This window comes from Papaver somniferum, chromosome 9 (assembly GCF_003573695.1).
Source record: "Papaver somniferum cultivar HN1 chromosome 9, ASM357369v1, whole genome shotgun sequence".
NCBI lineage: Eukaryota > Viridiplantae > Streptophyta > Magnoliopsida > Ranunculales > Papaveraceae > Papaver > Papaver somniferum.
This window is the reverse complement of record NC_039366.1, coordinates 61,437,611-61,581,789: the sequence shown is the minus strand read 5'-3', so window position 1 is coordinate 61,581,789 and position 144,179 is coordinate 61,437,611. Positions and strand designations below refer to the sequence as shown.

The 144,179-nt window shown below is 36.4% G+C and overlaps 2 protein-coding genes, 2 long non-coding RNA genes and 2 pseudogenes across 13 annotated transcripts; all 6 read right to left on the bottom strand.

Annotated features, from left to right (window-relative positions):
- Positions 1-52,533: 52,533 nt before the first annotated feature.
- On the bottom strand, positions 52,534-54,650 carry LOC113313287. The gene is made up of 3 exons (XR_003341781.1): positions 54,390-54,650; positions 53,393-53,448; positions 52,534-52,818 (listed from the first exon to the last, which is right to left on the bottom strand). It is a non-coding gene; the product is annotated as an uncharacterized LOC113313287 (long non-coding RNA).
- Positions 54,651-57,015: 2,365 nt separating this feature from the next.
- LOC113313680 (SEC12-like protein 2) lies at positions 57,016-62,066 on the bottom strand. Of its 9 annotated transcripts, XR_003341986.1 has the most exons (13): positions 61,801-62,066; positions 61,520-61,651; positions 61,374-61,406; positions 60,668-60,833; positions 60,509-60,548; positions 60,247-60,338; positions 60,051-60,155; positions 59,900-59,951; positions 59,004-59,815; positions 58,780-58,850; positions 58,158-58,237; positions 57,470-57,581; positions 57,031-57,345 (listed from the first exon to the last, which is right to left on the bottom strand). XR_003341986.1 is itself a non-coding variant. In XM_026562475.1 (12 exons), the coding sequence occupies exons 6-11, from the start codon at positions 60,303-60,305 to the stop codon at positions 58,799-58,801; spliced, it is 498 nt and encodes a 165-aa protein (XP_026418260.1). In that variant the 5' UTR covers positions 60,306-60,338; positions 60,509-60,548; positions 60,668-60,833; positions 61,374-61,406; positions 61,520-61,651; positions 61,801-62,066; the 3' UTR covers positions 57,722-58,237; positions 58,780-58,798. The 9 variants fall into 9 exon arrangements, 2 of the variants coding, with proteins under 2 accessions (XP_026418260.1, XP_026418259.1); XR_003341982.1 differs by lacking the exon at positions 57,470-57,581 and having other exon boundaries at positions 57,016-57,345; positions 58,158-58,850; positions 59,004-59,120; positions 59,695-59,815; positions 60,059-60,155; XR_003341983.1 differs by lacking the exon at positions 57,470-57,581.
- A 13,788-nt stretch (positions 62,067-75,854) lies between these two features.
- Positions 75,855-76,992, bottom strand: LOC113313187 (annotated as a pseudogene).
- A 2,644-nt stretch (positions 76,993-79,636) lies between these two features.
- Positions 79,637-82,436, bottom strand: LOC113308329. 2 transcript variants are annotated; one of them, XR_003339678.1, is made up of 4 exons: positions 82,357-82,436; positions 81,727-81,801; positions 81,438-81,559; positions 79,637-80,098 (listed from the first exon to the last, which is right to left on the bottom strand). It is a non-coding gene; the product is annotated as an uncharacterized LOC113308329 (long non-coding RNA). The 2 variants fall into 2 exon arrangements; XR_003339679.1 differs by lacking the exon at positions 79,637-80,098 and adding an exon at positions 80,375-80,459.
- Positions 82,437-84,535: 2,099 nt separating this feature from the next.
- Positions 84,536-85,368, bottom strand: LOC113312007 (annotated as a pseudogene).
- Positions 85,369-99,202: 13,834 nt separating this feature from the next.
- Positions 99,203-102,893, bottom strand: LOC113313411 (acyl-CoA-binding domain-containing protein 4-like). The gene is made up of 14 exons (XM_026562179.1): positions 102,748-102,893; positions 102,434-102,552; positions 102,254-102,331; positions 102,038-102,157; positions 101,850-101,916; positions 101,695-101,756; positions 101,458-101,597; positions 101,248-101,374; positions 100,898-101,012; positions 100,729-100,817; positions 100,561-100,644; positions 100,025-100,351; positions 99,883-99,942; positions 99,203-99,767 (listed from the first exon to the last, which is right to left on the bottom strand). Exons 2-14 carry the CDS (start codon positions 102,545-102,547, stop codon positions 99,582-99,584), a joined length of 1,569 nt encoding a protein of 522 aa, XP_026417964.1. The 5' UTR covers positions 102,548-102,552; positions 102,748-102,893; the 3' UTR covers positions 99,203-99,581.
- Between the last annotated feature and the right edge of the window lie 41,286 nt (positions 102,894-144,179).

Here is a 144,179-nt window from a genome sequence, read left to right as displayed (position 1 = left end):
GATATTGACTTAGATGCGACAGTTCTCTCAGGTGAATCCAAGCTTTTAGAATCATCTGGTAATTTCTGAACTGGTACGTTATTAGAGATAGACTCGTCCATAATCAGATCGCTACAAACACAGACTTATAAGGTTTTTAACGTGTTTGCCTGCTCTGATACCAATTGAAAAAGCGGGGGTCTAACAACACTACCCAATATTTCGCTTAGCAATCTGTATGGACTAACTCCAATATACTTTGCTAGAGAATCAACTAGACAGTCAGACTCAATCTAGAATAAAGTATATCAAGGAGTTAATATCTCTCTCTTGTTTTGATATTTACTCAAGCTAAAACAATAGCGAGTCTTTATCAAACACAAGGAGTAACTTGGACGGTACCAAAGACCAATGTCCAAGTGTTAATCAATGAAATCAACAACAACCACAAGGTCGGATCTCTAATTGATTAAACTTCAACGCACAACCTGTATTATTTCAAATTATAAAGATAAAACATATAATGCGGAAATCGAAATAACACAGACAACAGAAGTTTTGTTAACGAGGAAACCACAAAGGCAGAAAAACCCCGGGACCTAGTCCAGATTGAATACACATTATATTAAGCCGCTAAAGACACTAGCCTACTCCAAGCTAACTTCGGACTGGACTGTAGTTGAACCCCAATCAGTCTCCCACTGATCCAAGGTACAGTTGCGCTCCCTACGCCTCTGATCCCAGAAGGATACTGCGCACTTGATTCCCTTAGCTGATCTCACCCACAACTAAGAGTTGCTATGACCCAAAATCGTAGGCTTTAACAATAAACAAATCTGTCTCACACAGGCAAGTCTATCAAAGGATCAATCTGTCTCCCACAGAAAAACCCTGAAGTTTTTGTTCCGTCTTTTGATATATAATCAAGGCGAACATGAACCAATTGATAATCCGGTCTTATATTCCCGAAGAACAACCTAGATTAAACAATCACCTCACAACAATCTTAATTGTATGGTAGCGAAACAAGATGTTGAGGAATCACAAACAATGAGACAAAGATGTTTGTGATTACTTTTTATATCTTGCCTATCAGAGATATAAATCTCAAGACAATCAATCTGATTGTACTCTTACGATAGAATATGCAAGATCATATCACACAACTGCGATAAAAGTAGTATCGGTCTGGCTTGACAATCCCAATGAAGTCTTTAAGTCGTTAAACTGGTTTTAGAAGAAGAAAACCAAAGGTTAAAGAAGAAACGACTCTAGCACGCAAACTAATATAACACGTAAAGTGTGGGGATTAGTTTTTCACAATACTAGATGTCTCCTTTATATAGTCTTTCAAATCAGGGTTTTGCCTTGGTTACAAAGCAATCAATATTCACCGTTAGATGAAAACCTGATTTAGATTCAAGCTAATATTTCTCAACTGTTAGATTAAAATCTTAGCTTGTTATACACAATTGAATATGCACGTTTCTAGGTTTGTTAACCGTACCCAAATGTATGCACTTGTTGGTTTAATAATAGTTAACCATAGGTTAGCCATATGAGCATTTCATATCAACCATGTTCTTCTTCACCATAACTAGTTCAAATGACTCAAATGAACCAGTTAGAGAGTTTTTCAATTGCAAGGAAATCTTATGTAACTACACAAGACACAACTGAAGCAAAGATGATTTGATTCACTTGAATCGGTTCATGAACTTTATAGCCACGGTTTGCATATTGCATTCCTTAGTCTTTATAAGTTTAAGTTCAGAAATCATCTTCAGATATATAACCTTCTTAAGTTCGCACACTAGGTTCGCGAATTTAAGCAACCGGGCAGAGTTCACAAACTCCAGCAGAAAATATCGGTAAAGACTTTTCGCCGGTCGCAGACTGGGTTCGCGGACGCAGCTAGCTTGTCAACTCCAGCAGAATTTCTCGGGATGAGAATTTCGGCAGTTCGCGGACTTGGCTCACGCCATTCTATCGGTTTCTCTTGATCAACAAAGTTCGTAAACTTTGGTTCAAGGAATAGGACTTATGCACATATGTGTTTCCACACCAATACTTATGTCCATCATTGATTATGTAATCTAAACTCTCATTCCAATCATTGAAACATTCTTAGAGGACGTTATATAGTTATTACACCATTTCTCGTCAAAGCAATTTTCAAGATGATTGAAACATACTAGGTAAAGATAAACTTGGTCGAAGCGAAAAGCTTACCAACACATATTTCGAGATATAGATAGGCGAGATAAACTCGGCTCGAAATACCAAATGTGTATAATCTAAGTCTATATATAGCATACGAATTTTTGTCTCAAGAAGTAGGAGATAGAATAGATAGACTTTTGAGTGACAGATAAGTTCAAGTCTTCACATACCTTTTTGTCGAGAAGTTCCACTGGTTCCTTGAGTAGTTCTTCTACTTGTATGATGAATCACCATGAAGTCCTTGAGATCAACAACACTTTCTATCCTAGTCTGAGACTTAGATATAGTAGACTAGAAATCAAGACTTATAGTTTTGATCACTAACGTTGACAAACATGCTTGAGATAGCAACGCATGCGAGGTCGACCGAGCAGTGCTCTAACAGAATGAACTTTTGACTAACAAAAGTTATGCTTTTTATGTCATTATGTATATATTGATTGAAGAAAGGATGAACTTTTTCTTACAAGAATTATCTATTCGATGTCATTGTGCAAATAGCGATGAAAAATAGAATGAATTCTTGTTTATTCCGCAGTATTGATCTTCCCGGATCAAAATCTTCGTGTTTTTACTGTGTTGATCCGTAAGTTCTCTTATATCGAGCATGTGCAATTGAATTGATCATCTTGTATGGTTAATTTTATTCATTTTTTGGATACAAATTCATGTTTTCATGTGATTTGGTTATGTCTAAAGAAATCCTTCTTTTCTTGAAAAAGCAAGGTCGCCTTTGTTGTTCTTTCGAGAATGACACTTTATTGGGAAGAGTTCTTTTTGAACTTGTGCTTAATCGCTATATCTTTGTAGGGAATGCGGTTATGGAAATTTTATAGGCGTTATCTTGTATGTTTATAAACTCCTTGATGAATGCATTTAGCTTCGGCTTTATGATTGCATTGTTGGTATTTTTTCTATTTTGGTCATGAAGAATCTGTATGGAAATTTCATGAGGATCCCAATAGTTTTTGTACCTTTGCCAATTTTATTGACAAAAAGGGGGAGAATTAATGTGTAGTTTCATACTTCAAATACATATGGTTTACGGATCATTATGTAAGGGGGAATATTTTTAATATTGAGATAATGTATTGACTAAGGGGGAGTGATACATATCACCATAGTGTTGTTGTCAAAGTTGTGATACAATTGAGATTTGATGCTGTGTAATAATACTATGAAACTGTATAGCAATGATCGAGAGCATTTGTTTTCTCATTGTTATAGCAACGGATCCTCAACAACGATGATGCTAAACTTACAACCTTTGGAATCATTGGAGTACTTGGAAGTGACGAAGATTTCGAGTCTGTTGAAGATGCCAAGGAGATCAAGCATGTGGATGAGAAGCTACAATTTTTTTATTTATTTTGTAATCCATATGTATTAATATTCACTAAAATTAACAAAGGGGGAGATTGTTAGAGCCTTGCTCGGTCGAACTCGCATGCGTTGCTATCTCAAGTATGTTTGTCAATGTTAGTGATCAAAAATATGAGTCTTGATTTCTAGCCTATTTAGATGTGTCGGACTAGGACATACATTGTGTAGTTGAGCTTTATAATTCACGACGTTCATCTCTTGAAGACGAAGAACTACTAAGGGGAGCTTGTGGAACTTCATCACAAAAGGTATGTGGAGACTGAAACTTATCTATCACTTGGAAAGTCTATTTCTACTCTATATCCTATATTGAGACATAAGTTGTGTTAAGATATAGTGTTCTATTATACACAATTGAGATTTCGAGCTGAGTTTATCTCTCTTATATATTTCTCGGAATATATGTTGGAAAGCTTTTGCTTCGGCCAAATTCATCTTACATTCGTGACGAAAGTCCGAATAAGATCATATGAAAATTTCCGAGTTACATCTTACATGGTTTGTGTGATACAATCATTTGGTGTTGTCTTGGAATGTTTCATTATGATAATTTCAATAACTCGAAAATTGCTTTGACGAATAATAGTTTGTGAACAACAACTATATAACGTCTTCTAAGAAAGTTTCAATGATTGAAATGAAGAGTCGATAAATATGTAACCATCTTTGGATATAAGCATATATAGTGTGTTCGCACATTAGTGTAAAAATCCATAAACCGGGAACCAAGTGTATGCATATGTGTGTATACGGAATTGGTGAAGGAAACAGGTTAAGTATGCGTACTCGTACGCATACTGGCGGAAGTTTTCCAACCAAGAATTTCTGCTGAGTTTGGTTTTGACAAACTCTTAACTAGTCACCTTAAGTATGCGTACCCGTACCCATACTAACAGAAGTTTTCGAAACCGAAAAATTCCGCTAAGTTTGGAAACTAAAACAAACTCAAATCCGATTGCTTAAGTACGCATACCCCGTACGCATACTTAAGCTTGTTACTTTATCAAATCGGTTGTGTACATGAATATAAACATTTAAATCATAAGGAATGCAATCTTTGCAAACCGTGGCCATAATGTTCATGAATTGATTCGAATGAATCAAACCGATTTTGTTTCGATTGTGTTTTTGTATACTTCTATGAGAATGGAGCAATTGAACAACTCTTTAACTAGTTTCATTTGAGTCATTTAAACTAGTTATGGATAAGATGAATTTGGTTGATATGAGAGTTCTCACATGGCTAACCTCGGTTAACTATTATTGAGCCAACATAGGTGTAAACGTTTAGGTATGGTACATAAACGTAAACGAGGGTACATTTCATTTGTGTGTAACAAGCTAAGTTCGATCTAACGGTTGAAATATATTAGCTTGGTTGAATAAGTTTTTTCATCTAACGGTGAATATTGAATGCTTTGTTACCAAGGTAACTTAGATTGCAAACCCTGATTTGAAAACTATATAAAGGAGAACTATAGCAACTGGGAAACCTAATTGTAGATGGTGGATTTTCGACAAAGGGTATAATTGTAAAACTATACTCCAGATTCGGCAACCGGATGAGTATTGAGGCTCATGTCTCTCATTAAAGCATGAAATCTCATGCCATAAATCTCTGACTGAGAAGGCTGTCTCTCAGAGTACATGTAGATGTGTAGTCTCTCAGCTGAGACCACGGCATATCTCATGAATACTGAGCAATTTCAGTAATTACTCCAGATCCGACAATCGGATGAGTATCGAGACTCATGTATCTATGCATGAAAACTCATGCCACCTCTGATGGAGAAAGTTTCTCAGGGAAGATTTAGATGTGTAGTCTCTCAGCTGAGACCAAGACACATCTCGTACTGTGTAGAATCGAAAGATTGGGCGGATCCTAGACAACATGCCTGCTAGTATAGAGCGACAACGTCTTTGGGATGTAATCAGATTTTCCCCGACTATGCAAGAGGAATATGATACTCCAGCAAGTTCATATTGCTCAACCCTCAGATAATTAATGCTCCTAGACAGGAAGCCCTTCTAGTATAGAGCTGGCAATTAATTATCTTAAATCGTCTGAATATCGAGCAATATTCTACGAGCCATCACCTGAATATCCAGCAATATTCTATGAATCGTCAATTAATCGCCTGAATATCCAACAATATTCTACGATTCTTCGTTATATTTCGTCACTTCAATTCGTGGTTCTTCCCAGGAGAAATCCACAAGTTAGTGATAAATACTCAACGAGACAGGCGTCTAAGCATCGAATAAGCCTTGACAAAAATGGTGCAAGTGTACTTAACAAACGATGCACAAACCAGCATTTTGAATGCACAAACGAACATTTCAAAAGATACGAATGAATGAGGAACCTATGCAAAATAGGAAGGAAAAATAATAAAATATTAGCAGGGGCGCCAGGGGACTGGGCTCACCAACCGGCCGGTCATGCCGTGACCAGTCCCGCGTCCAATTTCATATTTTATCATAATTTTCCCTAATTTCATGTATTTCCTCTAAAATCACATGATTTTATCAAAAATAATAAAATTAGGGAAAGGTGTTGCGGGACCGAGCACCAGCCGTCCGTGCCTTGGCCGTGGCCGGTCCCACACCTCACGTCCCCATTATTTTATTATTTTCCTCTTAAATTACGAAAATTCCCTTGATTTCATGAATTTTCCATAAAATTACCTAATTTCATGTATTTCCTCTAAAATCACATGATTTTATCAAAAATAATAAAACTAGGAAAAGGTGTTGCGGGACCGAGCACCAGCCGACCATGCCTTGGTCGTGGCCGGTCCCACACCTCACGTCCCCATTATTTTATTATTTTCCTCTTAAATTATGAAAATTCCCTTGATTTCATGAATTTTCCATAAAATTACCTAATTTCATGTATTTTCTCTAAAATCACATGATTTTATCAAAATATCAAAAATTAGAGAAAATTTGTGGGACCGGGCTCTAGCCGGCCGGCCATGCCCTAGCCGGTCCCACATGCCATTATTATATTATTATTATTTGGTGTTTTGTTTCCTGATTTCATGAAAACTCTCTGATTTCAACAAAATATCTTGGTTTTCAACAAATCCTTTTGATTTTATGAAAGTTAGCTAAAATCATCAAAACTACATAAAATTGGGAAGAGTGGCTTGGGACCCGCGCCCATTGGCCGGCCGGCCATGCCTTAGCCATGCCGGTCCCACACTCCCATTCCCTATTTTATTATTATTTTATCTCTCACGAGAGTTCCCTAATTTCACCAAACTCTCCAGTTTCATGAAATTTCCCTCAAATCAGAGAAAACACATAAAATCACATAAAACTGGGATAAGCATGTGGGACCGCGTCTGTCAGCCGGCTGGCCATGCCCTAGTCGTGCTGGTCCCATACCTTGAAATCCCATGTTTTATTTATTATTTACATCATCTCATGTACTTTTCCCAGTTTCAGCAAAACTATGGATTTTGCATATTTTCTCCAAATGTTGCTCAAACGTGCACTAGAAAATATCAAAATTCTCAGGACTGAAGCGCGAACATCATGGTGACACGGGCACATCCCCTTGACCGACCAAGGGTGACCCTGAGGCTTGCAAACAGCTGGTCCCACATGCTTTAATGATTTTAACCTAATTTACTCAGTTTCTCATATTAGGTTCAAACTCTTTCCAAACAATTGGAAGTTTGCTCAAACAACCATCTATTGGTCCCACGGCCACCAGGAGCCGGTCCCATGACCTCTTGGCGGGTCCCTCATATTTTCTACACCAGGTTTTATTATTTTTCGCTCACACGAGCATTATTTTAATAAATGGTTAAACCAACATTTAATCATGATTTCACCAACTGGCCCTCAAGAGACTTTGGTATTTTTGCTCATTTGAGCATCTGGGCGTTATATGGTGAACCCATCATCCCATGTATCCGGTCCTGTGTTTATTTGCAATAAATCATCATACGTTGGTACCAAAGCATGCAAACACGTTAAAGACCTCATCAGTCTGTGTTTGTAGCGATCTGACTCTATGGACAAGAGTTGTATCTTTGATAAACATGTCACCAGTAATAAAGATTCTCTCTCGTCGAAATCTATTAAAGAGAAAAGTTATTCTATCTCGAATATAGAAAAACCTGGTGGGTTGACGAGACAGACAAACCTTGACATGGATGCTCCTGTTTTCTCCTCGAAATAGACCAGTTCCTCAAATGAATGGGATACATCTGAAGAGAGTAGATTGATTTTAAACCTGATTAGAATTCAAGCTGTTAAATTGAAACAGTTAAAGCTACATGTCAATGATCTTCTTGATATTGTAAAATATTGCAAAGTTCATGGAAATGCTGAAGATAAATCTCTTGAGAGCAGTCTCGAGAAAGATGCCTTGGATATTGAACGTCGTTTGAATAAACTCTCTGTTCAAGGTTGTTCAAAGCAAGCTAATATATCAGGAACTTCTGATGTTTTGCGTTCGGAAGTAAAAACAGATGTCCCAATTTTTCCACCAAACTTGGGTCAGTCTGTAAAAGTGACAAACCTTCTGATCAAAAGGTGTGTCTTGTTTGTGAGACCAAGAGTTCTGTTAGACAAAAGAGAAAATCTAAGTTGACTAAAGATTCCTTGGTTCAACTACAACACACTCTAGATTTAATTCTCAAAGGTGTGACTGACATCCGTATAATTGAGCCAATTGGCTTTCGTACCTATCATGTTTATGCAACCAGGAAAGTCAGTACTGTGAGTTCCTCCAATGTCCAAAGGCATAATAGACGTCTTAATAAACATCGTCCGAAGGAAGTTCAATTCCGTATCTCTAAAAGCAACGATGTTCCTGTTGAGAAAGTCATCCCAGAAGAAAGGAAAATTGATGAGATAAGGAACTATATTAAAGAGGTAATTGTAAGGTACAAAGAGCTTGTCAACAGTTTATCTTCTTCCTCATGTCAAGACACTTCTGGTAAGAACTCTAATTATGTCTCTTATTTTGATGACAGTAAATTTTATGATAATTTCTCATGTCAAACAGGATCCCTCTCTAAGACTAAGAGGAAAAACAAACTTAACCAAAGACATAAACCTCATAATGAGCTTGTGGCTCGTACTTGTGCTAATTAATCACAAGGTTCGAGAGCTTACTCATATAAAATCCTGTTGAGTAAGTTGTGTTCATAACAGGTATACTTGTTGCTTGCATCTGTTAAGTTAAGACGTTTTCTTATCGTCCATGGCTAAACTTGTGTTGACAGATCCGCTAAGATCAAGTTTTGGTTAAGTCAAAAGAAGATGTTGCATACTGTCTTAAAACTTGTTTTTAGGTCCTGTTTTCAAATTGTTTGAAGGACTTTATTTCTTGGGTTTTCGTTGTACTCGAACGGATTTTGTTCTGGCCCGAGTCAACAGTATATTTGAAAACCTAAATTGTTGTCCCCAAGGATATATACCCAACCTCTTAGGGTTACAAGTCACGTTCGTGTACTTCGGGTAGCTTTGGAGTTTTGAGAATGTCTTCCTCTTCTTCTTGCTATGGCGGTTTTGGAAAAGGATTCCTTGACAAAGGGTTTGAGGTTGATTCCAAGAAGAAGAGAACTCTTGTAGATGAAGATCATCCCAATGCCTCATGCTTCTTTGCATATACTCATGAAGATGCTAAAAAGGATGATATGATCTCTGCTGAAGTTGTTCATGACTTTCTTAAGTACTTTGGGGAAGCAAAACTGCAGCTTGTTGATACTCTTAAAGGTCTTGATAAGGTGAAAACTGAGTTGGAAAAAGTTGTGTCTGACCTTGGTCTCATAAAATCTCAAATCAATGATCTTCGTAAAGAGAATCATCTCTCTGATGATGCAGAGAAGGCTATCGTTCACAAGCCGGAAGACTCCTTGTCCTGTGAGGATATTGTGTTGGCCATATCCCTATTCGCAGTCAGGGAAACGACGGAGTCTGGTTCTCTCTAGCTTGTCTCTTTAGATGCCTAGTATGTCTTCTTTTTGAATTTGTTGGAAGAATAACTAGTGTTTTGAATAGCGAAGATTGTGACTACACATAGTTATTTTTATTTCATCTTCTTATGTTATTTTTTAGGTTTATTGTTTTAAATTCTAAAAATATTTGGAGGATGATTGTTCTTGCAGTATTTTATTGGTTTGATATATTGCAATATTTGTATGGGATATGTATTGTTTGCGTCCGTGAACTTGAAAGTCCCATATTGCGGTCAAAAGTAAAGTCGTCTATGAATTGGTATTCGTATTGATGAAAGGACGAATGTACTTTTGACATATACAAAAGTTATGCCTATGCAATCATGTAATTGATGGAAAATAGGATTAAATATTTTGTGTGACAAGGATAAAGTCTATTATGTTGTTATGCATATAATGATGCACAGATAGATCAGATCCTTGTATGTTATCCACGGTATTGATCTTCATTGATCCATCTTGCTATGTTTTACCTTGAAGGCTCCATTGTGTGTCTTACATTGAGCACCTTACAACTAAGTCGATTAACCTTGGATTTGTTGGTTGTTCCGTAAGATGTTATATGTTGAACATTATGAACTGAATTAATCATCCTTGGTTATTTAGTTTGTACTCCATAAGCTTTCCTTCTTATGTTGAGTACATGTACGGTTAAGGTTGTCATGTCTTATGATAATCTTAGTCAGGGTTCCATAATCTCTTATGTTGAGCCCAAAATAATTAAATTGATTACCTCTGATTAGTTTGGTTATTTATTTGTATTCCGATTAGATTAATTATAGGTTCTCTTGTAATTAATCTAATTGAGTTTTCATATATTCCACAATCTCTTGTGTTGAGTATATGAACGACTAAACTATCATGTTCTATTGGTTAATGTAGTCACGTATTCCGTAAGGTTTTCCTTATGTTGAGTACTTGAACGGTTAAGTTAGTCACCTCCATATGATTAACTTAGTCGTAGCATGTTGCTCTGTGAGTTTACTTATGTTGAGCACTTTCTATTAAATTGATCACTTTTGTGGTTTTGATTTAATTGCGTATTCCGATTAGAATACTCATGGGTTTACTTGTGACTATTTTGGTTGAGTTTTGGATATAAAAAATCATTCACATGGTTTTTGGTGTCCAAATAAAATCCTTCTTTTCTTTCGAAATTAAGGTCGCTCTTGTTGTTCCTTTGAGAATGACATCAAATGGGGGAGAGTTCTTTTGAACTTGTGCTTAATGGTAATATCTTGCGGGGAGTGCGGATGTGGAATTTTATAGAGGTTATCTTGCGTCTTAAAACTCCTTGATGAATGTTGTTAGCTCCGGCTATAAGATTGCATCTAAATTAAGATGATATGTTGTCTTTATTTTGGTCATGAAATGTCTCTTGTGGAAATTTCATTATGAACCCGTTCTTGTACCTTTGCCAATTTTATTGACAAAAAGGGGGAAAAATATTGTAGGTCACACTACAAATACATATGGTTTTCGGATCATTGTGTAAGGGGGAGTGGTTTCCATGATCGAGATGGCGTATTGACTAAGGGGGAGTGATACACATCACCATAGTATTATTGTTAAAGTCGTGATGCAATTGGACTTTGATGTTCATAATAAAATTATGACATTGAATAATAATGATCGAGAATCTCGATTTCTCTCATTGTTATAGCTACGGATCTTCAACAACGGTGATACTAAACTTACAAACTTTGGGATCATTGGAGTACTTGGAAGGACGAAGATTTCAATGAACGTTGAATATTGGACTATGGAATAGGAGCCACTAAATTCACTCATGCTTCTTTGATTATTCATGAAGATGCTGAAAAGGATGATATGATCTCTGCTGAAGTTGTTCATGACTTTCTTAAGTACTTTGGGGAAGCAAAACAACAGCTTGTTGATACTCTTAAAGGTCTTGATAAGGTGAAAACTGAGTTGGAAAAGGTTGTGTCTGACCTTGGTCTCATAAAATCTCAAATCAAGGATCTTCGAAAAGAAAATCATCTCTCTGTTGATGCTGAGAAGTCTGTCGATCACAAGCTCAAAGACTTCTTGTCTCGTGTGGATCCTGAACCTCCCGTGTTCATGTTCGTTGTTGAGGATACACTGGAATCCGTTTCCCATTAGCTTGTCATCTGTTTTGGATACCTAGTATGTCTTCTTTTTGGTTTAGTTGGAAGAATAACTAGTGTTTTGAATAGCAAAGATTGTGACTACACATAGCTATTTTTTTTTTCATCTTCTTGTGTTATTTTTTAGGTTTATTGGTTTTTAAATTCTAAAAATATTTGGAGGATGATGTTATTGCAGTATTAATCTGTTTGATTTTAAAGTATTGCAATATTTTTATGGGATATGTATTGTTGGCGTCCGTGAACTTGAAGGTCCCATATGTTGTCAAAAGTAAAGTCGTTCATAAATTGGTATTCGTATTGATGAAAGGACGAATGGAATTTTGACAAATAAAAAATTTATGCCTATGCAGTCATTTATTTGACGGAAAATAGGGTAAAATCTTTTGTGTGACAAGGATAAAGTCTATTACGTCGTTATCCAAATAGTGATGGAAAAATAGAATAGATCCTTCTATGTTTTCCACAGTAATGATCATCACTGATCCACATCTTATGCATTACTGTGAGGCTCCGTAATGTGTCTTATGTCGAGCACGATACAACTTAGTTGATTATTTTGTGATTAACTTTGTTGGTTGTTCTGTAAGGTACTTTGTGTCGAGCATCTTTGAACTAAATTAATCATCTTGGGGGAGAGTTCTTTTGAACTTGTGCTTAATGGTAATATCTTGCGGGGTATGCGGCTGTGGAATTTTATAGGGGTTATCTTGTATCTTAAAACTCCTTGATGAATGCATTTAGCTTCGGCTTTATGATTGCATCTAAGTTAAGTTGGTATGTATTTTTTTTCTTTTAGTCTATGAAAGGTCTCTTCTCGGAAATTTCATTAGGATCCCGTTCTTGTACTTTTGCCAATTTTATTGACAAAAAGGGGGAGAATTAATGTGTAGTTCTACTACATATGCATATGGTTTTCGGATCATTGTGTAAGGGGGAGTGGTTTCCATGTGAGATGGAGTATTGACTAAGGGGGAGTGATACATATCACCATAGTATTATTGTTAAAGTCGTGATGCAATTGGACTTTGATGTTACATAATAATACTATGTCACTGTATAATGATGATCGAGAATCTCGATTTTTCTCATTGTTATAGCTACGGATCTTCAACAACGGTGATGCTAAACTTACAAACTTTGGGATCATTGGAGTACTTGGAAGGACGAAGATTTCAAGGAACGTTGAAGATTAAACTATGGAATAGGAGCCACTAAAGTTTATTTTTTTTGTATTCCATATGTATTAATAGTTTTATCACTAAAATTAACAAAGGGGGAGATTGTTAGAGCATTGCTCGGTCGACCTCGCATGCGTTGCTATATCAAGCATGTTTGTCAATGTTAGTGTTCAAAACTATGAGTCTTGATTTCTAGTCTACATAGCTAAGTCTCGGATTAGGATAGAAAATTGTAGTTGAGCTCAAGGACTTCATGGCGATTCATCATACAACGACGAAGATCTACTCAAGGAACCGTGGAACTTCGTCAACAAAAAGGTATGTGGAGACTTGAACTTATCTATCACTCAAAAGTCTATATATTCTATCTCCTACTTCTTATGAGACAAAAGTCGTATGCTATATAGACTGGATCATACACATTTGATATTTCGAGCTGAGTATACTCTACTTATCTATATCTTGAAATCATGTGTTGGTAAAGCGTTTCGCTTTGATCAAGTTTATCTTCACCTAGTGACGAAAGTCATAATGTTTCAATCACTTTGAAAATCGCTTTGACGAGAAATAGTGTAACAACTATATAACGTCCTCTAAGAATGTTTCAATGGTTGGAATGAGAGTTTAGGTCTATATAACCAATGATGGATATAATCATTGTGTGGTAACACATATGTGCATAAGTCATATTCCTTAATCCGAAGTTTGCGAACTTTGTTGATTGAGAGAAACCGGAGGAATTGTCTTTTCCAAGTCCGCGAACTGTCGGAAGTTCTTGTACCGAGAATTTCTGTTGGGATTCCAAATTCGTTCATGATGTACAAGTCCGCGAACTCAGTCCGTGAACTTGTGGAAGTCTCTCTGCCGAGATTTTCTGGTGAGTTTGGAAAACTCTGCCGGTTGCCTTAAGTCCGCGAACTTGTTTGCGAACTTGAGTGGGTTATGATCTAAAGATGTGCTCTGAACATGAAACTTACATTACTAAAGAATGCAGTATGCAAATCGTGGCTATAAATTTCATGAGCCGATTCAAATCGAATCGAATCATTTGTGTTTCAATTGTGTCTTGTGTAGTTACATAAGATCTCATAGCAATTGAACAACTCTCTAACTAGTTCATTTGAGTCAATTGAACTAGTTATGGTGAAGAAGAACAAGGCTAATATGAAATTCTCATATGGTTAACCTTTTGGGTTACTATGTTGAACCAACATACACGTACACATTTGGGCACGGTTTTCACAAACCCAGTAAACATACATCTCAAGTGTGTGTGACAAGCTAAGTTTTCGATCTAACGGTTGAGAAATATTAGCTTGAATATAAATCAGGTTTTCATCTAACGGTGAATATTGATTGCTTTGTACCTAAGAAAAAATCCTGATTTGAAGACTATATAAAGGAGACATCTAGCATTGCGCAAAACTAATCCCCACACGTCTGTGTGATACTAGTGCGCTCGCCAGAGTCGATTCTCCTCTAACATTTGGTTTTCTTCTCTAAAACCAGGTTAACGACTTAAAGACTTCATTGGGATTGTGAAGCCAGACCGATACTACTTTTATCGTAGTTGTGTGATCTGATCTTGCATCTTCTATCGTACGAGTACAATCTTATTGATTGGCTTGATATCATGAGAGTTCTCCGATAGGCAAGATAAAGAAGTCACAAACATCTTCGTCTCACTTTTTGTGATTCCTCGACGTCCTATTGTTTATACAAGTAAGACTGTAGAGAGGTGATTGATTAGTGGGAGTACAACTGTACCTTGGATCAGTGGGAGACATATTGGGGTTTAACTATAGTCCAGTCCGAAGTTAGATTGGAGTAGGCTAGTGTCTCTAGCGGCTTAATACAGTGTGTATTCAATCAGGACCGGGGTTTTTCTGCATTTTCGATTTCCTCGTTAACAAAACTTCTGGTGTCTGTGTTATTTCTTTTCCGCATTATATTTTTTATATAACTGAAATAATACATGTTGTGCGCTAAAGATCATCAATTGGAAATCCGACCTTTGGTTGTTGATTGATATTGATTGATCCTTGGACATTGGTCTTTGGTACCGTCCAAGTTATCTCTCTTTGATAAAGACTCGCAGATTTCCATTTGCTTGAGTAAAGATCAAATCGAGCAGCCATGGAAGATTATTATAACATCTCCAATATTAGGGTTCAAGGTCATCTTATGTGGAGGTATTATTAACATTCTTCCAAAAAAGTAACATTAACATTCTTTTTCTTATAGGTCATTGCTACATGGCAAAAGACAAATAAAAATAGGAAATCTCAGTTGAATTTTATCTCAAATTCTCAAAGTCTTATCGAACAAAGCTCAATTAAATATAGAGACAACTATTATGATGTGGACTTATACCCACGTTCATTGAGAAGGTCTAATCTAGACCTTATCGTTAAACTCCACTTACCTATGCCATCTTTCTCAATTACCTTGATCTTACATTGTTTGCATAAGGAAGTATGATAAAAAAAAAGTGTCTTGTAAAATTCGCTAGAAATAACCCATGTCGTAACAGCACGACATTCATTTATTTTGTGTACAATGTAACTAAACTATGTTGAACTGTTTGAGTTTTTTTGCTTCCATCTACATGTTTAGATATTACAGACTAAAAAAAGGAAGCCATAAATACTCCAAAATTGTGTGTTTACTGTAAGGCAGTGACTAAATATAACCCACAATTGTGTTAGATACAACCTACGGTTAAAAACAAATATTTGTGAACCTAATTACGTGGGTAAGCAACACTAACGTTTATTATCATCTGTTCTTCCTTTTCTTTTATTTACGCGATAATGTTGGTTGATTTGATTTGATTGATCCAAATCCATCTATTTAATCATTATTTCGTTATGGAGGTATCATCTACCTAACTTTCTTAGCTTGTTTTGATTGGTCATGCATCTTTGTATATCTGAAATACCCTGTCAAATCCCATTAGTTTAACTCCTAAAACCAACTGCTACTACAATATTCACAAGATTTATTTGTATTTTATTCGGCGGCGGAGATTTTTTTGTTTTCACGTAGAAGTTACGGGCATGGGCATTCTTCTATCTTACTTTACAAACACTTTTATGGTGGATTATCACTTAAACTTGATTTCAAATCCATCATTTCAGATCTCAACAACAGGTTGTACTCTTCGAAAATGGAAACCCAATCCTGATATTGGTAGTAGATCTAGTGGTACTAATGAAAACCCCTAATTCTTATAAATTAGGTTTTATTTACAATTAATGTAATTGAATTAAGTTAGAAAGAAAAGGAAGACGAACATGGATGATTGTAAAACTGGGTTTTTGTTACCCACATGAACTGGGTTTACAGGTATTTAGACTTTTAACTATGTGTTGTATTTAGTCATTGCCTACTGTAATATGCATAACTAAATGTGAATACACACGAATTCATTTTATGGTGTTTGAAATCTACAAACATTTAGATAACTACCAACAATTAGTTTTCAGCCTTATGGCTAAAACTAATGGAACCATTTTTGTTTTATCTGTGGTAGGGCTAACGATGTTTGATTATACAATCCAGGTTTGAATTTTAAAAAATGAATGATCGACAACAAAAATGAAAGATATACTTCTCAATTATGTTATCTTCCATTGTTGTTCACCCAAAAATTATCACCCGGTAGTCTGAAAGACATTACCTAGCTACCCGATATTGAGTCAGGGATCTTGTGTGGATGTTTTGTGAATAAATAACCTGCAATAAAAAATAAAATAGATCGGTGTTTGGCATGACTCCTTTTTTTAATCATAGAAGGTTGATGAATGCTAGAGTTTTCCTTTTTTTTTTGTTCTTTTGGAGAAAGAAAATGAGAGAGAAGAAAAGTTGAATTAAAGCTCTATCAAATCTGAGCAAGATTACTTTTCCTTTTTAAGTTTTAATCGAATAAAACATGTTTTTTAATGTTGTTGTGTCTTTTGGCATATTTCTTCGCCATTTGGGGTGATTTTTCTTCGACATTATGGGCAATTGTTTCTTCGCTTTGCGGACAATTTCTTCAAATCTTCATTGCTGGATCGTGGCTTGCTATTCTTGATTCAAAAACGTCAATCATTCAACATGATATTGCTTTGAATATTTCTTTAATCTAAGAGATTTAGGGCATCCGGGTTCGTTTGATTATACTCCCTCCGTCTTAGTTTACTTGCCTAAATTGAGCATTTTTTTATCCTAGTTTAGTTGCTAAGTTTCATATTTTTCCCCATTTTATCCTAATTTACCCCTATGTTGGAATGAGGTCATGGTATTGAGAATTGTGCGATTCTATTTCCCGTGCACATCTTAAATACTTCTCTCTATATATATCCTTTATTCATTTCTTCTCCAACTAAAACAATTTTTTTTGTTTTGAATTCTTAAATGCTAGACCAAAAAACTAGATATGCATCTTCAATACTAGTTTGAGGGTAATTTTGGAAAAAAAATTCCTCTCTCTACTTTTCTTAATCTGTGTGCAAAAACCATTTTAAGCAAGTAAACTAGGACGGAGGGAGTACAAGATTACGTGCAAAGTACTCCTTTCTTTCAGGAGCATCTCTTATCAAAGAAGAAAAAAATCAGACTAAATGATCGGAATTGATTCCGGATAATACCATCATTCTTCCCTACTACATAAACAAAAATTGGGTATCTTTACGGTTTAGGGCTCTTTCTCTTTGCGATATACGTGTAATTGGTATCTTTAATTGTATTAAGGGTATAATTATCTTGTATTTTGATGTTTTTGTTATTCTTGTAAGCGATCATGTAATCATTATTTTAATTTGAATGAATTGAAATATGTTGATTGACCAAAAGGGGAGGGGGGGGGGGAATTTACTTATTATTAGATTTTAATGTTTTTATGGTTGTTAATTACGACATTTTGGTAAGAAAATAAAAAGTTAACCTAGTATAACTTAAAAGATATGAATTTAGGATCATTAATTCTATCAAATCTATTTATGATCATGTTAATAGTATTAATTTGGTTAAATGGCCAAATAACTAGTTTTAAGGCTCTTGAATTATAAGGTGATAGCAAACTATACAAATTCCCATGACATTAATTTATTAAAAAATCCAACAAAAATTGATCATGTAAATTCATAATTGAGGGAGGTTACGAATCGTACGACCGTCGATGTCTTGGTCTGGGATGAGACTAGAATGGTTGGATCATCCGTTTGTCTCTAAAAATGTTATCCGACTATCCATGACTCAGAAACCCTTTCTGTTTTGTATTATATATATATATATTTGCATCTGGCTTACCCTCTAAAGTTAAACTTTCACTTGTCGTAATTCCTAAAGAAAGGGTCGTCAATTAATAGACTTAACATTGTTTATGTAATCAAGAAAATGAGTTTGACTACTTATTGTTGCAGCATTGTAAGTATTGAGGTCTGAACTATGTTCTCGGAGATTTTTATTCGAGATGGGCACAAGAAAACACATTAATCAATGCACTAGCTGGATGCTTGGAGCATAAATATTGACAAAAATCGAAGAACAAAACGGTGGCCATTATTGGTTTTCGCTATCTATTGGACTATTTGAGTGGAACAGAAGAACTATGGCTAAGAAAATAAAAGAGGTGGGGGACAATACAATCAATAAGGTGAAGAGAACATGTTCCTACAACTGCTCCTCAAGATGGTCGCTTTTATAAATATGAAAACATGTTCAAAAAAAATTTACCACCAAGTAAAGTAAAAAGATATCATAAACATCTAATACAGTACAAGTACCGCATGTTCTCATGTCGCATTGTGCGAGTAAAAGGTTCACTAGCTGCACATAATTTTTGGAAATTTACTTATTATTAGATTTTGGCTGGGATGAGACTAGGATGGTCAGATCATCCGTTAGTCTCTGAAAATGTTATCCGACTATCCATGACTCAGAAACCCCTTATGTTTGGTATTATATATATTTTCATCTGGCTTACCCTCTAAAGATAAACTTTCACTTGTCGGCAATCCTAAAGAAAGGGTCGTCAAGTAATAGACTTAACATTATTTATGTAATCAAAAAAATGAGTTGACTACTTATTGTTGTGGCATTGTATGTATTGAGGTCTGAACTATGTTCTCTGAGATTTTTATTCGAGATGGGCACAAGAAAACACATTAATCAATGCACTAGCTAGATGCTTGCATCATAAAGATTGGCAAAAACCAAAGAACAAAACGGTGTCCGTTATTGCTTTTTGCTATTTATAGGACTATTTGAGTGGAACAGAAGAACTCTGGCTAAGAAAATAAAAGAGGTGGGGGACAATTGAGTACAATCAATAAGGTGAAGAGCACATGTTCCTACAACTGCTCCTCAAGATGGTCGCTTTTATAAATATGGAAAACATGTCACATAAAAATTTACCACCAAGTAAAGTAAAAATATATCATAAACATGTAATATAGTACAAGTACCGTATGTTCTCATGTCGCATTATGCGAGTAAAAGGTTCACTGGATGCATATAAATTTTGGCAACATATTGTCCAAAAAGAAATGATTTCAGCACTTTTCACTAAACCCATATAAATAAAACAAACTACTCTTAATGGTACACATGAAAAACCATTGTTTATCATTTGTCATATAATAATTTTTACTTAAACTAAACGAATGAGATTTACCATATTCTTCTTAAACGATATCTTTTAGCATCTATTATCGAAGAAGGCTCATAATTTCATTTTACATACGCAAACTCATGCTAAATAATGGATGACATGTTGTATTTGAGTATCAAATTTCTTACCACTCCGTATTCGGCAGTCCTTTATCAACATTTATTATAATGACAACTTGTTATAGATTATCGATCGATCAATATGAGAAGCCTTATCTGCATTCACAAATCCATCCAATAAGGTTGACACTAGCCCAAAATTCAACACGCCTTTTATATAACAAAGATTCCCTATTTCGCTCCAGAGGCATGCATTGTCAGTGTTCTAATTTGTGATATATAGTTCACAGACACGTTTAGCGAATTCATGTCTTTAATAACCACCTCTCTATTATAAATCGAACTTAAAACCTTTGCAAAATTATGGTGATCAACACATATTTTGTCTGAATGACTTAAAGGAGTTAATAATATTATGGTACAAAAAACGATCAAAATCTTGAAAATAAACTCGGGTTTGAAAAATATAAGATAAATTAGGTTTAATTGGTGTCTAAAGTACTACCTTTTTTTAAGTTATTATTATTACATAATTGAAACTCAAAAAAGTGTTGAATGAGTAAGAGTCTATATTGAAACTACATGTACTAAAGACCTCGTGCTCAAATTGATCATCCTTCTATTTTCATTCTTCCTCACTGTCTGGTTTTAAAACCTTTCTAAAATTTTGTCCCCAACAATTCGTGATTTTGCTATTTTAGCATGTTGTTAAAACATGCTAGCTTGTTAAAACATGGTTTCCTTGTTAAAACATGTTGTGGCAAGTTTTACATATTGTTCCACGGACATACTAGTTTTATACCTTCTATTTAAATATATTTTCAAACCAATGTAATGATCACCATTTTGGAAAATTTTCAAAATCAGAATCAATGTGATGGGTCACAAGATCAGTATCCAAGTTGAAGTCCATGGAGAATAACAACGAAATGGCATGTCCGTGATTATAATTTTATAATCCTTTAATGGTACCAATTATTAAATCTTTAGGGAATCTGAGGGTCCACAAGTACTCTCATTGGTTTCACATTTCTTTCCTAAACTCTTGACAAAGTTTGGTAGTTCTCAGTTTGGAATTTCCCACCCTTTGTTTCATTGGCAACTTATCAGAAAAAACCTTCATCCTACACTTTGCTTTGAGATGGTATGGTCTTGGAAGGATTTTTTTAGATATTTATTTCTCTGAATCATTAGATTCATCAACTAAATACAAAATTGAAATATATTCATCAAATAAACACATAATTATAATATATAAAAAGGTTGTCTATTAGACTCAAAACGAAAAAGTTGGTGGTGTATTTGGTACTCCCTTATTTTCAACTCCAAATTCATTCAAATAGAAACAACCATTGATTATTATAAATAAGGGTAACATCTTATTGTAGGAACCAAAATCAAAGACTTAGTTCAGTATATTTACGAAGCACTACCAAGCTATCGAGTTTTCCACCACTTATTCACCAAGTATATACCTCTATGTATTCCATTAATATCTTATGTTCATCGCTTTACTGATAATTTTTTAATATAAAAAATGCAGGTTACGAGAATCGCCTTGTTTCATCTTCATTTTTTAATAAGGAAGTGTTGTTGCATTTATCTTTCTCTGATAGTCTTTTCCAGTTAACAGTGACTTTATCTGAAGACTTTTATTACCATTTTATACGCCTCTCTCATTGCACGGGATTTCCAGATACTTCATCACAATATTGTTCGACTATGTAAAAAATTTATTAGCAGGATTATCTTCAGTCTTAAGGTTCTAAGAACTCATCTTAAGACTCAACTCTTGAGCAATTATATGACTCACAACCTCCATAGAAGAATGCTTAGAAACAAAATCCTACTTAGTCATAATTATAAGCTAAGGAATATACCATAAGGCGCATCATAATTAATACCAGTCTAATATCTCATTCGAAATATAGATTGTTTCCATTTCATTCGTATATCTTATTTGAGCTTTCGAATAATTAACCAAAATTCACGATGAAGTAAACGTCCATGTCCATGAAACTTATACATGTATTTTCCGGCTATTGTTTGATCAGTAAGCAGTGGAGGCTTAGTTCCCCGTAAGATGTTTACTCTTGATCCTCTTGCACTCTATAAGAATTGATATGGGTCATAATTTCAATAAAATTCATGGATAGTTAAAGTGTGCAAAAAGTTGATGGTATTGAACATGTTGAAGTTGATATTTGTTTGCAGATGAGTTTTGTCTATAACTGTTTGGAAATCGATTCTGTTGATGATTATGAAGTGAAAGATAAAAGTAGTAAAGACATTGTTTGATGGAAAAGAATGAAATTATTTATTTATTCTTATCCTCCGATTTTAGTATTACCAACATCTATATATATCCTAATTCTTTCTCAGACTACCTTTCCACATTTGGTACTTAATTATTATAGTATAATTTTGTAAACAACTTCAAACAAACATTATATTTCGAATGAATTCTTTTATAATAATTTTTGATAGAGTCAAGCCTAACATATACTTTATGTTTTTATTTGAATGAGCATCTTAGTTTTTTAAAACTTAATAAGATTAATAACCTAGTTATAAATGTTTAGTATATGCAAACTAACTTCTTTCAAAAATGCTTAACCTTTCAACATTCGAAAGAGTTTAAGAGGTTTTGAAATGAGAACAATGAACCATCATATAAATTTGGAATAACATTATATATCTTAAATACAATAGAAAATAAATTTTATTTCCGCGTGTAACAATATTGTTTCGGAAGATTTTTTTTTTTAAGTTTGGAATAACATTAAATGTCTTGTCAAAAATCAAATGCTTGGCAGAGGATATGTAAGGCAGCATTTTATAGAGCTATTGTGTCTATTAATGTATTAATAATATGACGATGACTTGTCAAGAGGTAAGTAAACGTCTTCACCACAAATCGAAATAATTGTGGAGACGTCATGTGGCTTCTGGGGTGCCTTATTATATAAAAGATTATAAAATATATTTATAATCAAATCATCATCATATAAAGTAAACCGGGAAATGGTCGCCATAACAATCACATTGGCTTGTTTTAAAATAATTTCAACGATGATGGATTTGTCCTTTTAATATAACTACATCAATTTATACTGAGTTTAAAACACTCTTACATAAATAATAGTCCATAAAACACTCATATTCTCTCTAATTTACCGTTACTTTACAACAATTATGAACAACGGTCTTGCTATGAGCCAAACTTATTATTTGCTAGTCCTCGAGTAAAAATAAAATAAAATCCTAACTCACTGTCGCAGGCATCGTCGATTGCATTTAGCGTACGCAATAAGCCTTTAAATCCCTAAGTGGCCCTAGTGGCCGAGTTATAGTCTCGGGAGGGCTTACAAGAGATATACCCACAAAATATTTACTCCAGACCTTAGCTATCTAGGTAGAACCTTGGAAGGCACTAAATAATCTCCTTGGTTGGCATACTTATTGACTACAGGAGGAAGTACCCTGATGCGAAATTCCAATTGTTGTACACGAGTTTGCACTCAAGCATACTAAAATTCATATATAAGTGACATAGCTCTACTCAGATAGTCGCACTGTGGACATCAATATCCGGAGTCAACAAATCACATGGATAGATTAAGAAGATGGATATAGAGAAAAACATAGATGGTTTTGATGTTAACTAAGGTGAACGGTGTTTCTCATATCTGTCTGAAGGTCACTGCCAAAATGAACCTATCCTAATGGACTAAGATACTGGTTTGACTAATATCAATACTACTGGCATATACAAGGGAACCAGTGATCGATATTCCTAACTCTAGGTCAAATCAGCTGGTATATACAAGGGAACCAGTGATCGATTTTATTGAACAATTTATTCCGGTTGGTCTGGTGGTCTGGTCTCAATTTCTTTTTCTTTTTCTTTTTTCTTTTTTTTTTTACTTTTTTTCATAATAATTCTTTTTCTTTCTTTTTCCTTTTCACTTTCTTTTTCACTTTTTTTTTTGATATCTCAGTCACTCTACTTCACCCTAGCAGTGGTAACAACTTGATTCGTGAGCCCCACCTAATCACTTAGAAAAACATATTTTAAAAAGAAAACAAAATAAAAACAGAAGTGAAAAGGACTCAACGAGATATGGCGAAACTACCATGTTATTTCTAACACCTGAGCTCTGTGCTTTTATGAATAGACTCTTTAGATGTTTCCATCTAATCAGATTGGTTCCTCAACTCCTACAACCAAGATGCTTCCATCCACTTAGATTGGTTAGTGCCATCCTTAATAAGCATAAATTTCTAGGCTCTGGAGTTTAATAATGCAACTAAAAAGTTTCTCCCATACCCCCAAACTTAAATCTAACATTGTCCTCAATGTTCTAAAGATGAAATTTAAAAGCATGAACAAGGAGAAACTGTTACCATTTAAAGCAAAAGAGTTGAGGAAAGATATTATCGTGTTGCATGAGCATGGGTTACCTCCCAAGAAGTGTCAAGTTTAAAGTCTTCAGCCAGACGTCATATACCACAAAATGGCTAATTACCTTTCGAATCATATATCAATAGTCGAAACAACTGTGGATCAACAATACCAAATAAATCTGCCACAATTATGAGACAACTGCACCAAATCAGAAAAATGAATAGACAAAGCACATCCTCATCCAAGGTTTCCTGCAAGACAACTGGGTTTTTCTGTGGTGCCCACTTGGTCTTCATATGAGTGTCTTGACAAACAGATTCTTCTGAACTATGGGTTTCTAATTCCTGGATTTCCTCCCAGACAATATCAGGAGGATCAGGTTGTGGAGTCGGAAGAGACTCAAGTCATACTTCAGGCATACTAGGATCGATTCCCAAGTTAGGGACTTCTACTAGGGAAATTTGACGATCACTACCCCCAAACTTAGAATTTTGGGTACCTATAGATAGACTAGTCACAATATTCCTAATTTCTAGACCATCATGTTCCTGAAAAAGGTCAATTGCGTTCTCTAAGTTGTAATCAGGTGGTTCATCCTCTAAATGCATTTGAGGCATAGAAATTGTTGGACTTATATGTTTCATATCCTCTATGGTCAACCTTAAAGTTTCCCTACTGTCTTGAAGAACGATCTCTGGACCACTGTCCTGATCGGAAGCTATAATCACAGGCAAAGTCTCAGATGAGCCTAAAAGTGCATAATTAGGGTCCAACCTAGGAGGCTCCTCTAAACAAGTGAGGGTAGACTCAAAAGCTAGTAATGGTTCGAACCTAACTTTCCATTTATCAGTATCTAACACAGGAATAGAATCCAACAGAGCATTTACTTGTTCAATGTTGCTATCATCATCGAAGTCCAGGCCAAAATGGGACAAACAACTCTCTAATGGATCTTCAAAACGATGCTTGGTAATGACTCCTGAACTAAGGTTCATATCATGTTCACCTCTTCAATGCATGTGTAATCTAGCTCAGAATTTAGCTTACATATTACCAAAAGATAGATTCATGATACCATTTCGACAGTTTATGATCACATTATACGTAGCTAAAAATGGGCGACCTAAAATCACAGGTATCTGGTTCTCTAGGTCAGGGACAGGTTGGGTATCTAAGACCACGAAACCCACAAGATGAATAAACTTGTCGACCTCAATAAGAACATCTTCTATCACACCACGAGGAATTTTAACAGACCTATCAGCTAACTGTAGTGTTATTTTGGTAGCTTTCAATTCACCGAGTCCTAGCTTTAAGTACACATGGTACGGTAGTAAGTTCACACTGGATTCTAAGTCAAGTAAAGCTTTCTATACCCCGTGTTTTCCTATCGTGCAAGCAATGGTAGGCGCACCTGGGTCTTTATACTTGGGAGTTGTGGGGTTCTGAATGATCGAACTTACATGACTGGCTAAAAAGGATTTCTTAGGGACACTAAGCTTGCGCTTTCGCGTACACATATCCTTAAGAACTTGGCATAAGCCGGCATCTGCCTAATTACTTCTAATAACGGAAGGTTTACGGTAACTTTATTAAAAACCTCCATCATGTCATTAAAGTTGGATTCACTCTTTATTGGTACTAATAGTTGTGGAAATGGGGCTCTTGGCATAAAATAGGGCCTCTCAAGAATCGAATTGGAATCATTAGAGATTTTATCAGTCCCTTCAGTTATGGATGGTCCCGAGGGGTGAACTACAATATGCTCACTATCATGCATGGTTACCTTATTGTCTACAACTCTACCACTCCTAAGGGTGCTAATAGCATTCAATTGATGTGATGGTTTTGCACCTACTTCATGAACTCCTCTAGGGTTGGGTTGTGTTTGACTAGGGAACCTACACTTTTCTCTCAATGACTCATTTATCAGACTAACCTGGGTTCTTAACTCGAAAATAACTTGACTATTTTCTTGCTCTATCCTGTTACTAGCTTCTATGCTTTGTGAAAGCGATTGGTGCAACTTTTCAGTGTTTCGAATAAACGAAGCGAGAGTTTCTTCTAGGCTTGAAATTTTCTTATCGGAATGATTATCAAACTGAGCTTGTCCTGAAGGATTCTTAGTATAGCCAAAACCTGGGGGAGCGTTCGAATTACTAAATTGACCTTGACTCTGGCCCTTAGACCATGAAAGGTTCGGATGGTTTCTCCAACCAGGGTTATAAGTTTCTGAATATGGGTCGAATTTGTGAGAGTTATCGAATCTAGTGTCATTATAAAGAGCATTGGCTTGCTCTTCCAGAGTATGGCCTTCCCAAAAAGGATCCATTCTACCACTAGTGTGACTCACTTCTAAAGCTTCTAACATTTTAGCTATTGCTGCAATTTTGGCATCTGATTCATAGCCTCCTTCTAACCTATTAACATTTCCTATTCCTAGAAGAATTGTTTTCTTGGGTTCCCTACTATTTTCCCATTGCTAGGTCTTCGGCAATTTCATTCAAATATTTCATTGCATCATCAACTGTTTGGTTTTCAAACCCACCTATACACATGGATTCTACGTTGGTTGTAGTGGAACAATCTAAACCCTCATAAAGGATCTGAACTAGCCTAACCTTTTCTAAACCATGATGAGGACACTGCGTTAATAAATCATTGAACCTTTCCAAATACCTATACAAATATTCTCCCTCTTGTTGAGAAAATGTGCAGATTTACGTCCTAATAGACGATGTTTTGTGCCTAGGGAAAAACTTGTTCAAAAAGGCAGTTGTAAGTTGTTCATATGTTTCAATGGACCCGAAAACCAAACTATATAGCCACGATTTAGCTTTATCTTTCAGGGAAAAGGGGAATAACCTAAGTTTCAAAGCATCATCAGCAAGGTTTCTAATCTTTAGGGTACTACAAATTTCCTCAAAGTCCCTAACATGGAAATAGGGGTTCTCATTTTCTTTCCCTAAAAAGATTGGGAGCATCTGTAACATCTCAGGTTTAAGTTCATAATTTGCTTCCGTTTTAGCTAACCTGATACACGAGGGACGAGTAGTCCTAGTAGGATTTAACAAGGCTTTCAAAGTTGTCATTTCTGGCTCTACCTGAGTAATAGGGATTCTCTTCTCAGTAAAAGATGGATGTTCAAAACTAGACTTTCCAAAATCAGAGGTCTCTAGATTAAGGTAATCAAGATTCTTGTTTCCTAAAATATCACTTCTAGGTTTTTCACGCATAAACCGTCCTAGAGCGTCTCTTTTTCGTTCAGGCATACACAAGAATTCAACAAAAATCTGTGCACATGCAAATGCTGGGCTCACTAATTTAGGTAAGCTTGGGTTACCACAACAAAATATACCCAAAGGTACGAGGCTGAGGTTTGTGGCTTTTCGGATGATAACGCCCAGAGGGTTCACCGTACTAAACCACTTGTTTTCCTAAACTCGGTGCCGAACGAAAATGCAATTGGTGTGTGCAGTGTTTTTTTTTTACAATAATAAATAAAATACTAACAAAAATAAACAAACAACAAAAGAAAATTACAAGTCCAAAAAGGAAATAAAGAAATTAATAAAAGTCCAAAAATAATATCTCCGGTTTCTCCTTTTTTGGCAAGTTCAACTTTCCACTTTTAGCTTCGAGTCAATCCTGCACAACAAAAACAAAAATACCAAAGACGTGAAATAGAACAAAAAAAAATCTAAAAAGATAATAAAAATAAAAATACAAAACCTAAAACCTAAACCTAAATACAAGTCCGCGTCGGCGGCGCCAAAAATTGATGATATTTTTTTATAGTTGTAGAAAAAGGGGTTCGTTAAAGACTTGTAGAGATTTTGGTTTCAGACTAATTTCTAATGCTAAAAACGAAGAAAACTAAATTGAAAGTGATATCAGGTTTTAGAGATAACCAAGACTTCGTATTCCACTATCACTCATGATTGATTGATAAGGATTTCAAAACTCTAATTAACTTTTAAGTCCTCTTTTTGTCTTAACTCACTAAAATCAGACAGATTCTCAAATATTACTTGTAAACCCTAAGCATAGATTATCAATAGATTTAACAAAGCATAACCTATCAAATTGAATGACAAATAATTAGGAAAATCATGGAAAAAATTTGAAACTCTGCAGAAACAGTGACTAAGTGAATCATATAATAAAACTAGAAAAAATAAAATAATTACCCATCAATCATGCGTAAGTAGCTTCATCCATTGCCTTGGTCACGAGGGAATTAGCTCATCATGGTAAACAAGATCTCAAAATATTGATTCATGCTCAAAAAGGTGTTTTATTGAAGAAAAGGTATAAAACAGTGTGTTATGTAACAGATATAGTTGTTACAACACCCACTGTTACATAGAAACCTTAACAGGACTATTACGAACTTGAATTAATTGTTGCGAAACTGTTACAAAAGATATTGAGTTTAAAAGAAAAGGCAACAGTTTCTGCGACTATTTTTAGGTGCTGTTTTCTGGTTTTCTTCTTCGTCTTTCTTCTCCCTGAAACTTGCAGAACTCGCCTGTACTTTTTGTTCTTCGACTCTGAGATCGACCCTCCTTCCCAAAACTACCCGACGTCCCTTTTGTGAGTCGACACAACCTTTTTATAGCCCACAGGTCCTCGAATATCTTAGGTTTATTTCATCCCTTTCTTCTCTGCCAAGGTACGATAATAACTCTGGCACCTCCGTTAACGCGTCTTTTGATGGTTATGAACTTCCCAAATCTGTAAGATATGAATCCATGAAGATTATACCTTCTCCCATTGCACGTAACTACCAAAGATAAATCAAAACAATGCCGAGAATATCTTTCCTGACTTGTCGACAACTCCTATTTTCTATCAATTCTAGCACGCGTAGCAATCCTGTTGTGTTGTTATAACTATTACCAAATCCAATAATTGAGAAAATACCACAAAACATCGACCAAATCTTTCCCTATTTCCGTAAATAGTTTTTTCCCCTGTTTTGCTTCCGATCATACCTAGCCCAATTTAGTCGAAGTAAAGGGCTATACCAGACCTGTTTAACATTAACAGGACTAAATAAATCATAATCCATGGTTGAACCTCTCCGCAAAAGCTTCAAAACTCGAATCCAAACTTCCAGTAGCCTGTCATACTTTCCCGCCAAAACTTACGTTTCAAATGTTGAAGATGAGTTACCCCCTAACCAGAGTAGGGGTGCTGATAGTAGAGGATGCCCCTTAGCAGTAGAGTGCCCCTTAGCCAAAATTTGGGTCCTTTTTAGCACTTATCCTTGGGTGTAAATAATATTATTCTGGGTTGTCTCCAGCATACTTCTGGATGCCTTAGTAATTCCTCCCAGGGGGTGCAAATACCACTTTTCGAGCCAATTTCGCAGCACAAGTTCATTTCTCCAAAGACACCTATAAAAAGATAAAATAATCAAATAAGCACAAAATTGAGCACTAACAATACACATAATTGACATCAAAATAGACACATAAATGCGTCTATCAGAGCCTATAAACAAGTGACTATAATAACTATGTTCACCCTGATACTGATGATTATGGATAAATTCTGTCACTCTCATATATTTATGTTAAAAAAAAATGTCCACAAAACTTACAATACCATATAAAGAAAAAAAAAAAAACTTTTGAATCCAAATGGTGAAGTTAATAACTGACGCGCATCACTTCTTATTAACATCAACACCATTGAAAACATGCATAACCCGTAATACATCATGCATGATAAGAAAATAAAAAAGAAATAAACAAAATATGTCCATAAAACTTTTGAATACCATATCAAAAAAACAACTTTTGAATCCAAATTTTGAAGTTAATAACAGAGCTGCATCACTTTATATGAACATCAATGCCATTGAAAACACACATAAAACCTATAACATCATGATGAGAAAAAAGAAAGAAAAAAAAATACATAAAGAGACAGAAACACAGACGCATTTTGTTCAAAAGAAAAGAAAAAAAGGAAGACTATATTATAAACCCTAACTTATTAATACTAATGACACTAAACTAATACAAAGACAAAAAAACATATTCAAAAGTTCTTACCATGATATTTTTGGGGCGAGTTTCTTCTCTAAGCATCATAAATGTCGCCTGAGAGATTTTTGGAAATAATACAAAGTTAGTTAAACATGATAAAAAAAACTTCCTCGGTAACATATAGTATAATGATATACTAATGTCCATCACAGAGAAGATTAAAAAAACGGGCTTGAAAAACTAAATTGGATGTTGCTCTTCTCCCTTAACTTTTTCTATTCATCACTATGCGTATCTTGCACAAGTTCTACTCCAACATTTTTGTTATTCACTTATAAGCGATTTCTTATGACAGCTTGGGTTTATGTTGCTTGCGCTTATATGGGGTTTTGACTTCCCACCTTTCATGGTGTTAACCTTACCATCTTGAATGAGGGTTTATATTGGAACGCTCAATTGGGGATAAAAAAAGTAATTGGGGGATATTGATTACTTCCCCCAACCCATGGTGTGTGTTAAGGGGTGATTTTTGGGTATGAAAATACTAAAATACCATTTGATTAATTAAAAACATTATGAAAAGACCATTATATCCTTTCTACTAAAACTTAAAATCAAAAACCAAACAATTTATCCCCCATTCTCAAATCAGTTCTGGCACTGAGGGTTAGGTTTTTGAATGTTTTTTGTTCTTCATCGTTCTTCATCCGTTCTTCGTCGATTAATCGTCGATTCAAAAAAAATTTCGTCGATTAACCTACCCAAATCATAAACAATGCCTCCACGAAAGAAAACAAATGCCCAATCGTCAAAATCGATAGGTCAACAAAAACAGGAACAAAGAATTGCTAAGATTGCTCAAGAGAAAGAAGAAGAAGAAGCAGCGGATTCGGAAAATCAACCTCTCGCAACCATGGCTTCTGTGAGAAGGTAAGTGATTTTAAACGACTTTATGAGTGTTTAAATCGATTTATAGCAATAGGTTTAGGTTAGAATCGCGAACCCTAACTGAAAAAGTTGAGTTTCAGTGAGTACCGGCACTGAAATATGTATGAATACAGTGCCGGTTTTGTGTTCCGGCATTCAATCTTGGATGAATGCAATGCCGTTTCCAACCCCAAATTCACCTGAAACTGAATTTTCCCTACCGACATAGAATTTGGGTCGAAGTCTATGCCGGTTTTTAGTACCGGCAGTCTTTAATAATCTTTCGTGTATGCCGGTAGTGGATTTAAAACATACATGAGAGTTTACGAATTTGTCACCAGTACCGGCATAGATTTTGGGTTGCATTACATGCCGGTTTTGGGTACCGGCATTTTTTTGTAATAATTCGAGCATGCCGGTAGTGGACTTAAAACATACAGGAAAACTTAAGAATTTGTCACCTATACCGGCATAGCTTTTAGGTTGATTACTAGCAATCCATTAGTAAAGTTCAAGATACTAGGTGAAAAGTATTCTTTGGTCACATACCGAAGGTATTTTATAGTATTCCGACGTATCCGATGAAGCGGCTTTGTATTTGTTGGATCAATATATGTCACCACCTAAAGATCGAACGAAAATTAGTTCCAAACGAAATTAAAACACTATGTCGGAAACCCGTACCGGCATGCTCGACCAATGTTCCGGCATAGTCGAACTTAACCAAAACTGAAGACCAAATTTGAAACATATTCCAGCATAAAAGATTCATTAGACAGCAACGTTGAAGCAAAGCTGCCGGCATTCTCGTAATTTATTTTCCCAGGCGGGTACACGCTTCCGGCATTAAAAATAATTGATATGTAATGACGGTATTTAGCTTTGGAAAACATTTATTCCTGTATGTTTTTTGGTAGGTACCGGCATTGTAAATTTGAAACTTAACAACGCCGGTTGCACTGCTGGCATTCTCGATATTGATGGTACCACGCCGGTATGGAGTTCCGGCGTTTATGTTTATTAATTTCCCATGCTGGTATTTGGTTTTAGATGGAAATGTTTCTTGTATGTTTTTCATGCAGTTCCGGTATGGTAACCTATCAATGAAACCATGCCGGTTGAATATTCCGTAGTATATTCCTTGGTAGGTAAAAAAGTTAAATGCGTACCGACATAGTTTTTTGGTAGAATACTATGCCGGATCAATATTCAAAATGGGGGATATCGCTATACCGGCATGGTCGTAGTATGAATACCATGCTGGTAATGAGTCTACCGGCATGGTATTCATACCATTTCCATGCCGGCACCGAAGTTTTACAGTTGAAAAAATGGCGGGTTTAAAGAAAAAATCGATTTTTCAACCTCCTAGCAGCTTTACCTGTGTATTGGGGATGCTTGCATGTTGTGCAAGTTTACTTTCTTGTGTAGCTTCTTCGAAAAACTCTCCATACTCGTCAAAATCATCATTCAAGGGTATTGGCTCAACAAAGAGTTGCAATCGAGAGTTGTTGTCGTTAGCTGAAGACTCAAGATATGCTCCTTGTTGTAGTTGATCTAAAGATTCAGCAGCAGCAATTCTCTCTTCACAATCATCCTCCATTTCCTCCAAAAAAATTTCTCTCTCAAAATATTTTTCCCTCCTTCTACTCTCACCTCATTCACCCAAATTCAAATAAAACACACACTAATCATTTATCAAAAATCTTATGATTTTACTAATTATTATTAATCACTAATCCTGATTAGTGAGGGGTAGATTAGGTAATACGTAAAACACTTAGATAAGGGGTGACCCCGAATTGATATCTGGATCCAATTTTTGTCATTTTCTTATATCCCCAAATTGTTTTTTTTTATCCCCAATTTCACGTTCTTATATTGCTGCACTTTATTTCTCTTCAAATCTAGATCTAATTTAATGGGTTCTCTTTATATATTAATTTATGCATACCCAAAAACCCAATTAGTGTCTATAAGCATAACTTCGGTGTATTTGGACTAAAAATGTCCATTTTGACTAAACTATAATAACTTTTTATGATTTATCTCTTCGTGGGTTTATTTAATTTGGTTATTCTTCATGAGAGAATCAAATATTTGGGGCATTTTTAGTATGTGATGATAGATGAAAATTTGGTTTCAAGACTTGGTTTGTTTTAGGGCAAGTTCGAGGATTCCTGCGATTTTTATTAATTGAAAAAAACTAAGATTGTTGTTGTTGTTGTTTTTAGAAAAGAACAATATAAGTTAGCAATATATCATTGCACCCAACGGAAAATGACATTAAGGAATTTTTCTCTTTACATCGTCATATTGAATATGTTGACATGAAAAGGTTTGTTTATTGTGTTTTCTTTTTCAGTGCATACATTTTTCGTTCAACTTTCGTTATCACTGATGTTACTATAGGACTCGTTCCACAATGGGGCACCGACGAAGAAACACACCTGATCAAAGTTCCAACAAGTGAAATTCAAATGTGCAATAAATTTACTAGTATAAAAAAGTTTCTGTGAAAAAATTATTTTAAATATTCTTTTACACATTTAGAAAAAATTAAAAAGTTTTTTTAATTCTATAAAAAGTTTTGTAACTCAGATTTTTATTACTTAGAAAAAATAGAAAGAGTTATTTTATTTAAGAGGAAGGATCCCCTCACACCCTTATTTTCACACTATCTTACATGTTTGAAGACATTTTTCTTAACCAAAATTGAATGGTAATGTATTTGAAGCTAATATTTTGGGATATGCTCGTCTTACAAAGATCTATATACTCACAAAAAATGAGCTGATTCCGAAACCTATAGCCCCATCATCTACTACTTTGAAAATTGACCGTCGAAAGTCGACTAATTCTCAACCGTTAAGTAAAAATTGGTGGATGGTAAAGTTTGGTATTTCGGAATGAGCTCATTTTTTGTGGGTATGTAGAGATTTGTAAGACGAGCATATTTACAAAATATTAGCTTCAAATACGTTACCGTTTGATTTTGGTTAAGAAAATGTCTCTCAACATGTGCGATAGTGTAAAAATAAGGGTGTAAGGGGATCTCCCTGTTTATTTAATATAAATATATATTTTTTATTTCAAAACAATTCTAAAAAAATTATACTAATTTAAAATTACATAAATAGATTATGAATAAGTGGGTTGAAAATAACTGATTTTCAGGATTGAGTAAAAGACAGGGTGAAAATGTCCATGTGAATGAAATAATTGGGTTGAATAACCATAATGGGTTGGATGTATGGATATGAATCGAGTTAGGGCATTACCAGAAGCACAACTTCATCTTCTTGACCTGAAATATGAAGAATAACTTTGTTGTTATTGATTTGTAAATATATTTATGTTTTTTCTTAGATTTGAATTCCTGAAATTAGATTATGTAATAGGCATGATTCGTATTGAATTCTTTAGTGTAAATTGGGTCCAAATTGCTTTTAACTGGAAAAATTTGATTAATTTAAAGAAATTTAAAAATAGCCATCAAACTTGATTCTTGAATTCAATTGGATTATCAGTTGTTGTTGTTTAATTTGAATCGTTGGATTGAAAGTAATAATGAACACAACGGTAGCAGTAGAGTATGAATTAAAATGAAAGTTTCAGAAATCTTTTTTCAAATCCATCAAATTTGATAAAACCAAGGAAGGAAATTGAATATGAAAAACCGGAGACATATGCACTTTGACGATGACATCAAATCCTGAAGATTTTACCAACAACTTGTACAAAACTTTTACGCCACTCAAAATCATACATTTTATCAAATTCATATAGTGGAAAGACAGGCAGTGCAACTAAGCTACGGAACAAGATAAATAATTTTGTTTCTTTACAACATTTTGAACTAATTGATTCTAAATCGGTCGATTTCCTATATTCTTCAATACCCTTCAAAGTTTTCTCGCAACTATATGATTTTGCAATGTGTCTTATACATCTCTGTAAATTCATTAACAGTTCTCTAAAAAATCAGAAATTTAAAATTCAACTTGTACTGTAATAAAACAAGTAGTAAATGTAAACTTGGAAAGTGTGATATTTCAAGTACCTTGGAATAAAAATTATGGGAGCAAAACATAAAGCATCACCATCACCTTCAGAGAAATATTTGATGAAAGGAAAAGTTGAATTTATAGATACTAAATTATGAGCATGGTTATCAATTGTATCCATTTTCTTTATTTGTTATTTCATATTCATCACCATACTTCATCATCTCTCTAAACTCCCGTACTCTAACTAATAATCTCTCTTTATCTAAGTGTCTAACTCTAAGAAGGAGAAGGTACCTGGTGCACCACCAACTTTTTCGTGCATGAACCTGTATGTACAATCCTTGTACAATCAATATATTTTGATCTCCATAAAGAAGATCTTTATTCCTGATTGTTATATCAAGGTCAACCTATTATATACTTGAACTTTAATATCCGAGTTCAATCAAGACAAAGTCTTGTATGATCTATGTTAGAGCATATCTAGGTTGAACCCACCAAGCGTTCGTATGTCAGGTTTGGTTGTCATATTTTAGTATCAAAACTCATCTAGAGTCACTTGATTAAATACTAGAGTCAATTTCGTTTAGGTTAAGACTAGAAAGTCTAGGAATGTTAAGACATACAAGTACTACTCCGAAGAAGTAACGACTGCAACGAGGACATCATCCTCCCACTTGAGGTTAGTAATACTGACTTGACTTTTTTCCATTCCTAACATATCTTCTAAGTCGTATTACATTGAAAACATAACATGAGAAGATGTATATACATATATATATATATATATATATAATACTCTAATGATTCGACTTGATCATATGATAAAAGTATCAAGGAATCTATTTTATTGCGAAGTATAAACGCTTATCTTTTGGGACTTCGTAAATACGACATCGACATAATCTTTGTACATTTAGTTACTTGATTACGTGCAAGATATAGGTGTTGATTTCATCCTAGGAAAAAATGTTTTATAATATTTGTTTAAAGAAATTACATATACGAATTTTTTTCGTAATCGAAAGGAAACCATGATTGGTCTAGTTCTTTATTGAATATATTTTGAATGACCAATACAATATGACAAGGTAGAACCTATCTTAACTTATTTTTGAGATTTAAGGTACAACCGGTTATAGCCTATAATTTTTAGTATGTTGTAATCGGTCACAACTACATTGGGAAGTTAGTTGTAACCGATCACAAGCTCCTTTTGGAAGCAAGGTTTAACCGATCACAAGATAACTCGAGAAGTAAGGTGTAATCGATCACAAGCTTTCTCAAGAAGTAAAGTGTAACCGATCACAAGCTACCTTTGGGAAGCATTGTGTAACCGATCACATCCTACTTTGGGAAGCATGGTGTAACCGGTCACAACATGGTTTGGGAAGCATGGTATAACCGGTCACAACTTACATTGAGTTATGGTACAACCGATCCCAAGGAGCAAAATCCGAGTTTCCAATTTTCACATATCTCTTTATATTTTGTGTGATCTTGGAATTAGGATTTGCTAAGAGAAACTTCTAGATTTCGACATCATTTGAACATGTACATAACTCTTACCATTTATTGTTCAAAAATATTCCTTGATACTCAAGGTGATCCCGAACCGAAATATTGAAAAACATTTAATTATGATTTTCAATTTGATATGCTTTTTGAAAAAGCGGGGGTCTAACAATCACACCTAATATTTCGTTAGGCAATTTGTATGGACTAACTCCAATATAATTCCAAGAGAATCAACTAGACAATCAGACTCAATCAAGGAAAATATATCCAAGAGTTATATCTCTTTTTCTCAATGTAATCATCAAACCAAACAGATAGAAATCCGCGAGCCTGATTAATATGAGAAACAACTTGAACGGTACCAAAGACCAATGTTCAAGTGTCAATCAATTTCAATCAACAACCAAAGGTTGGATTAACCAATTGATTGAACTACGCACAACTTTTGATATTTCAATTATATAAAAATATATAATGCGGAAAAGAACTAACACAGACACCAGAAGTTTTGTTAACGAGGAAGCCACAAATGCAGAAAAACCCCGAGACCTAGTCCAGATTTGAACACCATATTGTATTAAGACGCTACAGACTCTAGCCTACTATAAGTTAACTTTGGAATGGAATATAGTTGAGCCCTAACAATCTCACACTAATTAAGGTACAGTCGCGTTCCTTACGCCTCTGAATCCCATCTGGACTCTACGCACTTGATTCCCTTAGTTGATCTCACCCACAACTAAGAGTTGCTACGACCCAAAGTCGAAGACTTGATAAAAAAATCTGTCTCCCACAGAAAAGTATATTCTGATAGATAAATCTGTCTCCCACAGAAATACCTACGAAGTTTGTTCCGTCTTTTGATAAATCAAGGTGAACATGAACCAATTGATAATCCGGTCTTATATTCCCAAAGAACAGCCTAGAAATATCAATCACCTCACAATAACTTAACTATATGGTAGTAGAACAAGTTATTATGGAATCACAAAGAATGAGAATAAGAGCTTTGTGATTACTTTTTATATCTTACCTGTCGGAGATAAATCTCGAGCATATCTTTGAGAAGATAGTACTCAATACGATAGAACAACTAAGATCAGAACATGCAACTACAGAGAAAATATTTTGGCCTGGCTTCAGAATCCCAATGAAGTCTTTAAGTTGTTAACCTATAATTCTTTTATGAAAAACCCAGGTTAAAGGAGAATCGACTCTAGTCGCAGCTAGTATCACACACGAGGTGTGGGGATTAGGTATCCCAGTTTCTAGAGTTCTCCCTTATATAGTCTTCAAATCAGGTTTTGATAGCTTTGTAGCAAAGCAATCAATATTCACCGTTAGATGAAACCTGATTTAAGATTCAATCTAAAATCTTTCCACCGCTAGATGGTCTTAGGTTGTTACACACAAATTAAATATACATTCATTTAGATATGAGTAACCTTACCTAAACGTGTATATTGAGTTGGCTCAATAAAAGTTAACCGAAGTTAGCCATATGAACACTTTTTTATTAACCATATTCATCTTAACACTTCTAGATCAAATGATAATCAAATGAATCTAATTGTGTTACTTATAGAGTTGTTCAATCGTTTATATTCTCATAGAAGTATACAAGACACAATTGAAGCAAAATCGGATAGATTCAAAAGAATCAGTTCATGAACATTTTAGCCAAGGTTTGATTTCATTCCTTAATATATAAATGTATTTGTTCATGAGTATGTAAACATACTTAGCCGATTTTAGAACTTAACCACATAAGTTTGCAAACGGGTACGCAAACTTAAGTTCCGGACTTTGATCTTTTCCGACAGTTCGCAAACGGGTGCGCATACTGTCGTTCCGAACCGAACTCATCAGGTGAATAAGTTTTCAAACGGGTACGCAAACTTAGTTCCCAGACTTTAACAGTTAAAATCATTCACATACGGGTATGCATACTTGGTTCCCGGACCCGAATCATGCTTACAACAGTTCGCATACTTGTATGCATACTGTGTTATATCCAGACAATGATTAATTGTTATAAACTCCCATTTCAATCATTGAAACATTCTTAGAAGATGACAATAACTGTCTCACACAAACTATTAACTTAAAAGAAATTTTCAAGTGATCGAATGATCAATACGAAACATTCCGAGTCTACATCAAATGACTGTCTCACACAAATCATGTAAGATGTTACAAAACGATTTTGACATGATCGTATTTTGACTTTCGTCAAGAATATAAGATGAACTTGGTTAAAGCGAAAGTTTATCAACACATATTTCGAGAAATATGTAAGCGAGTTAAACTCTACTCGAAATATCAAATGTGTATAATCGAAGTCTATATAGTTATACGACTTTTGTCTCAAATATGAGATGGAGTAGATAGACTTTTGAGTTTTGAGTGATAGATGAGTTCAAGTCTCCACATACCTTTTATAGAGGTGTCAAACAGGCCGGCCCGGCCTGGTCTGGTCTGCCTTTAGTCGGTCTAGCCTGGCCTGGGGTTAGCCTGCTTACTGAACAGGCCAGGCCGGCCTGGCCTGCTATATATTCTACTAAGCCCAGCCTGAGTCTGACCTGCTTTTAATGGGCCAGGCCGGACCAGGCCCAGGCTAGCCTGTGTTCTTTCACAAAAACTTAAGGTGGAGGTGAGGTTCGAAGTTTTGACTGAGAACTCCTTCTATGTGCACGAAACCAACTGTGCTGACGTTAATTTTGTGATTATGAAATGCAGTGTAATTCAGATAAGTAATTTAACGTGAAGAAATAATATGTTAGCCGAAAATAAATAGATGTTTAGGGAAATATTTTAGGATATTTGGGAAAATTCAAAGGAAGAAGATAACAAAATTGAAAAGTTTTAGGAAACTTGACAAAATTTAACGGAAGAACATAATAGATCTGTATTTTTTATAGAATGCATGTAAATAGATTGATGTTTTTTTATATAGAAACTAAAATTTAAAAATACGTGAGATAAATATTAGCTTAATTTTCTTCAATAAACATATTGAAAATGTTGAGAAAATATAAGAATTCATTAATGCATTAAATTGGTAATCTATAGTTAATTTCAAAATTTATTAAGAGAAAGTAACGAATAAATTCAAGCAAATCAAATTTAATTATGTAGCTAAAATCTCTCACAATCTCCTGTCCTCCCGTTTTTAATATTATTCTACTATAAATAAGCTTTAAAAAAATCTAAAATTTATGGCACTAAATCTAAGTAATAAGTACTTGCATTCCAATATATTTGATTGTGATCACTGACCATGCAGAATCAAGTGTAGTGGATCAGTGGTTGAAGACTCTTATTAATTTAGATACGTCATGGGATCGAGACTCCATACCATCATAAATTTTTTGATAAACATATACTGATATACATGCCATGGCAGGCCGGCCTGGTCAGGCTTGTACGGGCCCAGGCTAAAGCAGGCCAGGCCATAACCGGTTAGTAGGCTGAATATCACGGCCTAGCCTGGGCCTGTCTTGAACCCGGGCTCATCCTGGTCTGTTTAGAGTATGGGCCAGGCCAGGCTTTAGCCCAGTTTGACAGGCCTGGCCTTTTTGACACCTCTAACCTTTTGTTGATGAAGTTCCACAAGCTCCCCTTAGTAGTTCTTCGTCTTCAATCGACGAATGTCGTGAAGTCTAAAGCTCAACTACACATTATATCTTAATCCGATACATAGCTATAAGTAGAATAGAAATCAAGACTTATAGTTTTGACAACTAAACTTGACAAACAAGGTTGAGATGGCAACACTTGCGAGTTCGACCCAGCAGTACTCTAACAGTTTTAATTCCATCACTTAAAGCATAGACTGTATAAAATGTTTATTAGTAAAAATATGTTATACTAATAATAGAAATTTTCTATGAGAGATTTCATAAATATTGGTTTACATTAACTGGGAATAAGAAAACCGAATTTAGGTACTTTAATGAATATCTTGAGAATATTTTCGGTTTCGGAATTTCCTTGTTGAACAAACAACCTTGGTCAATAAATACTTGAGTTTGCATTTCTTACAAACTATCCTAAGATCCAGGCAAACTTCATTTTTGTTGTTTCTGGTGGAGCCGTATATTCGGAGAGGAAAGTACCCTAATTAGGCGAAATCTGTTACGAGCGCTCGTTTAAAGCCTTATGTGGGATCAAAAGCTCTATGAGTACCATTGGTGAGCGTTGCTATCCCAAGCTTGTTTGTCAAGTTTAGTTGCCAAAACTATAAGTCTTGATTTATAGTCAACTTATAGCTAAGTCTCAGATTATGATAGAAAGTGTAATTGAGCACTAGACTCCACGACGTTCATCGATTGAAGACGAAGAACTACTAAGGGGAGCTTACGGAACTTCATCAACAAAAGGTATATGGAGATTTTAACTCATCTATGACTCAAAATTCTATCTACTATATCTCCTATTTGAGACAAAAGTCGTATAGTTATATAGACTTCGATTATACACATTTGTATTTCGAGCTGAGTTTAACTCGCTTACATATTTCTCGAAATATGTGTTGGTAAGCTTTCGCTTTAACCAAGTTCATCTTATATTCTTGACGAAAGTCAAAAGAGGATCATGCGAAAATCGCCTTGTATCATCTTACATGATTTTTGTGAGACAGTCATTTGATGTAGACTCAGAATGCTTCGTATTGATCATTCGATCACTTGAAAATTGATTTGAAGCTAATAATTTCTGTGAGACAGCTATTGTCATCTTCTAAGAATGTTTCAATGATTGAAATGGAGTTTAGAACACTTAACCATAATTGGATTATAAGCACAGTATGCGTATGTGCATATGTGTTGATCCAAGACCGGGATGTAGTATGCATACCCGTATGCGTATTGGCGAGGTCAGGTAAAGTCCGGGGAGCTAGAGTATGCGTACCTGTACGCGTACTGGCGAAGTCGGTTGAAGTACGGGTACTATAGTATGCTTACTTGTACTCCTACTGGATTCAACTGATGCTTGGAAGTATACAAAAGTATGCGTACCCGTTTGCATACTGGCGAACACAGTCCAAGTCTGGCTACTTAGGTATTCACACCCGTTTGCATACTTGAGTAGGTTATGTTCTAAAATCGGTTTGTTCATGAACTAATACATTTATATAATAAGGAATGCAATTTTTTGCAAACCGTGGTATAATGTTCATGAATTGATTCGAGTGAATCAAAATCGATTTTACTTCAATTGTGTCGTGTATACTTCTATGAGAATATAAACAGTTGAACAACTCTAGAACTAGTTTCATTTGAGTCATTTGAACTAGTTATGGTTAAGATGAATATGGTTGATATGAAAACGTTCATATAGCTAACTTCAGTTAACTATTGTTGAGCCAACAAAGGTGTACACGTTGAGGTCCGGTTACTCATTTCTAAATGAAATCACTTTTCATTTGTGTATAACATGCTAAGTTCGATCTAACGGTTGAAAGATATTAAATTGAGTCTAATCAGGTTTTCATCTAACGGTGAATATTGAATGCTTTGTTACCAAGGTAACATTGATTGGAACCCCTGATTTCAAGACTATATAAGGGAGAACTCTAGCAACTGGGAAACCCAATCCCCGCACCTCCTATGTGATACTAGTTGCGACTAAAGTCGATTCTCCTTTAACCTTAGGTTTTTCTAAAACCCAGTAGGTTAACGACTTGAGGAATTCATTGGGATTATGAAGCCAGACCCAACCATTTTCTCTATAGTTGCGTGTTCTGATCTTGATGTTTTTTATCGTGTTGAGTACTATCTTCTCTAATATTTGCTCGAGATTTAATCTCCGATAAGCAACATAAAAAGTAGTCACAAACATCTTCGCCCCATCGTTTGTAATTCCACAATATTGTGAGGTGATTGATATATCTAGGTTGTTCTTCGGGAATATAAAGCTGATATACCAATTGGTTCATGTTCACCTTGATTTATCAAAAGAAGGAACAAAACTCATAAGTATATCTGTGGGAGACAGATTTATCTATTCAATAGACTTTTCTGTGTGAGACAGATTGGTTTATCAAGTCTTCGACTTTGGGTCGTAGCAACTCTTAGTTGTGGGTGAGATCAGCTAAGGGAATCTAGTGCGCATAATCCAGCGTGGTTTTAGAGGCATAAGGAACGCGACTGTACCTTGATCAATGTGAGATTGGTTAGGGATCAACTACATTCCAGTCCGAAGTTAACTTGGAATAGGCTAGTATCTGTAGAGGCTTAATACAATGCGGTGTTCAAATCTGGACTAGGTCCCGGGGTTTTTATGCATTTGCGGTTTCCTCGTTAACGAAACTTATGGTGTTTGTGTGTTATTTGTTTATATAATTGAAATATCACAGGTCGTGCATAAGTTCAATCAATTGTGAATCTAACCTTTGGTTGTTGATTAAATTGATTGACACTTGGATATTGGTTTTTGATACCATCCAAGTTATTTCTTATATTCAATCGGTCTCGCAAATTCCTATTTGTTTGATTGCAGATTGAATTGATAAATTGAGATATAACTCTTTGATATACTTTTCTTAAGATTGAGTCTGACCGTCAAGTTGATTCTCTTGAAAGTATATTGGAGTTAGTCCATACATATTACTAAGTGAAATATTGGGTGTGGTTGTTATACCCCCGCCTTTTCAATTGGTGTCAGAGCAGGCAAACACGTTTAAGACCTCATAAGTCTGTGTTTGTAGCGATCTGACTCTATAGACATAAGTGTTATCTCTATAAACGTACCGCCAGTCTTCGATGAATCGAATTACTTATGGTGGAAAATTGCTATGCGTTCCTTTTTTCAAGCGCGTGATTTTCATTCATGGGTTTATGTTGTTAATGGCTATATTCCTCCGGTTGTTATAGAAGGCGATGTAACTGTTCCAAAGGATATCAGTGAGTATGATGCTGTCGAGATTCTTGCTTGAAAAAGCGGGGGTCTAACAACCACACCCAATATTTTATTTGGAAATCTGAATAAACAAACTCCAACATACTTTCAAGAGAATCAACTATTCAGTTGGACTCAATATAGAGAAAAGTATATCAAAGAGTTTTATATCTCTATATCTCAATTGAATCTGCAATCAGCACATAGCAATTTGCGAGCCCGATTGAATATAAGAGAAATAACTTGAACGGTACCAAAGACCAATTTTCAAGGATTAATCAATTTCAATAAACAACCAAAGGTTGGATTTCCCAATTGATTGATTCAACGCACAACCTGTAATATTTCAATTATATAACAAAATATAATGCAGAAAAGAAATAACACAGACACCAGAATTTTGTTAATGAGGAAAACCGCAAATGCAGAAAAACCATGGGACCTAGTCCAGATTTGAACACCACATTGTATTAAGCCGCTACAGACACTAGCCTACTACTAATGAATTTCGGATTGGACTGTAGTTGAACCCTAATAAATCTCACAGTGATTCAAGGTACAGTTGCGCTCCTTACGTATTTAATCTCAGCAGGATACTACGCACTTGATTCCCTTAGCTGATCTTACCCACAACCAAGAGTTGTTACGACGCAAAGTCGAAGACTTGATAAACAAATCTGTCTCACACAGATAAGTCTATAGAAATAGATAAATTTGTGTCCCACAGAAATACCTACGAGTTTTGTTCCGTATTTTGATAAATCAGGGTGAACAAGAAATAATTGATATACCAGACTTATATTCCCGAAGAATATCCTAGAAATATCAATCACCTCACAATAATCTTAATCGTATGGTAGCGAAACAAGATATTGTAGAATCACAAACGATGAGACGAAGATGTTTGTGACTACTTTTTATCTTGCCTATCGGAGGTTAAATCTCGAGCCAATCTTAGAGAAGATAGTACCCAAATACGATAGAAACAACAAGATCAAATCACGCAACTACAGAGAATATAGTTGGGTCTGGCTTCACAATCCCAATGAAGTCTTTAAGTCGTTAACCTACGGGGTTTCGTGAAAAATCTAAGGTTAAAGGAGAACCGACTCTAGCTTATACAACTAATATCACACAGGAGGTGTGGGGATTAGGTTTCCCAGTTGAGAGAGTTCTCCTTATATAGTTTTCAAATCAGGGTTTGCAATCTTAGTTACCTTGGCAACAAAGCATTCAATATTCACCGTTAGATGAAAACCTGATTAGATTCAAGTTAATATCTTTCAACCATTAGATCGAACTTAGATTGTTATACAAAAATGAAATCTCATTTAGGTTTAGTAACCGTACCTAAACGTGTACACCATGTTGGCTCAACTGTAGTTAACCGAGGTTAGCTATATGAACACTCTCATATCAACCTTATTTATCTTAACCATAACTAGTTCAAATAACTCAAATGAAACTAGTTAAAGAGTTTTTCAATTGCTATATTCTCATAGAAGTATACAAGAACACAATTTAAGCAAATTCGATTTGATTCACTCGAATCAATTCATGAACATTATAGCTACGGTTTGCAAAGAATGCATTCCTTAATATATAAATGTATTAGTTCATGAGCCCACCGATTTTAGAATTTTAACCACTCAAGTATGCAAACGGGTACACATACTTAATACACTTCCAAATCCCTGCAGAAATTTCCGGACCTATACCTTATGCAAGTACGCGTACCGGTATGTGTACTTAGTACACGGAATTTCACAACTTCAAGTATGCATACGGGTTTGCATACTTTAGTTTTGGTCATGGATTATATACATGCAAGAACGCACACTATGTTTATAATCCAATGATGGTTAAGTATTCTAAAATCTTATTTCAATCATTGAAACTTTCTTAGACGATGACAATAGCCGTTTTCACACATTATTAGCATCAAAGCAATTTTCAAGTTATTTAAATAATCATAACGATACATTCCAAGTCTACACAAAATGATCGTATCACACAAACCATGTAAGATGTTACTCGGCGATTTTCACATGATCATCTTTTGACTTTCGTCAAGAATATAAGGTGAACTTGGTTGAAGCGAAAGCTTACCAACACATATTCCGAGAAATATGTAAGCGAGTTAAACTTAGCTCGAAATCTAAAATGTGTATAATCGACAACTATATAGTAATACGACTTTTGTCTCAATATAGGAGATAAAGTAGAAACAGACTTTCCAAGTGATAGATGAGTTTTAGTCTCCACATACCTTTTTTTGATGAAGTTCCACAAGCTCTCCTTAGTACTTCCTTGTCTTCAATTGATGAACGCCGTGAAGTCTAATGCTCAACTACACAATCTATCCTAGTCCAATACATCACTATAAGTAGACTATAAATCAAGACTTATAGTTTTGATCACTAACATTAACAAACAAGCTTGAGATATCAACGCTTGTGAGTTCGACCGAGCAGTGCTCTAACATTGCTGCAAAGAAAATTTCTGACGGATTGAATGCAATCATCCATGCCATTACCCCAAATCTTCAGCACCATGTGACTACGTGCACTCGGTCTGAAGATGCGTGAGATATCTTAGAAACCGTATTTGAAGGGAATACCTGTGAAAAAGAAGCTAGGCTTCAAAACCTAAATTCTGATTGGGAAAACCTTCTTATGGAAGATGAAGATTCATTTGATGAGTTTAATCATAAAATGTCTGAAATTGTCAATGCATCTTTTGTATTGGGTAAGACCATTCATGAAAAGGACATTGTGATGAAAATTCTCAGATCATTGTCATCTAAATACGATTCTAAGAAACATACCATCGTTGAAGGAAATAATCTTGATACGCTTTCCAGAAATACTCTTGTTGGGAAGTTAAAGATCTTTGATCATGAGCATGTATCCAAATCTGTAAAGGATATTGCTTTCAAAGCACAAAAGAACACTAAACTACTTGATAAAAGTAAAATTGTTGGCATCCCTGAAGATGATCCTTCTGAGACTGATTCATCAGATAAAGACCTTGAAAAGTCAGTATCTTTGATCACAAGACAGTTTAGAGATCTTCTTTTGAAGAGAAGTAAATGGTTCGCTAGAGATAAACCTAAGTCATCAGTCAATCTCATAATTGTGTTCCTCCTAAAAACAAGGATACTGACGATACTGATGACGAGGATATTCCATAGTGCTTCAAGTGTAAAGGTTTTGGTCATTTTTCAAATGAGTGTCCGAATCGTAGAAAATACACTGGAATCAAAGGTCTTGCTGCAACTCTTGATGAAATATCTGACCACTATGATTCTAATGAAGACGAAAAATCAAGTTTTGCACTCCTTTCTGAAAATTGATTTTGACAATTGTAGCAATACGTACATCAACCTCGATATTCTTCCGGGAGAAACTTCAACCACTTTGGAGGATAGAATGGATTTCTCTTTGTTTACTGGAAATTCTATTTCTAATTTTTCAGGTTCTACCTTTTGTCTAGCAGCCTGCACAGCTATGACGTTTGAACCATCCTCAATATTGACATGTTCTTATTGTACTCTCAAGGTTCATGAACTCTCCAAATGTTTCAAGTACAAACATAAGATAATATATGTCAACAAACTTCAACGAATAGCAAATCGATTAGCAAACAAGCTCAAACTTGTTCAGAAGTCGTCTGAGGTATGAAGTTAATTTCCAAAGAAAAAATGAGACCACTGGAGAAAAGAATACGTTCTAAACAATATGTGAAACATGGATCTAAGAATTCTGTTCAAGAAGGTTACGATGGACAAATTGTTGTTCACCCCAGCACAACTTAAATGTGTTGGTCGTGTATCTTGTCTCATGTGTCTGGTTCAAAAGAGACAAGGGTTTGCACACTTCAGGATTTAGAAAAAGAGAAAAGAATTTTTTTTTCCTGTTTTGTTTTCTCTTTTTGGTTTCGTTTTCTCCGGTTTGGAATTCTTCCATCTTTTCATATCTAATTGATATTGAAAGGGATTTTCTTTGTTTGATCAATAAAAAAGGGTTAAAATCGACAATTTTTCCTTCTTTAGGGTTGTGAGTTGTGCGTACGTGAATCCTTTTAGTGTATAAAGGTTTTGTAACCCTACATTCCTTTTTCCTTCTCTGAAAACTCTTTTTATCACAAGATTGCTTGTTGAGCCTGATTTGTGAATTCCCCTCACAATCTTATACTGGTATGGAGAATCCAAGCATTATGTAATCTGATGGAAAAGATGTTAATATGATTGTTAGGCCATCAATCATGAAAGAGAAAGATAAATATCTTGTACCTTCAACTTTGAAAAGGAAAAAGAGGAATGTTAGGAAACCAAGAGTTTTTCCTTCTAATCTACAGAAGTTTTCTGGGGTTCTTGAAGAGTTGAAGGAATAAGAAAGAAGATTCATCAAATAAAGGTTATTGTCTTTAGGACTCTCGAAATTCAGAAGGCCCTGGTTCGGCATCAGTCTAGAAGGTTTGTTGGAATTGACTCCTTTCTTCATGAACCTTATGTTCCTATGGCTGTTGACGACAAGGAGTTTGGGGACGATAAAGAATTTTTTAGAGGCCTTAATATCTAGGAAATTCTTATGAGAATTTATTCTTGTGTTTTAAGAAGGATAACTAGGGTTTGGAATAACAATTATTGTGAGTACATATCGCTATTGCCAACGATTTTCATCTTGCAATGTTTTTAGATTTATTTATTTAAATTCTAAAGATTATTTGAAGATGATTTTGCAATATTAATATTTATGGTTTTGTATTATGCAATTTTTTATGGGATATGTGTGTTTGCATCGGTGAACTATGATTGTCCCATATATGTCAAAAGTTAAGCCTATTATGTCATTATGCAAATATTGATGAAGATAGGATGAACTTTTGATTGCAAAGATTAAGTCTATTATATGTATTTATGCAAATATTGATGAAAAATAGAATGAATCTTTGAATATTCCGCAGTATTGGTCTTTCCCTAATCCACTTCTATGTGAAAGTACTGTGCGGCTCCGTAAGTTATCTTATGTTGAGCATTTCCTATTAAATTAATCATGGGTTCTCTTGTGGTTAATTTAATTGAGTATTTTGGATACAAATTCATGTTTCATGTGATTTGTTAATATCCAAAGAAATCCTTCTTTTCTTGTGAAAGTAAGGTCGATCTTGTTGTTGTTCTTTCGGGAATGACATTTTATGGGGGAGAGTTTTTAATTGAACTTGTGATTAATTGCCAAATCTTTATGGGGAGTGCGGTTGTGGAATAGTGTAGGAGTTTTCTTGTATCTTTATAAACTCCTTGATGAATACACTAAGTTTCGACTATGTGAAATCATCGAAACAAAGTTGATATGTTCTCTTTTAGTCATGAAGTATCTATATGAGAATTTCATTATGATCCCACTAGTTTTCGTACCTTTGCAAATTTATATTGACAAAAAGGGGGAGAATTGATGTGTAGTTCACACTACAAATAAATATGTTTTACGGATCATTATGTAAGGGGGAGTAGTTTTCATTGTGAGATGAAGTATTGACTAAGGGGGAGTGATACATATCACCATAGTATTGTCGTCAAAGTTGTGATGTAATTGGACTTTGATGTCGTGTAATAAACTATGACACTGTATAACAATGATTGAGAGCTACTGTTTTCTCAATGTTATAGCTACGGATCTTCAACAACTATGATGCTGAGTTGAACACGTTCAGAATCACTGGAGTACTTGGAAGTGACGAAGATTTCGAGTAATGTTGAAGAACCAAGGAAATCAAGCATTTGGATGAGAAGCTACAAAGTATATTTATTTTGTAATCCATATGTATTGATAGTTTTGTCACTAAAATTGATAATATGGTAGATTGTTAGCATTGCTCGGTCGAACTCGCAAGCTTTGGTATCTCAAGCTTGTTTGTCAAGTTTAGTTGCCAAAACTATAAGTCTTTATTTCTAGTCTACTTATAGCTAAGTCTCGAATTAGGATAGAAAGCGTAGTTGAGCATTCGACTTCACGACGTTCATCGATTGAAGACGAAGAACTACTAAGGGGAGCTTGTGGAACTTCATCAACAAAAGTTATGTGGAGACTTGAACTCATTTATCACTCAAAATTCTATCTACTCTATCTCCTATTTGAGACAAAAGTCGTATAGCTATATAGACTTCGATTATACACATTTGATATTTCGAGCTGAGTTTAACTCGCTTACATATTTCTCGAAATATGTGTTGGTAAGATTTCGCTTTAACCAGGTTCATCTTATATTCTTGACGAAAGTCAAATGATGATCATGTGAAAATCACCTTGTAACATCTTACATGATTTGTGTGAGACAGTCATTTGATGTAGACTCAGAATGTTTCTTATTGATCATTCAATCACTTGAAAATTGCTTTGAAGCTGATATTTTGCTTGAGGCAACTATTTTCGTCTTCTAAGAATGTTTCAATGATTGAAATGGGAGTTTAGAAAACTTAACCATAATCGGATTATAAGCACAGTATGAGTACTTGCATATGTTTTGATTCAAGACCGGAATGTAGTATGCATACCCGTGTGCGTATTGGCGAGGTCAGGTAAAGTCCAGGAGCTATAGTTTGCGTACTTGTATGCGTACTGGAGAAGTCAGTTGAAATCCTGGTACTATAGTATGCGTACCTGTGCGCGTACTGGATTCAACTGAAGCTTGGAAGTGTACGGAAGTATGCGTACCCGTTTGCATACTTGCGAGCACGGTCCAAGTCCGCCTACTTAGATATGCGTACCCGTTTGCATACTTGAGTAGGTTATGTTCTAAAATCGGTTTGTTTATGAACTAATACATTTATATAATAAGGAATGCAATCTTTTGGAAACCGTGTCTATAATGTTCATGAATTGATTCGAGTGAATCAAAATCGTTTTTGCTTCAATTGTGTCTTGTATACTTCTATGAGAATATAAAAAATTGAACAACCCTAGAACTAGTTTCGTTTGAGTCATTTGAACTAGTTATGGTTAAGATAAATATGGTTGATATGAAAGTGTTCATATGGCTAACTTCAGTTAACTATTGTTGAGCCAACAAAGGTGTACACGTTTAGGTACGGTTACTCATATCTAAATGAAGTCACTTTTCATTTGTGTATAACAAGCTAAGTTCGATCTAACAGCTGAAAGTTATTAGCTCGAGTCTAATCAGGTTTTCATATAACGGTGAACATTGAATGCTTTGTTACCAAGATAACATTGATTGCAAACCTTAATTTAAAGACTATATAAGGGAGAACTCTTGCAAATGGGAAACCCAATCCCCACACTCCTGTGTGATACTAGTTGCGACTAGAGTCGATTCTCCTTTAACCTTAGGTTTTCTAAAACCCAGTAGGTTAACGACTTGAAGACTTCATTAGGATTGTGAAGCCAGACCCAACTATTTTCTTTGTAGTTGTGTGTTCTGATCTTGCTGTTTTTTATCGCGTTGAGTACTATCTTCTCTAAGATTTGCTCGAGATTTAATCTCCGATAGGCAAGATAAAAAGTAGTCACAAACATCTTCGTCTCATCGTTTGTGATTCCAAAATATCTTATTTCGCTACTATACGATTAAGATTATTTTGAGGTGATTGATATTTCTAGGATGTTCTTCGGGAATATAAGTCTGGTATATCAATTGGTTCTTGTTCACCTTGATTTTTCAAAAAACGAAACAAAACTTATAGGTATATATGTGGGAGACAGATTTATCTATTCAATAGACTTTTCTGTGTGAGACAGATTGGTTTACCAAGTCTTCGACTTTGGGTCGTAGCAACTCTTAGTTGTGGGTGAAATCAGCTAAGGGAATCAAGTGCGCAGAATCCAGCGTGGTTCTAGAGGGGTAAGGAACGCGACTGTACCTTGATCAGTGTGAGATTAGTTAGGGATCAACTACATTCCTGTCCGAAGTTAACTTGGAATAGGCTAGTATATGTAGAGGCTTAATACAATGCGGTGTTCAAATCTGGACTAGGTCCCGAGGTTTTTCTGCATTTGCGGTTTCCTCGTTAACAAAACTTCTGGTGTCTGTGTTATTTATTTTTCGCATTATATTTGTTTATATAATTGAAATATCACAGGTCGTGCGTAAGTTCAATCAATTGTGAATCCTATAAAAGCGGGGGTACAACAACCACACCTCCAATATACTTTCTAGAGAATCAACTAGACAATCAGACTCAATCTAGATAAAAAGTATATCAAAGAGTTTATATCTCAATCTCTCGATTTGATATATACTCAAGCAAATAGAAATCCGCGAGTCTTTATCAAATACTAGAGAGAAAACTTGGATGGTACCAAAGACCAATATCCAAGTGTCAATCAATTTAAATCAACAACCAAAAGGTCGGATATTCTAATTGATTGAACAACGCACAACCTGTGATATTTCAATTATATAAACAAATATAATGCGGAATAAAAATAACACAGACACCAGAATTTTGTTAACGAGGAAACTGCAAGTGCAGAAAAACCCCGGGACCTAGTCCAGATTGAACATACACTGTGTTAAGCCGCTACAGACACTAGCCTACTCCAAACTAACTTCGGTCTGGAATGTAGTTGAACCCAATAAATCTCACACTGATCCAAGGTACAATTATGCTCCTATGCCACTGATCCCAGCAGGATGCTACGTATTTGATTCTCTTAGCTGTTCTCACCCACAACTAAGAGTTGTTACGACCCAAAGTCGAAGACTTTAATAAACAAATCTGCATCACACAGAAAAGTCTACACATAAAAGTCTACGATAATAGATAAATCCGTCTCCCACGAATATACCTACGAGTTTTGTTCCGTCTTTTGATAAATCAAGGTGAACAAGAACCAATTGATAAATCAGATTTATATTCCCGAAGAACAGCCTAGTATTATCAATCACCTCACAATAATATTAATCGACGCAGCGAAAAAAAATATTGTGGAATCACAAACGATGAGACGAAATATTTGTGATTACTTTTCTATCTTGCCTATCGGAGATATAAATCTCGAGCCAATTTGTAGCGCCCCAAATCTCTAAATACCATAACTAAGGCATAAATCCAAGCCTAAAATATTAAATTTTGTTTAACTCCAACTAAACAAGGTTAATTGTGAACTGTCTAAATTCAAGAGATGTAACATTCATTTTTTTTTAAACGTGGACAGATCAAAACCAAACTACACAGAATTATACTAAACAACAGTAGGACTTCTAGCCATTCACTTAAAAGAGTGTTTGCGATAGCTAATTACATACAAAATACAGGGGTGGGTACTACTTATAAGCATTAACACATACCATTTACAAGTTATATACATATATGACAGGTCAAACCAACACGAGATCAGTAACAATCTCTCGAGAACGTGAGTTGAAGCAACCTATTCAACCCATACCCTAAAATCACTTTCGCCCGCTTCTTCGCCACTTGCACAAATATTTCCTGCCACTAAAAGAGATGGAAACAGTGAGCCAGACAAGCTCAGTAGGCACTTACATTTCTCAAGAGTAGACATTAAAGTTGAACATAAAACAATGCAACATTTTCTAAATACGGTTAACACATTTAGCTCACTGAGACTAGCAAACCTGCACTCCAAACTTTACAAGCAATCAAACACACACAAAAGAAACAAACATGTATATGGAGCTGCTACTCCTTCAAACAATTTATAATATGGTTGTGCAATTCCGAACTCGCAAATCCACGCCTAATCGTATATATGGATGTCAATCAATTCCGAACTCGCAAACTGATGACCTATATAAGCAATAAAAGATCGAAAGCTGTAGGTATAAAAGAAGGAACACACCCTATATACCATAGACGAAAATTCTCATTTCCCATACACTCACATAAACAAGCAAGTATATTTCAGGTTCTTTGTATGTAAAGGAAAAGTTAAAAGAATTCACAGAGTTTTCAAAAGTTAGAATCCGACAATGCATGAGTTGTTTAAACGCATAAACATGGTTTTGTAAAGAAGCATTAATGATTACAAAAGACAAATGTAACTCCCCACCTCAACTTACAACTCAAACCTCAACTCCGCAGCCCGCCTATCGAATCGGAGAGCACCTTAATGACACAGAAGTTAAAGTTAGAGAAACAGAACAACCTCGCTGAACCTGGCCTACAAAATATAACAACCTGACCTAGCCATAAAGTGGAAACGAGACACTGCCTCTCGACGAGGATACTGATATGGATTTCCTAGAGAAGGTTTCAAACATTAACAATGGAGCTAAGGCTAATTCAAGATGTGAATATGTTCAACAGTTGAAGGACATGAATGCCAAAAGTATAAAAACAATCATAACTGAAACTGACATAGTTCAAAGTGTAATAATGGAACTGGATACATAGAACCACGCTGAAACAGTTGTTCAAAGACATCTAAAACTTATCAATACAAATTTCAGACTAGACTAAGGTGCATAGACGTCAAACTTGATGGAAACAGAACTGGCTGGTCGTTGATATCACAATATGTATGTCTTGCAGAGAACTGAATTCCATGAAAAGAAACCTCATTTTAGTTCATTATCTAATGTGCCCTAAAATCGAGCCGAAATGTCATCTGATTTCACACAAGAATTCTGAGGTGCTGTTGTGTATCAATTCAACAAGTCTTCATATCAAATCTAAAATTTATGGTATCATGAACCTCAGAAAATCTAATTTCAAACCCTAGCAATGTTCTACTCCTCATGAACCAGTAATCAGAGATTGAGAAACAAGAATAAAAACAAAAAACAAAGAAAATATTTTTCAAAAGATCTCCCAAGGTTCTGGTGTTCTACAGACCCAAAAATTCACAAATCCCGTCCTTAATTTCGAGTTCCATTCCTACCATGATTCAGTCAATACCTAAATATGAAATCAATTCTATAACAAAACTAAGTATGTTGATGCTGAGTTTTGACAAGATCAAAATAAAATTCATAGTAGAGGATTCAATCGATAACTATCATATTGAGAGAATTTGTTGAACAAGAGCAATTCGAGTTGATTCATACCTTTAATTTCAAATCCGGGACGAGAAGAAAAGAAACCCCTTTCCAAAAACTTTCAAATCTCCATGGAACTAAGTGATCCACAAGTTCATAACTATCACTTTCTTTTCTCTGAATTGAACTCAGAAATCTAGTATAAATTCACCTGATTTTTATTCACTTGAATCCCTCTCGAGTTCTCTCACTGTTACTACAGATGTTGTGAGAAGAGATGGCCAAGTTCGATTGTTTTATTCAATTTTTCTCGTTTCTTCCAAACATATCCCTAACATCTTGAACCTAGGTGTTAAGGTGAGACTTCATCACGTGTCTTTAAGTTCTGACTAAGCCCAAAATTTGGCTGAAGAATTCCCAAGATAATATCAAGCTAAGTTATCACCTACGAGTACACGCACAAGAAGAAAAAGAAACAAACATCTAGCATTCTAATAGCAGACAAAAACGGTACTACACAAAATTTACCCAACCGTATGGTTGGTTTAGTGTAAAACAGAAGCATAAACAACACAATTACAACTAATTGTGCTTTGATAAAACAATAACCAAAAGAAAACTATTGGGTTACTACACAATTATTACAATCGTACTCGTAACGATAAAAACAGCAAGATCAGATCACACAACTATAAGAAAAGTAGTATCGGTCTGGCTTCACAATCCCAATGAAGTCTTTAAGTCGTTAACCTGGTTTAGAAGAAGAAACCAAAGGTTAAAGGAGAATCGGCTCTAGCTATGCAACTAGTATCACACGTAAGGTGTGGGGATTAGGTTTCCCAGTCGTTAGAGTTCTCTCTTATATAGTCTTTCAAATCAGGGTTTGCAATCAATGTTACCTTGGTAACAAAGCATTCAATATTCACCGTTAGATGAAAACCTGATTAGATTCAAGCTAATATTTCTCAACCGTTGGATCGAAAGCTTAGCTTGTTGCACACAAATTAAATGTCCAATTTTGGGTTTACGAACCGTTCCCAAACATTAACATTTGTTGGTTCAACAATAGTTAACCAAATGGTTAGCCATATGATTACTTTCATATCCACCATATTCTTCTTCACCATAACTAGTCCAAATGACTCAAATAAACTAGTTAGAGAGTTGTTCAATTGCTTAGATCTTATGTAACTACACAAGACGCAATCGAAGCAAAAACGGTTTGATTCACTCGAATCGGTTCATGAACTTTATAGCCACGGTTTGCAAAAGCATTCCTTAATTTATATAAACATGAGTTCAAGAACAACCGGTTTTAGATATAACCTGCTCAAGTTCGCGGACTGGGTTCACGGACTTAAGCTCACGGAAGGAGTTCACAAACTCCAGTAGAAATTCTCGGGTCGAGAACTTACGCCGGTTCGCGGTCTGACTTCGCGGACTTGGATCACGCCACATTCAGTTTCTCTTGATCAATAAAGTTCGCAAACTTTGGTTCAAGGAATAAGGACTTATACATATATGTGTTTCCACAACAATGCTTACATCCTACCAATGGTTGTGTAATCTAAACTCTCATTTCAGTCATTGAAACATTCTCAGAGGACGGATATAACCGTTATTCACAGACCATTTTTCGTCAGAGCAATTTCCAAAGTGATTGAAACATAACATGACTTTCGTCACTAGGTAAAGATGAATTTGGCTAAAGCGAAAGCTTACCACACATATTTCGAGAAATAGATAGGCGAGTTAAACTCGGCTCGAAATAGCAAATGTGTATAATGAAAGTCTATACATCAACACGACTTTTGTCTCAAGAGTAGGAGATAGAGTAGATAGACTTTTGAGTGACAGATAAGTTCAAGTCTCCACATACCTTTTAGTCGATGAAGATCCACCAGTTCCTTGAGTAGTCCTTCGTCTTGCATGATGATTGCCATGGAGTCTTGAGATTAACTACATTTTTTATCCTAATCCGAGACCTTCAGCTATGTAGGCTAGAAATCAAGACTTATAATTTTGATCACTAACATTGAAAAACATGCTTGAGATAGCAACGCATGCGAGTTCGACCGAGCAATGCTCTAACAAATCCAACCTTTGGTTGTTGATTAAATTGATTGACACTTGGATATTGGTTTTTGATACTGTCCAAGTTATTTCTTATATTCAATCGGGCTCACAAATTCCTATTTGTTTGATTGTAGATTGAATTGAGAAATTGAGATATAACTCTTTGATATACTTTTCTTAAGTTTGAGTCTGACTGTCTAGTTGATTCTCTTGAAAGTATATTAAAGTTAGTCCATACAGATTGCTAAGCAAAATATTGGGTGTGGTTGTTAGATCCCCGCTTTTTCATAAATAATTGCATTGTTATTGTAAACTAGATAGTTGGCAATATATATAGTAGAACATAATCGTATCTATAACTTGCTTTGTCGGTCGAAGAAAGGGTCGTTGTTTGAGCGTCTTTTCAACTATGACGCGTCTCTGGGGGTCGTTGAAAATCTTATAACAACGACCGATGTTAACGGTCAAAAAATTATGACTGTCTTCAATCAGTCATGGATATAAATATTAATATGAAAAAAAATAATAGATTCAGATTGGCTGACTTGCCTGCACTGAATCTGTTTGAGCTGAAACAAGTCTGACTGAGACTAAAATGAAATTCAAATTACAATGAAATGAAATGAAAGCTGGATTCATATATTCAAATGGCAATTTATTTAGGAACCAATATTCATTTTACAATTCATACAGGTTCAAATTGCAAAATTTCCATGAAATGAAACCTGCACTTAGCATCAAAATCAGAAAAACTTAATAAAAAAAATCCTGAATTTGCACCAATACAAGTCAGCTGATAGGTTCACATGTTTCTTAAAGACAATTTCTAAAGACAAGTGCAAGTCCGAATACCCTAGTTTACAATGAGCTGCTGAACCGCCTCACAAATATCAGAGAGATGTGTTTGTTCCTTTGTTGCGAACCCATCTTTGTCAAGTATAATACATCCCTGAGCACGACACATGATTTCAACAAGACTTATCTTTAATATTGGAGAGGAAACTAATCACAATGGTGAACTGAGACAGAGTTAACATAAGCACAAAATTGAGATGTTAAGGAAATAGTATTACCTCCCTGCTTGTCCCGAAGGTTCAGGAGGTAATACTATTTCCTGCCATCAGCTACTGCCATCAGCTACAAGACCTTTGAACCTAATTGTCATCAGCTACAAGACCTTTGAACCTAATTGTAAAAGATATGAGTACCAGTTGTGTGTCTCAAGCAAACCAAACCCACCAAAATTAAAATTAAGATAAAAGGAAAGAAACATCCCATGAAAAACTAATAATTATATGATCATATCTGCCTAAAACAGAAAGATATGAGTAAAAACGACCACTCATTAACTTAAGATCACCCCTCTTCTCCCATATGAAGTAACAAACAGATACTGCAGTAAGAAAGTCTAAAAGTTATTTTCTATTTGGATAGAAATGTCCTTAACGGTACAAATCTTCTCCTTTCCCATGACAATATAACCGACAACACAAGGTCTTTTCCCTCTGCCTTATATATACAAAGCTGAAGGGGGGACTTGAGGAATCTCACTAAGGATCTCATCGTCATTTATTTCAGGTTGTCCTACGGTGGATCTTTCCCATTTGCCGCTGATGTCTAAGGTTTACATTTTTCAGAGAGACACATTATATAGGAGGGAAATCAATCTGAGGTCAGTCTCTTTGTCCCAATTACGAAGTAGTTAGGCTATAAGCCAGTTGAGACATAACAAGTAGATATTCTTCAGTTTAAATATCATACCTCAATCTTAATCCTTATTCCTCATCATCCAATCCATGGACGTGTAACGACAGCTTGGTGCCTCCTCAGCTACGGTGTACCTGTCAAAGCTTAGAAGTTAGCTGATGCAAGAATTTGAGTATTGCGCGACACTGAAACAATATTATCTGAAGGTCGTTCGAATATGTTTGAATCTAATAATTTTACTACAGCGAAGACTATCTATATTCTGTATGTAACCTATTTGAAGATTGTATCTCTCACTATATTGGATATTAAACCAACTTCAGAAGGAAGGGGTTAACTTTCTAATAAGTGAAAGGAAGGGGTTTGTCATTCCAATGGTAATATGCCAGAAGAAAAATTATGGCAATCATCATTATAAACCATAAGCCTTGAAGTACAAAAACCAGAATCATCAATCCTGTTGAACACACACAAGTCTGATTAGTACGTAAGCAAATAAGCAAATATTAGATAAATAAATAAAACGAATAACTCTCACGCCGATTGCTACAGCCTGCAAGCTGCCACAAGATATCATATTTGATCCAACAATATATCCATCAGTTCATATAATCTTCAATGAGGTGATCACCTAGTTTGATATCCTAGATGAACCAGAATAAAAGAAAAAGCATACCCTCAAGTGTCGTGTCTTCTTAAACTTTGGTCACCCTAACACTGGAGTCCATGGATGCAGAGACCAGCAATCTGCAGTTAGATGACAAATGCTTCATGTTCAACACTACTTGACTAGCTTAAAATCAGCTAGAAGGATATAATAAGGCCAAGTGCTGCGCAACATTGTTTCTGAGAAAAAATTTAAAATTACAACCACTGGTAATTTGAAGCAAGGATGCTGACCTAGAATCTTCAGATAATTTCAATGCAGTAACTAGACCAAGGCTCGATTTCTTAATTATTGATGTCACTCGTGTATTGATGGATTTGTATAGCCATACACCTCCTTGGATTGTTCCGCTGCATGTTTACCAATTTGAAAAGGAAAAAGGCCAATCAGATTCCTGATTAGATTAAATGTCAAGTGATAAAGTAGAATTATATCTTTATAACATAAATAAATGAACTCAATCCCTGAAGTGAGCTCCAGTTGACCATATGTTGTAGAGCCATCAGGGGTAATAAGATATATACGCAAAACATAAAAATGCAACACTTTCATGTAAGTTTCTTTCGGTTTTCTGATAGAAGAGAAGACACTTTAATCCTAGTTTGCAAAAGATACGACATGGGTTTAATAAGACAAATATTTCATTGAAGCATTATTAGAAGAAATACCAGATACCTAAGGACAGGAAACTAGGGTAACTGAATGAACTATCAGAAGTAGAGTTTCTCTGAGTAAAGGCAATACAGTCGGCACCTATCAGTTCTCGCACACAGGCACAGGACACAAAGCTATAAACAAGATCCTTGTGTTAAAAGGAACAAATAATATTTTCATCCAACAATTCTATCTGGGGTCGAAAAAGAGGGTTATGAGACTAAAGACACCTTAGGATAAAGACAACCAGTAAAAAAAGGAAACTTTTACATAGCAAGGAGTTCTCCGTCAGGTGATACACTGAACGCAGAAATAGGGTCGGGCACTACGTGCTTCGATGACACTCTCGTCCATGAGGATGTGTCAAAGGACACGATACTGCCTCCACGATCTACACCAACAATATAAAAAATAATCAGCCAAGTAAATCAGAGTGAAGATAAAAAAACAACTTTTGGATCCGGTGACATTTTACCTCTCATTGTTGTAACGTGAAGAATCTGGCTGCCATTACCATTCAAGGATCTCTGTAGGAGGTGAATGACAAATATATAAAGTGAAACTCAAGTTTCATGAGAAGAAAACAAAATCAACTGAAGGGAAGCAGGCATTTTTGGTCTCCAAACCTTCTCACATTTTCCCTCAGTATAGAAGCTACAATTGTTGTTGTTTCTACATCCCAAATCAGACATGGACCACCTCCCAAGGAGACAAGGAACCTCCCATCAAGACTGTATGACAAGAAAATAAATATCGGAATTTTCTACATGCAATAAAGCATAGTTTAATGCCGTACAATCTTATAAAAGAAAAATAGTTAACCTGAAATCCAGATCCTTCAGAGTTGGGTGAGCATCAGCTTTATCAATAATAAGTGCCATGCTAGGCCACTTGAAGACTCTCAAGTAGCCATCCTGCACAATTTTTTTAAGGGATTGTATAAAATATAAACTGGATCGTAAGACCCCTGTTTAATATTACCAAACTTTACATTTATTAAAAATCCGTATGCCATATGGGGAATGACTAATGAGAGAGCATGAAGAAAAGAAAGAAAATAATTGTTTAGTGAGATTTATATTACCTCACTCCCAACAGCAAGAACCAATTAACATTGATTCTGGCTATCCAAAGAATAAGCAAAACAAAATTAAGTTAGAGAGTCATTAAGTTGGCTATAGTTTGCATGATAAATTAGATGTTGAAACTTAAAATCATAAAAATGAGAGAAAGAAGATCTTACCTCTTGTTGGTGATGTTGATTATCCAGGACCACTGTTACCTTGGTAAGAACACGTGTTAGGATCTTGAGCATCTGAAACATATCCATAGGCTTCATAAGCTCCATTGTATCTGTACATATTGCAGCATGCCACTGGTTTGGATCTGAACCATACACCGGATGAATCCTAAATTTAGGAAGATTAGTTTTTTACCATGCGTGTAACACTTAAATAGAGCAATATTTAAGAAAAAGGGACATAAATCATCTTTCAGTATCATCCCTAAGCAACCAAGGCTTAACACAATCAATTACAACTCAATTTGAGCATCAACCCCAGAATTTGACTACGTACTACAACTCCATTTGAGCAACAATCCCAGAGTTTAAGTACGAAAATCACATGCACAGGTCATTCTTGAGTATCAAAACCCATTATCTAAGGCTAACACAACATACAATCACTCATTTTGGAACCCCAAACTAAAATCCTCTTCAAAAACTTATAATTCTTAATCAAAATCGAATCAACTCCTCTAATTTGTCCAAATCAGTACATCAAAATATCAAGAAAACAAAAACCCGAACCAGAAAAACCCCTCAAATCAACCCTGATTTACTAGTCATACCAACATTGATGAAAAACCGAAAAAACATGAAAAATAACCCAAAATAACAAAAATGGTTTAAATAGAGATATAGATAAAAGGAGAAGAAATATCCTCACCAGGATTGTACTGCGTGAAAAATTCTTCCACATCTACAACACACAAAACACAAACAGAAACGAATTAGAAACAAAACTCAAAAACCCTAAAATAAAAAAAAAAATCAAAATTAAATTTTTTTTTTGAAGAGAAACTGAATACTAACCAGAAGTAAGAGATTTAATCTTTAATCTTTAATCAGGGGATTCAAAGTCATCAACCTCCATAATCTCATCATCTGCAGCATTAACTATTCTTCAATCTCCATTTCTGAAAATCGACAAAGACCCTTTCGAATCTAATTTAGCAAGAGCAAAGTATTTCAAATCAAGAACAAATAACATAAAACATTCTAACTCATCCAAACAATCGAGCCCTAAAAATTATAAAATCAAAACCATAATCCCCAAATTAAATTACAAGAGAAAACCAAAATAAAAAAGTTACCCTGTATCATATTTCTTCAAACAAGATATTGCGAATCTCTAGTCAACAAAACAATACTGTGAGATTCACTAGTCTAAGATTGTTCAGATTCAACCCCATGTCTTCTCCTACTTCCTGATTAACCACCTTCACTTCTATTTCTAGTAGCACAGAAAATTAAATTCTGGTATTTTATTAGACATGATTATCAAACCCTAAGAGAAATGAGTTGGAGAAGGATTTGAGGTGCAGCTGTGAGAGGATGAAAGAGAACTGAGTTTCTTTCTTTTTTGATAGGGAAGAGATAAGAAATGGAAAGAGATACGCACGAGGTGGTGAAAATAATAAATAGGGTTAGCTTAATCCAGCCGTTCACTTCAATTCGGTTAATCGTAACCATCAAAAGGGTGGGGCCCAGGAAATCCTAACTGTGGTAAAAACTAAGGTCATCGGTCACAGTGTGGGTCAAAGCACGAGAAGTAAAATAATAATAAATAATCTTATACAATGCCTTTTTTGACACACTGAGATGTGGCCCGCATTTTTATTAAATGTAGGACCGTTTTGACCGGTCCACGGTCCATTGACTGCCGCTGAGAGTCGCGGATGTGGGTTGAGAATACCACATTTCCCACTAGTGTTAGTTCACCATGTATTTCTCAAAATTCATGAATAATATAGAAGAAGTCAAGTAAATCAAACCCTAGAAATCGTGACGGTCAATCGCAATTCCAAGCCATAACTCACCTTCTTGTGTCATGTCTCTATAAATTTCTCAAAGTGTTTAGAAATCTTCTTATATAGTTCTCATGGAATTAGATCGGTAGAATCCTTACGGACCCTCAAAACAGAGCCAAAACATGTCAAATTTTCCCAGGTGATGTCAGGTTCGGCTCAACCGTGCATGGACCTTTCCAGCCGAACTGGACAAGTTATTTTTGCTCCATATGAGGTGTCAGGTTCAGCTCATATGAGATGGGAAGTTGTGAGCCGAACTTCCTCCTGTACAATTTGTATTTTTTGTCGAAAAATGAATTTTTTAGGCTCCAGGATCGGCTGACTCGAGGTGATGATTTATCAACCGAACATCTCTCTGTAAACTCAAATCTTCCAACCTTGTTTTGCCCATAAATATTTCGTCCGAACTCGGAATGACCTCATTCTTTCTGCGTTGTCTTCGTATTTCAGTTCTCTATAATATGGTAAGAAAAAAATCATGCATCTTAATGAGTAATCATGCATCTTAATGAGTTCACTTGGTCCTTGCTCTGTATGCACTTGTAATGCTCTACTTCCTTGTTCAATTTATGTTGTAACGAGCTCCAAAACACCTAAAAAACTCAAAAACAAACAAAATCAAAGCTAACAAGAAAGTAATATACTTCAATATCAAACTAGTGCATATAAATCACCTATCAAGGCTGGCTGAGTATTTCAGAAAAAAATAAAATGGATGTAATTTACATGTTTTTTAATGTTTTGGGGGTTTTCTATGATTTCTAAGCAATATGGTGTTCTTGTGAGACCTAACTTATCGTCGGTGTTTTTATATAAGAACTACGGTTACCTTGGTGTTTTACACCATTTTATCAACATCAAATTTCTTATTTCAAAAATTGGAGAAAACTAGTAATCCCATTAATTTAATTCTGACTTTTCGGAATAACAACTAATCCCGTAGGATTTCCTATTAGACTATCAATATGAATCTCAAAATCCTTTAGTTATAGATTATGAGTTTGAATGTACGGCTCTCTTTCACTCTGTATACAAGAACGTTTTGCTTTTTCTTTCGATCTTCTACGCGGAAGCTGATCGAAAAATCAATAAATCCCTTGTAGAAGCCTGGGTTCTCAATTATACGCTCCGTAGTGTGAGCCAACCAATTTTTTTATCCAACAGAACTTTTGATGTTGCATTTCTTGAATCCGACAATGTTATCTGTGATAATCCAAGAGAACTTCTGATGGTGCATTTCTTGAATCCTGTTAGAATATGGGGATCCATCTCAAAACCAATTGTTATCTGTGATGTGATAATCCAAGAGAACTTTTGATGGTGCATTTCTTGAATCCTGTTAGAATATGGGGATTCAACTCCAAACCAATTGTTATCTGTGAGAACTTTTGATGGTGCATTTCTTGAATCCTATTATCTGTGAGAACTTTTGATGGTCCATTTCTTGAATCCTGTTAGATTATGGGGATTCAACTCAAAACCAATTGTTATCTGTGATAATCCAAGAGAACTTTTGATGGTAGAGATCCAACTCAAAACCAATTGACAATGAGTAGAGAGGCCCTAAGGATTATAAACTGCAGGATCTTAGATAACCCAGATAATGTGAGACTAATAATCTCAACACGCCCCTCACGTGTAGCCTCGTTGGGTCTAACACGTGGACAATAAATCGGGTGATGCGGAGTAAAAGTGCGGTCAAATCTAAAGACTTAAAAGCCTATACAAATAAATCTCCCACGTTGAACGGTGAGGAAACCCTCGCTTTCTATTGGTGGAAATAAGCATTTTTTGAGTTTTGTGAAACAAGTATTCTGGTGAGGACACTTGGCACCGTATGATTGGTTAGAATAAATAGGGAAAAGAAAAAAATAAAGGAACCCGATATCAATTTGGAAATACAAGCCGTGATAACTTGGAATTCGAATTCAAGCGGCGACACTTTGGAATTCAATACGCGACAATTCAAGTCTTGAGAATTTGGAATTAAATATGTAACTATGTTAGGAAACATTGACTATGTTAGGAAAAAAAAAAAGGAAAACCAGAAGAAGAAAAACAAAACTAAAAAAAAACCTAGCTGAAAACGGAAATTTTATAATGTATATAAAGGATGCAATTCTCAATTATAATAAATCCTGAAATTTAAACCCAGAAGAGATAGGGTATTTAGTGAAGCAAAGTTTAATGGAGGTGGAAAAGAAAGGAGATCGAAAGGCAATATATCTACTATGAAAGTTCCCAGCAATGGAAGTATGTGGTTGAACTGGTTTTATACTTAATTGAAAGCAGTACCAATTGATTGTTTGATATGCTTACAAAAATTTTTTTAATTGTTTCATGGCAAAGATTTATCTAAAAAATAGCCACCGTTATTTTTCTCTGTAATCTCATGTGAGGTAAAAGCTGCGAACTTCTGATTGTTTTGTTTCAAAAAAAAATAAACTTCTGATTGTTTGTTACTATGGAAGATTTAGGATGTCTGGAGTTTATCAAAGCATACCGATTTTGGATATTTTAGAGGGCTAAAAATGGAGGTTCATGCAGATATCATGTCCAAAGTTGAATTCTGATTTGTCTACCAGACTTTAACATGTTTGCTCTTTTATCTGTTTCTTTCAGTTTGTCATCTCAAACACAGGAACTGCTGGCGATAGCTTTACCATCACCAAAAGAGAACTGAGAGAAGCGACAGAGTAAGAAGTTGCCTCCAGATAAAAGCTTAAAGGATATTATAGGTGAAACAAAGTTGTAATATGTGTGTGAACACTATGTCTCTAGCTGCTGTACGTGTACCAAACAATCCATGGTAACTGCTGCGCTAGCAATCAATTTAAGTATTGGCGGATATATAGAGCGAGTTTAGTGTTGGTTAGCAGTAGTTTGTGGAGTCGGAACCCTTGGCATAGTCCATTTCAGTACCAATATTCATGGGTCAAGTCTTAAAGAGTAAAATAGAAATGTAGTTACTCTACCCAAATTGATCCATGTGGTGGTGCTACAAATGTTGTATCCTTTGGATATTTGGTGTAGGGATTTTTTTTTTGTGATAAATCTTACCAAGTAAACAGTAAACACATATAGTGGTACGTATCATGACCCGCAAGGTATATATTGTTGAGTGCAATAAATCAAAAACAAGGAAAAATCAAATAAGCAAAAGTTATTGATACTTAGCTCCTTTATAATGGAAGTGATCGATTTGATGAAACGAATGATCTCCCCATATCTCCGCAACAGCAACAAGGCAAAACTTTGGAAAAACAGAGCGAGTCACGTGTTCAACACGTTGCCATTAAGACATTAGCGCCCATCTACACTCAAGAGTGATGCTATAGCCCTCACAGGACGGATATCTCCAGGATAAAACACCCTAATACACCTACTACTAGCATATGTAGTAGATGCTCAACTTGAGCTTGGCAACTCCGAAAAAACCATAAAGGAAAATCTCGAACGCTTGAGAAAACAATATAAAATATTTTTTTCCCTTGGGGGTCCCTCTAAATATAGAGCAACCCCTTTCCCATAGATTTTACAAAAGTAGTGAATTTGTTTATATAATTGACAAATACAACTTAAAGAAAGAAAAACTCCCCGATGTGGGACTAAAAGGTTTATATAGTTTCTTAAAACTACTAAAAATTGGAAACTCCACGATGTGGGACTAAAAAGTTTCATTCACAAAAAAACAATAAATTATAATTTTTATTAAAACTTTAAAAAATTTTTTTTTATTAATCGTTTTCCAACAATCCCCCACATGAATGAAAACTCAATAAAACATGAAAACACAGATAGATCTTGGTAAATCAACATCCCAACCTCACGATCCAAACAGACTGATCGTGCAAGTGTTGAAATCATACTAGTCATTTCTACGTCCTCTCCCTCACACAAAAGTGTGTTGACCCCAGGGTCATACTATGGATTGCATAAATCATAATAGTATTGAGAGCTTTCATCTTTAGTTCTCACATGGTGAGACTATAGGTATCTTTCACCAAAGTGAAAAAGCATGAACTAGTGAACCCTTAGTGACCTTTAGGTCCTAAGTTCCAGTAATACCAAAACCATCAAAACGAAAATCACATAAAAAGCGCAGGAAATACCATTTTAGGCAGAGGTGTCCATGAGGTCTTGAACCTTTGCTTAGTGAGATATTACCGGAATTACTTGCTAGAGACAGTGAACTATGTCTTGAACTGCTAGCATTTGATGTAATTCGATAACAACCACGGGTGATATCTCCAAGATTGCTGCCAAGCTCGTGCCGTTTTGTCCAATTTGGCCCTGGACATATCCTGTTTCTCAGAATGCTCTAGAGAATCAAAGCTCATATTCTCATAGGAAGCGGCCCACTTCCTCATTCAGATAGGTGAGTTTCCATAAAGAGTGTTACTGCTACACCCCACTTCAATCTTAAATTGAAACTATAGAACTTTAAGACTTCTTAAAAGTCATCCTTCACATGCAGTCACACTATCACGTCTACACCATAGGGAAGGGACAAGAATAAAATTCTCTGATAGTGTTTACCTTTACCCACCACAAATTAGTTGTCTCATTCGAAACCTTGATCTTGGGATCTCCAGTCAGCAAGGTTGAGTATCCTTCATGGAAGTTTAATTTATGAGCTTAAGCCCCTTCCCCCTCGATGCATTTCTAAATCTCTTGGGATAAACCTTTCGTCAAAGATTGCGCGATATTCTCCTTGGACTTTATCCAATCAATGGAAATAACGCCGATTGAGATTAGTTATTTTCAGCTTTAGCTATATATCTTGGCTAACACAATGTATAGATATAGCTGGCACAGGCCTATGCCAGAGAGGAATGTCTTCTAAAAACACAGGCAGGCATCGGCCCCCTCTCGTGCTTTATCTAACTCAATACTCTCAGATTCCATAATGAATTGAGCATATATGTTTGTTTGTAAATCTTCCAAAAACAAACCCTGATGCTAGAGTGAAACATATCCACTCGTAGACTTAGACTCCTCTGAGTCAACTATCCAGTTTACATCACAAAGTCCCTCAAGGACAGCAAGATACCTTTGATAAATCAAAAAAGGTAATAGAGTAGTAGGTACCATAATACTCTACTCAGTGCATCTGAATGCTATTGCTCTGGACTAATTATATCTACTTAACTTACTCACAATATAGGCAATGTCTGGACTCTTACAGTTCATTAAATTCATCAGACATCCTATAACTCTTGAGTATTCAAGTTAAGATACTCCATTACCCTTTTTTCTTGAGTCTACAAGAATAATCGTACGGAGTACAAGAAGGCTTACAATCACACTGATTGTATCTCTTAAGCAAAATTCAAAATAATGAGAATGACTAAGACTACATATGTTAGATTATTTTCTAATCCTCATCCCTAAGATTACGTCAAAAGGGCCTAAGTCTTTCAAGTCAACGTTCTCATTCAGCGCATGTTTTTAATGGAATTAATCACATATATTTTTGTATCAAGTATAAGCATATCATCAACATACAAGCATACAATCACACAAGCATCCTTAACAAGTTACTTGTAAATATACTTGTCAGATTCATTAACTTAAATCCACTATACATTATCACATGATCAAATGTTTACGTGCTTATTTTATAAACCATACAAAATTTTGTTCAACTTACAAACTTTGTCATCATAACCTTTCACTACAAAGTCCTCAGGTTGGTCTATGTAAATTTCTTTATCTAATTCACGATTTTAGAAAAGCTGTCTTAACATCCATCTGATGTATCTCTAATTTGTTTATGACAGCAATAACAATTAGCATCTCAACGTAAGTAAATCTCGTCACATGTGAATAAGAATCAAGGAAATATACACCTTCTTTTAGTTTATAGCCTTTAGCTACCAACTTAGCCTAATATTTTTCTACAGTTCCATATACCTAATGTTTGCTCTTAAAGACTCATTTACTTCTCATGGTCTTACTCTCTGGAGGTAAACTATAAACCTCCCAAGTCAGGTTCCGACGGACTGAGTCCATTTCAATAAATGAAGCTTCTTACCAGAATGGGGTTTCAGTAGATATCAAGGCTTCTTTACAAGTCCAGGGATTAGACTACGCTAGGCATGTTATGAAGTCGGCTTCATAAGAAGTCTTAAGTCTAATTGTTTTGCTTCTCTTAGGCTCAACCTTAACTTCATCTTCCTTTAAGATAAGTTCTGACTATTTGAAAATAAATCTAGGGGATCAACAACACATCTCTAATGAGGTACATGTTTAAGAATAAACATGTTCAAAGAACTCAGCATACCTAGATTATGTAATAGTATTCACAACAAAGCCAGAAAAATCACACCAAAGTATGAAAAATCAGAACACACAACCAAAAATCTATATGTAGAAGTATACTCATCATACCTTATATGAAGACACAATCAACATTTTTGGTTTCTATCTAGTTCTTCTAGGAAGAGGAATGACAATCTTAGTCAAACACCCCCACACTTTGACATATTCATAAGAAGGTCATCTACCTTTCCATAAATCATATGGAGTTTCATCTGATCCTTAAGGGTACTACATTCAGGATATACTAGTTAAGAGAACTGCTTCCTCCCACAAGACCGCAGGTAATCCTGAACTAATCAACATGGCAATTATTATTTCCTTAAGGATACAATTAATATGTTCAAGGCTTCTAATTGGTTTTCAACTTCAAGTTTATACATCTTAAGGCTTCTAAGGCATCATCCTTATCCTTAAGCAAGTATACAAGATAGTACCTCGTACAATTATCTACGGAAGTTATAAACCATCTTTTACCATAGTGGTTTTGGGTTGAACTCATGTCAACTAGGCCTAACTGAATTAATTCTAAGGGATTAGAATTACTATGAACATTTGTGCTAAAATATTTTATAGCATATTCATTTCACTGTTGTGTTCAAGATCCAAACTAAATTTGGGTACGAAGCCTATGCTAGGCAGTTTATGCATTGACTTATAATTTTACGGTTCCAAGTCTACCATGCAAAACATTCAAAGACACACAAAAGAAAGCATAAGAATCAACTATGTTCACTTCATCAGATTTTCCTTCAAACTTATATAGACCCTAAGTCCTATAACTGTTGCCTAAAAAATCAATACCCTTAGTTATAACAAGTTTTCCACATTTAATTAAGATCTTCAATCTTTTACCATCTTCAAGAGAACAAGATACAAGATTCTTTCATATGCTTGGAACATGAAAACTTCATTCAGTGTGAGAATATTACAGATATGAGCTTATGCTTGACCTTTCCCTTTTATGCAACCTCTGTCGCAGATGAGTTACTCATATAGAGTTTCTCGACATCCCTTATCCTCTGATAAGAGGTGAACATGTCTCTGTTTCAACAAACATACTTAGTGGCTCCAGAGTCCACCCACCAGTCTCTCACTTTGGTTATTAAAATAACTTCCGACATCATGTCAATGAACTTGTTCTAATTTGTTTCAACTAAATTAGCATTAACTTTCTACTTATTAAGGTTTTATGTTGTCTACACTTTACTGCCGTATGGCCAGGAATTTTACAAACATAACAATCACCCTTAATTAAAGTAATGCTGGATTCAGTTTTACGAAACATACCTTTATTATGAAGACTATGCTTAGAGTTGTGTTTGATGTTCTCGCCTTTGTCAGCTTTGGAAGACTTGTGTTCATCCACATGCGCCTGGTAGCCATGTTCCTTTTCAATTTCATGTCACAAACTTCGTTTATACTCTGACCACGGACACGGTAACTTCCCAATCACCTAATACACCATATCTCACAAACCTTAGTTCATATAAAATATGAGTTTTGAAGATAATATCTAGATTTATAAACTTCGTTTAAACCAGCATATCGAAAAACTCATGGTTACCCCATAAAAACTACTTTAGTTAACAACAAAATTCTGCCCGTCAGAATTTTTCAGGAACGTTTCTCAGTTTTGTAAAATATCAAAAAATACTTTTACAACTCCAAAATTTCTGAAATTTTACGTGGGTAACTATCAGGATGTCTACTACGTCGTGTCAAAAGGGTTCATCGAAATTCCTTCTAGGTTAAGAGATAAACTAGAAACTCTACAGCTGACCAAAAATTCGTTTTTGTTTTTCACTCCACAATTAACATCCATGATTCACAAACCAACCAACCATTTTTTATTATTAGAAATACTAATGTCTTAAGATTGTTGGGTGAAATAATCAAAAACAAGGAAAAATCAAATAAACAAAAGTTATTGATACTTAGCTCCTTTATAATGGAAGTGATCGATTTGATGAAACGAATGAGCTCCCCATATCTCCGCAACAGCAACAAGGCAAAACTTTGGAAAAACAGAGTGAGTCACGTGTTCAACACGTTGCCATTAAGACATTAGCGCCCAGATACACTCAAGAGCGATGCTATAGCCCTCACAGGACGGATATTTCCAGGATAAAACACCCTAATACACCTACTACTAGCATATGTAGTAGATGCTCAACTTGAGCTTGGCAACTCCGAAAAAACCATAAAGGAAAATCTCGAACGCTTGAGAAAACAATATAAAATATTTTTTTCCCTTGGGGGTCCCTCTAAATATAGAGCAACCCCTTTCCCATAGATTTTACAAAAGTAGTGAATTTGTTTATATAATTGACAAATACAACTTAAGAAGAAAACTCCCCGATGTGGGACTAAAAGGTTTATATAGTTTCTTAAAACTACTAAAAATTGGAAACTCCACAATGTGGGACTAAAAAGTTTCATTCACAAAAGAAAACAATAAATTATAATGTTTTATTAAAACTTTAAAAAATTATTTTTTTATTAATCGTTTTCCAACAAATATCACAGTCTAGATAATGCTACACAAACTTGGAAGCTATACCTACTGTAAGTTGGGTCCTTACGGAAGCAATGGTTACATAGAATTATCAAGATTCAGTATTTGTACTACTATTTGTACTACTTTAGATGAAATACTGACTATATGAATATAATATAAATAATAAAGACTTAAAGACCTAGACAAATAAAGTTTCCATGAATGGTAAGAAAATTCTCGCTTTCTATTGGTCGAAGTAGGTCATTTTCGAGTTTTGTAAAACGAGCGTCTTGGTGAGGGCACTTGGAAACGTATGATGGTTTAAAAAGAATAGGAAACCAAATTCCATTTGGAATTCATGACGTGACAATATTTAGGTGGATTCTTGGCAACCTATGATTGGTTTAAAAATTACAAACTTAACAAGAAAACCTAACTTACCGTGTTTGGATTTTATGGAAGTCCGAATTCAATTTGAAAATCGAGTAACTATCGTATTAGGACTCTTTTTTTCCAAATTAATAGATACATAGGGGAAAAAATCCAAATATTTTCTGCAAAAATAAAAGGAAAAAATAAATAAAATTTGCACATATTCTCCACCTTTTTAATGTATTTGCCCCGCCACACCAAATAAAAAATACATTTTCACGGGACGGGGCAAAGTTCCGCGCACACCAAATAAAAAATGCATCGCCACGGGGCGGGGCAAAGTCCCGCGCACACCAAATAAAAAATGCATCGCCACGGGGCGGGGCGAAGCCCTGCGCACACCAAATAAAAAATGTATTGGCACGGGGCGCGGCAAAGCCCCGCGCATACCAAGTTAAAAGGAAAAATAACATATTCTCCACCTATTTAATGTATTTTCCCTGACACACCCCATCAAAAGTACATTGCCACGGGGAGGGGAGAACCCCTGTGCACACCAAATCAAAAATGCATCGCTACGGGGCAGAACGAACCCTCACGCACACCAGATCAAAAATGCATTGCCACGGGGAGTAACGGAGCCCCGCGCATATAACGTCAAAAGAAAAATTATGTCCGGTGCGTAGCACTGGCACAAATCTAGTGACTCTAACACGTGGACATTAAATCGCTGATGCGGAGTAAAGGTGCGATCAAATGACTCGACACAAAAATAGACTGCTCTGATACCATGTTAAAATATGGGCATCCAACTCAAAACCAATTGACGATGAGTGAAGAGGCCCTAAGGATTATAAACTGCAGGATCATAGATAACCGAGACAATGTGGGACTAAAGATGAAGGTTTCTATAACCTAAGACAAGACAAGATAACTCAAAACAAGACGAGAAGAATAATTCAATTGTGTGTTCATTGATAACAATGACTCCTATATAAAGGAGTTAGGGTTACAAAAATATTCTAAAAGATATTCTAAAAGAGGTGAATATATTCTCAAAACAAGTAAATGAATATATACAAATATACAAGAATATACCCAATACCCCCCCTCAAGTTGGAGCATGAAGAGTCGAAATGCCCATCTTGAGAAGAAGATTTTGAAACTGCTGACGACCCCAGGCTTTAGTCAGAATATCAGCTAGTTGAGAGGTAGTATGAATATAAGATGGACGGATAGTACCTCGAAGTATTTCGTCACGCACAAAGTGACAGTCAATCTCGATATGCTTCGTTCGTTCATGAAAGACAGGATTATTAGCAATATGTAACACAACTTGACTATCACAATGAATCGAAACTGGTTTTGTATGTCCTATACCAAAATTCCGTAATAATCCTTTTAACCATATAATTTCACAAGTTGTGGAAGCAAAAGCATGATATTCTGCTTCGGCTGAGGAACGAGAAACTGTGGTCTGTTTCTTCGTTTTCCAAGATATAGGAGAACCCCCGAGAAAGATAAAGTGAGCCGTGAGTGAACGTCGACTAAGTGGACAGCTAGCCCAATCTGCATCACAATCAAGAACTAACTTGGAATCAGCACGAAGTAAAATACCTTGCCCCAGGCTAGATTTCAAATAGCGCACAAATCGAAGTGCAGCATCCCAATGTGATTGAGTTGGATGTTGCAGAAACTGGGAAAGAATATGAACAGAGTAACACAGATCCGGCCGTGTAAGATTGAGATAAATCAGTCTCCCCACCAACCTTATATAACGAGCAGGATCAGGCATAGGTGAGTCTGATACAAGAGCCAGCCGATGATTTTCTTCCATGGGAATATTAGTTGGTTTTGAACCGAGAAGCCTGTTTCTGTCAAGATATCTAGAGCATATTTGCGCTGACAAAGGAAAATTCCTTTGGAACTTCTAGCTACCTCAATGCCAAGAAAATATTTTAATTTCCCCAAATTCTTCATATGAAAACATCTGCCTAGATATTCCTGAAATTCGCAAATAGCAGCTGTGTTGTTACCAGCAATAACAAGATCATCCACATACACAAGAATATACATGATAATATTTCCATGGCGATAAAGAAATAACGAGTGATCAGAAGCACTGGTAGAAAAAACATATGTACGCAAAGCAGTTGCTAGCTTAGCATACCAACACCGGGGAGCCTGGCGTAAACCATACAAAGACTTACGAAGTCTACAGACTTTGCCAGATAATCCATTACTGAAACCAGGAGGAAGTCGCATATAGACTTCTTCATTTAAATCACCAGGAAGAAACGCATTGTGTACATCCATCTGAACTAACTCCCAGTTGTTTATTGCAGCAACCGCAAGAAGAGTTCGTACAATAACCATTTTTACTGTGGGAGCGAAAGTTTCAGTGAAATTAATTCCTTCCTGTTGATGATTTCCAAAAACAACTAATCTGGCTTTGTAGCGCTCAACTGAGCCATCAGATTTTCGCTTAATGCGAAAAACCCACATACAACCAATTGCAGACTTGTTGGCAGGCAAATCTTCAATTGTCCATGTACCATTGGATATTAGTGCAGCAACTTCAGCCTGCATTACCTGACGCCATCGTGGATCAGCCATTGCCTCTTTAAATGATTTGGGTTCAACATCATTTGAAATAACTGCAACAAAAAAACGATGTGCAGTAGAAAATGCATCACAATTCACAAAATGAGTTATAGGATAGGGAGTACCTGAGGACTTGACTGGTATAGGTGAAGCTGCAGGGGAAACCAAGGTTGTGTCAGACTGTTTTGAAACACCCTGCCAGTAAACAAAATCCTTATGCCTGATGTTCTCAAATTTTGTACGTTTACTCCGGCTAAGTTCCTCGTCTGCAACTATATTATGATGATCTCGACTATCTGCATTTTTTGTGGGAGAACGAGTAACAAATTCTGTACCAGACGCAGGTACAGCAGAAGAAGAAGCATGAGACAGTGCTGAATCAATATCCTTATCAGCAGAACATGTATCATTTACAGCAGGTGTTGTCGGAGAAAACGGCTGTGCATCATTATCAGCAATATGTGCTGTGTGCTGTACATCATCCAGCAATATGTGGGACTAAAGATCTCACCAAATCCGACGATGTTATCTGTGATAGCAATATTGTTAGCTAAGTTATTTATTTCTGATAGCCATGGATAGAATCCCAAAAGCATTATGCTCTCCGGGAAAAAGATTCACCCTTTTAAATTGGAATAAACCAACTAGAATTCATCCTCAACGTTACATGTGTCTCATACTGCCTAGGTTTTATTTATTTATTTCATTTGAATGGATAATAACGCGTAGAGAATGAATCTTTTAAGGTTACGGGAATTTCCAAACGCAAGACGACTGGACGAGGCCGTCCACTTTCGATTTGAGCTATGCAGAACGAGTCTAAAGAGGCCAAGTACTATACATTTACTGATGAAGGCTGATGCATAAATAAACAACACAATCAGTCTATCTGGTACCAGTTTACTTTCAAATCTCGAAACAATCTTTGGATTTTCACGGTTAACAAGTAACACATAAACATGTCGAGTCAAGAAACATGGATCAACACTGATGAACAGGAATCAGCGGTTTCTGCCGAGCAAACTCTCTACTCTAGAAGCGGTTTTCACTCTGCAACCGGTATCTATAGCTCATTACATCAACTTGGAGAGAGTCATCAAGTTCCGATATCTTCTAGTGATGATCATAATACTGCCACATTTGTGTTATCTCAATTCCCACACCCAGATCATGGTGTCTCAAGAGTAGCACTAATTGACTCGGTTACTAACAGCCGAGTAATGACTAATGAAGTTTCCGGCCAAGTCAAAATTCGTTGACATGGCCGGATACTAGCTTCCGGAATTTACATGATTTTATACGGGAAGTGGCGCGATTTCTCCTCCTCTCCATGTTCTTCTCACTCAAACAAAAGAAGAAAAGTTATCCCGTTTTGATGTTGAAGGTGTTTTGAATGGAATTTTTGTGTGTCATTAACAGGGTTTTCTTCTCTACTCGAATGTGGTTCTACCGCATCGTTTCGAATTCTATCCACAAATGAATCAGTAGTGATCTAATTTTGATGCAAAGGTAAGAAGTTATAACAATATGTAATCCACTTTGTAATAGGTAACATTGAAATTTATTATAGGAAACACAGTGAAGGATCTAATGACCCATAATTGAGAAACTGATCAAACATCATCAGTTAATAAAACTTAAAACCACAGAGATGAAAAGACTTAGAGTTTAACAAGCAAGTCTTCTCTTAATTATTCATTTATTCAAGTAGAAGATTTCCTTTTTCAGGGGCAGAATGTGATGACGTAATTACCGCCAGCAGCACAAGTAAATGTACTAGTGCTATCATCGTATGCGTAACTATAAGCTTGAGGACAAGCATTTTTAAAGATCCTCGAGAGTAATCCGTCGGAGGACAAGTCGCAGGAGTATTGAAGGAACCGGTACAACAATATTGGGGTTGACGGAATGCTTCGCAAGCACTCTTACAAGCAATTACACTGCCACCAGCATCCCTAACGCTTAAGTCTTGTGGGCAAACGGAGTTTACATTACGTTGGCATGTAGTCGAGCTACATCCACCTCGTTGTGGAGTGATAGAGGCAGGCAAATTAAAACCATCAACAAGGCTAACATCATAAAAATCTTGACCACCGTTTCCGTTTAGAGTGAATTCAAGTAGGGTTGCTGGTGGAATAGCGCCAGCACCGTTACATTCAACTCTACCCGAAGCACAGTCTGCAGTGGCACATTTGAGCCTCCCAGAGGAATCAGTAGTGCAACCAGTTCTTGCCCAGAATCGGCCTGACCATCCAGCTGGAGCATCTACGGATGATGATGCCCCGGGTGCAAGTACAAACCCAGTTCTAGATAATTGGGAATGGATCCACCCCCAGTCAAAGTGCCTGGCCATACTGTGTATGGGCAATTGTTTCTAAGTGTAAATGTAGCCGAAAATGCACCTGCAATAAAAAGTACCAAGAACTTTCCTGTCATTTTCAACCTATATACAGTATATAAACATCGGTCTTAACTACTTATTTAAACATTACAGTTGATAATTCATGGAATGAAACGCCGAAACCAATAAGAAAAGGAAAAAAAATAAACAAGAAATAAGGCGAGCACTAAAACTAAACCTGTTATGGACACAAGAGCCAAGAAAATGGCGAAAAATCCTTTTGCTTCCATTGAAAGCTGAAAATTTGTTTCCTCAGCGAATTTTTTCTTCTTTTTCACGCAAGTATAGGAAAGTAGGAGTGAATACTACATTTGGTTCAGTGACCATTTATAGATTTTTTTTTTGTAGCTGTTTATGATAAGAGTAATTAGTCACTCATTTACGGTTGACCTCCATTTTCCTTGGTATTCTTAAAAGATTAGAAATATCTCCGAGGTTTGAATATATAAGCACATGTTTATGAGGTGGTGGGGATCCCGCATCGCTTTCCCCTATCTCACCAGACTCCATCAAGTAGGCAACACATTTATGGGGCTGCTCGGTGAAAAATATATACAGCTCGCTACTAATTAATTAAACTTGCAGTGCTTCTCTACAGACTGAGTGAAAAAAAACAGGTCAAAACGTCTCTCATAGTTATTCTTTTTTAATGGATTTCAATGGACCCGTGCTCTCGGAAGACGTGCAGGAAATGGTCTGTGAGAGGCGATTTTTCTTGTGTTTGTTTTTTTCTCGGTCAGTTAAGAGTTCTATATTCCTCTAAAAGTTAGAGAACTTAGGGAGAAGAGACTGTCATTTCAACCACCGCTGCTACTTCTTCCAATGTCACGAGGAGAGACCACTGACTATTCTAAAGGAAAATTGGACAAAACGTGCGTGGTTATAAACCTTGAAGTTCACCCCTGAATCAATGCAACTCGTTCAAATTTGCTCATCCATTGGACATTTTGAACTGTGCATTGTACAAGCTTGTATGACATTTATACCTGTGAGTATGTTTTGGACAAATTTAGAAAAAGAGAAATTCTCGGTATACAATTATGGAAGTAAATCACTAATTCACATTTCGAAAGTGAAGGCAGGATTTTAGTTTAGCAAGGGCACACCATACTTATGAAACTTTTTCTGTGCGACCTTGATCTGGTCGTCGCTGGGTTGAGATGTTGTCAAGATTGTACCGAGAGGCATAATGAATTATGAAGATTCACATTAATTTTGATCATGAATTTCTCTATAAATCACATCTAACGTACGTTCATAGTTGGACCCAGGGGGAGTGAAGGAAGAATTTGTAGTTGAAAATTTGAGATGGGCACATTTGAACGCTATCTGTACGACCCAGCAGATCTAGCCATCGCGTATTAGTTTGGGGCGGGGATACTTATTTTCCACATATTTCCAGTCTAAGATGTTGTCAAGATTGTTGAGTGAGTGTGCAAAAAAAGAAATTCTTATTGAGACGGCAAAAGTAATTGAAAATATATAAGAGGAGAGGAAGTAAAGAGACGTAAATAAATTCTGCCGACATGACATGACATGACAAACTACTGCAATCAGAAATTTAACGATATCACACGATACGTGGACAAGGACAAATGAAAAGAAAACACAACTTATACTTTTCTTTTCTTTTTGTTCTACCTTAACCTCGACTGACATATCATTGCAATCCAGGAAATAGTTTGACGTTAAGGGATGGGGAAAGGCAAGCAAATTTAGAAGCGCAATACACGAAAAAATGTCCAACTGAGTGGAGAGATTGGAACAGATATTAAATTAAGTAAGTTTGTTCGTTGAATATCAAAGCTTTTGTAAACTTTTGTTGTTGAATCCGAAGCAGTACTCCATTTTCTGACTATAGGTTAATTTTTCGAACTATAGGATTTGTTTTTTTTTTTTTTTCTGCTAGAAAAAATGGATTATATTAAGGAAAAAAGATTACATAGCAGTAGAGTTTAAGAATTCAGGGATGTAACCCATCCATTCTCCAGATGTTCTAGACCTCCTACTAAATTTTGCTGCTTTATCTGCCATCATAATATTGTTTCTTCTTATAAATTCAAATCTAACTAAACTAAAACAAGGAATAATTGATTTACAGTCATCTATGACTATTTTATTATACCAATGCAATTGGCTATTACTTGAATCGAAAGAGTCTATAACTGTTTTAGCATCACTGACAAAGCATGCTTTATCTAGGCCTTTGACTTTAACCCCCTTCACTGCTTCAAATAAGGTCAGACTTTCAGCTTCCTCAGCATTCCTCACATTCCCAGCTTTACGTTTGCATCCAAGGAATGAGCCTGCAAGGTCTGTCAAAACCAAACCAATACCATATAGGTTATTATCTTTATCATAGGCAGCATCACTAAAAACTATATGACAGTCAATAGGCAAAGAGCTAGTAACTTAATCAATTGTTTTATCAACAATAGGTACTGATCTAATCTGAACATGGGTATCCGAATTATTCAGATATAATTCAGTGTCATTAACTAGCTTAAGAGAAAGTCTAGCAGTAGAGTGGTGATTAAGATTTTTCCCTTCAAAAACATTGGAACATCTATCTTTCCAAATGCTCCAAGCAATTGAAAAACAGCCCCTGCATTCTTTTTTAATGCATCATCTGTGAGCCATTTTGTGACCCATTCCTTCAGATTAATATTCGAAATACTATTATGTTCAATAACATCTGCATAAGGTGTTTGAGACCAAACAACCTTAGAGAAAAGCGCAAGAGTACCGGACTAACTAAAGGAGAAGGAATAATAGTTGGTAATCTGAGACTGTCTCAAAAAAATGATACACTGAAGAAGATAAATTTATCTAAATCCAGAAAACAGCAAATTTATAAATTATCCAAACCGAGATACAACAAGTTTGAACAGGAGGAGAAAAATGAAATAAATAGTATCGACATATGATAAATTTAATACAGGTAAAACTTCCAACAAGCAAGTATATTAAATTGAAGAAATCTTGTATAATTCTATTTCTTCCCACAACATCTGAAACTTGCTAGAGAAGTGCAGGCTTGCGCATCTTCCACATGAAATAAGATTATTCAAATGATGTCAGGCTTACGGATATATAAATTTGTCAGCGGAAATTTTTTGCTAGGTGCTACTTATTCGTCAGAATATTGCACAACCCCTCATTTCAAGTTTTGAATCTTAGTACTTTATGAGATGCGTGTACCTCCTGCAATCTACTGCCAAACTCCACATGATTTTTGTTTCTGCGTTGTACCCTTAGTAGTGAACTCCTATCTCTCTCAAAGGCTGGTTTCTGGTTCCTTAACACTTGTAACTCATCCTCTGTTGAGTGCAATGAACACAACCTATTTTGTAGTTCTGCAATTTGTGCCTGAATGAACCAATCTGTCAGGAAATGAGTTTTTCAGCCATTCTAAATCAAATAAAAATTAAAGAAGGAAACAACATATGCAAAGACACATATAAAAAGAAACCCCAAATTGACACATCCTGATATTTCAACTTCTAGTTGAACTTTAACGGAGAGGAGTTCCTTTAAAAAGAAAATTCAGAAATGAGAGACTAGAACACTAGACGAATTCAACCATCATATCTATAAACATGAAATAACAAATTACACTTTGGATGGTTATTTATAAGTATTGTTAATCTCAACAAGATCATCCTTGAACTTGGAAGCTGCTGCAGGTGATTAGAAAATCTCAGGCCTTGATAAGTCTTTGGGTTTGGTTCTCAATACATATACCTACAGTATATTGCCAGAAGAGAAAATTGGATCAATAACGAGAGCAGTAGCTTTAATGACACGCATTACCGAGTTCATTGGTCACTCAAGCAGAGGAATGATGGCAATATAGATAACATGGAAACACATTATTGCCAGATAAACTTTGATCAAACATTCTTTTAGGTAAGACCTTTACTATATCGTGTACCTCATTGCTATATTTCCCGTAGTAACCATTAAAAAACAACCACAACTTTCTTTCCATTTACTATTTTAGAGCAAACAGTCAGTCCCTACAAAACATCAACATCAAGAAATTACAGTGTTGAATAAGAAACCTCGTTCGCAAGTGGATCTTGTTCCTCTACACTTGTAACCACTGACCGTACAAGCTTCGATATGCATGTTTAGCATGAGGGTATCCGAAACAGAATAACTTCTGAGGAAGTCCTAAAAAGCTTGTAATGCACTGGTGTAAGGCTAACTGCTGACTGATTCAAAAGCTTAGCCATTCAGCGGCAACTCACTGATGGACAATGAATTGCAGCTACATGAGATCTTAGTTTATGTGACCATGTTTTTCCTTTTGACTATATTTTGATATTTATTCTTTGCTAACAGTTTTAATTATTCGACTGTCATTTGCGTATTCCAAATATGATTCTCCCATCTGTGTGTCTTCCAATTCTTCCCGAAATAAAACATCGCTTAATTACGAGGAACAAGGGTCTTGTATACAAGATCTATTCAATGTGGTTACAAGTTGATTCTAAGTTTGCAGGCAGTAGGATTTTAATAACATTCTAAACACGAAACATGATTCTAAGTCATTGTAGAGAAAATCTGGCATGAATCGAACACACAACCTTCTAACTTGGAGTCAGACGTGCTACCATTGCGCCACAGATCATATTGCAAACACATCTTAAGTACAACTAACTAAGAACTCAACAAACTCTAACTGCATGCTAATAGTTACCCAACCATTGTTCTCACATTGACAAGTCTGTAATTAGTCGCAGAGATCAAGAGAAGCCTGGTTGGTACATGTCACTGCCTGTTCTCTTTTCTTGCAAAGTAAAGGACCTCCTTGCACACGTTTCCAACTTTATTAGCTCCTGCACAGACGAAAATCGAACCATATGAATATAGAGACAACAACTTTTTCTTGCTCAAGCATTTATACCTAGCCATATAAATTCAAATTTCAAAATTCGATGTATAAGCACTTGATCAGACATGAATACACTTCAGAAAAGCGATGAACAGAACAACACCACATCACCTCTTGTGAATGTACTCGAAGTCTCAAGGTTGCCAAGTTTGGTGTTAAGAAGATGAGCAGGGCCGACTTCCAAGACTGCCAACAGGAAGTGAAAACAGTATCCTGTTAAAAAAAAGAAGTTTAAAGACAGTTCTAATTCTTAATGCAGGTTTCTTTTCTCTAAATATTAAACCAGGGAATAAAAATAAAACGATTCTAGATTGTATGAAGTTAGATGATCAGACCCTCAAGACTCACTAGGCTTAGACTAAAAGCAATGTTGCTCGGACTGAGATTATAGATGATTACAGCAAGAGTGAAACAAGAAATGCTATGATTAATATAACGCATGACTTTGGTTATATCAAGGTACAAATCAATACATGTTATGGAGGACAAGTTTGAATGGAAATGATTCCCTTTTTGAAATGCTATGAGAAATTTTCAGCTGCTAATACTAGTCGTAAGTTTGTACTAACACAACTTTTAAGTCAGAAAGATAATGTGGCATTCGAGTTCCAAATTCAGATATCATCACACATACTTCACTAAAATCAAGACCCAAATTATGGCTTAACTTATTTCAAATGAATCAAGAAACCTAAGAAACAATACATCAATTAGAGTAAATATGGTTAAGAAAGATCGTACCTTACGCATTTCTTAGTACAATCATAACAACAAATTGAATCACGGAACGATTCGGAAAGCAGAAGCAGTGTAAAATTGTGACTGGATAGAGATCTTTTATGGATTCGTTTCCCTTTACCAAGATATGTATGTTTGTTATCGGCTCAGCTTGGCATCCACCTCAGCAAAATGCATTGCCGTTAGATAACTGTGATGGACAGATATAATTTTCTTTTCTTTTTTTTGAAGAAAAATAAATATCCTAATTTCATTCCTTATTCATTTATTTTAAAAAACTGGATGGGTTCCTAGTCACCAGTTGGGCACCAACACCCTTCTGAATGACTATGCCTAACCTATGAATGAAACTTACAGTATTACACATCAAGCAGATTTAACAAGTTAGGTGATTAAGTCCATAACGCCAAAAACATGAGTCCCATGATCCGGACCGTTTGTACAATTTGCAATTCTGTACCATACGCTCTCTCTTAAAAGAGATTCGAAAATTGAACGAAAAATAAAATGTGATACACGACAATAACATATGATAAATTTACTAGCTAGTGGATCAAATTAAACAACATCCGAAACTTTTAATTTAAGAAATGCGGATTATAATAATATAGAGGTTGTTTGGTAACCATTATTTTAATTGATTATCAGCTTATAATCCATTATGCAGATTATAATGGATTTTATATGTGTTCGGTAACCATTATAATAATTGCTTATTTTAATCATAATTGAAAAAATCCATTATTTCCATAAACATGAAAAAGTTGTTTTGAAAATTTATTATAATAAATTATTTTTTTCTAAGGAACTCAAATTGAATTTTTTCTTCTTATTTTCGCTAAACTATCAAGAGAGAGACAAAAAAACAACATAGGACTAAAAAATATTCTAGATCATTATTCTTTCCTCTCCTTTTTGAGATCATCATTCCAAGATAATCAATTATCTGGAAAAAAATGTTTGGAAAAATTTATTTTTAAAATGTCACTGGCGTCTCGCCCTTCACTAGAAATGGTGTTCGCTATTTTGTCTCAGGGAAGACTATTTCTAATGCAGTGTCCAGAAAGCGCACTAAATATTTGGACAAGTGTACTTCTTTGGGTTATGGTCTGAGTGTTTTAGCCTTCTCCACTCTAGAGGAGCTTGGTGACGACACTTTGTGTTTTTTCAAACGCCTGAAGAATTATCTTGTTAGTAAATGACGCTAGTAGTGGTTTTGGTAGTTTTAATTTTCATAGATTAGGTGTTGCTATTCAAAGAGGTGTTGGAGCCCAGCTTGTTGCTAGGCTACCAACCAAGGTTTGAAAAACACTCATTTTTTTTCTCAAAAAAAAACCCGTTAAAACGGTCACACCCATATACCGTGGCCGTGAGGGTCCCCGAACCCCGTGCCTATATAATGCCGATAAATAGGAAATAACGGCAGTTTTTTAGGACTGTTTTTCCGTTTTCACACACGTTATAACCGTTTTTCTAAAATTGAATTTTACGTTTTATCCATCTAAATAACATTTCAAGGTAAGTTTTTTAGACCATTTTTCCCGTTTTCACGTCAGTTATAACCGTTTTTTAATAAAAAAGAATATAAAAATATTTTCTTACAATTCTTTATATCTAAAATAAAGATTAAAAAATTACAACTGATATTTTTAAAATAAAATAATAAAATAATAATATATAGAAAACGTTATAACAACGTTATTAGACCCGTTGTAACTGTTTTCACGCACGTTGTAACTGTTAGATAGGAATTTCAAACCATAATTCTTTTTCATTTTCTGTTTAACCGTTATAACGCCTGTTATTTTAGAATAACGTATAAAAAACGCGTTTTTTACCTAAATAACGCGATTTTTGCCTGAAACGTGCCCACACCCGTCAAAACGCGTTATAACGGTCACGCTCAGTGGCCGTGACCTGAGCCGTGACCTGTTTTTCAAATCTTGCTACCAACCAAAAGCTGTGTCTGATGTATTATTATTTTTTCCAATTGTTGACAAAGGAGAAAAATCTTAAAATTTACCAAAAATTTATTATAAATCATTATATCAAAATTATTTATCAATTTATGATTATCTATAATCATAAATTTTACCGAACAAGACCATAGTATCCACTTTGTAATGGATTCTTGTAATGGATTCTTGTAATACACGCGGTCAAGGATCTAATGACCCATTAATAAACAAAAACTAAAACATAGGTTGATAAGAGATGAAAAGACTTGCCTTTAACAAACAAGTCTTCTCTTATTTATTCATCCATGTAGAGTAGAACAAACCACCTTAGATTTCTATTCAGGGGCAGAATGTAATGTCGTAATTACCACCAGCGGCACAAGTAAATGTGCTACTTCTATCATCATATGCGTAACTATAAGCTTGAGGACAAGCATCTTTAAAGATCTTTGAATAATTCGTTGGAGGACAAGTCTCAGCAGTATTGAAGGAACCGGTACAACAATATTGAGGTTGTTGTAATGCTAAGCAAGCACTCTTACAAGCAACTACACTGCCACCAGCATCCTTAACGCTTAATTCTGGTGGGCAAACAGAGTTTATATTACTTCGGCACTCAGTCGAACTACAACCACCTTTTGGAGTGATAGAGGCTGGCAAGTTGAAACCATCAACATTGCTAACATCGTAAAAATCTTTACCACCGTCACCGTTTAGAGTGAATTCAAGTAGGGTTGCTGGTGGAATAGCTCCAGCACCATTGCATTCAGCTGCACCCGAAGCACAATCTGCAGTGGCACAGGTGAGCCTTCCGGAGGAACCAGTGGAACACCCGGTTCTTGCCCAAAATCGGCCTGACCATCCCGCTGGAGCATCTACCGATGATGATGCCCCGGATGCAAGTTCAAACCCGGTTTTAGACAATTGGGATCCACCACTCCCAGTCAATGTGCCTGGCCATACTGTGTATGGACAATTGTTTTTAAACGGTAAATGTAGCCGAAAATGCACCTGCAGCACAAGTACCAATAATTTTGTCTGTCAGTTTTATAACCATTACAGTTGTTAATTCATGGAATGGTATGCTGAAAACCAAAAAGTAACAATATTCAAAAAGTAATATCAAATCCTAATGAAGAATATCGTGAAAATAGAGAAAGAGCTGATGATCGTTACGTTCCACAAAATGAAACTTTTGATAATGGGAAAAATGGTGGAAATCAAGAGAACGGACAACATCAGGGACGAAATGACCAAGATGGCGAAGGAAATCGAGAGGAAGGAAGAAGAATTTTACATGTGAGAGAAACTCAAAAAATCAACAGACAATTGAAGAAGAAATTGAAAGACATTACGCTGAACAAGCACGTTTAATCTGCGAACGTGAAAGATTGAGAGCGGAAATGGAAGAACAAGAGCTTCAGGAGACAATTCTCCAGAACAATCATGACAATCGAGAAAGAAGACGTACACAAAACCGGAATAACGGTAATCTCAATGAGGAGTATGATAGAGTAAAGAGGATGGATGAAAGACAGCGAATTAAATTGATAAGAAATGAACAAAATCATGGAGGGGAAAATGAAAGGCATCATCATATGCGAATTCAAGATAGAGAAGATAGACATGAACGCAGAAGAAGAGAGGCGAAATTAAAGAGACCAATGGATCAATATTCAGGTGTAAATAAACAAATCTTGAAAGAATTAGAAGAAATGAGAGGAATGCTAAATAATAGAGGAGAAGTAGGCAGAAGACAATTGGATGAAGCAATAGAAGAAGCTGCGAAAACTCCATTTACAAGGGAAGTACAATTAGGAGGAATACCACCAAAATGCAATTTTCCCGCATTAACCAGCATTTTTGATGGAACAACTTGTGCAATTCAACACATTAAAGCCTATGTGAGGTGCATGTTACAATGGGAAAATCATGATGCCGTATTGTGCAAATATTTCGCATCCAGCTTAACAGGAGAGGCGTTAAAATGGTTTGAAGGTCTACCAAAGATCACAATAACCTCCTTCAATCATTTGCAGACTACATTCTTGGGGGCATATATAAGTAATAATTCCTCGCGACCTGGTATAGAAGATGTGTTTGGATTAAAACAAAGGATTGGCGAAAGTTTGAAACACCTGACTAAAAGATGGAGAACTATGTGTAGCGAAATGGCTGGCCGTGTAGATGAGAGATATCTTATATTATCATTTATCAATGCTATGTTTGCAACAAACCTATTGTATTTCCAAATTTTCAGAGTCAAGAATACGATCACAATGACTGAATTGCGAGAACTTCAAGAAGAATACATTGCTCTAGAGGAAAGGCAAAATGAAATGGAATCATATCCAGTTGCGAACACCAGCTCACAAACAGCGAATGCAAGCTTATTACCCAAGCTAATAAACACAGTGGCGAATACTTCGCAAGTACAACAAGAGAAGGTGACAAGTAACAATCAACAGAAACTGGTAGCTATGGGAATCCGAGATCAAGAAGAGCATGAAGAGAAAGAAATTTCTACAATCGTGGAGGAAATAACAAGATTCAAATACTCGATCAACCGCAAGAAACTTATGGAGGTCAAAGACAAAACTATAGTATAGTACAAGGAGGTCACAAGGTAGTATGGGAAGAAATCAAGATGCCACCTCTAAATGCAAGTGTGGAGAAGATATGGGAAGCTATAATCGTGATGGAGAATATACCAACACCATGGAACATGGGAACAGAACCACCTCCAAACCACATAAGTCATGAGTTTTGTTCTTATAATCATTTTCATGGACATACCACAAATGATTGCAGAAATGTAAAAAGAATTATTTTGAGAATGATAGATCAAGGAAAAATAAACGACTTTCTGGTAGGGCATCCACAATCTCAACCACTTCCACCACCACCAGAACATCACAAAGTGAATACGATGAAAAAGAAAGAAACATTCTTCATAGAAGTTGGTGCAAAAGCAAAAAAAAACTATTCTGTCACTCTATCGCACATTCATATAAGACAATTGAAGATTTTCATGATAATGTTTTGAGTAGAATGTTCGCAAGAGATAATGATGGAAGAGAAATTATGAATATTGCGAAAATCTCTCCACTAGAGGAATGGCAGAAACAGATCATTTCTTTTACCGTAGAAGAAATTCCCGAAGGAGAAGAGGTGCATGAAAATCCATTGGTAGTAAAATTAGAAATTAATCCAAAACCGAAAGAAGATGAGGATGATGAAGCTGAAGATTCATGGGCAATCAATAGAATTCTAATCGATACTGGAAGCTCTGTGAACATCTTATTTTATCATACTTATAAAACCATGGGTGGAAGAGATGATAATCTTATACCATCAACATATAAGATATATGTTTTTAGTGGTACTGCTAACAAGCCTAAAGAGGAGGTTACTATGCGAATTCCATTGAAGGGAATATCTTCTGAAATCTTATTCTGTGTCGTTGATGTAAAATCACCCTACAATGCTTAATTGGTCGACCTTGGCTACATGGGATTCTAGGTGTAGCTTCAACTTTCCACCAGTGCATCAAATTCCCTCACCCCGTGGTGTAGGAATCATAAAGGGAGATTGGGTTGAAGGAAAGAGGTGTTACGAAACTGAGATAGAATCTTGCGAAGGAAGAGCAAACAAGAAGGAAAACTGGCGACACAAAATCAAAGATACACAAAGAAGTGAGAGGTTGATGGTGGATACAATCGAAAGGAAAGGAGAAGAGATGTTGCGAAATTAATGCTAGCTCAGAATAAAAATGATGAACATACCACTACAAGGAAGCAGTAGCAGAAAATAATAAAGAAGCAGAGGATGACAAAGGTAATAAAAACAAGAAATGTATGAATGATTAAGTTGTTGCGATACTCTCGCAATAAGTAAAATTCTCAAAAATACATTTGATTGAATGGCAAAATTGAGATTGCGAAATTCAGATACAATATGATGATTGCGAGACTCTCGCAGAGATAATGAATTTTACAGAAATAATCAGAGAAAATGACAAAAGAGAAAGAGGCGAACCTTTATGGCGTACACCCTAGTTCGCGAATACAATTTCGCAAGAGGCAAATGTAAGACCTAAAGTACGTCATATAAGGGGGTACCTATTGCATGACTCAGGGAAAGGCTACACCGCCACCGGAACCTGAGTCATGGAGATTTGGGGTCAATGAAGCCCATCCGGGAGAGGCACCTTGGATTCTCACTTAAGCATATGACTTAGGTTGGGCGACTAAGGTAATAAGGACTCTCCCAAGGAGTGCAGATCTGATCAAGGCGCCGAGGTACACGGTTGAGTCAAGAGTGCCAGAGACGTTTGAAGCGTACTTTGCCATTCTTGACAAGTCTTGGCTTATACTGCACTCGGCCTGAAAAAACCCCACTTAGGGTGCAGTCTCGTAACCATAAGCCCTATAGGTAAAAGGGATAAGAGGCTGCGAAAACAACTGGTTGTTGTTAAGACTGGATGGGAGGAGCTAACCTTGTATGGTAGAAGTACGCCTCCTTGAAGGGGCAACCAGGGGGAGATAAGGGCGGCACCCTCCATTAGGGAGCTGATAAGTGTCTTAAGACGCAAATGTCATGAGGCTTTTTATTCGCAAGGATATTAAGGCTTGTCATATTTGTGCAACAATCCTGAAGAGGCAAAATACAAAAAAAAGGATAAGACGAGATCAATGGGTTTTCGCATGAAAGTGCGAAGACGTCCTGCGATTTCGTCGCAAGACGGCAATGTCATGGGGCTTCATTTTCGCAAGAATATTTAGGCCTGTCATATTGTCGCAACATTCCTGAAGAGGCCATAATACAAAGAAAAAGTTAAGGCAAGATCAATGGGTTTTTGCATGAAAGTGCAAGGACGTCCTGCGATTTTGTCGCAATGACAAGAGGTGGCATAATAAGACCTTTAATTAGGAAGGCAAAATAAGACCACACAGGAATGAGATTTTGAAAAGAAACAAAATTCACTTCGCATAAGATTGCGAAGTTATACAATAAGAATTTTTTATGAAATCTCTCATTTGGATTCAAATAACAGAGGCAAGTATGGGAATGTATGAAATTAGAAAATGTTATTTGTCTCCATATGATAGATTTACTCAAAGATTCAAGAATTAATGATTATATTGATTAACTGTATTGCAAAGAATTGTTTTAATTAATGCAGGTCAAAATGAAAGAAACACAAATATACAGAAAGAAGAAATAAATGTACAAGTATTACAAAGAATCAAAGAAAGAAATAAAGACTACTTCTTTAATCCTTCATTATCTTCATCAGACTTGTTCCCTTCTTCTCCTGCGTCAGAATCTTCATCACCATCAGAACTTCCATCACTATCAGATTCTTCATCGTCAGCTTCGCTATCAGAGATAATCAAACTGGGAGTATTCTGTGGGATTTCTTCCAAGACAAGGATAATCAGAATGTGGGATATTATGATCGTCACAAACCATTTGGATAGTTTGATTGCGAAAATGCATAGCATCATTCTTAAAATTCGCAACAGTGATCTTGATTTGATTCTTTAATCTAGAATACTTGTCGTTGCGAGAAGAAAGATTCTTTGCGAGTTCCTCCTTTTCAGCTTCAAGTTCTTCAATCTTTTCACGATATCTATTTTCAGAATCTGCGAGCAAAAGACAATCAATTATTAACTTGATGAGAATTCATAAGAAGCAAAAGATTAGTAAAGAAGAGCAGTTAGTAACCTTCTCTGTCAGAAATCATATCTCTAATCAAGGCTGTATGCTCAACTTGGAGACTAACATTTACACCTAAATCTTTTCTAGCATCATCTAAGATTTTCGCAGCCCAAACAAATTCATCCTCACTACTTATAAGAAGACGAGAACGAATTTGATTTTCCCTTTCGCAGAGTTCGATATTCTTGCGGTTAGCTTCATCTCGTTCAAGTTGTACTTCAAGAAGAGCCTCTTGGAATTTCGCCAAAGCCTTGGCACCTTGATCAGAGATGCGATCCTTATCATCTATGAGACCGCTAATTTTGGTTCTTAACTCATTGGTTTTCTCTTTAGAATCAAGAAGGAGACGCTTAAATCGGTTGGCTAAGCCTAAACTAGATCTATGATCAATTTCTAAGAGGCGAAATTTAGATCTAAGCTCATTTAGAGAAAGAGATGAAATTCTATCATTTGAGAAGCTATTTAAGGAATTGTTAAGACGCTCAAGAAGGGTATCATTATCCAAGGCATTAGGAAATGAACGAAGAAGGGTAGCTTCATCAGAAAGACCATAAATGTCTGCAAAAAGGATCATTTAAATAAGATAAAACAACAGGATGAATGAATAAAGGGAAAAGAGAAAAGTAACATACCGTAAAGCTGATTATTAGCTTGCTGAAGACTAGAGATTTTGTTCTTATACGAAGAAGAATCAATTTCTAATTGTCTATTTTTCTCGCGAAGACCTTTAACTTCAGCTTCCAATTCTTCATTCTTTTTGCGAAATTGAAGATTCTTCTTTTCAAGATTTTCGCGTCTTCTCTCTAGATCTGAGGCAACAGCAAAAGAATTTTCCAGCCTGCGAAAAAATATAAAAAATATTAATATAGAAAGAAATTTTGAGTTATAACAATGAAGAAGTAAAAGGATAAAAGTATACCAGACTATTGAGAGAATGCAAGAAGTCGGGAGTCACTGATCTAGAAACTCCACGAAGAGAGCTATCACCATCCAGTAAAGGGACATCGCAAAGGGTAGCGAGAGATTTGCAGGTATTTGCGAATTGGCTATCTCCCATTCCTTGTAGAGAATCAGAAAAGAGGCCAGAGAGCTTAGCCATAGAAGATTCAGGTGGAGAATCTTCACTTGCAGCAAGATCATCGTTGTCCTCATCACCCTTGTCACTTTCGGAATTTTCGTGAGGAGGAATATTTGAAGGAGAAGAAGAACGAACTTTCCTTTTCTTTGGAGGAGGACCAGTTGATTTTTCCCTGCGAAGAGCACCTTTACCTTTATCACCAATCTTCGCAACATCGGCAGATTCTTCTACTTCAGCAATAATCTTCACACACAGATAGAAATAAGAAATGGAAGCATGGAAGTAACAGTATACTGTTTAAAATCATAAGAGAAAAATTGAAGAAAATTTAAAATCATAAGAGAAAATTTCTTACCTCATCTGTGTATGAGCGAAGAGCTAACAGAGTACTAGATTTCCCAGTCCTGTTATAACTATCTTTCAGTTTTTGGATCTGCGGAATGTCGCAAGAGTTAGCGAACAGAATAATAAAAATCAATAAAGAAATATAAAGTGAGTTAAATGGGAAGAAACATACCTTTTTCCTTCTCGGGCCAAGAGAAAACCCAAGGTTGATAAGCAGCGAGATTCGCAGGAAGAACATTTGACCCAGCAATGTAGGGTCCTTTTAGCATTAAAGGAAAAACACACCATTTATCATCTTTGGATTGGCGAGGAGTTGTGTTTTTACCAGAATGCCAGTCAATATCTTGCATGAGAATTTTGGCTTCATCAATGTTATCTTTCCTTTTTAAGCGAATACCCCAGCGAGTATTCTCTTTCTTCATGGAGATAAGTTCATAGTTCTCAAAGAAATTCGCTACTGTGTATTTCTCAGCAACTATCTCTAGGTTTGCGAATTTAGGATCCCTAAGTTCTTTGGAGTACAGAGATCCTCTACCAGCACCACGATTAGCGAACTCTAGCATCAGACGGATGCAGTCCCCACTCAGTTGGAAGATAGCTCGCGAAAATCCCGAGTGAGCGAGAATTTCATAAAATAAAGGAAGATCTGGGTTATAAAGAGGAATAGGGAGACCTGCGAGAATCTGACCTAGCGAAATTATGATTGATTGATCATCACAATACTGATCAGAGAAAAGTTTGACAGAAAGAATTGATTTGGCATTTTCACCAGGAATGGTGGAGAGTGTGAAACCTTTATCAGCAAGATCTTTTTGGACATTTGTAAATTCTTCTCATATCTATGACCACTTGGAGCCATGTTTGAATATAGAGTATGGGAATGAATAAAAAGTAAGAGGATTGAAGGAGGAAAAAATTACAGCAGCAGAACTTGCAGAAGAATAACAGAGTTGCAGAGATGAGAGAATAAAAATAGAAGAGAAAGTAAAAAGAAAAGTGGAAAGAAGAGTAAGAAGAGTATATAAAGGAGATTTTTTTACTCGAAGAAATAAACACCATTAAGACGAAGAGACGTGAGCGGTTGAAAAGTAGCGGTTACAGAAGACGTGTCAAGAAACAAATGGAAGAAAGAATACGTGTGATAAATGCAGAATATGAAAAGATGAACAGCTGCGGCATTTCTCACATCATTCTCTACTTTGCAGAGAAGATATGAGAAGAGGCAAGATGTAGGATCAGAATCTCGCAATGACAATGTTTCAGCGAAATTATCAATGACACAGCACAACAGCGTCGCAGAACAATTTCAGAAATGATAAATAAATGACGTCAGCTAAGATCACGAGAAAGATATGATAGTCCTGCGAAAATTAGAGAGTTTGCGAAATTAACATTTGTAAGGTTGCGAGAATGTCGCAGACCATACCCGAAAATAAAGGACAGATTAGTTGTCATCCACTATGTATTTTCTTATAAATAGTCGTTCGAGTTGTAAAGAGAGGGAGAGATCTTTTTTGAGTAAGAAACAAGTAAATAGGAGAGAGAAAGTCTAGAGCAGAGATCATTCTTGATTTCTTTATCTTTTCTTGTAAGAACATTCAAAGATTGATCGATAAAATTAAGAGTGTAAACCTAAAAATAAGTTGATTAATAATGAAATCATATGAGGGGTGTAGTATAGGATTTCCTGCAACTACACGTTGAACTGTGCATTGCGCAAATTTGTATGACCTTTATCCCTGTGAGTATGTTTCGGATTATTTAACAAGGGAAAATCACAGTTCTGTACGACCCTGATCAGGTCGTTGCTTGACCTGAGGATACCCCAGTTCGACATGTTTGTCAAGATTGTACAGAGAGGCATAATGAATAATGAATTTCTCTACGAATCACATCTAACGTGCCTTCACAATTGGACCCTGGGAAGTGAAGACAAAATTTATATTCGAAAACTTGAGATGGGCACATTTGAACGCTTTCTGTACGACCCAGAAGATCTAGCCATCGCGTATTACTTGGGCTGGGGATACTTATTTTCCACGTATTCCCAGTCAAAGTTGTTGAGTGTGCAAGAAAAGAATTTCTCACTGAGAACGTAAATAAATCCTGCCGACATGACATGAAACTACTGCCATTCAGAAATTTAACGATTTCGCACGAGACGTGGACAAATCGGAAAAGAAAACACGATTTATTCTTTTCTTTTTTTACAACTTAACCTCGACTGACATATCATTGCGAGCCAAGAAATAGTTCGGCGTTATTTTAAGGGATGGGGAGAGGCAAGCACATTAGATGTGCAACAAACAAAAACATGTCCAACCAAAACCGGTTATAACTGACGTGAAAACGGGAAAAATGGTCTAAAAAATTTACGTTAAAATGTTATTTAGATGGAAAAAACGTAAAATTCAATTTTAGAAAAGTGAAAAATACTAGAACCCCCTACTATATGGTTTAAATATATAGAAGCCCCACTAAATGGATCCTCCCCTATCAACTCCATACTTTCACTTTTTAATATTTCTAGGCCCAGAACTTTAGATATCAGGGCTTGGTAATAAAGTTTAGGGTTTGGGGGAAATTCGTAATACCAAAAATGCCCTTTACTATATATACCTAATGAAATAGGCTATAGGTTTCATTTCCAGATTCATTTTCATTTTAACTTTCTCTCACTTCTCTCTCATCTCTGCTATGAAAATTTTTAGGGTTTTCAGATCGTCAACGTCGCTGTTTTACGGAGAAGAAGAAAACGATTTTAGTTTCATCGATCTCAACTGTCGATGTTTATGATTCTCTGCTGATGATGTTTAATTGATTTACAGCTCAATCAACTCGATTGAACTTAATAGATATGATCTACACGCGTCAATTTTAATCTGGATTTTTAGTTGATTAGAAGATATCTCAGGTATTGACTTAATTAGTTTTTGTTTCAATCGATATATAGATCTAATTGATTTGATTCAAATTGATTTAGCAACTGATCATCAATATACGAATTCTCAATTAATTCCAATTTGTTGTTTGAAACTACTCTATGTAAGATTTGCTGCTTGATTCATTTGGTTTTCCTCATTTGGTAATTCTATTTTCTTAGTTTGATTAGGTTTTGATTATAGTTTTTGGTTGATTTTATTTAGATCGGAGGAGCGGAACCACGTGATTTTTCATGAACCAACATATTTTGCATCTAGGTATGTGTTTATTATTGTTGTTGTTGTTGATGCTGTTGTGAAGTTCGATTTGTTGGTTTTTTATTTTGATTTTTCATAATTTAATTTTATTTTGTTTGATATGTTTTCATAATTCAATTCAGATCTCTTCCTAATATGCTCTGTGAAGATGGATCCTGAGACGAGAAGTGAAGAAATACTTTTTGCAGGGTTGTTATTGGATGAAAAGATTTATTGGCTGTGCAACTGCTAGTTAATTGATGGGAATTTTAATGTCTATGATGTTGAAGTGAATGAGTACTTGGATATGGCCTCAGATATTGCAGTCAATGCACTAGGACATGGTGATGAAGATTGGGTAAATGCAGTCAGCCAATTTTTTTTACTCAGTGCATTAGTAATTGTTAGTGTGAATGTTATTGTCTGAGTTTAGTTAGGTTTCTGCATATTTTGTTCTACGCAGGATGATTATAAATCAATAAATGAATGTTATTTACTTGCCTTTGTGGGATTGGTCATTTCTTGAGCAACTGACTAGGTATGGATTATGCATGGATAAAGAATTTTTCAATATCTGTTTGGTTTGAACTCATATTCGGCAAATATCTTCATGCATCTGGTATGCTAACCGTTGGGCGTCAAAACTAATTTTTCAAATATTTGTTCAAAATACCAGTTAAACTTGGAGCTAGATTTCGTGAAGTTGGAGGGGTCATTAATGGACATGCTACAATGTGAGGGCTATATGTGGTAATTTAATTTGTTCTTTACAATTTGTTATCCTTACAAATTCTGCTATCTTTAATATGTTAAAATAAGTGAAATCATACTGCGGACAGGGTATTGGCGATACGTTCCATTGTGCTCCTAACATTCCTCACTATGCAAGTATCTTTTGTGAACTGGTCTTTGAATAATATAAGTCTTATTTTTCTTAACCTAAGATATAGCTCCAAGTCACCTGTTTTTTTTTTTTTTAATCGGTTCCAAGTCACATGTTATCATATCCTAAATATGGCTGTTTGTTTTAGGCTGAATGAATAATGGTGCATTTCATCCCACTTGGCTCTATGTAGTCCGAAAGAACAAAAAAGCACAAGAACATCTAATTGAAACTAGTCCATGATGTGTACATTATTAGTGTAATCTATTTTGTAACTCAAGCGAAGTGGCTTTCTACTGTCAGTTCGTGTTAAACCTTGACAAAAGTACAGGAAATAAAGCTGTTGGAGTGATGAAAGCATCGCAAACTTTTACAATTGAACCTATGATCAATGCAGGTTATAATTTGAGACTTTTAAATTGTGAAAACATTATGTTTGAAAATGCACCTGGATTTTTCAACGTGCGGCTACAATGTGGAGCAACCTAGCAGATGACCGTATAAGTATAAGTATAGATCTACATTATTAATTGAAATCGAAGCATAGATCTACAATTTTCTACTCACTCTGGTTGTTTTGATTTAGATTTTTTGAAAAAACTTGAACAAAAAATCCATATCTATTCGTCGTAAATCTTAATTTGCAGCTACGATCTAAAATAATGTTTTGAGATTCAGTATCAAAGAATCATTGTCTCTGTTACCCATAGATTTGATTTGATTTTTCATCCACTCATATGAACTGGTCTGGTGATGTTGGTGGTGCAGGTAGGGGTTCTTTAGGAGGATGAGGAGGCACTGGTGATATCAGAATTGATAAATTGAATGAGAACTGCTTCATTGGTTAGTTTGTTTATCCAAGTGGCTATAGATGAAACAACAGAAAACACTCTTGAATCACAAAAGAGTTTGATTGCTCAATTGTTGTACTTTTCTGAGAAATTAGAAAGCTCTGATTCATCCTTATCACCAGGCTCATATGTGTTGACATATATGAAAGAAAGCAGTGCTGAGAAGTAGAAGTCAACTGATAAAGATGATTATAGGTACTTCATTTCAGATGTCATGCTGCCAATGTTTTGCTCTTGAGGTAAATTTTTTGGTTGTTTCTTACTGGTTGTGTCTTAGTTATTTGGTTGTTAGGTACTTCATTTTCCGATGATTATAGGTACTTCATTTTCCGATGTCTTAGTTATTTGGTTGTTAAGTATGCCTCTTTTACGAGTACCTAAAGGTGTATTTTTATTGCTCTTTCAGGGGGGAGTCAAACTCCGCTTTCTGTAAATCGTCAAGCTTCAGATGATGCAGATGCTGGTGAGACTTCTATCTATATTATGAAACTGTGGTTCTTTATTGCTTAGAATGTTATCATTTAATTTGCTGTTTGGTGGAAACTCTAAACTAGCCACCTTTTGATGCTTTGATACAAAGTGCACCTTAGTTCATTTTTAACCGAAAGTGCATATTTCATCATGTTGTACACATAACAGCATTAGGACAAATAAAGTATTAAGTACTTATACCCCGGTGAATTTTGGGGCTTGTATTCTCTCAGGTCTCTGTGCCAGGTTATTAAAAATTACCTCACATACCATGCTAAATATTAATGACCCGTGTTCTAAACACCTTTCCAGGAAATGGAATATGTAGCAGGTGTAGCGACTTCTTGGTTATTTGCGTTAGAATTACAGTGTTATACTAAATGAATGCTGGAAACTTGAAACAGTCAATCAGACCTTCACATTTATAATCTGTATGAAGTTGTTTGTCTTAGACCAGTCAAACTAAAAGTTACTGGCATGAATTCTTGTTGACATTAGTTATTTGTCTTAGTATTATACGTAATCACTGATGATCGGTTTTTTTTTTTGAGCTCTTCATATTTCTGAACAATCTGTGTGCTTGGCTTGGAAGTCGAATTTAGTCCCATTTAACAGTGTTTCTTTTTTGGTAACCAGAGGTTTTTTGATGAATACCTCGGGTAATTACCACCATGATCTTTTTATGCTTCTAATGTTTGCATTCCTTGGCAAAAGTTTGGGTGTACACATTTGAGAGGCCTACTGGGAAGATGCATCCTTAGCTAATACAACTAGCAAGAACTGGTTTTATAAACACAGCAATATGCTATCTTTTTCTCGAGATGTATAAATGTTGGTTCTAGAATGTGAGTTTGTTTGCTAGGTACACACCGAGTTTCATTTACGTGTCTTTGATAATCTGCATCTGAATCTTTTTTGTAATGATCAGAAGATGAAGTGGAGCAACCTAGCAGCCCACTTAGTTAGATACATGTGTAACTCTTAGTTACACAAGTGAGATGCATGTGTAACTATTAGTTACACATGCTAATTAGATGTGTAGATACCAGTTACACATGCAAATTAGATGTGTAGTTTCTACTTAGATGTGTAACTTTTACTTACACATACTGATTTTGGGTACACATATCAATATGTATGTGTAACTCCTAGTTACACTAGTCATATACATGTGTAACTGCTAGCTACACTAGCCATATGAATGTGTATCTCCTAGTTACACATGTTATATGCATGTGTAACTCTCAGTTACACAATTCAGATGCATGTGTAACCGCTAGCTACACTAGTCAGATGCTTGTGAAACTGAAATATACATTGTTTTATGTACTGTTCATTTTAATCGTATAAATACTGATTGCTTGTTGTTATATTTCAGGTTTTAGATAACTTCATAAAAGCTAATTGCTTAAACGTGGTAATGGTCTCGCTGGAACTGGAGTTGACACTGAATACACAAGTCAGATGCATGTGTAACTCTCAGTTACACTAGATAGACACATATGTAACTCTCAATTACACTAAACAGATGCGTGTGTAACTTCTAGTTACACATGCTAAGAAATTATTGTAAATGAATATTAAAGTAATAACTTTTTTTTTGTGTTTTTTTTTTATGTCTATTTATTTGCATATATATACAAGTGTAACTTTGCATTACACATATCATAAGGATGTGTAACTTCTGGTTACACATGCCATATGCATGTGTAACTTCTGTTTACACCTTCGCACTGTATTTTAATAATTTCGGGCCTAGATTTAATAATTTTGGGCCTAGATTTAAATTTTATTTAATTATGGGCTTGACAATATGCATAAGGGTATCAAGGTCTTTTAAAAACTCGGGGCCTAGATTTAAACTTTTTTTAATTAAGGGCCTCATATTATGGGTTATCCATGGGTTGGGCCTGAGCCTAATTTCCCCTTTAGAAAAATGGTCCAAAAAAACTGTCGTTATTTCTTAATTATCGGCATTATATAGGCACGGGGTTCGGGAATCCTCACGACCACGGTATATAGGTGTGACCGTTTTAATGGGTGTCTTTTTGGAAAAAACAAGTGTTTTTCAAACCTTGGTGGAGACTGGAGAAACTGGAACAGATACCAAGTAAATTTGGTAGTCAGGCTCTAGTAAACTTTTGCTGCAGAATTGGAAGCCGTAAACAATAGCAAATACGAGTATAGGTTAATAATTAGAAATATAGGAGTGGTTGATACAAACAACATTTTCTAACTCTATTATTTATTTTTTTCAACATATCCATAAAAGTGCAGGTGTACCAGAGACTAACTTAAAGAGAAGGCATAAATAGTTGCTAATCTGAGACTGGCTCAAAAAGTAAAACAACAACAAGACGTATAAAAGGAGAGGAGCAAATTTATAATTTATCCAAATCGAGATACAACAAGTTTGAACAGGAGAAGAAAAAAATAATGAAATCAATAGCTTTGACATGTGATAAATTTACTACAGGTAAACTTCCAACAAGCAAGTATATAAAATGGCACAACAAAACTCGTATAATTCTTCCTACAACATCTGAAACTTGCTGAAGAATCGCAGTGTTTTATATTTCAACACATATTTTCTTATCTTCTATACTGTGACCTAGTATTTTTTTCCAAATGATGTCAAGTTTTAAGCATATATAATTTTGCCAGCAGGAAAATTTTGCTGGGCCTGGGTGCTATAGAATATTGCACAACTCCTCATTTCAAGCTTTGAATCCTAGTACTTTATGAGCTGCGTGGAGCTCCTGCAATCCACTGCCAAACTCCACCGGAATTTTGTTTCTGCATTGTCCCCTCGGTAGTGAACTCCATATCTCGCTCAAAGGCAGATTTCTGGTTCCTTAACACTTGCAACTCATCCTCTATCGAATGCAATGGCTCCAGCCTATTTTGCAGTTCTGAAATTTGGGCCTGAATGAACCAATATGTGAGGAAATCAGCTTCTCAACTATCCCAAATAACTAAAATCAAATACAAATTAAAGAAGGAAACAACAAATGCAAAGACAAAGACAAAAAGAAACAACCTCCAGATTGACACATCTTGATGTTTCAGCTTCTAGTTGACCTTTAACGGAGAGTAGTTCCTTCAATAAGAAAATTCAGACGATGAGAGGCTAGAACATTGGATGGTGTTCAACCATCATATTATGAACTAACAAATAATACCTTGGATAAATCTTCATAAGTATTGTTAATCTCAGCAAGATCATCCTTGAACTTATAGTTCTGTGTTCTTATTTCTGTTAGTGAAGACTCTAACGTCATTTTTTCTGCTGCAATTAGGTTAAACCCAACTGTGAAATCTTGCGGCGACGTTTCAACTTCCGTTTCTTGGAAACTTGCATCTTCTTTTTTTCTGATATCGATCTTCCTTTCGCCACTACTAGTCAAAGCATATGCAGCAGTAACAGAAGCTGCTGCTGCAGCTGCTGCAGGTGATTGAAAAATCCTAGGCCTTGATAAATCTTTGGGTTTGGTTCTCAAGACATACACCTGCAGTGTGTTGGCAGCAGAGAAACTTGGATCAATAACGAGAGATATAGCTTCAATTACACGCACTGCGGAGTTCATTGGGAACTCAAGCAGAGGAATGCCCGCAATATAGACACCATGGAGAACGCACATATATTACATAGGACCTCAATAGCCACACAACTTCAATCAAACATTCTTTCAGGTAAGACCTCTAATATATTGTGTACCTCATTGTTATATTTCCCGTAGTATCCTCCAAAGGCAACCAGAACTTTCTCTCCATTTACTATTTCAGAGCAAACAGTCAGCCCCTACAGAACACAACACATCAAGAAATTACAGTGCCGAATAACCCTATTGAGAACCTAAAAAAAGCAACAAAGCATATAAGAAACCTCGCTCGCAAGTGGATCCCGTTCCTCTACACTTGTAACCACTGACCATACAAGCTTCGACATGTTTAGCATGAGGGTATCCGAAACACCTGAGAACAAGAATCAAATTAATCCACAAAGAGGTAGAAACAAATGTATAGCCATGCCTGAATCTAACTTTTTATCTTACCACTTCTATTATCTCCACCACCGACTAGGTACCAATCCTCATTTATGGTGATACCAGCATGACCTGCCCTAGGAGTCACGAGATCACCCTCAATGTGTGGTTGGGACCATTCCAACTGCACCATGCGAATATCTCATTAGTTTGAGCAATCAAGCAACAAGGAATTCAGAACTGAACTAACAGACAGAATCAACATGATCCAAGACTATCTCTAATTTATGTGTCTTGTTTTGCTATGACTATGTTGGAACATGTTCAAGACTTATAGTTGTGAATTTGTTTACCAACTATGAAATCTGGAAGGTTTTAGAATGTTGATCTTCGTATCAAATATAATTTGGTTCACTTACAGTATGTAAATCCAATATGTGTAGATCACTGAAACACGCCGAGTGAGAACAGCCACCAAAAATTAGAAGGTATCGATTTGCATGTATGGCTGCTGTGTGGTCGAATCTCGGAGATGGAGGTGTCTGACTGTAAAACCAAAAGAAAGATCAAAATTCTCCAAATCAAAGACTGGAGTTGGTAGGTGATAAAACAGATGTACAGTGACATACGATGTCTCCGCTACATCCCAAGTCATAGTTTCCAGGTCAAGAATATGGATATCATTTAGTAAACGCCTGCTACTGTCTTCTCCACCAAACATTATCAATGTAGAACCAACTAGTGTTACAGATTGCCCTCCACGAGCAATCTGAGAAAGAATACATATTGATCAGAATCAACATTTTCATTTAAGAGAAATGTGAATACTAACACCAGACATGAACTAAGTAAATTGGGTGAATTACCGGTTCTTTTCCTGAAGTCTTCATGATGCAACAATTGAGGGTCTCCGGGTCAATTGACCGGACTACAGATATTCCAGGTATAAGCATAAACCCAATAAGAAGGTAAATATTATGAGACAATTAGATAGAAGAATAAACGTGGCTCAAGTACAAACCAGTTACGACTTCGGATAACTCTTTTGAATGTCCACCTAGAAGAAGAAGCCTGCTTCCCCACTTGACCTGTCGAAGGCATTACATAATGGAGAGGCAATGGGTGGAGAAAATTATTAGACGCAAAAATAAGAGAACCAGGGATCTCAGGGGAATAACACATCTTTCGTAGAAGTGTTGAAATGCTTACCAGGCTGTGACCTGATGTGGCAGGTAGGGCTTCCCGAACACTGTTGTCAACCAGTTGATCAGAGACTTGATCCATGTGTATTTTCAGTTTCGACCACACCAAAGATCTAAGATCAAGTACCTGCAATACTAACCTATTATTACATGAAGCAAAAAAAAAAAAAAAAAAAAAAAAAAAAAAAAGAAAAAAAAGAAAAGGGAAATACATGTCTGATACCTGAATATCAGAAAGATATCGTCCATTGCGACTTCCTCCAGTAATATATAGTTTCCCATCAGCAACTTCAGCTGCATGCTAAATGCAAAATAAAAACTGTAGAGTGATAATCTAAGTTTAAAACATAAATTCAGGCTAAGCTTCAGGCTAAACTCTGCATTGAAAAAGAAGAAGAAGTACCTTGTAACGAGCCGATGGGCGTGACCCAGGAACTGGAAGTGCTTCCCATTGATCATAAGCCAATGAAGATAACCAATTGCTGATATCGAAATTCGCAGTCATTTCAGCTCCCATTACGGCTGTAGGGGAAAATTGATAGTTGTCGCTAATTTTATTGCATATGATTCAAGGTAAATACTTTAGAGATTCCTATATACATATTCATCCACATTTCTAAATTTCAATGTGAAAACCCTAACTACATTCACTGATAACAATAATCAAACCAAACCAAATCACAAATATCCAGATGACATTCAGATCAAGAAATTTACCAGATGAAATGAACGGGTTCTAGTAGGATCCGACAGTATCGCTAAAGCAAAAGTGACGAGATCCGGAAGTTCTGAAACTCTCATGGGGTTAGTCGTGCGAGAGTTCGAGAGATTTTAATGTATTTAGGTTTTCTCCTGTTAGTCCTGAGGGAGTTTGAGGGAGTCTCTCCAAATCTCCGTTAGTCGTGGGGAGTTTAGAGGAGTCTCCTAAACTCTCTAGAAAACACTTGTTAGTCGCTGGGGAGTTTAAAAAAAGCTATTGAACTCCCTGTTAGTCATAAAACCCTACAATACTAGGGAGGTGGTTGATTTGGGGAGTTCGAAGGAGTTTTTAGTGTATTTTGGTCTCACAACAAATCTCTCAAAAGAGTAGAGATTTGGGAAGGAGTTTGGTGCGTAGAAAACCATAGGAGAAAGAAGAGGAAACGTTTTTTTTTCCAGATATGTTTTTCTTCTTCTTTGATCTCCATGATTGTTTATAATAGTTTGATTTATGTACTATTTTGATTGTTTTTCATATCTTTGATCTCCATGATTGTTTATTTTGATTGTGTGTATAGTTTTTTTTTGTGGGTACTCTCTCTCCGTCAAAACCCTAATTTGTGGTTCAAAAGATCTTGGTAAGAAATTGCATGATTTGATTATAATGATATTCTTAAATTCAACCGTTGGAATATGATGAAATTTGAGTATGTCGTAGTTTACCTTGTTATAGAAGTAGAGTAAAATTTTCACGCGGATCAGGTCACGTTTGCTACTGCAAAGCTTGCACAATATATGACTATGGTCTGTTGAGTTTAAATCCCGAATAGGGGACTGATTCCTATTTATCTCATTCTCCGCTTATCGGACAAAGCTGAAATTTTAGTATGATGTTTGTATATATGAAGGTTACCTACTGTAGAAATTTCATGAAGTTCTGATCACTTTAGGTACACCAAAGTGTGAGAAATCCGGAACTGTATTCTGTATGCACGTATTGAAAGTAGTCGGGTTCTGAGTAATGTATCTTTTTAATGAACCGTTGGAATGCTATGATTTTTGAGTGTGTTGTGGAATATTGAGTTGTAAGTGTACCGTAAAAATTTCAAGAGGATCAGGTAAGTATTAGTTCTGCAAATATTGGACGATCTGAAACTGTGTTTCGGTGAAACAAAATTCCTTTATATCTATCTTCATAATTTGTTATGTCATCATGCATTAATTTGGGATGATGCTAACAAGATGATTACTGGATCCGACGAGATGTGGAACAATTAGTTTGAGGTATGTGTGTGTTACTTACTGAAAACTAAATTTGATATTTTTTTCTTCTATTTTGTGCAGAGTTCTAATTCATGCTTTATCCTTTATTTATTTTTTGTATGTTAACAGAGCCATCCAAACCAAACTAACTTAAGGGAAGATAATGGTAAAGACTATGGTGACTTTCTTATTGTTTTTGGGAATAAATGTGCTTCTGGAAAAGTTACAGTTGATCTTACCCATGAGGGTACAAGTGCTAGAACCTGTGATAAGGAAGATGAACAAGATGATTACTTCGATGTTGATTATACTCAACGAGAGCAATATGATAATGCTTTTAACGTATCATACGTGGGATATGGCTTAAAGGAAAGTGATGAACAAGATAAAGATGAAACTCAAGATATGAACACAAAGAAAATTCCTGTCAGAAAAACGACACCAAAGAAAAAACCAAGGTGTGACATTGGTGACTCTTCTACATAAACTAATCCTACTGGGCAGTCTGATTATCTAGAGAAATTGATTGCCAACAGTTCATCGATTGCTTCTTCTATTGATTCAATGCATGCTCTTATTGCAAAAGAGAAAGAAGACCGCAAAATTGAAAAAGAAATGCGCAGAATTGATAAGGATAAGAAAGATAACCAAGTATGGGATCTTGTTTATGGCATAAATGAAATTTCTTTGGAAGATAAGCTGAAAGTAATTGAAATGCTGGACAACAATCACAAGAAGAACTTATTGATACGTTTTACTCCTGAAGAGAGAAAGTTGTGGATTGGTTCAAAGTTAAAAGCATAAACCTGTCATCTTTGCAAGTTTCTATTAGGTTTAATGGGATTTTAGAGTTACAACATTTGATCGTTTTTCTTCATAACTATTAGTATTTAATTTTTCTTTTCTCCTAGTTGAGAACTTATTGTTATGGATTGATTGCTACTAATTTTTATGGGTTGACATCTTTATGGTTATTATGTGAAGTCTCGTTTCTTGATCTTTAAGTCTCAACCTCCATTTCCGTATCAGGTGCAAGCAGAGATAATGACAGCTTGTGCAGGCCTACACAACTTCTTACGAAAAGAATGCCGTTCAGATGAGTTTCTGGTCGAGGAAGAGGAAGAGGAAGATAGCCATCCATCAACGCTTGTAAATGACGATGAAATTTTGACACAACAAACTCAAGAACAACAACGTCAAGAAGCTAATGCATGGAGAAAGAGTATACCGGATGATATGTGGGAAAATGTTCGTGAACAAAGGGAGTTATAATTGTATGGAGACCGTTAAATTGAAGGGAAAAAAATTATCTCGTTGCACAAAATAACATACTATTGATACAGAGATATGATCATTTTCATTTATTTTTTTCTTTTGATTAAAGATCAATGTTATTTGCAAATAAGGGTTTATTGTTTCTTAAAAGAGAATGAGTTAGGAGTGAACTCTCTCAAACTCCCCCAAACTCCCTCTAATAAACTCTCTAAAACTCCCTACACTCCCCCAAACTCCCTGAACTCAAAAACACAAAACTCTCTCAAACTCCCTACACTCTCTCAAACTCTCTCAAAATCTTTAAGATTTAAAATACACTCAACTCCCCCGAAATCACTCGAGGACTAACCCCCTGTTAATCACTTATTTTTCCTCCTCGGTATCGTCAGCAGATGGCTGAAGAGTTTTCTCTCTCTAGGTCGGGGTGTAGGGTGTCAACGGTACTTACCGAAACGAATATGGGCATTACCGTATCCGTTGCCCAAGTACTTGCATGTACTAAGTTAGTCCTATGGGTGTTAATCTAGCAGCTAGATTAGCCGTCCACGTCAGCCAGGACTACTTCCTAAGTCCTATGGTAGTGCTAATCTAGCAGCTAAATTAGCAGTCCACGTCAGCTGGGATCACCGTCCAGCGTCATCGCTGTTTGGTTCAGCTAAATTAACCCGTGACGAAAGTCATGATGACATTTCAATCTTGAAGATAGCTTTGATGACGATAGTTGTGAATAACGACTGTTATAACATTATATAAGAATGTTTCAATGATTGAAATGTAGAGATTAGATTACTAACCAACTATGGATATAAGCATATATAGTGTGTTCGCACATTAGTGTATAAATCCATGTGCCGGAAACCAAGTGTGTGCATGTGTGTGCATACGGTATTGGTGCAGGAGACAGGTTGGGTATGCGTACCAGCGGAAGTTTTCAAACTGAAAATTTATGCTGAGTTTGTAAGTTTGCAAACTATTAAACCAGTCACCTTAGGTACGCATACCCGTACGCATACCCACGGAAGTTTTCGAACCGAAAATTTATGCTGAGTTTCTAAACTCAAATCCGGTAGCTATGGTACACGTACCCGTACGCGTACCCAAGCTGGTTATATTTCTCAAATCAGAAGTTCATGAACTTAAACAATAAATCAATAAGGAACGCAATCTTTGCAAACCGTGGCTATATTGTTCATGAATTGATTCAAGTGAATCAAACCGATTTTGTTTCAACTGTGTCTATTCATAAAGACCTAAGCAATTGAACAACTCTTCAACTAGTTCTTATGAGTCATTTGAACTAGTTATGTGAAGAAGATGAATACGGTTAATATGAAAGTGCTCATATGGCTAACCATTGGTTAACAATTTGTGAACCAACTAAGTGTACATGTTTAGGTACGGTTACTCAAACCTAAATGAAATACATTTCTTTTGTGTATGACAAGCTAAGTTTCGATCTAACGGTTGAAATATATTAGCTTGTTAAATCAGGTTTTTCATCTAACGGTGAATATTGAATGCTTTGTTACCAAGGTAACTTGGATTGCAAACCCTGATTTGATAATTATATAAAGGAGACATCTAGCAACTGGAAAAAATAATCCACACACCCCCTGTATGATACTAGTTGGTTTTGCTAGAGTCGATTCTCCTTTAACCTTAGGTTTATTCTAATGACCCTGTAGGTTAACGACTGAAAGACTTCATTGAGATTGTGAAGCCAGACGAAACTACTTCTGTTGTAGTTGAGCGATCTGATCTTGCCATTTTCTATTGTACGAGTTCAATTAAATAATTGACATGAGATTATATCTCTGATAGGGCAAGATAAAAAGAAATCACAAACATCTTCGTCTCATCGTTTGTGATTCCACAATATCTAGTTTAGCTACCATACGATTCAGATTATTGTGAGGTGATTGATAATACTAGGTTGTTCTTCAGGAATATAAGTTCGGGTTATCAATTAGTTCATGTTCACCTTGATTTTATCAAAAGACGGAACAAAACTCTTAGGTTTATCTGTGGGAGACAGATTTATCTATCATCATAGACTTTTCTGTGTGATACATATTTGTTTATTAAAGTCTTCGACTTTGGGTCGTAGTAACTCTTGGTTGTGGGTGAGATCATCTAAGGGAATCAAGTGTGTAGTATCCTGCTGGGATCAGAGACGTAAGGAGCGCAATTGTACCTTGAATCAGTGTGAGATTGATTAGGGTTCAACTATAGTCCAGACCGAAGTTAGTTTGTAGTAGGCTAGTGACTATAGCGACTTAATACAGTGTGGTGTTCAATCTGGACCCGGGGTTTTTCTGCATTTGCGGTTTCCTCGTTAACAAAATTTCTGGTGTCTGTGTTATTTCTATTCCGCATTATATTTTGTTATATAATTGAAATATCACAGGTTGTGCGTTAGGATCAATCAATTAGAATATCCAACCTTTGGTTGTTGATTTAAATTGATTGACACTTGGATATTGGTCTTTGGTACTATCCAAGTTATCTCTCTTGTATTTGATAAATACTCGCATATTTCCATTTGCTTGAGTATAGATCAAATCGAGAGATTGAGATACTAACTCTTTGATATACTTTTATCTAGATTGAGTCTGACTGTCTAGTTGATTCTCTAGAAAGTATATTGGAGTTAGTCCATACATATTGCTAATCGAAATATTGGGTGAGGTTGTTAGACCCCCGCTTTTTGAATTGGTATCAGAGCAGGCAAACATGTTCAAGACCTCAAAAGTCTGTGTTTGTAGCGATCTGACTCTATGGACAGAGGTGCTATCTCTATTAACGTACCACTAGTCTTCGATGGCTCCAACTACTTATGGTGGAAAATTGTTATGCGAGCTTTTCTTCAATCGCGTGATTTTCAATCATGGGTATGTGTTGTTAATGGCTATGATGCTCCCGTTGTTGCAGTAGGTAAAGTTAATGTCCCAAAGAATATTGGCGAATACGATGCTGCTGAGATACTTGTTGTAAAGCAAAACTACGACGGTTTGAATGCTATCATACATGCCATTACCCCAAATCTTCTGCACCATGTGTAAAATTGCACTAGGTCCAAAGATGCATGGGATATCTTAGAAACCGTATTCGAAGGAAATACCAGTTATAAGGAAGACATGCTTCAAAACCTAAATTTCGATCGAGAAAACCTTCGTATGGCAGATGAAGATTCATTTTGATGAGTTTAATCACAAAGTGTCTGAAATTGTTAATGCATCTTTTGCATTGGGTAAGACTATTCCTGAAAAGGACATTGTGATGAAAATTCTCAGATCGCTGCCATCTAGATATGATTCTAAGAAGCATGCCATCATTGAGGAAAATAACCTTTATACCCTCTCCAGAAATACATTGGTTGAGAAGCTAAAGATATTTGATCACGAACATTCGTCCAAATCCAAGGATGTTGCGTTGAAAGCACTGAAAGACACAAAATTACTTGATAAAAGTAAAAATGTGTATATTTCTGAAGATGATCACTGTGAGACGGATTCATCAGATGAATATCTTGACAAATCGGTCTCTATGATCACAAGACAATTTAGGGATCTTTTGTTAAAGAGAAGTAAATGGTTCTACAGAGATAAGCCAAAGGCATCAGTCAAACCTCATAATTGTATTCCTCTTAAAAACAGGGACACATATGAAACTGATGACGAGGATATGCCTCAGAGTTTAAAGTGTAAAGGTTTTGGTCATTTTGCAAACGAGTGCCCAAATCGTAGAAAATACACTGGGAACAAAGGTCTTGCTGCGACACTTGATGAGATGTCTGACAATTATGACTCTGGAGAAGACGAAAAATCAAGTGTTGCTCTTCTATGTGAAAATATTGATTTTGATAATTGTAGCAATACATACATCAATCTTGATAATCTTTTAGAAGAGAACCCAATCAAGATGGAAGAATCAATTGACCTTTCTTTTGACATGCTCATGCGTTGACATGCTCCTATTTCTCGCTCAAGGGTCATGAACTTTCTGAAAAAGCGGGGGTCTAACACCACCGCCCAATATTTCGCTTAGCAATCTGTATGGACTAACTCCGAAATACTTTGCTAGAGAATCAACTAGACAGTCAGACTCAATCTAGATAAAAGTATATCAAGGAGTTAATATATCTCTCTTGATTTGATTTTTACTCAAGCTAAAATCAATAGCGAGTCTTTATCAAATACAAGGAATAACTTGGACGGTACCAAATACCAATGTCCAAGGATCAATCAATATCAATCAACAACCAAAGGTTGGATTTCAAATTGATGATCACGAACGCACAACCTGTATTATTTCAATTATCTAAAATATAATGCGGAAAAAATATAACACAGACACCAGAAGTTTTGTTAACGAGGAAACCGCAAATGCAGAAAAACCCCCGGGACCTAGTCCAGATTAAATACACACTGTATTAAGCCGCTACAAACACTAGCCTACTACAAGCTAACTTCGGACTGGACTATAGTTGAATCCCAATCAGTCTCCCACCGATCCAAGGTACAGTTGTACTCCTACGCCTCTGATCCCAGCAGGATACTGCGCACTTGATTCCCTTAGATGATCTCACCCACAACCAAGAGTTGCTGCAACCTATAATCGCAGACTTGATAATAAACAAATCTGTCTCACACAGAAAAGTCTATCAAAGGATAAATCTGTCTCCCACATATAAACCCTAGGTTTTGTTCCGTCTTAAGATATGAAATCAACGTGAACATGAACCAATTGATAATCCGGTCTTATATTCCCGAAGAACAGCCTAGATTAATCAATCACCTCTCTACAATCCTCCCTGACTACACAGGCGGTTTGTCAAGGAATCACAAACAGTAAGATGAAGATGTTTGTGACTTTTTTATCTTGCCTATCGGAGAACTCTCACGATCTTAAGCCAATCAAAGATTGTACTCGTACGATAGAGGATGCAAGATCAGATCACACAACTACGATAAAAGTAGTATCGGCCTGGTTTCACAATCCCAATGAAGTCTTTAAGTCGTTAACCTGGTTTTAGAGAAGAAAACCAAAGGTTAAAGGAGAATCGACTCTATCGAGCGCACTAGTATCACACAGACGTGTGAGGATTAGTTTTGCACAATGCTAGATGTCTCCTTTATTTAGTCTTTAAATCAGGATTTTGCCTTAGTTACAAAGCAATCCATATTCACCGTTAGATGAAAACCTGATTTAGATTCAAGCTAATATTTCTCAACTGTTAGATCGAAAACTTAGCTTGTCACACACACTTGGGTAGACGTTTACTGGGTTTGTGAAAACCATGCCCAAACATGTACGTGTATGTTGGTTCAACATAGTAACCCAAAAGGTTAACCATATGAGCATTTCATATTAACCTTGTTCTTCTTCACCATAACTAGTTCAATTGACTCAAATGAACTAGTTAAAGAGTTGTTCAATTGCTATGAGATCTTATGTAACTACACAAGACACAATTGAAACAAAGATGATTCGATTCGATTGAATCGGCTCATGAACTTTATAGCCACAGTTTGCATAAAGTATTCCTTAGTAATTTAAGTTTCATGTTCAGAGCACATCTTTAGATCATAACCTCTTAAGTCACAAACAAGTTCGCGGACTTAAGACAACGGTGAGTTTTCCAAACTCAGCAGAAAACTCGGCAAAGAGACTTCCGCCAGTTCGCGGACTGGTTCGCGGACTACGCGACTTACACAAACGAGTTTTGGAAAATCCCAGCAGAAATTCTCGGTCAAGAATTCCGTCAGTTCGCGGACTGGTTCGCGGACTTGGCAAAGCCAATTCCACCTCCGGTTTCTCTCATCAACAAAGTTCGAAAACTTCGGATTAAGGAATACATGGTTATGTAATCTAAACTCTCATTCCAATCATTGAGACATTCTCAGAGGACGTTATATAGCCGTTATTCACAGACCGATTCACGTCAGAGCAATTCTCAAAGTAATTGAAACTTTTCATGACTTTCGTCACTAGGTGAAGATAAACTTGATCAAAGCGAAACGCTTTACCAACACGATTTCGAGATAAAGATAGCATACTCGCTCGAAATGTCAAATGTGTATGATCCAGTCTATATAGCATACGACTTTTGTCTCATAAGAAGTAGGAGATAGAAGATATAGACTTTTGAGTGATAGATAAGTTCAAGTCTCCACATACCTTTTTGTTGATGAAGTTCCACGGTTCCTTGAGTAGATCTTCGTCGTTGTATGATGAATCGCCATGAAGTCCTTGAGCTCAACTACACTTTTCTATCCTAGTCCGAGACTTAGCTATGTAGGCTAGAAATCAAGACTCATAGTTTTGATCACTAACATTGACAAACATGCTTGAGATAGCAACGCATGCGAGGTCGACCGAGCTATGCTCTAACAATCTCCCCCTTTGTCAATTTTAGTGACAAAACTATTAATACATATGGAATACAAAAAAGATAAACTTTAGTGGCTCCTATTCCATAGTCTAATCTTCAACGTTCCTGAAATCTTCGTCCTTCCAAGTACTCCAATGATCCCAAAGGTTGTAAGTTTAGCATCACCGTTGTTGAAGATCCGTAGCTATAACAATGAGAGAAATCGAGATTCTCGATCATTATTATACAGTGTCATAGTATTATTATGTAACATCAAAGTCCAATTGTATCACGACTTTAACAATAATACTATGGTGATATGTATCACTCCCCCTTAGTCAATACTCCATCTCGATCATGGAAACCACTCCCCCTTACACAATGATCCGAAAACCATATGTATTTGTAGTGTGAACTACATATTTCTCCCCCTTTTTTCAATAAAATTGGCAAAGGTACAAGAACGGGATCATAATGAAATTTCCACAAGAGACATTTCATAGACTAAAAGAAAAATACATACCAACTTAATTTAGATGCAATCATAAAGCCGAAGCTAAATGCATTCATCAAGGAGTTTTAAGATACAAGATAACCCCTATAAAATTCCACAGCCGCACACCCCGCAAGATATTACCATTAAGCACAAGTTCAAAAGAACTCTCCCCCATTTGATGTCATTCCCGAAAGAACAACAAGAGCGACCTTAATTTCGAAAGAAAAGAAGGATTTTGAAGCACAAAGAGATAAAAAAAATACAACAATCCTACAGAAACTGAACTGGAAGTACCTACTGGAGTTTCAGACTCAATTGCCCAAAAGATAAGAATAAGTAGGGGCAAGAGTCATGAAACGTTTAATGAACCAAAACAACACCAATAGACTGCCGCAAGTGTTGAAAGTTGCAGTGTCTAAGGGTTTGGTGAGAATATCAGCCAATTGTTGTTCGGAAGGCACAAATTCCATACCATGATACCATTTTCATAAAGATCACGAATAAAATGGTACTTATGTCAATGTGCTTTGTTCTTGAGTGCTCAACAGGATTCTCAGTAATTCGAATCGCACTGGAGTTATCACAAAAGATCTTCATTATTCCAGTATCAACCATAATCAGCAAGCATTGTTTCATCCATAGGAGTTGAGTACAACATGATCCGGCAGCAATATTCTGCTTCACATGTAGACAGGGATTGAGAGTTTTGCTTCTTGCTATGCCAGCTACAAGATTGAGACCCACATAGTAGAAGCCCCCTGATGTACTTTTTCTGTCTTCTACACATCCTGCCCAATCAGCATCAGAATAAGCAGAAAGGTCAGTATTAGTATCAAAAGTGTACGAGAGACCATACCCAACAGTGTGATTTATATATCGTATGATTCTTTTGCAGCTGCAAGATGAGATTCTCTTGGATCCGCCTGAAACCTGGCACAACAACCAACACTGAAGAAATATCAGGTCTAGTAGTTGTAAGATACAAAAGGCTACCTATAATGGATCGATATAGTTTTTGATCCACTTTTGCTCCTTTCTCATCCCTGTGTAATTTACCAGTAGTAGGCATGGAGTCAGCTTAGGAGACGACTTATCCAGACCAATCTTGACACAAGATTACGTGCGTACTTCTCTGGGATAAGTAAATCCCTCCTTATGTTGTTGAATCTGTAATCCTAAGAAGTATCTTAATTCACCAACATTGCTCATTTCAAATTCTTTAGCAAGAGAGACTTGAAAGTCTTTTGCGAATTTCTCAGAAGTTGATCCATAGATGATATCATCTACATAGATTTGAGCAATTACAACATCTTTCCCACTCCATTTGGTAAACAATGTTTTATCAGCTCCTCCTCTTGAAAATCCTTTTCTAATAAGAGAGGTAGTAAGTTTCTCAAACCAGGCTCTTGGTGCTTGCTTCAATCCATATAAATGCCTTTTGAGCTTCAACATGATCTGGGAAATCAGGATTTTCGAATCCCTTAGGTTGAGCACAAGACTTCCTCTTTTAAATTCCATTCAGGAACGCTGATTTTATGTCCATCTGAAACAACTTAACTTGAGAAAGCAGGCATGGGCCAATAAAAGTCGAATGGACTCAAGACGTGCCACAGAGCAAAGGTTTCGTCAAAATCGATTCCTTCAATCTGTGAATATCCTTGAGCGACAAGTCTAGCTTTATTTCTGACAATTGTACCAAATTCATCAGACTTGTTCTTGAATATCCATTTGGTACCGATAATATTGACATTTGGAGGACAAGGTACACGTTCCCAGACATCTTGTATTTCAAATTGATTTAACTCTTCATGCATCACATTGACCCAAAAAGGATCTTTCGGAGCTTCATCAATATTCCTTGGTTCCACCTGCGAAAGATAACAACCAAAATTGCATGTATTTTGAAGTTGCCCCTTGTTTTGGCTGTAGAATCCCTTCCCCCAATGATATTGTTGGGGTCATGATTCCTTTGAACCCATAAATGTCTTGGAGGGACACGTTCTTGTTCATCAGGAATTGCTTGATCAGTGCTCTTCTTCTCGTCACTAGAAATGTCAGGATCGGTAACAGTTGGGATAATGATTCTGAAATTTCTTTGACTTTGTCAATTGTCCCTGTTGGAGGCAACTCAGCGGGAGAACTATCTTGATGAAAATTACTAATGTCGTCGATGATAACATTAGCAGATTCCATCATGACTTGTGTTCTGAGATTAAAAACACGAAAACCATGACTATCAGACGCATAGCCAAGAAAGATACCTTCGTCACTGTTGGTGTCGAATTTCCCTCTCTGTTCTCGATCTTTCAGAATATAGTACTTACTTCCAAACACCCTGAGATAGTGTAGGTTGGATTTCCTTCCATACCATAACTCATAAGGAGTGTTAAGGGTTTTATACCGCAAATACACACGGTTGATCAAGTAGCATGCTGTAAAGACAACTTCTCCTCAAAATCTTAAAGGTAAGTTTTTGTTGTGGAGCATTACCCTTGCCAGTTCCTGGATGTTCCTATTCTTTCTTTCAGCAACTCCATTAGCTTGAGGAGTAATCAGTGGTGAGTATTGTTGAATGATCCCCAGTTCGTCACAAAATTCAAATACTTTGGTGTCTTTGAATTCAGTGCCACGATCGCTTCTAATTTTCTTTAGTTTGCGACGTTGTTCGTTCTGGATTCTTTTAACAATAATCTTGAACTCACCAAGGGTTTCATTCTTATGAGATATGAATGTAACCCAAGTAAATCTGGTGTAATCATCTACCATAACTAAAGCATACTTCTTACCGGTAACCGTGGGTTGTTGAATTGGTCCGAAGAGATCCATATGAATTAAATCAAGTGGAGCTTTAGTGAGGATATCTCGAGATGATTTGTGGTGAACTTTTGTTTGCTTACCCTTTTGACAGGCACCACATACACCTTCAATCTTTGCATTGATTTTGGGAATGCCTCTAACAAGTTCTTTGTTAATGATCTTAGTTAGAAGGCGATAATTGATGTGACCAAAACGCTCATGCCAAAGATGTGTAGATTCCACCTTAGTCAAATTGCAGCGGTTGCTAAACTGAGTATCAAGAAGATAACAATTGTTTTTACCATGAGTTCCTTGGAAAATCACTTTCCCAGATTTGTCAACAATGTCACATCCATTCGCATTGAAGATAACTCGATGGCCCTTGTCGCAAATTTGACTAATAGAAAGAAGATTAGCAGTCATACCTTTAACGTATACCACATCATGGATTTCTGGAACACCGGGTAGCTTGATCGTTCCCTTTTTGCTGATGTAGCAACAACTTCCATCTCCGAACGTTACATGTCCTCCTTCATAGTCAACAGACGAAACAAACCACGTAAGGTCTCATGTCATGTGCCGACTAAATCCACTATCAAGAAACCATTGAAAGGGAGATCTAGATCTTAAAGCAAAGGAACCCATACTACTAGTACTTCTCAATTTAGAGTTTTATGGTAGTGTTGTATGATCTTTTAGAGAATCATACAGTTGTTTAGCTTTCTTACAAAGATTATTTGCAATGTTAAGACTCTTTTGAAAAGACATACATGCTTGCTGTATATGATCGGATGGATCACAACATGAGCCTACGCTTTGAAGATTGTCTGACTTGTTCCTTGTCATATCAGTTTTCTCAACATCCTGTCGTTGATTACTATCTGACTTATGACATTTTTTGAGAGAGGAACAACTGAGATTTTTCAAATTCTCAAAGGGAGTATTTCCAGATATCAAATCCTTAAGAACTGCATTTCTGCAACAAGACCACGGTTGATTCGGATTTGTTCATCCAACCCTTTTTGAAGAGACATCAGTTTGTCAGACCTTTTATTACTATTGTTTTTTACACCTGGTGAAGCGTCAATTGAGACTTTACGGTCCATATAGTCAGATCGCCACAAACACAGACTTTTGAGGTCTTTAACGTGTTTTCCTGCTCTGATACCAATTGAAAAAGCGGGGGTCTAACAACACCACCCAATATTTCGCTTAGCAATCTGTATGGACTAACTCCGAAATACTTTGCTAGAGAATCAACTAGACAGTCAGACTCAATCTAGATAAAAGTATCTCAAGGATTTAATATCTCTCTCTTGATTTGATTTTTACTCAAGCTAAAATCAATAACGAGTCTTTATCAAATACAAGGAATAACTTGGACAGTACGAAGGACCAATGTCCAAGGATCAATCAATATAAATCAACAACCAAAGGTTGGATTTCCAATTGATGATCACGAACGCACAACCTGTATTATTTCAATTATATAAAATATAATGCGGAAAAAATATAACACAGACACCAGAAGTTTTGTTAACGAGGAAACCGCAAATGCAGAAAAACCCCGGGACCTAGTCCATATTAAAAAAACACTGTATTAAGCCGCTACAGACACTAGCCTACTACAAGCTAACTTCGGACTGGACTATAGTTGAACCCCAATCAGTCTCCCACCGATCCAAGGTACAGTTGTACTCCTACGCCTCTGATCCCAGCAGGATACTGCGCACTTGATTCCCTTAGATGATCTCACCCACAACCAAGAGTTGCTGCAACCTATAATCGCAGACTTGATAATAAACAAATCTGTCTCACACAGAAAAGTCTATCAAAGGATAAATCTGTCTCCCACAGATAAACCCTAGGTTTCGTTCCGTCTTAAGATATGAAATCAAGGTGAACATGAACCAATTGATAATCCGGTCTTATATTCCCGAAGAACAACCTAGATTAATCAATCACCTCTCTACAATCCTTCCTGACTACACAGGCGGTTTGTTGAGAAATCACAAAAAGTGAGACGAAGATGTTTGTGACTTCTTTATCTTTCCTATCGGAGAACTCTCACGATCTCAAGCCAATCAAAGATTGTACTCGTAATATAGAATATGTAAGATCAGATCACACAAATACGATAAAAGTAGTATCGGTCTGGCTTTACAATCCGAATGAAGTCTTTAAGTCGTTAACCTGGTTTTAGATAAGAAAACCAAAGGTTAAAGGAGAATCGACTCTAGCGAGTGCACCAGTACCACACAGACGTGTGGGGATTAGTTTTGCACAATGCTAGATGTCTCCTTTATATAGTCTTCAAATTAGGGTTTTGCCTTAGTTACAAAGCAATCCATATTTACCGTTAGATGATAACCTGATTCATATTCAAGCTAATATTTCTCAATCGTTAGATAGAAAACTTAGCTTGTCACACAAACTTGGGTAGACATTTACTGGGTTTGTGAAAACCATGCCCAAACGTGTACGTGTATGTTGGTTCAACATAGTAACCCAAAAGGTTAACCATATGAGCATTTCATATTAACCTTGTTCTTCTTCACCATAACTAGTTCAATTGACTCAAATGAACTAGTTAAAGAGTTGTTCAATTGTTATGAGATCTTATGTAACAACACAAGACACAATTGAAATAAAGATGATTCGATTCGATTGAATCGGCTCATGAACTTTATAGACACGGTTTGCATAAAGAATTCCTTAGTAATTTAAGTTTCATGTTCAGAGCACATCTTTAGATCATAACCTCTTAAGCTCACAAACAAGTTCGCGGACTTAAGACAATTGGTGGAGTTTTCCAAACTCAGCAGAAAATCTCGGCAAAGAGACTTTCGCCAGTTCGCGAACTAGGTTCGCGGACTGAGTTCGCGGACTTACACGCAAACGAGTTTTTGAAAAATCCCAGCAGAAATTCTCGGTACAAGAACTTCCGTCAGTTCGCGGACTGGGTTCGCGGACTTGGCAAAGCCAATTCCTCCGGTTTCTCTCAATCAACAAAGTTCGAAAACTTCGGATTAAGGAATACATGGTTATGTAATCTAAACTCTCATTCCAATCATTGAGACATTCCCAGAGGACGTTATATAGCCGTTATTCACAGACATTTTCGTGTCAGAGAAATTCTCAAAGTAATTGAAACTTTTCATGACTTTCGTCACTAGGTGAAGATAAACTTGATCAAAGCGAAACTCTTTACCAACACATGATTTCGAGATATAGATAGGCGAGATATACTCGTCTCGAAATATCAAATGTGTATGATCCAGTCTATATAGCATACGACTTTTGTCTCATAAGAAGTAGGAGATAGAAGAGATCGACTTTTGAGTGATAGATAAGTTCAAGTCTCCACATACCTTTTTGTTGATGAAGTTCCACGGTTCCTTGAGTAGATCTTCCTCATTGTATGATGAATCGCCATGAAGTCCTTGAGCTCAACTACACTTTTCTATCCTAGTCCGAGACTTAGCTATGTAGGCTAGAAATCAAGACTTATAGTTTTGATCATTAACATTGACAAACATGCTTGAGATAGCAACGCATGCGAGGTCGACCGATCTATGCTCTAACACTTTCAAAGTGTTTCAAGTACAAACACAAGATGATATATGTCAACAAGCTTCAACGAAGAGCAGATCATCTAGCTACCAAGCTGAAATTAGCGGAGAAAACAACTGAGGTATGTAAGATCTTATCTTCATCAAAGAAATTAGTTTCCAAAGATATTTTTGGACCATTAGAGAAGAAAACATGGTCTAAACATAAGGAAAGGAAGAGTTCCATGAATTCCAACCAAAAGGGTCATGGTGGACAGATTGTTGTTCACCACAGCACAACTTGATTGTGTTGTCTTGTGCATCTTGTCTCATGTGCCTGTTCAAAAAGAGACAAGATCTTGCATACCTCAGGCTTTAAAAATTTAGTTTCGTTTTTAGCTTTGTGTTGTTTGGGTTTAGGAATTCCTCCATATCACTGTTGATATTGGAAAAGACCGTTTTGCCAAAAGAAGAGCGTCATTATCGACAATTATACTCTTTATAGGATTGTGAATTGGACGTGTATGAACTTGTTTAAAGGTTTCGAAACCCTACATTCCTTTTTCCTTCTCTGATACTCTTTGTATCTTAAGACTGCTTGTTGAGATTGTGAATTCCTCTCACAAAACCGGTTGCATAAGGGTACTCCAAGCATCATGTCTTCTGATGGAAAAGATATCAATATGATTGTTAATCCATCAATCACTAAGGAAAAATAGAAATCTCCTTTTTCTCCAACTTTGAAAAGAAAAAGAAGGAATGTGAGGAAGCCAAGAGCAGTCCCTTCTAATTCTCAGAAGTTTTCTGATATTCTTGAAGAGTTGTAGCTGGCAAGAAAAGAGATTCAACAAATAAAGGCTTGTGTTTTAAGATCGTTAGAAATTCAGAAGGCCCTAGTTGGACATCATCAGCCAAGACGGTTTTTTGGCATTGACTCCTTCCTCCATGAACCGTATGTTCCAATGGCTTTTGACGACAAGGAGTTCGGGGACGATAAGGAATTTTTCAAAGATCTTAATATCTAGGAAACTTCTTCAGAGAATTTTATTCTTGTTTTTGAAGGATAACTAGGGTTTGGAATAGCCATTATTGTGAGTACACATAGCTATGTCCAACGTTTTCATCTTGCAATGTTTTTAGATTTATTTATTTAAATTCTAAAGTGATTTGGAAGATGATTTTTGCAGTACTAATATTTATGGTTTTATATATTACAATATGTTATGGGATATGTGTGTTTGCGTCCGTGAACTATTATTGTCCCATACGATGTCAAAAGTTATCTCTTTCATATGTCAGTATGCATGTACTGATACAAGATCGATGAACTTTTGACAAAAAAAAAGTTAAGCCTATTATGTCATTTATTGATGGAAGATAGGTTAAAATCTTTTGTTCACGAGGGTTATGTATATTGTATGTCATTGTGCAAATAGTGATGGAAAACAGAATGAATCCTTGTCTATTCCGTAGTATTGATCTTCTCTGATCCATATTTTATGTATATACTGTGCGGCTCCATAAGTCTTCTTATGTGAGCATTTCCAACTAGACTAATCATAGACTTGTTTGTGGTTAATTTGGTTGCATATTACGATTAAATTAATCATGGGTTCTCTTGTGATTAGTTTGATTGAGAATTTTTGGATATAAAATCATTTCCTTATGGTTTTTGGTGTCCAAAGAAATCCTTATTTTCTTGTAAAAGTAAGGTCGATCTTGTTGTTCTTCCGGTAATGACATCAAACGGGGGAGAGTTCTTTTGAACTTGCGCTTAATGTCCATATCTTTGTGGGGAGTGCGGCTGTGGAATATTTTAGGGGTTATCTTGTATCTTTATAAACTCCTTGATGACTGCATTTAGCTTCGGCTTTATGATTGTACCTAAACAAGTTGATATATACTTTTCTTTGATCTTGAAGCATGATGAGTGCTAAAAAGTACATATTTCTATATATTTTTCTTGGCATTTAACTCATCTTTTGTGCATTAATTCTACATTTTATCCCATATTCTGTATTTTCTTTGTTTTCAAGAATAAATATTTTTATTAATTAATTTTGCATTTTTAGGTACTAAATAAAGCCTGGTTAACTCACGGAGTGAAAAGAGCAAAGAAACGACAAAGACTCCCGCAGAAAGGCAGCGAAGAATGATGTTTGCAAGAGCCGGACCAACTAGAAGTGGGCTTGGAAGGAAGAATTTGTTCTTAAAGAAGAAGTGGGCTCATAATTGTCTAAGCCCAAACTCTAACCTAAGTCCAAGACCAAGCCCAAAGCCTGCCTAAGCTCGTAGCCGTCAGATTGGATCCACAGATGCATCCTACGGTCGATTCATCGTCGTGCATCGAAGTCTGAAGCTCCTGTCAAACACTACAACACCTAACTCCATCTTGAGCCGTCAGTTTCGTTGTACTTCCGCATCCAACGGTCGCTCCTCGCTTCCTTATGTCTCGCCGTTAGATCGATCCATCATCTTCGCATCCAACGTCTCATCCTCGCTGTTCATCAACAATTGCTTAACTCGCCAAACACACGAGCACCTAACACTTTCCCCTACCAAACCAAACGCACCTTTCTTCCCAAAACCATCGACTCCATCTTCTCCATTCCTCTACAGACGCCATACCACCACCATCTCCACCACCTGCTCCTCCACCTGCTCTCCCAACTGCTCCGCCATCACCACCATAATCACCACAGCGTCAAACAATGATAACCCATCATTGTTCCCCTCTCCCTAGTCCCTCTACTTTACTTATTTCACACATTTTCAACCGAAACCCTAAAGTGTGAAATAGGTAAATTAGGTCGATCTAGAGGCAAATTGACGGTATGGGAAGCAAGAGAAGACTAATTCTAAGCATGGGTCGAAGTTTGATTGGAGTCAGAGATTAGGTAAATTTCTAATTTTAATTTCTAAAACCCTAATTTTTCTGATTTGGGAACTTTTGGGGGGAAATCAATTGTACGTCTAATTGAAGCATGGGTTGGTTGATTGGGTTGTTATCAGTGTGTTAGGTGAGTGAATTTTGGATTTTTTTGGGAAGAACCCTAACTTGTAATTGGGTATAAATATGACTGTGGGTGTAATGTAAAAGCTTATGCTGGAATAGCCAGTGTCCAGAACTTTGATGTTCTGCATATGTTCATGTTCTGTTTTGTGTAATGTTCATGTTCTGTTTTGTGTAATGTTCATGTGTTTAATTCCTTTCCCTGTTTTAATATCCTGTTGTTGTTGTTGTTAATGTGATGTTTTGGGAGAACTGGATTAGCCAGTCTCTCCAATTTATGTGTTGTTCCATCTGTTTTCTCATGTTCTGAGTTCACTGTTGAGGCTCAGATGAAGCTTTAGTGGACTGTTAGGTAGTGGAATGCTAGGTTAGAGCCTTAGTGCAGTGTGTTGATTGAGCAATGGGAAGAGATTGATGCTCATAGTGCCTGTGATTGATTGTTCTGTCAAAAGACAGTCAATGCTAGGGGCAAACTAGTGAGTAAATTAGTTTTCCTCCCATTCTAGATGTATGCATAGGATTTTCAACTCAACCTAGGATCACATTGTTTGGCTAGGACACAAGGGTGGATTCAAAGCCTTATCTTAACCCACATTCTGTTTTCACAGTCACTTGCAACTTAACTGTTTTGTTACTTCTTCACACCCCTGCCCTTGGCTCACAGCCTTGGTTTCTTTGGTTTTGTTTCCTGTTTTGTCACTGTTTTGAATCTCTTGTTTTGTCAACTGTTAGCTTCTCAAATGTTAGGATTAGTTTACTGTTGTGTGTCAATGCTAGGTTAGAGCCTTAGAGCATTGAGTTGATTGAGCAGTGGGGAGAAACTAGTGCTCACTAGTGACTGTGAGCAAGCTGGTTCTCTTCCCACTCTAGATTAATGCCTAAAGCCATTGCCTTGGCTTTGCTTTTTTTTTCCTTTTTTTACTTCATTGTCAGCTTATCTCCACACTCCTGCCCTTGGCTTGTAGCCTTGGTTTGCAACTATCTCTGTTTTGTTATTACTTGGCTTGCACTGTCACCATTGCTGCTTCCTTTCCTTTCCCTTGCTGTGCACCTGCTCCTGCTGTGCCAGCCACCACTGCTGCTGCAACCTGGTTTCCACTGCTGCTGCTGCAACTGAGCTTGGCTCACAGCACAAGCCCAGTTCAGTCCACAGTTAACTCCAAAGGCCTAGTTACTCTCAGGTCAAAAGCTAAGCCCAGGAACAAAGCCCAAAAGCCCAAATCCAGCCACTGTTTGGTTTACAAGCCAACTGAGTTCAAGGCTCAGTTCAGTTCACTTGAACCCAAATTCATTACATTTCCAAAGGCCCAGATCCTTGACTGAATCCAAAGCCAAGTTCACAGTTCATTCCAACATCATTCAAAGGCCCAAGGCCTAAAGCACTTCACCATTACAAACAAACCCACTAAGCCCAAAGCACAATTAGAAGCCCAATAGCAATTTAGAGCCCAAATAGCTAGAAACTCCAAACACTCCCAATCTCTGTGGATCGACCCGTACTTGCACGAGCTACAACTGACGACTGTGCACTTGCGGTATTACTGTAGGCCCGCGTTTTTATTGCGCTTAATTTATACGCTTGTCCGGGCCCCACCAAGTTTTTGGCGCCGCTGTTGAAAAATTTAGGTTTAGGGGTGATTCATCCGGTTTTTCACTCTCGCTCTCATTTCAGTCCAATTTTAGTGTTTTGAAACTGTCTATGTTTCAACACTTTGTCTTTTGGGTTGATCCTCAACTCTTTAGATTGTTAGTGTATGGTGAATTTTTTGTATATAATCCAGTAGATAAAATTTCTTAAAAACCTTTTTGTTCCTTTTGTATATATTTTGCTAATCCAATATGATCTCGGCTGACATATGTTGGATTCTTGCCTTGAATAACAGGAGTTCTAATATTGCTTTCGCCGAAATCGGGTATTCTCTTTCCTTTTTCTCTACTCAACATGATCCTCTTCATATGTTGTATTATAATTTGTTCATATTTTGAAACATTGAGGACAATGTTTAGTTTAGGTTTGGGGGTGAAAAGTAGATACTTTGATAACATGCTATAATCGAAAAATAGAACTCCTTCTTTTTGAAAAAAAAAAAAATCAAAAAAAAAAAAAAAAATTAAAAATTGAAAAAAAAAAAACATAAAAAATGGAGCTCATTTACCTTGAAATGTTGACTCTTGTGCAAATATGTAATTATTAGGAGTCTTAGTCTAGATATTTAGGCACCCTGATTCTAGCACAATTCACATAGTGATAAGAAATTTGCACGCGCACGATCTACCAATACATGTATGGCCTCGATCTTCAAGGTGTTTGATAGGAAGTCACGATTGCCAATCACTTTAGAATACTGAACGAAACTTGACTAGCTTGTTCTTTGGTTGGTTGGGATAGAAGGTGGAGGTTACATTAAGAAACAACCATCGAATTTAACTGGGTGCATCAAAAAGGGCTACCTCTTGCAAAGTGTCATGTAATTTTTTGTTTCTTTTTGTTATGTATCAAAAGAGCTACCTTATGTAAAAATCAATTTTAAGTTCTTGTGCAAAAAAAAAAAAAAAAAAAAAAAAAAAAAAAAGATGTATATACTCAAAAAAAAAAAAAAAATCAGAAAAATACAAAAAATCAAGTGTTTATCAATTCCATCCTCTCTTGTTCCAAAAATAAAGAGAGTAGTCAATGTAAATAAGAGTCATGTAAATAGTCATCTTTTGTGTTTCATTGTAATAAGCAAGGAAGGGTGTATGCATTGATGTACAACGCGAGTAATTGTGAAACACTCCAACTCATTCAATTTCTCGTAAAGTCCGGACAGCTAGCTAGATTTCGACCTTGGTTCTAGCCTGAAAACTATCTCTTGGTGATTAGTAGTCATAACATCCGATCTTTCTTTACACATGTGTAGATACACTTTACACTCTTATCACATGTCTTTTTTTGTTATCAGTGCTAGGATTGTGCCTTGATAGCTAGATTGACATCTCCATTTTGCTGTGAGCTTAAACTGACTTGCATATGTCACATTTGATGGAATCTGAGCTTATGTTGACCTAGAACTTTGTAGGTACGTTCTAAGCAAACCTTCACGAGACTTAACTCGTCCACTAGGGACACTTAGTGGTTTAAAAGGCTTAGTGCATACGCTAATGCATTCGAGAGACAGCGACAGTGGTATAGGTAGGATTTCCTTATTTTGTTTTACTTGAGGACAAGTAAAATTCAGGTTTGGGGGTATTTGATGAGTGCTAAAAAGTACCATATTTCTATATATTTTTCTTGGCATTTAACTCATCTTTGTGCATTAATTCTACATTTTATCCCATATTCTGTATTTCTTTGTTTTCAAGATAAAATTTTTATTAATTAATTTTGCATTTTTAGGTACTAATAAAGCCTGGTTAACTCACGGAGTGAAAAGAGCAAAGAAACGACAAAGACTCCCGCAGAAAGGCAGCGAAGAATGATGTTTGCAAGAGCCGGACCAACTATAAGTGGGCTTGGAAGAAGAATTTGTTCTTAAAGAAGAAGTGGGCTCAGAATTGTCTAAGCCCAAACTCTAACCTAAGTCCAACCAAGCCCAAAGCCTGCCTAAGCTCGTAGCCGTCAGATTGGATCACAGATGCATCCTACGGTCGCTTCATCGTCGTGCATCGAAGTCTGAAGCTCCTGTCAAACACTACAGCACCTAACTCCATCTTGAGCCGTCAGTTTCGTTGTACTTCCGCATCCAACGGTCGCTCCTCGCTTCCTTATGTCTCGCCGTTAGATCGATCCATCATCTTCGCATCCAACGTCTCATCCTCGCTGTTCATCAACAATTGCTTAACTCGCCAAACACACGAGCACCTAACACTTTCCCCTACCAAACCAAACGCACCTTTCTTCCCAAAACCATCGACTCCATCTTCTCCATTCCTCTACAGACGCCATACCACCACCATCTCCACCACCTGCTCCTCCACCTGCTCTCCCAACTGCTCCGCCATCACCACCATAATCACCACACGTCAAACAATGATAACCCATCATTGTTCCCCTCTCCCTAGTCCCTCTACTTTACTTATTTCACACATTTTCAACCGAAACCCTAAAGTGTGAAATAGGTAAATTAGGTCGATCTAGAGGCAAATTGACGGTATGGGAAGCAAGAGAAGACTAATTCTAAGCATGGGTCGAAGTTTGATTGGAGTCAGAGATTAGGTAAATTTCTAATTTTAATTTCTAAAACCCTAATTTTTCTGATTTGGGAACTTTTGGGGGGAAATCAATTGTACGTCTAATTGAAGCATGGGTTGGTTGATTGGGTTGTTATCAGTGTGTTAGGTGAGTGAATTTTGGATTTTTTTGGGAAGAACCCTAACTTGTAATTGGGTATAATACTGTGGGTGTAATGTAAAAGCTTATGCTGGAATAGCCAGTGTCCAGAACTTTGATGTTCTGCATATGTTCATGTTCTGTTTTGTGTAATGTTCATGTTCTGTTTTGTGTAATGTTCATGTGTTTAATTCCTTTCCTGTTTTAATATCCTGTTGTTGTTGTTGTTAATGTGATGTTTTGGGAGAACTGGATTAGCCAGTCTCTCCAATTTATGTGTTGTTCCATCTGTTTTCTCATGTTCTGAGTTCACTGCTGAGGCTCAGATGAAGCTTTAGTGGACTGTTAGGTAGTGGAATGCTAGGTTAGAGCCTTAGTGCAGTGTGTTGATTGAGCAATGGGAAGAGATTGATGCTCATAGTGCCTGTGATTGATTGTTCTGTCAAAAGACAGTCAATGCTAGGGGCAAACTAGTAGTGAGCAAATTAGTTTTCCTCCCATTCTAGATGTATGCATAGGATTTTCAACTCAACCTAGGATCACATTGTTTGGCTAGGACACAAGGGTGGATTCAAAGCCTTATCTTAACCCACATTCTGTTTTCACAGTCACTTGCAACTTAACTGTTTTGTTACTTCTTCACACCCCTGCCCTTGGCTCACAGCCTTGGTTTCTTTGGTTTTGTTTCCTGTTTTGTCACTGTTTTGAATCTCTTGTTTTGTCAACTGTTAGCTTCTCAAATGTTAGGATTAGTTTACTGTTGTGTGTCAATGCTAGGTTAGAGCCTTAGAGCATTGAGTTGATTGAGCAGTGGGGAGAAACTAGTGCTCACTAGTGACTGTGAGCAAGCTGGTTCTCTTCCCACTCTAGATTAATGCCTAAAGCCATTGCCTTGGCTTTGCTTTTTTTTTCCTTTTTTTTACTTCATTGTCAGCTTATCTCCACACTCCTGCCCTTGGCTTGTAGCCTTGGTTTGCAACTATCTCTGTTTTGTTATTACTTGGCTTGCACTGTCACCATTGCTGCTTCCTTTCCTTTCCCTTGCTGTGCACCTGCTCCTGCTGTGCCAGCCACCACTGCTGCTGCAACCTGGTTTCCACTGCTGCTGCTGCAACTGAGCTTGGCTCACAGCACAAGCCCAGTTCAGTCCACAGTTAACTCCAAAGGCCTAGTTACTCTCAGGTCAAAAGCTAAGCCCAGGAACAAAGCCCAAAAGCCCAAATCCAGCCACTGTTTGGTTTACAAGCCAACTGAGTTCAAGGCTCAGTTCAGTTCACTTGAACCCAAATTCATTACATTTCCAAAGGCCCAGATCCTTGACTGAATCCAAAGCCAAGTTCACAGTTCATTCCAACATCATTCAAAGGCCCAAGGCCTAAAGCACTTCACCATTACAAACAAACCCACTAAGCCCAAAGCACAATTAGAAGCCCAATAGCAATTTAGAGCCCAAATAGCTAGAAACTCCAAACACTCCCAATCTCTGTGGATCGACCCGTACTTGCACGAGCTACAACTGACGACTGTGCACTTGCGGTATTACTGTAGGCCCGCGTTTTTATTGCGCTTAATTTATACGCTTGTCCGGGCCCCACCAAGTTTTTGGCGCCGCTGTTGAAAAATTTAGGTTTAGGGGTGATTCATCCGGTTTTTCACTCTCGCTCTCATTTCAGTCCAATTTTAGTGTTTTGAAACTGTCTATGTTTCAACACTTTGTCTTTTGGGTTGATCCTCAACTCTTTAGATTGTTAGTGTATGGTGAATTTTTTGTATATAATCCAGTAGATAAAATTTCTTAAAAACCTTTTTGTTCCTTTTGTATATATTTTGCTAATCCAATATGATCTCGGCTGACATATGTTGGATTCTTGCCTTGAATAACGGAGTTCTAATATTGCTTTCGCCGAAATCGGGTATTCTCTTTCCTTTTTCTCTACTCAACATGATCCTCTTCATATGTTGTATTATAATTTTGTTCATATTTTGAAACATTGAGGACAATGTTTAGTTTAGGTTTGGGGGTGAAAAGTAGATACTTTGATAACATGCTATAATCGAAAAATAGAACTCCTTCTTTTTGAAAAAAAAAAAAAATCAAAAAAAAAAAAAAAAATTAAAAATTGAAAAAAAAAAACATAAAAAATGGAGCTCATTTACCTTGAAATGTTGACTCTTGTGCAAATATGTAATTATTAGGAGTCTTAGTCTAGATATTTAGGCACCCTGATTCTAGCACAATTCACATAGTGATAAGAAATTTGCACGCGCACGATCTACCAATACATGTATGGCCTCGATCTTCAAGGTGTTTGATAGGAAGTCACGATTGCCAATCACTTTAGAATACTGAACGAAACTTGACTAGCTTGTTCTTTGGTTGGTTGGGATAGAAGGTGGAGGTTACATTAAGAAAGACAACCATCGAATTTAACTGGGTGCATCAAAAAGGGCTACCTCTTGCAAAGTGTCATGTAATTTTTTGTTTCTTTTTGTTATGTATCAAAAGAGCTACCTTATGTAAAAATCAATTTTAAGTTCTTGTGCAAAAAAAAAAAAAAAAAAAAAAAAAAAAAAGATGTATATACTCAAAAAAAAAAAAAAAATATCAGAAAAATACAAAAAAATCAAGTGTTTATCAATTCCATCCTCTCTTGTTCCAAAAATAAAAGAGAGTAGTCAATGTAAATAAGAGTCATGTAAATAGTCATCTTTTGTGTTTCATTGTAATAAGCAAGGAAGGGTGTATGTCATTGATGTACAACGCGAGTAATTGTGAAACACCTCCAACTCATTCACAATTCTCGTAAAGTCCGGACAGCTAGCTAGATTTCGACCTTGGTTCTTAGCCTGAGAAACTATATCTTGGTGATTAGTAGTCATAACATCCGATCTTTCTTTACACATGTGTAGATACACTTTACACTCTTATCACATGTCTTTTTTTGTTATCAGTGCTAGGATTGTGCCTTTGATAGCTAGATTGACATCTCCATTTTGCTGTGAGCTTAAACTGACTTGCATATGTCACATTTGATGGAATCTGAGCTTATATTTTGACCTAGAACTTTGTAGGTACGTTCTAAGCAAACCTTCACGAGACTTAACTCGTCCACTAGGGACACTTAGTGGTTTAAAAGGCTTAGTGCATACGCTAAATGCATTCGAGAGACCAGCGACAGTGGTATAGGTAGGATTTCCTTAGTTTTGTTTTACTTGAGGACAAGTAAAATTCAGGTTTGGGGGTATTTGATGAGTGCTAAAAAGTACATATTTCTATATATTTTTCTTGGCATTTAACTCATCTTTTGTGCATTAATTCTACATTTTATCCCATATTCTGTATTTTCTTTGTTTTCAAGAATAAATATTTTTATTAATTAATTTTGCATTTTTAGGTACTAAATAAAGCCTGGTTAACTCACGGAGTGAAAAGAGCAAAGAAACGACAAAGACTCCCGCAGAAAGGCAGCGAAGAATGATGTTTGCAAGAGCAGGACCAACTAGAAGTGGGCTTGGAAGGAAGAATTTGTTCTTAAAGAAGAAGTGGGCTCAGAATTGTCTAAGCCCAAACTCTAACCTAAGTCCAAGACCAAGCCCAAAGCCTGCCTAAGCTCGTAGCCGTCAGATTGGATCCACAGATGCATCCTACGGTCGCTTCATCGTCGTGCATCGAAGTCTGAAGCTCCTGTCAAACACTACAGCACCTAACTCCATCTTGAGCCGTCAGTTTCGTTGTACTTCCGCATCCAACGGTCGCTCCTCGCTTCCTTATGTCTCGCCGTTAGATCGATCCATCATCTTCGCATCCAACATCTCATCCTCGCTGTTCATCAACAATTGCTTAACTCGCCAAACACACGAGCACCTAACACTTTCCCCTACCAAACCAAACGCACCTTTCTTCCCAAAACCATCGACTCCATCTTCTCCATTCCTCTACAGACGCCATACCACCACCATCTCCACCACCTGCTCCTCCACCTGCTCCTCCCAACTGCTCCGCCATCACCACCATAATCACCACAACGTCAAACAATGATAACCCATCATTGTTCCCCTCTCCCTAGTCCCTCTACTTTACTTATTTCACACATTTTCAACCGAAACCCTAAAGTGTGAAATAGGTAAATTAGGTCGATCTAGAGGCAAATTGACGGTATGGGAAGCAAGAGAAGACTAATTCTAAGCATGGGTCGAAGTTTGATTGGAGTCAGAGATTAGGTAAATTTCTAATTTTAATTTCTAAAACCCTAATTTTTCTGATTTGGGAACTTTTGGGGGGAAATCAATTGTACGTCTAATTGAAGCATGGGTTGGTTGATTGGGTTGTTATCAGTGTGTTAGGTGAGTGAATTTTGGATTTTTTTGGGAAGAACCCTAACTTGTAATTGGGTATAAATATGACTGTGGGTGTAATGTAAAAGCTTATGCTGGAATAGCCAGTGTCCAGAACTTTGATGTTCTGCATATGTTCATGTTCTGTTTTGTGTAATGTTCATGTTCTGTTTTGTGTAATGTTCATGTGTTTAATTCATTTCCCTGTTTTAATATCCTGTTGTTGTTGTTGTTAATGTGATGTTTTGGGAGAACTGGATTAGCCAGTCTCTCCAATTTATGTGTTGTTCCATCTGTTTTCTCATGTTCTGAGTTCACTGCTGAGGCTCAGATGAAGCTTTAGTGGACTGTTAGGTAGTGGAATTCTAGGTTAGAGCCTTAGTGCAGTGTGTTGATTGAGCAATGGGAAGAGATTGATGCTCATAGTGCCTGTGATTGATTGTTCTGTCAAAAGACAGTCAATGCTAGGGGCAAACTAGTGAGCAAATTAGTTTTCCTCCCATTCTATATGTATGCATAGGATTTTCAACTCAACCTAGGATCACATTGTTTGGCTAGGACACAAGGGTGGATTCAAAGCCTTAGCTTAACCCACATTCTGTTTTCACAGTCACTTGCAACTTAACTGTTTTGTTACTTCTTCACACCCCTGCCCTTGGCTCACAGCCTTGGTTTCTTTGGTTTTGTTTCCTGTTTTGTCACTGTTTTGAATCTCTTGTTTTGTCAACTGTTAGCTTCTCAAATGTTAGGATTAGTTTACTGTTGTGTGTCAATGCTAGGTTAGAGCCTTAGAGCATTGAGTTGATTGAGCAGTGGGGAGAAACTAGTGCTCACTAGTGACTGTGAGCAAGCTGGTTCTCTTCCCACTCTAGATGAATGCCTAAAGCCATTTCCTTGGCTTTGCTTTTTTTTTTTTTTTTTTTACTTCATTGTCAGCTTATCTCCACACTCCTGCCCTTGGCTTGTAGCCTTGGTTTGCAACTATCTCTGTTTTGTTATTACTTGGCTTGCACTGTCACCATTGCTGCTTCCTTTCCTTTCCCTTGCTGTGCACCTGCTCCTGCTGTGTGCCAGCCACCACTGCTGCTGCAACCTGGTTTCCACTGCTGCTGCTGCAACTGAGCTTGGCTCAGCACAAGCCCAGTTCAGTCCACAGTTAACTCCAAAGGCCTAGTTACTCTCAGGTCAAAAGCTAAGCCCAGGAACAAAGCCCAAAAGCCCAAATCCAGCCACTGTTTGGTTTACAAGCCAACTGAGTTCAAGGCTCAGTTCAGTTCACTTGAACCCAAATTCATACATTTCCAAAGGCCCAGATCCTTGACTGAATCCAAAGCCAAGTTCACAGTTCATTCCAACATCATTCAAAGGCCCAAGGCCTAAAGCACTTCACCATTACAAACAAACCCACTAAGCCCAAAGCACAATTAGAAGCCCAATAGCAATTTAGAGCCCAAATAGCTAGAAACTCCAAACACTCCCAATCTCTGTGGATCGACCCGTACTTGCACGAGCTACAACTGACGACTGTGCACTTGCGGTATTACTGTAGGCCCGCGTTTTTATTGCGCTTAATTTATACGCTTGTCCGGGCCCCACCAAGTTTTTGGCGCCGCTGTTGAAAAATTTAGGTTTAGGGGTGATTCATCCGGTTTTTCACTCTCGCTCTCATTTCAGTCCAATTTTAGTGTTTTGAAACTGTCTATGTTTCAACACTTTGTCTTTTGGGTTGATCCTCAACTCTTTAGATTGTTAGTGTATGGTGAATTTTTTGTATATAATCCAGTAGATAAAATTTCTTAAAAACCTTTTTGTTCCTTTTGTATAATTTTGCTAATCCAATATGATCTCGGCTGACATATGTTGGATTCTTGCCTTGAATAACGGAGTTCTAATATTGCTTTCGCCGAAATCGGGTATTCTCTTTCCTTTTTCTCTACTCAACATGATCCTCTTCATATGTTGTATTATAATTTTGTTCATATTTTGAAACATTGAGGACAATGTTTAGTTTAGGTTTGGGGGTGAAAAGTAGATACTTTGATAACATGCTATAATCGAAAAATAGAACTCTTCTTTTTGAAAAAAAAAAAAAATCAAAAAAAAAAAAAATTAAAAATTGAAAAAAAAAACATAAAAAATGGAGCTCATTTACCTTGAAATGTTGACTCTTGTGCAAATATGTAATTATTAGGAGTCTTAGTCTAGATATTTAGGCACCCTGATTCTAGCACAATTCACATAGTGATAAGAAATTTGCACGCGCACGATCTACCAATACATGTATAGCCTCGATCTTCAAGGTGTTTGATAGGAAGTTTGATTGCCAATCACTTTAGAATACTGAATGAGACTTGACTAGCTTGTTCCTTGGTTGGCTGGAATAGAAGTTGGAGGATACGTTAAGAAAAGCAACCATAGAATTTGACCGGATGCATTCGATAAGGGCCACCTCTTGCTAAGAGTCATGTAATTATGTTTTTCTTTTTGTTCATGTATCAAAAGTGTCACTATGTTGTAAAGATCAAAGTTATTTCTTACAAAAAAAAAAAAAAAATCAAGTATTTATTTATTCCATGTTTTGTCATGTTAAAGACAATAGTTCTCTCTTGTTCCAAAAATAAAAGTGAGTAATCAATGTAAATAAGAGTCATGTAAAGAGTTATCTTTTTGTTGTAAATAGTCTTGTAATAAGCAAGGAGGGTGCAGCCATCGATGTATAACGCGGGTAAACTGAAATATCACCAACTCATTGGGTGAACATTCACAATTCTCGTAAAGCCGGACAGCTAGCTTGGCTTAGAATTCGGTTCTTAGCCTAAAAACTATCTCTTGGTGGTTAGTAGTCATAACTTCAGGTCATTCTAGAAACATGTGTAGATACACTTTACACTCTTATCACATGTCTTTATTTGTTATCAGTGCTAGGATTGTGCCTTTGATAGCTAGATTGACATCTCCATTTTGTTGTGAGCTTAAACTGTCTTGCACATGTCACATTTGATGGAATCTGAGCTTATATTTTGACCTAGAACTTTGTAGGTACGTTCTAAGCAAACCTTCACGAGACTTCACTCGTCCACTAGGGACACTTAGTGGTTTAAAAGGCTTAGTGCATACGCTAAATGCATTCGAGAGACCAGCGACAGTGGTATAGTTAGGATTTCCTTAGTTTTGTTTTACTTGAGGACAAGTAAAATTCATGTTTGGGGGTATTTGATGAGTGCTAAAAAGTGCATATTTCTATATATTTTTCTTGGCATTTAACTCATCTTTTGTGCATTAATTCTACATTTTATCCCATATTCTGTATTTTCTTTGTTTTCAAGAATAAATATTTTTATTAATTAATTTTGCATTTTTAGGTACTAAATAAAGCCTGGTTAACTCACGGAGTGAAAAGAGCAAAGAAACGACAAAGACTCCCGCAGAAAGGCAGCGAAGAATGATGTTTGCAAGAGCCGGACCAACTAGAAGTGGGCTTGGAAGGAAGAATTTGTTCTTAAAGAAGAAGTGGGCTCAGAATTGTCTAAGCCCAAACTCTAACCTAAGTCCAAGACCAAGCCCAAAGCCTGCCTAAGCTCGTAGCCGTCAGATTGGATCCACAGATGCATCCTACGGTCGCTTCATCGTCGTGCATCGAAGTCTGAAGCTCCTGTCAAACACTACAGCACCTAACTCCATCTTGAGCCGTCAGTTTCGTTGTACTTCCGCATCCAACGGTCGCTCCTCGCTTCCTTATGTCTCGCCGTTAGATCGATCCATCATCTTCGCATCCAACGTCTCATCCTCGCTGTTCATCAACAATTGCTTAACTCGCCAAACACACGAGCACCTAACACTTTCCCCTACCAAACCAAACACACCTTTCTTCCCAAAACCATCGACTCCATCTTCTCCATTCCTCTACAGACGCCATACCACCACCATCTCCACCACCTGCTCCTCCACCTGCTCTCCCAACTGCTCCGCCATCACCACCATAATCACCACAGCGTCAAACAATGATAACCCATCATTGTTCCCCACTCCCTAGTCCCTCTACTTTACTTATTTCACACATTTTCAACCGAAACCCTAAAGTGTGAAATAGGTAAATTAGGTCGATCTAGAGGCAAATTGACGGTATGGGAAGCAAGAGAAGACTAATTCTAAGCATGGGTCGAAGTTTGATTGGAGTCAGAGATTAGGTAAATTTCTAATTTTAATTTCTAAAACCCTAATTTTTCTGATTTGGGAACTTTTGGGGGGAAATCAATTGTACGTCTAATTGAAGCATGGGTTGGTTGATTGGGTTGTTATCAGTGTGTTAGGTGAGTGAATTTTGGATTTTTTTGGGAAGAACCCTAACTTGTAATTGGGTATAAATATGACTGTGGGTGTAATGTAAAAGCTTATGATGGAATAGCCAGTGTCCAGAACTTTGATGTTCTGCATATGTTCATGTTCTGTTTTGTGTAATGTTCATGTTCTGTTTTGTGTAATGTTCATGTGTTTAATTCCTTTCCCTGTTTTAATATCCTGTTGTTGTTGTTGTTAATGTGATGTTTTGGGAGAACTGGATTAGCCAGTCTCTCCAATTTATGTGTTGTTCCATCTGTTTTCTCATGTTCTGAGTTCACTGCTGAGGCTCAGATGAAGCTTTAGTGGACTGTTAGGTAGTGGAATGCTAGGTTAGAGCCTTAGTGCAGTGTGTTGATTGAGCAATGGGAAGAGATTGATGCTCATAGTGCCTGTGATTGATTGTTCTGTCAAAAGACAGTCAATGCTAGGGGCAAACTAGTGAGCAAATTAGTTTTCCTCCCATTCTAGATGTATGCATAGGATTTTCAACTCAACCTAGGATCACATTGTTTGGCTAGGACACAAGGGTGGATTCAAAGCCTTAGCTTAACCCACATTCTGTTTTCACAGTCACTTGCAACTTAACTGTTTTGTTACTTCTTCACACCCCTGCCCTTGGCTCACAGCCTTGGTTTCTTTGGTTTTGTTTCCTGTTTTGTCACTGTTTTGAATCTCTTGTTTTGTCAACTGTTAGCTTCTCAAATGTTAGGATTAGTTTACTGTTGTGTGTCAATGCTAGGTTAGAGCCTTAGAGCATTGAGTTGATTGAGCAGTGGGGAGAAACTAGTGCTCACTAGTGACTGTGAGCAAGCTGGTTCTCTTCCCACTCTAGATGAATGCCTAAAGCCATTTCCTTGGCTTTGCTTTTTTTTTTTCCTTTTTTTTACTTCATTGTCAGCTTATCTCCACACTCCTGCCCTTGGATTGTAGCCTTGGTTTGCAACTATCTCTGTTTTGTTATTACTTGGCTTGCACTGTCACCATTGCTGCTTCCTTTCCTTTCCCTTGCTGTGCACCTGCTCCTGCTGTGCCAGCCACCACTGCTGCTGCAACCTGGTTTCCACTGCTGCTGCTGCAACTGAGCTTGGCTCACAGCACAAGCCCAGTTCAGTCCACAGTTAACTCCAAAGGCCTAGTTACTCTCAGGTCAAAAGCTAAGCCCAGGAACAAAGCCCAAAAGCCCAAATCCAGCTACTGTTTGGTTTACAAGCCAACTGAGTTCAAGGCTCAGTTCAGTTCACTTGAACCCAAATTCATTACATTTCCAAAGGCCCAGATCCTTGACTGAATCCAAAGCCAAGTTCACAGTTCATTCCAACATCATTCAAAGGCCCAAGGCCTAAAGCACTTCACCATTACAAACAAACCCACTAAGCCCAAAGCACAATTAGAAGCCCAATAGCAATTTAGAGCCCAAATAGATAGAAACTCCAAACACTCCCAATCTCTGTGGATCGACCCGTACTTGCACGAGCTACAACTGACGACCGTGCACTTGCGGTATTACTGTAGGCCCGTGTTTTTATTGCGCTTAATTTATACGCTTGTCCGGGCCCCACCAAAGCATCTCCATGGAAATTTCATTAGGATCCCGTTTTCGTACCTTTGCCAATTTTATTGACAAAAAGGGGGAGAATTAATATGTAGTTCATACTACAAATACATATGGTTTACGTGTTTTACAGATCATTATGTAAGGGGGAGTGGTTTTCATGTTGAGATGAAAGTATTGACTAAGGGGGAGTGATACATATCACCATAGTATTGTTGTCAAAGTTGTGATATAAGAACTTTGATACTGTGTAATAATACTATGACACTGTATAACAATGATCGAGAGATTTCGTTTTCTCATTGTTATAGCTTCGGATCTTCAACAACTATGATGCTGAATTGAACATCTATGGAATCATGGGAGTACTTGGAAAAGACGAAGTTTTCGAGTAATGTTGAAGCACCAAGGAGATCAAGCATGTGGACGAGAAGCTACAAAGTTTTATTTACTTTGTAATCCATATATATTGATAGTTTTGCCACTAAAATGGACAAATGGGGAGATTGTTAGAGCGTTGCTCGGTCGAACTCGCATGCGTTGCTATCCCAAGCATGTTTGTCAAGTTTAGTTGTCAAAACTACATGTCTTGATTTCTAGACTACTTATAGCTAAGTCTCGGTTTAGGACAGTTTAGTGTAGTTGAGCTCCAAACTCCATCGCGATCATCTTACGAAGACGAAGAACTACTCAAGGAACCAGTGGAACTTCATCCGACTAAAAGGTATGTGGAGACTTGACCTTATCTATCACTCAAAAGTATATCTAATCTATCTCCTACTCTTGAGACAAAGTTGTATAAGTATGATAGTTTTCATACATATACATTTGCTATTTCGATCCGAATTTACTCGCCTATCTTTTCTCGAAATATGTGTTGGTAAGCTTTCGCTTTAACCACTTTTCATTTAACCCGTGACGAAAGTCATGATGACGTTTCAATCTTGAAAATAGCTTTGATGACGATAGTTGTGAATAACAACTGTTATAACATTATAGAAGAATGTTTCAATGATTGAAATGTATAGTTGAGATTACGTAACCAACTATGGATATAAGCAGATATAGTGTGTTCGCACATTAGCGTATAAATCCATGTGCCGGAAACCAAGTGTGTGCATATGTGTGCATACGGTATTGGTGAAGGAGACAGGTTGGGTACGCGTACCAGCGGAAGTTTTCGAACCGAAAATTTCGGCTGAGTTTGTAAGTTTGCAAACTATTAAACCAGTCACCTTAGGTACGCATACCCGTACGCGAACCTACGAAATTTTTCGAACCGAAAATTTCTGCTGAGTTTCTAATCTCAAAACCGGTAGCTATGGTGCACGTACCCGTACGCGTACCAAAGCTGGTTATATTTCTCAAATAGGAAGTTCATGAACTTAAACTATAAATCAATAAGGAATGCAATCTTTGCAAACCGTGACTATATTGCTCATGAATTGATTCAAGTGAATCAAACCGATTTTTTTTCAATTGTGTCTATTCATAAAGACCTAAGCAATTAACAACTCTTCAACTAGTTCTTATGAGTCATTTGAACTAGTTATGTGAAGAAGATGAATACAGTTAATATGAAAGTGCTCATATGTCTATTCATTGGTTAACTATTTGTGAACCAACTAAGTGTACACGTTTAGGTACGGTTACTCAAACCTAAATGAAATATATTTCATTTGTGTGTGACAAGCTAAGTTTCGATCTAACAGTTGAAAGATATTAGCTTGGTTAAATCAGGGTTTTCATCTAACGGTGAATATTGAATGCTTTGTTACCAAGGTAACTTGGATGACAAACCCTGATTTGAAAAATATATAAAGGAGACATCTAGAAACTGGAAAAACTAATCCCACACCTCCTGTGTGATACTAGTTGGTTTTGCTAGAGTCGATTCTCCTTTAACCTTAGGTTTCTTCTCGAGACCCTGTAGGTTAACGACTGAAAGACTTCATTGGGATTGCGAAGGCAGACGAAACTACTTCTCTTGTAGTTGAGCGATCTGATCTTTCCATTTTCTATAGTACGAGTTCAATTGAATAATTGACTTGAGATTATATCTCCGATTGGGCAAGATAAAAAGAAATCACAAACATCTTCGTCTCATCGTTTGTGATTCCACAATATCTAGTTTCGCTACCATACGATTTAGATTATTGTGAGGTGATTGATAATACTAGGTTGTTGTTCGGGAATATAAGTCCGGGTTATCAATTAGTTCCTGTTCACCTTGATTCTATCAAAAGACGGAACAAAACTCTTAGGTTTATCTGTGGGAGACAGATTTATCTATCATCATAGACTTTTCTGTGTGATACATATTTGGTTATTAAAGTCTTCGACTTTGGGTCGTAGCAACTCTTGGTTGTGGGTGAGATCAGGTAAGGGAATCAAGTGCGTAATATCGTGCTGGGATCAAAGACGTAAGGAGCGCAACTGTACCTTGAATCAGTGTGAGATTGATTAGGGTTCAACTACAGTCCAGACCGAAGTTAGTTTGTAGTAAGCTAGTATCTGTAGCGGCTTAATACAATGTGGTGTTCAAGATGGATTAGGTCCCGGGGTTTTTCTGCATTTGCGGTTTCCTCGTTAACAAAATTTCTGGTGTCTGTGTTATTTCTATTCCGCATTATATTTTGTTATATAATTGAAATATCATAGGTTGTGCGTTTGGATCAATCAATTAGAATATCCAACCTTTGGTTGTTGATTTAAATTGATTGACACTTGGATATTGGTCTTTGGTACCATCCAAGTTATCTCTCTTGTATTTGATAATGACACGCAGATTTTCATTTGCTTGAGTATAAATCACATCGAGAGATTGAGATATTTACTCTTTGACATACTTTTATCTAGATTGAGCCTGACTGTCTAGTTGATTCTCTAGAAAGTATATTGGAGTTAGTCCATACAGATTGCTAATCGAAATATTGGGTGAGGTTGTTAGACCCCCGCTTTTTCACAACCTATTTCAGCCGTCAGATCAAATTTGATGATTTTTGTGATCCGTGTGATTTTGGTGAGCCCTGAAACCATTCAGCGTAAAGGTGATTTTTGTGGCGCTGAACCATTCAACGCTTCAATCTCGCTACTTCTTCACCTGCGAGCACATGCTAGGAGAGAGAACTAGTGTTAACAAATAGATCACACTTTTTTTTTTTGAATTGAAACACTTTTCTGCTAATCTAGCAGCTCAATCTAGCCCATAAGACTTAGCCTAACGCTAATCCCAGTATCATTATATTTACACCATCATGTTAAAAATAGATTCCCACTTTTGGGGCCGCAACCCGGATTTGGGGACTTCACGGGATTTGGGTGTCCAAAAAGTGGATAGGGGATATCTAAAGAGGCTGAAAAGTCAGATTTGCCTTTAACTAGTAAAATTAATTCAAATTAAAATCTAATTCTGCCATAATCACATATAATCAAAATATTTCTCTTAGACAAGCTAAACTCTTTTTCTCTTCTGCTCCTCAGGAAAACAAAACAAAACTTAAGCATGTTTTCCTCTCTTCTCCATTGATTCTCTAAACTCTGAACAACTCAAGTTGATTCTCAATATGACAACATGATCAAGAGTGGCAAGATCAGACCGATTGAACCCTGATTTTGAAACATGCCAAGTTATTGATGTCTTTAATGGAGATTTGGTGAACCAATCTGTTCAAACACTAGCGAATCCTCCATGAATGGCTCCTACTAGGTAAGAATTGAAAAAGCCACCAATTATTTTAGTGTTAGATTGATGAATATAGGGTTCTGAAAAAGGGTTTTCTGAGACGATCACGGTTAGGACTTCATATCGTCCTAACCGTAAGCTACGTACTATTCACGGATGGGACATGAAGAACTCCAAACCGTAATGTACTCCTACGATATGAAAAATTCAAGATCCTAACCGTGAGTTCCTCTATAGGATGAGACTTTCTTATCCGTAAGAAATCCTGTTTCTACATAAATTATATGAATGATGGATGTTTCCGCTGAGAATTTCCCCACTGTAATTGTTTTTTCCAACCGTGTTTTTCGTTTCCTAGACGAAAATATTTATACGGTTAGATCGTCACGTACTTCCCATCCGATTTGTTGTCCTACGGATAGTGCGTCTGTTTTTTCTTAACTTTGAACCTATCAGTATAAGTGAATTGTTTTTATCTGATTATATGTTTTTTTTTTACCATTCTTAGGAACCAAGAAAGTGAACTAAAGAAAGGACCACAAGAACCTTAAATGTATGACATTACTACGATGATGGTACGTATACTAACTATATCATTCTTATTTTTGTATAATGTTTTTCAAACTATGTACAACTATTGATTGTAGGATGTGTATATTTAATATGACAATAGGTCGGGCGAGCTAAGTGGATGGTGAGGGATATGGCATGTAACATTGATGAGGGTTTATATCTGGACTGCAACTAACAAAGCACAATGCTTCTTGGGATTCTGGAGTTACATGATCCTACTATGGATTATCTCTATACTTACGACGAGGATGAGTGGATGAGTGGTTCCAAGACGCCTGAGTGTTCTTCATCATCTTCTAAGGATGTTCCCAAGAATGTTAGTCGCAGTGGATGAGTGAATTATGTACTTGCTAAGTATTTTCAGCTTTTATAATGATGTTAGAGCATATCTTGGTTGAACCCACCAAGCGTTGGTATGTCAAGTTTGGTTGTCATATTTTAGTGATCAAAACTCATCTAAGAGTCGCTTGATTATATACTAGAGACAACTTCGTATAGGTTAGACTAGAAAGTCTAGGAATATCAGACATACAATACTCGAATACCTGAAGAACGTGAAGAAGTAACGAGCTATACAACGACGACATCATCCTTCCTCTTGAGGTTAGTAATATTGACTTGAACTGTTTCATTCCTAACGTATCTTTCAAGTCGTGCTATATTGAAAACATAAATGCGAAGCTGTGAATGAATATTTTACTCTAGTAGTGAGACATGATCATAGTATTAAGGAATTATACTACGAAGTATAACGCTTATCTTTGAACTTCGTAGATATGACATCGACATATATGAATGCTATTGTGATTATGTGAACGGGTAAAGGTGAAGATTTCATCCTAAGAAACAATGTTTTACATTTGTTTAAAGGAAGTACGTTCATGAACTTGTTTTATGAATCAAAAGGGAAATCGCTAGGCTTATTGATATTGTTATTCATTGCATATCTTTGGATTACCAATATGTGTGAGATGGTAGAACCGTTCGTAACTTGTTATGTATCTTGGTATAACTAATCACAATACCTGACTTATGATTTGGTATTACTAGTTTTGATTAATTAGTGTAACCGATCCTAATTAATCACCTGAGATGGTATAATCGATATTTGTAATTGGTGTGACTGATCATAGTAATTGGTGTGGCCGATCACAAAAGAGTTGTGTAATCGATCCTTGTAATTGTTGTAACCGGTCCTAGTGATTGATGTAACTGATCCTGGTAATTGGTGTAACCTATCCTAGTGACTGGTGTGACCGATCACAAGCAATACCATGAGTATATGGTAACCGGTCCTGGTAAATGATGTAACCGGTCCTGGTAACTTGTGTAACCGATCACAAGTGTTCCATATTAAGGTATAACCGATCCTAGTGATTGGTAGAACCGATTGAACCCATTAATGTATTTTAATATTTGATTAATCACATAGTTGTCTTGGAATACAGATGAACCAATTCTAAACTTGTTTGGAAGTGTGGTATAATTGATTCCAAGATTCTAAATATGAATTTACAAAGAAAAGATGTCAACATACTTTGAACACGAACAATAACTCTTATCTTTTATTGTTCAAAGATATTCCTCAATTACTCAAGGAGATCCCGGTCCGAAATAAATCAAGAATCTTTTACTTAAGGTTGTTAGTTTTATACACTTTTAATTACCAGCAATTAAATGCATATCTCTGGAAAATAAAAATTGGTAATGTGCATTTACTAATTAGAGATTTTCTATTTGAGATATTTCAGAAAATGTTGGACAAAGCATATCCTGGAAGTATGAAAACCGAATGGGAATTTATTGCATATCTTGAGAATACTTTCGGGTTTGGAAATTCCTTGGTGTCCAAACATCCTTGGTCTACAAATACCTAAGTTTGCATTTCTAGCAAACTATCCTAAGAGCCAGGAAAATTTCATCTTTTTGTTGTTTCTGGTGGATCCGTCTAATCGGAGAGGAAAGTACCCTAATTAGGCGAAATCTCTTACGACCGCTCGTTTAAAGACTTTTGTGGGTTCAAAAAGCTTTACGAGTATCGTTGGTGGGAAACTAGATAATTGCAGTGTTATTAGTTTTCAATTGATTTGATTGACTAACGGTTGTTGAAACTTTGATTGCACCTAGTTTGTTTATTATGGAGAATCTTCTCTTCTGATATAAGACTCCCCCAAACTAGATCGAAGTATCGACGGGATCTTTAGAACTGTTTGTAGATCTAAAGACATCTTGTGGTAATCCATTGCTAACAGACTCCGTTCTGTGCGTGATTGATCACAAGAGATTCAGGTGGTGTTGTGCAAGTTTTATTGAAGATTAAAGAATATTTGAAGACGAAGAAGATTTCTTATTGGTTTCTCATATCTTTGTGTAGCACAAACCTTGATCTGCTGGGATCCAACTAGAATCAGATTTATATGATTGGTTAGTGCATGAGATCGATAACACCTAATAGTTCTCTTGAGATCTATTGTGATTGTTACAAATCCGAATCTTATTACTTAGGTAATAGAGATTTGATTGATCTAACCAGGCCAAGGAGTTTATTAGTTTAAACGGAAGAGCCTTTGCATATGACTTGAGATATATTTATCTGGAAAGAATCAATAGAATTGTTACCAAACAGATTTGTTATTCCTTTACTATTTGGAATACGATCCAAAGGAATTGTTCCAGTGCATGCACTCATTGAAAGTCGGAAGCGCAGGGATACTAAAGAAACTAAGTGAACTAGGGTTAGTTGATTGGTCTCAACTATACGAAGTTGGTTTAGATTTTGTATAACGGCTTACTTTTGAAAGTATTCAATTCTGGACTAGGTCCCGGGGTTTTTCTGCATTTGCGGTTTCCTCGTTAACAAAATCTTGTTGTGTCATTTACTTTTCTTTTCCGCAATTATAATTGTTGTTATTATAATTTATCCCATAGTGTTTGGTTAAGTACAAACCTATTATCAAGTAATCACACTTTGATTGTTGTATTGTCTTGATCTCGTATCCATAGACGATCACACAAAGTGTGAATACCGATTTTTCGCATTGTCTCGACTTTGTCCATAGACAATCACTTTCGGTAAGAGGACTTATATGTGGATAAATTAAAGATTGTGGTGTATTTGGGTATCCTCGTCTTTTCAAATGCAACACTTTTTTTTAGTATGTTTTGTTCGGTTATGGATTTGGGTTAGATTTCCTTTATTTTCAATAATGTGATATTAATTTTTCCGTGAATGAATGAATTTTAGTGTTTTAATTTATCTGATTCTTGTTTAAGTATAATGAAAGGAAAATTAGAGGATGGTAATTCATGGTAAATTACAACTAGGTTAACCCTTTCTATAATCTAGCCGTAGAGCGGAATCGGCTGGGAATGGCAGCCGTAAATATGGCTTCTGGGTACTTTTAGTGGCCGTAAATCTTCCAAAATACGAACTCATAATTATGATTTGTATGCCTAGCCGTAAATTTGGAAATCAAAAATTACGCCTATGTCACCAGACAATCCTAGTCGTGAATCTGCCGAAAATTAAGTGTTTATTAATAGCGAGTGATTCAAAAAATACATAGGTTCACTTATAATCACCATCCTTCAAAATACAATCTTACATTTTGATCACCACACTTCAAAGTACATTCTTATAATAGAATCACCACCCTTCACACCACATTTACTCATCCTCATCGGAAGTCATTAATACACATGGGGTATCCCTCGACAATTTTAATGCAATCCACAATTCAAAACTTTTCTCGAACCGATTACACCAACCGTCGGGGATTGCGCCATCACAATCACATCCCATCCTTAATGGAGGTATTGGGAAACATTCTTTTTCAATTGGAGGTCGATAAAATAGTTCATTTGCACAAGTCCCATGACGAATTTCCT

Excerpts from the sequence above, each read along its gene's own strand:
- LOC113313680 (XM_026562474.1), bottom strand. The coding sequence starts at position 60,305 with ATGGCACTTATTATTGATAAAGCTGATGCTCACCCAACTCTGAAGGAT. Across the intron at positions 60,156-60,246 it reads CTGAAGGATCTGGATTTCAG|TCTTGATGGGAGGTTCCTTG; the intron begins GTTAACTATTTT and ends CTTGTCATACAG. Across the intron at positions 58,851-59,003 it reads AAATTATCTGAAGATTCTAG|ATTGCTGGTCTCTGCATCCA; the intron begins GTCAGCATCCTT and ends ATCTAACTGCAG.
- LOC113313411 (XM_026562179.1), bottom strand. The coding sequence starts at position 102,547 with ATGGGAGCTGAAATGACTGCGAATTTCGATATCAGCAATTGGTTATCT. Across the intron at positions 102,332-102,433 it reads GCCCATCGGCTCGTTACAAG|CATGCAGCTGAAGTTGCTGA; the intron begins GTACTTCTTCTT and ends TTTTGCATTTAG. Across the intron at positions 99,943-100,024 it reads CTTATGAAGATTTATCCAAG|GAACTACTCTCCGTTAAAGG; the intron begins GTATTATTTGTT and ends TTCTTATTGAAG.